Below are 144179 nucleotides of genomic sequence, written 5' to 3'. Positions count from 1 at the left end.
GGCCTGATCCTTTTGTCAGCGATGCTTCTGCACTAGGTGTGGCAGGAAGCGTTACATCCTGCAAGGATGGAGCGGGCTAGGCACAAGGCCAATACAGCCCTTGAGAAAGCCCTAGCGCAGGGGCTGAGGATTTACTTGCCACACCCCTTGATTCAGCCTGAGCGTGCCCACCTATACAGGAGTGATGGGGTCCACCTCTCGGGGGTGGGCAACAACATATTCTTGAATGATCTATGGCAGGGTTCAGGTTGGCCATAAGCCACCTATGGGGTGCAAGGGTCTAAGAAGAGGCTTGAACCTAGGCGTTGGCAGGTTAGGATGGCAAAATGAGCAGGCCAGTGAACCCCTTGGCACATCCTCATTGGTGAGAAATTGGGGTCTGTCTGAAGCAGCTGGTGGGCTGTACCAGTTGCAAGGGCAGACTGCCACATGGCTCCCCTGTACAAGTAAGGCCCTCCTGCTGTACAGCGAGGTGCTGCAGGAGTGGAGGGGGAACCATTTGCCTGGCTGCCGGGTACAGCCATTCATTGGATGGTTCACCCCTGGGGCAGTGGGGGCTCACCCAGACAGGTCAAGGCAGAGGTCCGCAGTGACCCCAGCGCTTGACCTGTACCGCTAGTTAGTTAGATCCTTTGCCATAGTGACAAATTATGTTGTAATCAATAAAGTGGCCCAATTTTAATCCCACGTTTTGTGTCTGCCTTTCATTTTGACGGGGGGGGCAATATATGTCAAACAATTTGAAATCTAGAGAAATGATTATTATTACATTCTTGGCAACCTTCTTTATTGCACTGAGGGCAAGAAACCTTATGACAATATTAAGAAATTGAACTATTTTTGTATGTTTGCTTGAGAAAATTAATAAGGATTAAATGTCCGGATAAAGTTTTGACATGGACAATCTTGCTATGGCAAAGTTGCCAAGTATGTACCGTGGTTATGAAAGCTCCATTGAACTGTTACAGATATACCTTTAAAATCTCTTCAACAGACTTCATAAGAAGATCTCTTAGAGAATTTTAAACAGAAAAAAGAGTTTCAGGTGGCCAGTGTAATATGAGCAACAATGAATCAGTCTACTATCCAACAGTAGAACAATGGGTCAGTACTGAAAGCTAGAGAGGCAAGTAATCTATGTTTAAAATGGCTGCCATTATCTTGGAACACTTCAAGATGCAAGTGCCTTCCTGTGGTGTTGGGCACACCCTCCTCATCTCTGTGTTCTCTCTGAGCCTTTTTTGTTGTTCTCTTCCCAGTCATGAGTCACTTGTGGGAAGGTCCTGAAGCTGCTATAGCATAGTGCTTAAGTTGTTCGGATGGGAGTCAGCACTCTGGTGATTTGAACCCACTACTGCCATGAGCTCAGCTGGTCGCCTTGGGCAAGCCAGTCCTCTCATCCCCAGCTCCCCAGCTGTATTGTGCGGATAATAACAACACTGACTTTGTTCACTGCTTTGAATGAGTCACTATCTGTCTAGAAGAGTGGTGTATATGGATAATTATATTATTATTATTATTATTACTACCACCACCACCACCACCACCACCACCATCTGGTATCTTTGAAATGCAACATGTAACTGAGAATTCTGAGAACTCTCATCTCTTAGAAAATGCTACTCATTCTGTTCACTAATTTTCCATTCCACACCACATTGTTTATTATCAATTCTGTTCCATAAGTACAGATCGACAATTAATTTTGCAGTTTTTTCCTTGTGTTTTTTGCTCTCTCCCAGAATCCTACAAAAATGTTGTTCTGTAAGAGAACATGAGCACAACAGGATTGATTGATGCAAGTAATATACAACATTGTCTTGGAAGAAATGTTATAGAATTGCTTATAGTCAGCGTTTTAATTCCCCCCTTCCTCCTATCATAGATTTGTATTATTACATAATCAGTTAAGATGTATTAGTATGTATAATAGGTGTGCTCAGTTCAGGATTGTACTGATGCAGGATAGTTCTCGTTTTCCAAAATCAAAACATTAGTTATTGGAGAACGGTCTAAACCATCATTGCACAAAAGGCTTAAAATTTTAGTAGATATAAATCAATGTAGCTCCATTGATTTTAATGAAGCTGTTCCTGTTTATGTGATCAGGGTCTGTCCCCTTTTCCAGCTGACTTAGTAATAACCATGGAAGAACAAACCTTGATGTTTATGGATATAAAGCAAGAAGGATGGCTTTACAGTACAATAAGTATCAATTCCTGGTTCTTCTATTACAGTTTTACTGCATGACCTCATGCATATTAGTAAGTGTTCTGTCAGGCATCACTTTTATCTCTGGGAAGAATATTAGCCAATTCATTCCACTAACATTCCACCTTTATTGATAGCAGTTTCTTAAATATCCTTTTCTACCTCTTTCCCCACTCCCCCAAACTCAGTAAATGAGAATGACTCATTTTCCACCTTGACTTACTCCATGTTCACACTAGAATTGGGTGATGGTGGTTGTAGTTTGTAATACTCATCCAACCTTTCTTCTTCCAAATATATGAAGGGGTTCCATCGTTATTCAGGGACAGCAGGAAGGCTCTGTGTATATGTACTCCACTTTAATACCTATTTTATGTACTCTGCTTTATCTCCTATTTTAAAGCTGAATCTTGATCTATCCTCTGTAATAACAGTTCTTTTAGCTTCAGAAGACTATAACTGTGGACATTCCCCCATTAGTTAGGTGAATTTGGGCCAATCACTGTCTCTCAGCCTAGAATACATTATAAATTCGTTGTTGTTTTAATAAAATGGAAGATGAGAGAAAGATATTGAAAGTCTCTTTGGGGCCCTATTGAGGAAAAAGGCAAGGTTAACATACCTAAATATATAAATTATGCATATAATAATTATTATAAAATTATTTTGAGGGTTCTTGGAGAACAGGTAAGGTGCCAGAAGATGGGAGGTGAACAAATGTTGTCCCTATCTTCAAGAAGGGGGGAAAGGGAGGATCCAGGTAACAACTGACCCATTAGCTTGAGGTCTATACCTGGAAAAGTTTTGGAACAAATCATCAAACAATCAATCCTTGAGCATTTAGAAAGGATAGCTATGATTACTAAGAGCCAGCATGGATTTCTCAAGAACAAGTCATGTCAGACTAACCTTATCTCTTTTTTAAAGAAAGTTACTACTTTGCTGGATCACGGGAATGCTGTAGACATAGTTTATATCAATTTCAGTAAGACTTCTGATAAGATTCCACATAATATCCTTGTTGACAAGTTGATAGAATGTGGTTTTGATCCTACTACTGTTGGGTAGATCTGTAACTGGTTGACAGATCACACCTAAAGAGTGCTTGTTAATGATTCCTCATCCTCTTGGTAAAGAGGAGTGCCTCAGGGATCAGTCCTGGGACAGGAATCAGTCCTGAGATCTGTTCTGTTCAACATTTTTATAAATGATTTAGATGAAGGAATAGAAGGAATGCTTATTAAATTTGCTGAGGATACCAAATTGGAAGGAGTAGCAAATGTGGTAGAATACAGAGTCAAGCTACAGAATGATCTTGACTAGAGATGGGCACAAACCTAAATACAAACCAAAAAAAACCACGAACCACCCTGGTTCATGGTTCGCAAACCAGAGTTTGTGGAAGCTCGTTTCCATGAACTTCCACTAACTGAACTACTGGTTTGTTTGGTTCATATTAAAGGGCCAGTTTAAATGGCCATTTCCCTGGGGGAAATGACCATTTAAACTTTTCCTGCCACTTGCAAGAGGCAGGTGCCTTTAAACTATCAGCTGGCAGGTGGCATGGGGGGACCCCAGCCTCCACTCCCCAGCCCCCCAGCCCCAGTCCCAGCCCCTCATCCTCCTCCCAAGCCCCAGCCCCCCACTTACATTCCATCTGATGCTGGGGTGGTGGAGGCCTCCTCCACTGCCCTGCAGGCCCGCACGGCAGTGGAGGAGGCAGTGGAGGAGGCTGCCATTTGAGGGGCGGAAAGGCCATTTTCGTCTTCCTCCGCTGCCTTGCGGGCACACAGGGCAGCAGAGGAAGCTGAAAACGGCCTTTCTGCCCCTCAAATGATATGATAATTAGATGACTCTGGAGGTCCCTTCCAACCCTATGATTCTATGATTCTAAAGAAATGTGGCCTTCAGTCAGTTCCTCAAAGGGTATGTGTGAAAGTACCTTAATTAACAGATGAGGGAGCAGCCAGGCACATTCCTCTACTCTCAGCACAGTCACAGTTGGAAAGAAGAGGTGGAGAGAGCTCAGTAGAAGATTTTGGAAATTCCCTCAGAAAGCAAAGTCCCATGCATGCATGTGAAGGGGAAAGGATCACATCTACACATGCTGAACAGAAGGTGGGGGGATAAGCTGAACATTCAGTAAAAATTTTCCAGTCTCTCAATTCCTCTGCAAAGAGTAGAAAGTTATTCAAGCACATTATTTAACAGCTGAATGTATTTGACTTAGATAGTTTGTGTTTGCTGCCAATAATAGTCCCCACAAGTCAACAAATCCACACAGTAACATCCTGAGAAATACCTTTAGAGCAGCCATCTAAAGTATTGTTATTCCTCTATTGCATTAAACAAGAGTGCCAGCTCCTGTTTTCTACTGTTTCCCATGATATCTTTCTTCCCTCAATAGCTCTAACAGGGATTTCTTGCGGCAGCAAACTAAATCATTGCATGGTGTAAAGTAATTAGACTAGCAGAGTGATTCATAGTTACCTCAGTAACCTTCTGCTAATCTGCAAGATTTTTTTTAAAAAATCAAACTGAGATCTCACTACAGGCAGAATGCAAATAGACAGAATATTTAAAGACTACAGTGATTAGATATAACAGGGATAAAAACTGTGCAGCACAATTCTAAGCCTCTTTCAAGATGTCAAATAACCTTTGTGACATATCAAAGGTCTACGGGACATAAGGCAAGCAAGAGCTTTTCTAATTCCACTTAATAGCATTAAATCTGAAATGAAAGCTTATTTCCAAGCTATAAAGTAATGTCTTAGTAATATTATTATGTTATCAAAGGATGAATTCAGATCAGAAAGAACCCCAAGATTTTTAATGGAAGGTGAAATTGGATCAAATGAGACAAAGAGGAAGGTCAAAAAGGCTGTCTAACCTGAATTCCCCATTTTATACATGTCTACATGAGTAAATGTATAGTATTTCAACAATCAATCTGGACAAATGCAGAAATTACTGTGGATCGGAAAAATATAATTCAGCTCTCCTTCCTTAGGTTTTTTTTTGGGGGGGGGGTTAATGAAGTACGTTGTTCATACTTTATCAAAGCAATGCAATTTAACTTGGTATGAACCATGCATAACGTTGTCCATGAAACCTAATGTTAATTCTAGCATAACTCACACAATGCATTCTTGAAAATTTCTCAGGAGTGCTGAAGCCCAATATCTTGGAGCCATATGGTTTGGTACAGTTGCATGTGATATTTTCACACCAGCAGTACACATGCCTTGGACATGGGGACTTTTAATACTCTCAAATTACCTGACTGATGTTAGAGCTGTGATGAGAATACTATGCTGGAAATGGATATTCCTGCATTGGTGATATTTATGTTCTCAGATTGGCTTTGGCTTCCAAATGGGTTCTGAGTTCTACTCAAAGTGGTGGTTTTTATGTTTAAAGCCCTTCATGACATAGGGCCAATGTATCTAAGGTACCACCTCTTCTGGAATAAACGGGTATACTCTAAAGTCAGCTACTGACCATCCTCTGTACTCAGGTAGCCCATCTGACTTTAACCAGAAATTAGACATCCTCTCACTGGTTCATTACTGTTGAACAGTCATGACGTTTACCCTCTAGTCTTTTAGGAAAGCATGCAAAACATGGCTACCTTAGAAGGCTTGATACTAATAGCTTGAATTCTGAGATTCTGGAGGCTGGGCCGTCTGGGTGCTGCATCAGTCAGGCACTCCTCCAAGTGGAAGCAGGAGGCTGGGTGGACCTACCAGCCACTCCGCTGGGGGGAAGAGGCACAGGCAAAGCAGGAAGGCCTGCTGGCACTGTGACCTGCTCCTGCAGGATAGCCACCAGCCCTCCTCCCCCACAGGCAATTTTCTCCCAGACAGCCAGATAAAAATCCAGCCTGCCTGGGGAAAAACCAGACACCTGACAACCCTAACCTGGAGGTGTTTACTTTCTTATTTTAAAGTTTGAGTTTATGGAGAGAATATTCTTTATAGTTTAATGCATTGTTTAATGTCTTTTAAAACTTTTGTTATTTATTTAATTATACATTTAATTTAAATTACAAACTTAATGTATTTTAAATTTTAAACTTAATTTGTCATAGAATCATCTATGACCCTATGATTCTATGATAAATTTAATTTAAATTAGAAATTTGATTTAATTAAAAATATTTTACATCCAGAACTTGCCCAAGACATTTTACAAAATGAAAAAAGTAAAAACAAAATATTAAAAGGTATTTATTAAAACCCAGCATTATAAAAATCCAGTACAACATAAAAACAGACAGCTTGAAACAAGTTTCCAGACTAAAATGGCATTTTTAAAAATCAACTCCTTAATTAAAAGTATACATGGTCATGGACCGGGAAAAAGCCATGGACCATCGATCCATGGTCCATCATGTTTCCTGGACCATGGAACATTCACAGACCCACCCTGGTCCGCGGACCAGTTTGTTGGTTCATGGTCCATCATTTCTGGGAGGGCTAGCACCACCCCCTTCATGCTCAGAGACGTCAAACTCACAGCATATCTTCAGCAGGCTCTCCTCCAGCCACGCTCCAAGTTTTTCCAAGATTGCATTTCAGACATCCAAGTTACAGACCCCGAAAGCAGCCACCCTCAGGAACTTCTAGTACATAGAATAGGAGCTGCAAATGTCAATTGATATGCATTGGCTTGCAGCAATTGGCAGAGCTCTAGGATAGCCTAAAAGCCCACAATCAAATAAGAACTGAAAGGGGGGAAAATGAGACAGGAGACGAATAAGCTTGCACCCCGAGCCTGACTGCAGCTCTGAGATTGGATTGCAGCACAGCCCTAGGCTAGCCTACCATCCAACAAGTAAAAGGAAAAACAAGAATGAGTCCTCAGCTGAGGAAATTCAATAAGCTTGCTCCCACCCAGAGCCTTGCTACAACATAAGCCCCAAGCCTCCCTCTGGTGCAATCTGGAAAAAAACTCCCACAACAAGCGGTTCCTCTGACCAAGTAACCTGCTGGAAAGTGCAAATGCTGTTCTATGCTGTGTCTTATATAGACATGGGCACAATCGGAATTACGGACTGAAAATTGCCCCGATTGCCATCCTCCTCACCCACCATTCTTTTAGCACTGGAAACCGCGGGGCACCCTCCCGCGTCGGCCTTCCCAATTCCCGATTCTGTATTGGAAACAGGACGTGATCTGTGAGGTTCGGGTACCTGGGTTCGGCGCCACCGTGGAATCACGATCAGCTAAATCGGAATTATTTTTTGGATCGTGCCCATGTCTAGTCTTATATACTAAAATCTCACATAGAGAATAATGGGAGCTCTCTGATTGGCAGCCGGAGCTACCTGTCAAGGTTTTCAGGGTAAGACTGGTGTGTTTCATGGGCAGCAGAAGGTCTGCAGGTGGCTCCTACATTGCCTTGGGAATTGATTGCTCGGTGGCGGGATGTCTGGTTTCACCAACTGATAGACTGGCCAAAGTTCACTGTGTCTGTGAAAAAAGGCACATCCCACGATCCGCCGGCTTGCAAACATTGAACCGGCCTGGTCCTTGTAAAATTTTGGTCTATTTTTCGAACCATGCCCACCTCTAATTAAAAACATGGGTGAACAGAAATGTTTTGGCCTGGCACCTAAAAAAAACCATGTAGGCACTTGGCAATCTTCAAGACTAAGGGCATTCTATAAGCAAGGTGCCACTACTGAGGGGGGGAGGAATGTCACTGGTTGCCACTTGCCCTACATCTTAAGGCAGGGGCACAGAGAGCAGGGCTTATGAGGCAGCTCTTACTTGGCAGGAAAGATAAAGTCAACCCCCAAAATAAATTCTCCACAAGATTTTCCTTTATTGTCCTTCATGGGAGGTTTCTTACCATTACTATACTTTTCATGTACATTCAAAGGAATCCAGAATTTCATGTAGACAATATGACATCTGACATTGTTGCATCTAACAGGTTCAGATCAATAACATGCAATAGTAATTTCTTTGCAGGGCCTTTTTTATGGATGTTCATAGTGGTACATAGTACCTCTTCCTGTAGTACCAGAACGACTTTTGGCTGGCGGGCTTGGGCCCGAAAGGTGAAGAACATCATGAGTACTGGCATTTCTTTCTTTCCTTTTTAAAGAAAAAAAAGCAGTGATGATTTGACAGTTGATAGTTTATGACATTTTATATTTGAAGGAAAACAAGTCAGAAACATTCAAATTTTATGAAAAACATTCACATTCATAACTTGAAATTTCTCATTCAAAAGTGTGGTCGTTGAATTTGGTATGTTTGTCAAATTTGGCATATTGGTGTGTTCATTTCCATTCTAAAAACAAATGAATATATCAATTGTGTCATTAAATGTCAAATTGGTCTACTTTTCAATTGAGTGATAGGTTGTGCTGTAGATTAACTCTGAACGGGCTGCATGCAGAGATAATCTTGATTCTATTTCCTATAGCAGAGGTTGCTTCCAGAAAAAACTAGGTTGATTGCATACTAAACACTTGATTTATGTGCTGAAGTAACCCCTGTAAATATACATTTTCATATTCTTGCTTTGTACCTAATCACTTTGCAATAAGTTCTAAATTCAATTTTAGATAAGAATAAAATTTTGGCTTTATACAAACAAAGAAAGAATCTTAAGAAAAGCTGTTCCTCACAGGAGAAAAAAAGAAATGACTTTATTTCCTTTAAAGGGACAACAGCACATGAAACAGAGAAAGGCAAGTGGTTTAGCGTTTGAAGGAAAATACCAGGTATTTTTTTTTAAAAGTGGTCTCTTAAATGATCCTATTAGGGTTTTACATCCCAGTTGGGAATATTCTAAACTACAATTTATGATGTGATATGACCTGGTGACAAAAAGCGGCAGTTATTTTATAAAGTGAAATGAATGAGCGTTTAATTGAGATTTAATTAGAAAATGCAGTATTGTAGGAATGCCAAGCAATTGCTCTAAATATATTTAGTGACATTAAATTCAGCAGCAGTAACACTATCACACTCCATAATTGCATATCACCATGAATGGAACAGAGAAGTTCTCCTGGATCAAATCTCTTGAAATACAGAGGAATGCTCTAATCCAAATTTCGTTTGGTGTATTTTGTGACCAGACAAGCAACTCTTCTCTAACATTGCAATCAGATACCACCGACAATTTGTTTGTGATATGAATGACCTGAAATCCTGGGATTCATGTAGTCAGAGGTCTGTTGGGACCTGGCCTCCATGGTATCTGGACACCTTTCCAGGCTGGTATTGGGATTTTTGTGGTGGATGCAGTTCTACCTGGAGGATAGGTTTCAGAAATTGGTGCTAGGGAACTGCTGCCGAAGCCTTGGTTTGCGGGCTCCTGCAAGGTTCCATCTTGTGCCCTATGTTGTTTAACATCTTCATGAAACTTCTGGATGAGATCATCCAGACATTTGGGGTGGGTTGTCATCAATATGTGGATAACACTCAACTCTGTCTTATGCTTACAGCTGATCTTGGATGCTGTAGAAAGCCAGTACCTGGAAACAATTTTGGAGTGGATGTGGGTTAACAAACTGAAGCTTAATCCTGGTGAGATGGAAGTGCTACTAGTGAGCAGAAGGTCTGACCCAGGATTTAAGGAATCACCTGTTCTGAATTGGGTTTTGTTCTCCTTGAAGGAATAGTTCTGTGCTTTTGTATTCTGGCCTAGTGCTGGATAAGCAAGTGACAGCTGTGGGCAAGAAAACATTTTATCAGTTTTGACTGGTTAGATAGTTTGGGCCTTTCTTGAGAAGGAAAGATCTGATCACTGGTTCATGCCCTAGTTACATCTAGATTAAATGTGCCCTGTGTGGGGCTATTTTTGAGAAGTGTTTGGAAACTTCAATTGGTGCAGAATGTTGCAGCCAGAATGTTGACTGGAGTGTGCCAGAGGTACCTTTTGTTGTAATAGAGGCAACTCAGCATGCCTGGACACTGTGGGGGAGAATGCCATTTTTTCCCTTTGCACTAGAACCAGAATATATATGTTTGATGACTCTCCTTGTCTGAGCTAGAAGCTTCTATTTGACTCCTGTTTCTCTTTCTGTGCCTTTGTTCTCTTTCCCCCTTATCTGCAGAGGTCTCCTGTGTAAGCGTGCCAAAGATACACTTATGCTCTTATATTCCCAATCATGTGAAGCTGGATTAGGTGGCCTCTTGTAATAAGGAATAGTGTTACTTTGATTAGGTTTCTGTTTTTCTTCTGCTACTACTGAAATGCAAGTGAATGTTAATTAGCTTCAATAAAAGGAAGTTTTGTCTGATGAAATATACTGGCTTGAAGAGTGTTTCACCACATGTGATTTCACACTTTCCTAACAGTGCAACATTGCCAATTAATTAACAAATATCCCCAATACATATCACTCCAGTCTTGGCCAGTCTGCATTAGCTCTCATTTTGTTTCTAGCTATAATTCAAATTGCTGTTGTTGATCTTTAAATCCCTATGTGGTTTGGGATCAACATACCTGAAGGACCAACTAATCCATTATGAACCTACCTGACAATTATGGTGATCTTTGGAGGCTCTGCTTTGAGTTCTCCTGCCCTCTGAGAGTCAAACTGGATGTTCTCGTGTCCTTGAATGTGTATGACATGCAAGTTTTTAAACAGTTGAGTCCAGGTTCCTAGATCCAATTTGGGTTCCCCACAGCCATGCAGAAGTTGTGAGGAATAGCTGTTATAATAATAACAACATTTGATTTATATACCACCTTTCAGAACAACTTAATATCACACTCAGAACAGTTTACAAAGTGTGTTATTATCATCCTCACAATAATCATCCAGTGAGGTAGGTGAGGATGAGAGAGCTTCAAAACAGTTGTGACTAATCCAAGGTCACCCACCCAACTTCAAGTGGAGGAGTGGGAGATGAAACCTAGTTCTCCAGATAAGAGTCCTGCTGCTTTTAAACACTACACCAAACTGGCTCTCTGTCAAAAAAATTAAGAATAGTCCACATGGCCTAAAAATGCTACTGTGGAGGGATGAAGGGCTCTGGCCTCCTCCCTCAAGCTGTTTTCAAAAATAGCAAGTTTACAGGCTGTTTTGCTGCTCCGCATGGAGTATTGTGTGCACACGGAGCAGTAAAAATAGGGAAATATCCTCTCCCCATGTTATTTTGATATGGGGAGATGGCTTGGGGTTGAGGCAAAGCCCTTCCTTCCCCTACAGTGGCATTCTGAGACCATTTGAGCTCTCTCTTACTTTTTAATAGCCATTCTCCACAGCCTCTGTATGGCTGCTGGGAACCTGAATTGGGTCTGGGGAACCTGAACTCAACTCTTTAAAAACTTTTGATCCTGAGATAAGGCAGGTGGCAAACTGAGAGATGGAGTGCTCAGAAGTGGCACCAAGACTTGGGAACTCTCTCCCCAGGGAGACTTGTCTGTCTCCTTCTGTTGCCATCTCCCTTCAATAAGTGAAGACTTTTTTTGTTTGGTGTTCCCTCAATTCTTTTCTTCCAGCCCAATGCTTTAATTATTGTTTTCGTATGCATTTTAGCTCTGGTTTTCATTGGTTTGATGGTTATTTTTGATGACTTTTTATAATGTGATTTTATTGTGTATGTTTTAATTTGATAGACACCTTGGTGGCCCTTAATAAGTCAGAAAGGTATAAATAAAAATAAATGTGCCTCCTTCTCACTTTTTTTCTGCCCTCATGCCGAAGATTATCATGAGGAAGTTTATTTGATCTCATTACTAGGGTATGCAATTCGGGTATATGATACCCGAAAAACCCCCGAAACAACCTGTTTCGGGTTGTTTCGGGTTTTCCCGAAACGTTTCAGAAAACCTGAAACATTTCGGTTAATCCGAAACAGCAATTTCCGAAACGTTTCGGTATTTCAGCTTGTTTTAGTAATGCATTTCAATGGGAAAAAGCCTCCCCCAGACTTCCGGCATTTTCCCACCAAATCAAGCCAAACTTGGTGGGGACCTTCTTCAAACTCCCCTCTAACAACCCCCCTAGTTTCAGAAAGATTAGACTTTGGGGGGCCAAGTTATGGCCCCCCAAAACAGGTCCCCCTATCCTCGCCTAAAAGGGAAAGGTTTTTGCTTGCTGCTGCTGATCTCTTACGTTGTGGATGCTGCTGCTGATCGCCATGTTTCCTATGGCGGGGGGAATGAAGAGGCAGGCTTGTCTTTCTAGGGGAGGCATTTTGCCTCCCCAACCCTCAGGGGCCCTTCTCCTACCTTTCCACCCCCCACCAAGGCTCAGCCTGCTCCCACTTGGAGGGACTCCCAAAGTAGGTGCTCTTCTTCCCCTTTCTCCACTATTGCCAGCTGGGAAAGAGCAGAGGCTTGTCTTGCCAGGGGTGGCATTTTGCATGCAAAATGCCCCCCAACCCTCTGGGGCCCTTCTCCTACCTTTCCTCCCACCCCCCACCAAGGCTCAGCCCCAAGGCTCAGCCTGCTCCCACTTGGGGGGGTGGCATTTCATGGCCTCCCAAAGTAGGTGCTCTCAGCCCCCGAAGTCCACCCCCTACAGCCCCACACATACCCAATTCTCCCCCAGCTGCCACACATAAATCCAAATCCCCACAGTAGCTCCTCACAGGCCCAAATCCAGCCCCAGCAGCCCCACACAATCCCAGGAACAGGCTGGCCAGCCTTCTCCCTTTGTTTCCTATGCTGTGAACTATAACACTCAGTTTTCCAGAGTAAATGTGCACAGCCCAGGGATGCCACAATGGTGGACACACTTCTGAGTGCCAGCTTGTCCCTGTGAAAGAGCACCTGAACCACAGACACCCTCCCTCAAATTCCCCCACCACCTACAGAGATGGCTGGCCAGCCAGCCCCATTGTTCTCTATGATGGGAACCAACTGGACAACAAAGAATAAAACACAAACAACACAAAGTTTTTTAAAAAACATTTCTCACTTTCAAAGTACAAGTAGGCAAAGCATTATGACACAGCAGTCCCCCACACAGAAAAATAACACGACTCACTTAAGATCAGAGAATCACAGAAACACAATTCCTGTCAAAAACACTTTATTTCTTGAACAGCTTTAGGTTACACAGCAGGGGGCACACCAAAGAGCATGGCAGCAGTATCTTACACAAAAATAACACAACTCACTTCACATTAAATAATCACCCCAAAAAATTGCTGTCAAAAGCACTTTATTTCTTTAACTGCTTTAGGTTACACAGTAGGAAGGCACAACAGGGCGTAAAATCAGTCTACTACACAAAAATAACACAACTCGCTTCACATCAGAGAATCACTCAAACACAATTGCTGTCAAAAAAGGTGAAGTGGGCTGTATTATTTTGTGTAGTACGCTGCTTTCATGCCCTGTTGTGCCCTCCTACTGTGTAACCTAAAACAGTTAAAGAAATAAAGTGTTTTTAAAAGCAATTGTGTTTTTGGGTGATTCTTTAATGTGAAGTGAGTTGTGTTATTTTTGTGTAGTACACTGCTAACATGCCCTGTTGTGCCCTCCTACTGTGTAACCTAAAGCTGTTCAAGAAATAAAGTGTTTTTGACAGGAATTGTGTTTTTGTGATTCTCTGATGTTAAGTGAGTCGTGTTATTTTTCTGTGTGGGGGACAGCTGGTGTAATGTGTCATAATGCTTTGCCTACTTGTACTTTCAAAGTGAGAAAATATTTTTTTAAAAAAATTATTTTGTGTTGTTCGTGTTTTATTCTTTGATGTGCAGTTGGTTCCCATCATAGGAAACAGTATGGCAGGCTGGCCAGGCTTCTCTGTAGGTGGTGGGGGTGTCAGGGGGTGGTTGTCTGTGTGTCAGGTCAGGTGCTCTTTCCCAGGAACAAATTGGCACTCAGAAGTTTGCCCACCATTGTGCCCCCCCTGGGCTGTACAGAATTGCCTTGGGAAAGAGAGTTTAGAAGTTCCCAGCATAGGGAACAAAGGGGGAGGGCTGGCCTTGCCAGCCTGTTCCTGGGGTTATGGGTGTGGGGCTGCTGGGGGTGGATTTGGGTCTGTGAGGGGCTAATGTGGGGAACCGGGATTTGAGTCTGTGTGTGGCTGCTGGGGGGGGGGATTGGGTTTGTGTGGGGCTGTGGGGGGTGGACTTTGGGAGCTGAGAGCACCTACTTGGGGAGGCCATGAAATGCACCCCTAAGTGGCAGCAGGCTGAGCCTTGGTGGGGAGTGGGAGTGGAGGTGGGAGAAGGGCCCCAGAGGGTTGGGGGGCATTTTGCATGCAAAATACCACCCCTGGCAAGACAAGCCTCCCCCAGGTGGAATTGGTGGAGAAAAGAGCACCTACTTGGGGAGGCCATGAAATGCCCCCCCAAGTGGGAGGAGGCTGAGCCTTGGTGGGGGGAGAGGAAAGGTGTGAGAAGGGCCCCTGAGGGTTGGGGGGCATTTTGCATACAAAATGCCACCCCTGGCAAGACAAGCCTGCCTCTTCATTTTTTCCCCATAGGAAATAATGAAGAAGATTACCAGCAGCAAGTTAAAAATATGTTCACGTTTCCCTTTTTTAGGCGAGGATAGGGGGACCTGGTTTGGGGGCTATAACATGGCCCCCCAAAGTCCAATCGATCTGAAACTTGGGGGGTTGTTAGAGAGGAGTTCAAGGAAGGTCCCCACCAATTTTGGCTTGTTTCGGTGGGAAAATGCCTCCCCCAGGCATCCGGGAAGACAGAGGCATTTTCCCATCGAAAAGAAACCCAAAACAACCCGATACAACCCGAAACGATACCCAAACTGCTAAACCCGAAACTGCTTGCCGTTTCGGATTTAGCTGTTGCTGAAACAGATTCTCGTTTCGGGTATACCTGAAATGAGAATCCCAAAACAGTGTGCCTTTGCACACCCCTACTCATTACAATTGGTGTAACATCTAAATTTGGGAACTTTACCAAGCTAGGACTTGTTTCTTACCCAGAAACTGGTGGTATAAGCCACAGTTTAAAACTGCTTTAGAATTCTGTTGTGTTGGCAAGAAACAAAATCAAATTTCTAAAAAGTGACTGCTTTGGATGACACATCATATTATGGATAAACTGAAGGCTTTCTAAATCAGGAATAAGTCTTCAGTCTTGGCCCTGTGCACAAGGGAGAATAGAAGCCTGAGGATTTTAGGCTTGTTCGTGTCACGAATACATAATGCTTTATTTGTGAAGTCTGAATGCAGTCTTAAACTCAGCTTGCATGTGAGTCCATACGCTCAATGCATTTGCAACATTGGGTTAATCATAGTGTTCTACTTTACAGGGTTAATGTACTGAGATAATATGGTCTGGAAATTATGATGTTTAACTTTATTTAGATACATTACACCACTTTTACTCCAAGAAATAAAACCAAAATTCAAGTAGAATTTGTCGATGGACTCAAAGAATTGTCTGCAAATGCTATTGGGGGTGAGGGAGCTCCTAATATTACTTGTTTCATCTTTCTAACTGTACTGCTAAATCCAGAGGTAGAGATTAGTAACTATTTTCCCCCTTGAAATCCAACATTTATTGAATGTAAAACCATCTGGATGTTCAGTTGCTCATTTCACTGAATCCAGCCAGTGGTTAATATGGAGGACATTTATAAAAACAGAGCCACGGCCTAAGTGTAAAGCTCTATATAATTAAGATGTGAGTCAAGATGTTTGTAGCCACCAGACAAAAAGAAGTCACACTGTTGAAAGCAGAGCAGCAGAAGTATCACCTCTTTAAAAGTACCAGTGTTTCTATCAGCTTCTGAATTACACCAATGTAAATACATTTCATTTTCTGTGAGGTAACAACAGCTTTCATACAATAGGTTAGAAGAAGCACAATTTGGTTAGTAGCCTTGGGAAAAAAACTATTCTAAACTTTCTGCTAGCTAATTGTATTAATTGTCCAGGCTCTAAGAGAGCTTCTCGATAATTATTAGTAAGCAATTTTCACCTGAACGTAATATGAAACAGTGTGTCAGGCACAGTTTGTTATTTTTTTAAAAAAAAAATTTAAAAATTTTTTATTGAAACATTTGTTGCAACAAATAACTTTCAAGCAATAAACATCATTACAAATCTGATTGAAACAAAAATCAGTGTACAATACATAGTTAGTCTTGTATCCTTATTAATTGTTGTAAAAATATCTATGTAATTACACAATTATACTATTAGCTTAATAGAAAGAGAGGTATCCATTGTTTGTTATAACTCCTAAGATTTTTGAGTTAGGCTGCAGATTATTCTCTTCTATGTATTCCAGAAATGGGAGCCACTTTTCAATAAAACCAGTATTTTCTGTGAAGTGTTCTGCATTTTGCATATCATTGCTTATTTTTTCTAAAATAAAATGATTCCAAACTTTAGAGAACCAAGTTTCAATTGTTGGTAGTCTTTTTGATTTCCATACTGTCGCTATGGCACTCTTAGCTGCTATAAAGAAAGAGGCAATAAACTCTTTTCTGGGTTTGGGGATGTGTAAATTTTCCCACAGGTCTAAAAAGATCATTTTCGGGTCGAAAGGGAGTTTGTAATTAGAGGTGTCTTTAATTTTCATTAATATCTCTTCCCAAATTCGTCTAATTCCTTTACATTCCCACCAACAGTGGGCAAAGGTTCCCTCCTCGCCACAATTTTTCCAGCATTTTGGGGATGATCTAGCTGATATTTGCCCTAGCTTTTTGGGTGTTAGGTACCATCTGTGAATCACTTTAAACGTTTGTAATTTAGTTATGATGACTTTTGAGGTGAATATTCCAGATGACCATATTTCCTTCCAAATCTCTGGTGACTGTTCAATTGCACAGTCCCTACCCCAGCTAGTTTGACAGCTTAATTGCTTGTTCTCAGTGATGTTTAGAAGTAGGTTATATAGTTTAGCTATCATACCTTTTTTTTTGTTGTAATGGTGAGTCTAGAATTTGTTCAAATTCTGTCAAGGGTTCTTTCATGATGTTCCTTAGCTTTATTTTTTCTGCCATGTGTGAGAGTTGTAAGTAACTAAACCAATGTAGTTTCTGTTCCAGTTTATTCTCTATATCTACTTTCTCAAGGAGACCTGATTTTGTGGCGATGTCAACTAATCTAGTTACTTTTGCCTGTTGTAGAGTTAGGATAAGTGATAGATCCCACCCTGGTGAGAACCATTCTTGATTGATAAACGTAGAGAATCTGGATATTTTTGGAACGATTTTGGTCTTGATTTGGTCCCATGTCTTTAAAATAGATGATATCAAGAAGCTTTTTTAGATGCTTTGTGGCCTATTACTTGGTTTATTCCAAACTATGTCCTTTATGTCGAAGAGTTTTGAGGGTGGTTGTATGATCGTAACTCAATCTAGCTGAGGGGAATTTGAAGTCATTTGCAAGAGGTTAACCAGTCTTGCTGCTGATTGATATAGGTATAAATCTGGATAATTAAAACCGCCATTTGCTGATTTCCTCCTCATAGTGGTGAATGCAATTCTCGGATGCTTGTTCTGCCATAGAAATTTATTAATCAATATTTGCCATTGTGTTCTATTTATAGTAAGCGGGATCGTTCTGAACATAAAAATAAATTTTGGTAGTACAAATGCTTTTATTAAATGAAATCTGTCATACCACGTGAGTTTTATTTTGTTCCAATTGATAATGTCTAGTTTAATTTGATTTATCAATTTGAGGTGGTTCAATTTTATAAGATCCTTCAAATTGGGGGTGATTTTAATGCCTAAGTATGTAAGATGTGTTGGAGACCATTCAAAACTATATATTGTACTAATTTGTTGGACCGTTTTGCTATGGGTGTTGATGGCGAGATAGTAAGATTTTGTTTGGTTGATTAGTAATCCTGATATTGCACCAAATTTTGTAAGTAGAGATGAAAGATAGGACAGTGAACTTAATGGTTTGGTCAAATATATCATCATGTCGTCCGCGAACAAACTAATTTTAAATTCTGTGGAGTCAACATTTATTCCCTTTATCTGGCTGTGTTCTCTAAGGGCAGTCGCAAAGGGTTCCAGGGCTATTGCAAATAAGAGAGGGGATAGGGGACAACCTTGCCTTGTGCCTCTTTTAATGTAAATGTTTTCTGAGTACATAGCGTTTACTTTGATGTTTGCTATAGGTTGGTGGTATATAGCTCCAATTGTATTTAAGAATTTTTCTCCAAATTCCATATGTCTCAATGTTTTTAATAGGTATGATGTTTCTACCGAGTCGAAAGCTTTTTCGACATCTAGTGATAAAAAGATGGCTTCCGTACTGTTTTGGATGCAGTGATCTATTAAATTTAATGATTTATAAATGTTATCTGTAATGTCTCTTTTTGATATAAATCCTGATTGGTCTGTGTGAATATACTTGGATATGAATGTATTTAAACGATTTATTAAAATAGAAGCAAAGATTTTATAATCATGGTTGAGCAATGAAATGGGACGGTAGGATGCTGCTTTTGGAGGATCTTTTCCCTGTTTATGGATTACTATGATGTCAGCTCTCTCCCATGTGGGTGGCATTACACCCTTATCCAGAATCGAGTTGGCTAAGTCAGTTAGATGTGTTGCTAACAAGCTCGTGTACTTTTTATAGAATTCTGCCGGATATCCGTCCAGCCCTGTGGCTTTATTATTTTTAGCTGCTTTTATTGCATCCGTTGTTTCTTGAATAGTGAAGGGTTTTTATAGGAGTGTTCGATGTTCTTCCTCTAATTTCTTGAGATGTTTTAGTGAGTTTAAAAAGTGGGATATTTTAGTTTGGTCCGGATTTTTTGCTGAGTATAATTGAGTGTAAAAGTCTTTAAAGAACTTAAGGATTGACTCTGGCTTGTACTGCATTACATTCTTACTGTTATGAATTCTGTTAACATTATTTTGTGTTCTCTTTTGTTTTACTTTATTTGCCAGAATGCGTAAAGTTTTAGGTGTGTTGGTCCAATGTGTCTGTTCGATAGCCATCAGATTGTTGTATACCATATGACTTCCCAAGGTTTCTAGGATTTTTCTTTGTGTTAAGAGATCACTATATATTTTTTTACTGCCTGTTAGTTTATGTTTATTTTCTAATGCTTTTATATTACTTATTAACTCACGTTTTTGTTTCGATTTTTCTTTATTAATTTTAGTAGTAAGGGCTATTATATGACCTCTGGTCACTGTTTTTATTGTGTCCCAAAATATGTGTGCCCCAATTTCTTTTGATAAGTTGTCTATAATAGCTGTTTCTATTATTTTACCAATTTCTTTAGTTGCGTATTGATTGAATAATAAGTGTTTCGGTAGGCGCCATTGAGTACTGTTCTGTGTTTTAACACCGAGATTGAGTGTCATGGATACCCATGACACTCAAATAAAGAGATTGTGTTACTTCCTATTTCTGTTTTCTCTACTTTATCTATTATGTTATTAGAGCTTAAAAGATAATCAATTCTTGTGTATGTGTTGTGTCTTTGTGAGAAATATGTGTAATCCTTTTCTCCTTTGTGATAATACCTCCATGTGTCTATTAATTGATATTTCTGTAGTATAGCTGCTAATTTTGTTGTTTTGTATTTTGTTGTTGTGTGTACTATGTAAAAGTTTGATTTGTCTAGTTGATGATTTATTATGTAATTTAGGTCTCCTCCAATTATCAAATATCCTTCCTGAAATGAAATCAATTTTTGCATTACTTCCTCTATAAAGTCTAATTGGTTTATGTTGGGAGCATATAATGAGGCTAGCGTGAGCGTGTGTTCCCCTACTTTTCCTTTAGCGAAGATATATCTGCCTTTTTTATCCTTAAGTGTTTTTGTTTGTTGAAATTGTAAATCATTTGCAATTAGGATCGCTACTCCCCTTGATTTGGAGTTTCCAGCTGCGTGGTATTGGGCTTGCAGCCACCTAGCTTTTAGTGAATCTGTATTGTTATACCGTAGATGGGTCTCCTGTAGAAATATAATTTGTGGTCTAGTTTGGGCTAAGTTCGAAATCACTCTCCTTCGTTTGATTGGATTGCCTAAGCCTCTAACATTAAAAGTTAAAACTTTGATTTTAGAACACATTTTCTGTTTTGGTTGTAACAATTACTTGTGCCTCCCCCCCCCACCTCTATATATTCCGAATTCACTATATATCTTAAATAATGTTAAATATAAATTCCTAATACAAATTGAATCCTTTTGGCTATATGCAATTGTTCTTCTCAATACCGGTTCTTTTGATTAAAAAACAGCAAAAGAGATAGTATCTGGATCTCTGTTTCTTTTTTGAGTGGGTTGTATGCTTACAATATCAAACTCATCAAACAATCAGTATTCCAATTTTGTAACTCAACTTATAGCTCCTTAATTAGGTACAACAATATAACTATTAATATAGTTAATTTAGTATCTCAATAATATTTCTTATAATGCTTTTTCTTAAGTTCTATATTTAAATCACACTCTTTAGGTCAATATACAAATACTAAAGTTTTAAGTCTTCTCTTATTTCTTACACAATAAACCTTCCCAGATTTCTTAGAATTCAATCCAGTCAAGTGTTTACAAGTTATACCCCTCCAACTCCTTGTGTTGATTTAACTTCTCCCTATGTTTGCACCCTGTATTGTTGTTCTTTCCCCCCTTTCTTCTCTTCCTGTTGTTTTTTCTTTCTTTCTTTTTCTTTTAGTCTTTGTTGCAATCTTTAAACTACTCCTATAATTTTCCTAATCCCTTCCCCCTCCCTAAGATCTCCCTAATCCTCTTCCCTTTTCCTTACCCCACCCTTCCCTCTTCTATGCTTATAGTTTATAGTAATAATATATATATATAAATATTTTTTAATTTTTTTGTTATTTTATTGATTTTTTCTTATTTCCTTTTTTCTTTTCTTTTTTTCCCTATTATCGATTTTTTCCTAAATTTTTATGAACCTATTTACTTAATTTATACAACTAACCAACTATCCCTAAACCTTCCCCTTACCACCCTCCCTCCCTCCCCAAAACCACCTTTATGCCTTAATGAACTGTAAATTCCACTTAAATGACTATATTATTAGTGTTCTATGTTGCTGTAAAGAAGTGTTCAGGTTTAGCTCTCTCAAACTGGTGAGTTACCTTCACTCACCAGTTGTGGAAGTCTGCCTCACTCCACGTCCACTTATGAGAGCTAAAAAAACCACGTGAGCTATGTTGAAAGCCCTTCCCCCCTCCCCCAAAACCTCTGTAATTATAACTCTATTTACAAGCACTACAACTTGATATAAATCAAACCGAAGTATAGTTATCCATTTTTACCAACTTGTTGTGAGATAGTAATAAGAAGATCTAAGTGTCTCTAATGAGGATCTTGCTCCCTTTCTGAGGAGATAGTAGGTCTGAGGATTTCCTTTTCTGATTTTGTTTGTTCGTCTCCATTGGTGTTTCTAACCCGACTGCATTCAATAGCTCTAGTCCCGTATCGATATCAGTTGCAGTATATCTTTTGCCTTGGTGGAGGACCATAAGTTTGCTTTGATCTTGCCATTTGTATCTCATGTTCGCTTTTTGCAGAGTCTCAGAGATTGGCTTAAGTTCCCTTCTTTTAGAAAGCACTTCTTTTGGGAGATCAGCAAATATATATATATGTTTGCCTTTGCATTTAAATGATCCCCTTGCTCTGGCTTCCTCCATTATCTTCTTTCTTGTCCTCTGGTTGGGTACCTCTATAATTATATCTCTCGGGCGTTCTTTATTTTTATTTTGTTGAAAAGATCCCACATGGTAGGCTTTTGTGATATAGGAGAAAACTCCTTCCTCAAGCCTTAGTTGTTTAGCTAGCCAGTTAGCAATGAAGCTTGTGAGATCTATGTTGTGCGTATACTGTTCGTCTATCCCTCGTATCTTAACATGATTTTGCTTGGCGTTTATTTCTAGCTTTGTTAGTCTGTCTTGTTGTTCAGTAATTATTCTTTGCAAGTCGGTAACGTCTTGTTGAGCCTGCACACTCACGTCCAGAACTTTGTCAGCTTTGTGATTAGCTGTTTGTAAGTCATGTTTTATGTCCATGAGTTGTGCAGTGATAGGGTTGATGAGTTTAGCCATTTGGTCTACAATGTCTTGTCTTAGTTTCTCAAGTTGGGGATCTAGGTAATTTTCTGAAGGAATTACCTTTCTCATGACTTCATTTGCAGCGAGTTCCGCCATTTTGTTTTTCTCCGCTCTGCTGCGTTCCGTCCCCACCAACCCTCCTGAAGCCGTGAAAAACACCTGCAAGTTTTTTACCACCTTTGGGTCGTTTTTCTTAGTAGAGTTTGTGAGCATTATTTTTCTGCAAGGTTTTCTTCATTGTAGTGAGTATGGGCGATATTTGGGTTCGGGGGGGTTGGAGCGCTCTCAACATGCGTCCATTCCTCTCCACTGCGACGCCACGCCCCAGGCACAGTTTGTTTATATAGATTTGAGGATCACACCATCTCCTCTTTTCTCTTGCCATTAAACCATCTTGGCTTATTTATATGCAAGTGGCCAGTCACTTGAAAATGTGAGCATATTTAGTGCTATTTCCATTCTTCCTTCAATTTATTTCCACTGTCCAAACTGATATTTTATCTTACCTTTTAGTAACAGTGTACTGCCATGGCACATCAGTTATCCATGGCCTAATTGAAGTATTTCTTGGCCTCTATCAACTGCCCTTGAAAACTAGCAGTAGATTTGCAACCCACCTGAAATTTCATGCAGGTGGTACATCCAAAGATATGGCTCAGATGAGGCCAGTACACAGGATCACCCACTGGGAAAACAGCCCTCTAGAGTGACAAGAAGGTTCCCACCTGACAAATCCACAATCAGTTATTCAGGTGAGAACTGAGCCACAACATATTGTGGGAGCACAAGGGGTTCCTTCCTAGGATTAATGATTCAGAGTCAGCTAGGTCATAGTAATGATCACTCAGCCAGAGTTATGTATCATATTGCAGTAGAACAAAGTTAGAGTGCATATCTAGAATACATGGAAGTATGCAAATATTAGCAGGATTTGTCTGAGGAAGGCTTCTCTGGAGCTGTCTCAATGCCCAGGACAGAAGAGCAAGGAGAGGGGTAGATGGGCACAGGGCAATGCCTAAGGGTGGGCCACAATCCAACCCATTGTGCATAGGAATTTCTAAAGAGAATTTAAAACGTAGAGAAAATAATTGAAAATCAATTAGTACTTCCCAGAATTGCAGGATTTGAGATTTCACTGATAGTGAAGGCTTAGAGGTCGTTTCTTTATCAGATCACTGCTATTCCCCAGTTTAAGAAAAAGAGATAATACACCTAGTTTGTGACTCACTCCCTGAGCAGTTACATGTGAGTATTGCAATGGACTTTTTTATGGCCCTATGAATAGGGTGTTTCAGACCTAATCTGGCTGTTAGTTCACCATATTATATACAAAACTTCCAAATCAGTTTATTCTCAGCTATAAAGATTAGCAACACATTCTTTTCCTTATTAAATGATGATAGAGTAGAAAGGTTTAGCAGATATGGTCTCCAGATTTTCAAAACTTTATTTCATGTTGTTAAATTCCACAGTTATGCTTTAAAAATAGTTGAAACCAATATTCACATTGTACTTCAGAGACATCTAGTTTGGCTGCTTGGAATGGTCAAAGTTCAGAAATAAACTCCTGGTATTTTTAAGAGCTTTGCAAGAAAAGATTATGGAACAAATATATGGAGCAAAAAGAACAAAGTGGTCCAAACACCCCTTACAATGACAGAAGATAGTTTTTAACTCTTATCCAACTGATACTGATTCAAATCCAGATCATGTAATATCCTCCCGGAGAAAAAAATAAGCTTGTAAGAACAAGTTAGACCATCCAAATATGGTGGATTTTAGGAAAACAAGCACCTGTTCATGATCAGGGTGGTAGTATGAAGTTGCTCTTAGTTCAGTTCAAATCCAAGAAAAGGAACAATTGACAAACCCAACAGATGTAAATATATGTGTTCAGGAAATGATAAAGTTGTGTGACTGTTTCACCATATTCTTGCCTTCCAACTCAATCCACATTCACTGCATGATCTCAAAGACAACACAACCAAAGTGCCAACTCAGTAAATTGACCTGTTATTTCTGTAGAAATATGTTGCAAAGTCAGAAGAAGGGCCATGGATTTATGCAAAGACAGACTTACTAAATGACAAAGGTAACATAGTGAAGCAGGAGGCACAGGGTGTTATTAATGGTGACAGAATGAAAGACAGATCTAACCCATGAATTCAGATATGACCCAAGAAGACATTCTCTTAGGGCAAATTAGTCATTACCTGTAACATGAAATCATCATTGGGACCTGCAGCAGGACAGCAGCTGCACATTTCCCCATGGTAACATAATTCTGAGGGCTCCAATTTGGATCAGGACTGTGGCATGGGGTGAGGAGGAGCTTTCTGTACTGTGCTGTTTTCCTACCCAAAACAGCCCTGAGGAGTCCTGTAGCAGGGATTGCAATGTAAGTATTCAGTGCACATGCTGCCCCAATAGGGTGCTTTGTGTCAAGAAAATGATGCAAGGGGAAGGCTGAATCCCTCATCCCTCCATACCTTTATCCTGATCTGAATTGAGGCCCTGTGGTGCTTCAGAGCTGGTCTCTGGGTGCATGTCTCTCTGGTGATCATCTTTCACATAATGTCTAGTTTGGACCTTATACAGTCCCTGTAAAATTGAAGAGGAGCTGCACCATAGTATAGTAATGGCATTGTGTACCCACTTCAAGATGGGTAGCCGTGTTAGTCTATCTGTAGCAAAAGAAAAGAGCAAGAGTCCACTAGCACCTATAAGACTAATAAAAGTTGTGGTCGGGTATGAGCTTTCATGAGTCACAGTTCACTTCTTCAGATACCTGAATCTGAGGAAGTGAGCTCTGACTCACAAAAGCTAACATCTTACCACAAGTTTCCTTAGGTACTACTGGAGTCTTGCTCTTTTCTAGAGATGGGCACAAAATGAACCAAAATTCATCAAGAACCTAGCCAGTTCGTGATTTGTGAACCAGCGGTTCATCAGAGCCCATTTCTGATGAACTGGGACGAACTTTAGGCTGGTTCATTTGGTTCATTTTCAGTTCATCACTGCGGACAGCCTGGTGCTGATCAATCAGTTTCCTAGGCAACCGGTGATGAGCTTTCTGTAGTAGACATGTACACCCCTCCGCTTTTCATCTGATGGGAGGGGGATCCCCCATGAGCTTAAAAAAGCAGCCAGTGTTTGAAAGGAGCAACAGTTCTCATGCGTGCAAGACAAGTGTTGCTGCTTTCAAATGCCAGCTGGAACTTGAAAGCATTTCAGTATCTGTTCTGCTTCCCATGTTTGCAGTAGTTTGCTTATTTCCTGCTGGCTTTAAAAGCCAGGAAAGGGCAAAATGGCTGTTTTTCCCTTCCTCCTCTGAGGTATGCACACACACACACACACACACTCTTTTCCCCACCCAAAGGCAAGAAAGTGTAGCAACGTTGTAACATATTAGCATTGCAACATTGTAACATTACTGCACTTTCCTCCTGGCTTTAAAATACAGGAAAGGATTAAATAGCTGCTTTTCCCTCCCTCCAAGGCATGTTACAGGCTTTGAAAAGAGAAAAAAAAAACAAGCGTTTTGCACAGCATTTTGGAAACAAAGTGGCAGGGAAGCAGCAGCAGCTTCCCTGTCACTTTAGACCTTTCCTGGCTTTTAAAGCCAGCAGGGAATAAGCAAACTTCTGCAAACATTGGAAGCAGAACAGCCAGCAGCTTTTTTCAGCTGATGGAGATTCCCCTCCCATCAGCTGAAAAGTGGCTGGCATTTAAAGGGGAAACCAGAAGTTCACACCCCTATTCTGCAGATCTTCTGCTGCCCCAGAAGTGACATTTTCATGAACCACATGAACAGGTTCAGGAATCGGGGCAAGTTCATGAAAGTTCGTGGTTCGTGAAACTGTACAAACCACGAACCTCCTGGTTCGTTTTTTTTTTTTTTTTGGTTTATGCTCATGTCTACTCTTTTCTACCATTCAATTAGGGTTGAGCAAGAATGGTGTATTCTGACCAATGTTCATTTATTGTTGTGCCATTTGGATTCTTTACCTTCAGTATCAAAGCATTTTGGTCTGGCACTGTATCTGTGTGAACACTTTGTTACACCGGACACAGTCACTGGCTTTGCAAGCTGTTTATATGTATTATGATGGCCAGTGTAAAAAATTAGTTGAAAAATGCCATCTGTGAATATGAATACGAGAGTTCTCAGGGAAGTTTTTTCCTCTTCACAAAGCTCAATGTGGCATTCTGTGGAATTGTTAACCAAAAAGAGGAATAAAATGTGGTGCACACAGATGACTGTCTTGAATGCTTAAATGGTGAGAGAATACCAACTCTCCTCTCTCAATCTCTCTTCAACAACAACAACCCCTCCCCCAACTTGATATAAATTACAACCACTTAATTCTGCAGATGGTATTGGAATGCTGAAATGTTCCTCACGTTCTGGCTGTTCCTCCCAAGGTTGAAGGGCAGCACCTCCATCCATTGCATCACCTCATCACTTGTGCATGCCAGGTCCTCTGGGGAACTCTTAGAGATGATAGCAAATCCTTAATATTCTTTGACAGTGTTCAGTGTGCATGCATGCAGGTGTGTGTATGTGTACGTATGACTTTTTACATAAACTTTTTTGATTCCGGAATGACACTTCTCAGATAGAATGGCCAGTCAATCTCACAGCATGATGGAAAGCAGATGTAAGATTAGGATGCAAAGTAGTTTTCCAGATACTTGGTCTCAGCATGCCATACAACCCAGCCCCAGAGTTAACCAGCCAAGTGCTGACACATGTCTTACAGCAAAATATCACTCACAGCCACAGTTCAAAGGGCCTGCTACCCTCCAGGGCAATTAATACAGCATCACGTTCAATGGTGCTTGAATCAAATCCATGGAAGTCTCAGGGGAGGAATAACACAAGAGTCTCAGTGCTCAGACAAGAGCAACATGAAGCAGTAGCTGCAGATTCAGCCTGGAGAATACGACCTGTCCTTGAAATGGTTGTCTAGCTGTGCAAGAAAGGAGTGTGAGTCTTTTTTTCACTAACACCCTCCTGCACCCCACCCCCTTTCCAAATATGGCTCTTGAGTGAAGGTCTGGTCACTGGATGTGTCAGATTCAGGATGGTGTCAAAAAGTGTTCATAGAAAGCAGGTTAATTCTTGAGTCCAAAGGCGTGCTTGAGGAACTGGGATACTGAAACCAAATCATTTCTTTTTATTTTTCTTGGCATATGTTACTCCGACAGAAAGTTGGCTATAATTTGAAATTTGGAAATCCAGCAACCTATACTTAGTGCTAGATGTTATACGAATGTAGCTTTGTCAGGGACCATTTTATTAAAGGTAGGGTGGGAGACAGCTTAAGCTCAGGAGAGAAGGAAGTTAAGATTTTTAAGCAGCACTTTATGGCAGTGCCAAGTTTCTAGCAAATGTGCCTCTGCCAGTTGTGAAAAAAGGCTTTCTTGTTCCTTAATACATAAACCATAAGACCTGGGCATGCAGGCATTAAAGTGGTATTTTCTGTAGTGCTTGGTATTCAGTTTTCCTTTAAAGCTCTATTTTAGGGTTAACATGGACATTAATAACTATGAAAGAATGTTATATATTGCTTCTTTTGTTATAGCACTACAGACCAGGCAAGTTACTGTTTAGAGTGACTTCAGAACACAGTAGAAGGCAGCTACACATGTGGCATTGCCTAGTAATTTGGAAAAGTTAAAATTAAGTAGTTATTTTTAAAACAATATCCTATGCCAGAACATTCAAGTTTTATAAACAATCAGTTAGATATCTTCGTAATTCCTTGCCAATTACTTGCAATTCATTTTTTGTATGCACCATTTGTGAAACAGATTCACCACCGACCAATACATGGGGCTCTTGAATTCAGTTCACAGGAAAGTTGTATGTATTGCTGAATGTAATTCAGCTCTCTTCTGGCCAAGGCCATGTGTTAAGGCCGTCTGCATATGCATTCTTTCACTGGTTGGATATGTTTGGGTGGTTTTTTTTCTATGCCTTTTTCTTCCACCAGTGGGTTGTTGAGAATAGGTCCTGGAGCTGTATATCACTGAGCTACATGAGGAGATCTTCATACTACTACCTTAATGCTACAAATTTGTTTTTGTTTTGCAATTCCAGTGGGTTTCATAAACTTTAATATGCCCTGATATGGGATCCAAGCAAATAGTTAAGAGGTTTTTCAGGTAGGGTTCCTGAGTCCACCCCTAGATGCAGAAATGCAACAGGTGAAACTTTTTCCAGCCAGGATATGCAGTTTGGGGGAAAGCTTCATTGCTGAGTTTCTGCTTGCTGTGCAGCTGTTAAAAGCACAGATGTCCTGTCAGAAAAAATTGGCAATGACAAGACATGCACATTTTCTGCAAAAAGTGAGTTCTTTTGATATGCAGCTTTCCCATTCTGCTGGGACCAGAGATTGCCTCCTTCTAAGATTTCAGGCACTCTATGAAACTTTGGATCTTTTCTCATTCCACTAGGATTTCCCCTCCTTTTTTTCTATGCACCACAAACTGCAGAAAAACCTTATTCTTTATTTCTATTTCTCCCTCCCCTGATCTTGGTCCAAGCTGTATTATTGCAAAGCCCAGCTTCCTGGATGGACTATTTGGATATTGATAAGAATTCATAACATCATCTATAAAAGACATCTGGCCCTTTGAAATTACACATCTAACTTTTATTTCTAACAGAAATACTGTGCCTTTAATAGCAGTGTGATACCACAAGTGAATGTATGTCTTAGAGAGATTAAAAGAGCTGAACCTATCAAATTTGCTCAAGTAATACATTTGATAAAGGCACAGGAACAAATATACAACAAATATTCATTTGAACAAGATCTAGGATACTGAATCCTTCACACAGATGTCAGATCTATCTACTGGGTTTACTCTGATTGACCAACTGAGGTAGGTTCTGTTAGCTCACCTAATAAAACTGTGTGAATGTTTATCCAAGATCAAAGAAGAGATGATGAAAGAAAAACCTTACAGTAGTAACCAAATGCTTAAACTGGAATTTACTGCTGTTGTTCAAGCAATCAGTAAAACACTTCCAAGATAGCAAATAAGGGTGCAGTGTTTTATTTGCCTGTAGAGTGCACCTTTTATCAGTTAAACAATTAGACACTAAGTATGTTAGCTATTTTGACTTTCTGAGCTATATTGATCATCACAAGGGACCATTTGACTGTTCCTCTGTGAATTCTCTCCAGTTTGCCCCTGCCAGTTGACACTGGAATTTAACTATCCGGCCATCCCAGCCAGTAGCAATAGCCACTTAGGCTGGTGGCTGTTATTTGCCTCCATAGAAGGAGGAAGGCAAAATGTGCACCCGGCATCCAGGGCTCAGCTCGGGGGCAGAGACTGTAGCCTTAGCTGGCTTCTCTGCCCCCCGCTGCTTCAGTTGTGCCTCGTGCTCAGCTCACCCACCTCACCCTATTGCAGTGCAGGATTAGCCGGTCGCCTTTTGGGGCCAGGTAGGAATTTTTCTCTCCTTTCTCTGATTGGCACTTGGGGTTGGAGGGTTTTTTTGCCTACCTTGCACTGTGAGAAGAGGGAGGTAATTGGCATGATGGGTCTGAGATAATTCCCTGGTGACAGGATTTAAGTTAGGGGAAAATTTGAGCGGGCTGGTGAGCACCCTTGGCATCTCCCCATTGGTGGGGAATTGGGGTCTGTCAGGAGCAGCTGGCTGCTGTACGGCCCAGTTGCGAGGACAGATGCCCTGGGTGGGGAACCCCGGACAGTCTCCCCCAGCTGCTGTACGGCTGGGTGGGGGAGCTTTACAGGGGTGAACCACTTCGCCTGGCCAGGCCAGGTCCCAGCCATTCGATGGATGGCTCACACCTGGGGCAGCGGGTGACTCACCCAGACAGGTTGGGGCGGGGTCCAGCTAGCGATCCCAGGGCCTGACCTGTACCACTAGTTAGGCCCTTGCCATAGTTGATGATTAACTGTTGAAATGTTAATAAAGTGGCCCATTTTAGAACCCAAATACTGTGTCTGCCTTTCATTCCGACTGAGGTGGCAAACTCTCACTACATTCTCTATCCTTATTTTCCTGCAGAGAACCTGGGCACATTACAAATATTTTACTTTATTTGCTTCATTTATATCCCACTTTTCTCTGAAGGGGGGACCCAATGTGACTTAAATTATTCTCCTGTTTGCTATTTTATCCTCACAACAACCCTGTGTGGTAGGTTAGGGTTAGAGTGTATGGATGGCCCAAAGTCACCTAGCAAGCTTCCGTGGCAGTGAGGAGATCCATACCTGGGTCTACTAGATCCTAGTCTGACATTCTAATCCTCTCTAAGAATAGTTATAGACCAGGATTGCACAACATAAGGCTCAAGAACCTCATGCAGCTCATTAACACCAGTGGCTGCAACTACTACCAATTTAGTGACAGAGAGCGGGACCACAAGTGACGCCTGACACAGGTTGGACACTTGCCAGCTTCCCTCAAGTCTTGATGGGAAATGTAGGCAGCTTGGCGGAATGTTGGACAAGTGACAGTTGAAAAGTCCATTGGACAGCAGTCAGAGAGTCAAGCTGCAAGACCAGGATGCCTACATTTCCCATCAAAACTTGAGGGAAGCTGACTAGTGTCCAACCTGTGTCAGGCGTCACTTGTGGTCCCGCTCACAGCCGGCATTGCTGGACTTCTTGCTTCCTATTGGTTGCTGAAGCCATCTCAGCAGTGTCAGGGAAGCTGAGTGCCAATAAAGCGGTGCAACAAGGAATGGGTGACAAATCTTAGGCAAGCTGTTGAGAAGCAGTGACACATAGAACACTTTTTTCTTTAAAATGCTCTCAAAGCAGGGAGCCAGTTTTCAAATAATGAAGTGCAAAGTACAGTCTGAAAAGTTAACTCCTGTCTCTTTTCCCTGCACAACTCCAAGACAAATTGAGGCTGCATGAGCCTGCAAATCATAGTGATCTTTATTTCATCAGTTTGGATCTAAGTATTGGATCCCAAGCATCTCATACCATGAAGTTCATAGGGCAAGACCTCCTGATGTCTTGGGGCACTGCTGATGATGTCATGTTTTCATAATACTGTCAGCTTAGTTCCAATCAAGGCTGATTCTGGCCCATGCAACTCCTTCAATTATCCATCCCTATTGTACACACGAATTCTAAAATCAAACGTCCTTCTGTATCTGTTTGCACAAGCCCATGGTGCTTTGATTTAGTACTATTTTGAAAAATGGCTCGACAATTATGACTTTGAACATGAAAGGAAATTATTATCACCAGAGATATATGTATTCCATACATTTATCTTTAAAAATGATTATTTCAGCTCTTAGTTTCGAGCACTGCAGAGAAAAGACAGGCAGATTTACAATGATTTTTGAATGTTTTGCAGCTACATAAGGACTGAGCCAGAATTTTAGTACAAAAAGGTAGTGTTTTTCAATTGTGGTGAACCAATCCAGATAACCTTGCCCTGCTACCTGGAACATGATGCTTGTTCCCTGCTGATGATGATTGCTGCTCAGTCTCTTTCAACACGATCTACACTCCATTGGCTCTCGGTCTGGATTGAACAGGCCAAGGTCTTTACTGCAAAGACTCCCTGCAGTGGGCAACCTGTTCCACTGCCTTCCATAAGTCACCTCAAAAACTGAAATGCTTAGCAAACCTGAGTGTTGGAAGCAAAACAACTTGTGGAAAACAAGCAAATACATTTTGATGTGGTTTAATTTGCATAATTTATGCTGATTGCAAAATGTGTTTCGCAGAATTTTTTTCTTTGTTTGCTCAACCCATAGACAAATCCTCACATCACTTTCTCTTCCTGTTCAAATATTTACAAGCAGGTGGCTGAAAACCCTTGTGGCTGAAATTCACAGCCAACTGATGTCATGGTATGCAACTAACCATCATGCTGATTCAAATGCAGACTTTCATAAATAACATGAAAGACAAACATTCCAGAAGTCATGGCAAATTGCCCTTTCCTCTTCCCAAGAGAAGCCGAAAAACTGATCATGGCAGATTCAAATAGGATTGTTACCAACTGGCCAGAATTTTAGTCTCACTGCCAGTTGCCAGAACTGGGGACTGTATCACCAGAAGACCCCCCCCCTCATTTTAACTAAACTATTGTTGTTTCTATCATGTACATATGATATATGAATAGATCATATGGAAACCACATGGAAATCAGAACTGCCAAGAGACAACATGGGGCCCCAGAAAGGGGTTCTTAAAACCACCTAGAGCCAAGCCAAACATAATATGAAACAACTCATTACTTTTCTGGCTCCATTCTCCCCCACCCCAGAGTGACCAGGAATTTTGTCCCCCTACTTCTCTTCTCTCAGCACTCTTGAAACACCCCATACAGGAAACGGTTGGCATCATTTTTTCCCATTTCTACCATCGCTATGTAAATAAGTCACAAAAACAAACAGAAGCTCCCTTAGTACTGACTGCCTGGACAAACAGTGGAGAACCACGGCTAAGGTACTAAGACAATCAAAACAGCTTATAAGATATAAATTTTTATAAATATATTTTTGGATTTTATGGTGCCAAAGTGCAAAGTGCTAATAAATATGAATATATAAATTGTATGAAGCTTATATGTAAAGAGATTTCTGTATTAGCACTTTGCACTTTGGCTCCTTAAAATTCAAAAATATATTTATTAAAATTATATCTTATAAGCTTTTTTGATTGTCTTAGTCTCTTAGATGTGATTCTCCACTGTTTGTCCAGGCATGTAAATAAGTCAGCCACCCACAGCAGAACCCGAGCCTCTCCCCCAGAGAGTGCCAGCTTGCCACTTCCAAAACAGAATAACAGAGTGTGGCAGTGGAGCTTAGAGACTCCCTTCCCATCAGGAGGCACACAAGCAGCCAGCTCTCACAGAAGTTTCTGCTCAAGCAGCCAACCATGAGACCAGCGTTGAGTGGAGAATTAGAAGTCAGGCTGGAGGCTGTCACTCATGGGATGAGATGTGCAGGTCTGGAAGGGCAGGTCTGGAGGAGAGAGGGGAGTCAGTGACACAATTTGCTCCTGGCTCCTGGCAGCCAGTCCTGAGAGTGTGGGAACTGCAAAGCTTTAATCTGAGCTGAATAAACAAAGACTGGAACCAGACAAGGGTGTGGCTGCTTCCTTGAGACTCCTCCCTAGCTTGTTGAGGGTTCTGATGCTATAGCTAACCTGAGCTTCCAGGGCAATGCCCACACAAAAACCTCAGAACAAAGCCCACACGTAAAAGAACATTTCCTTAACAAAAGCAACCTGCACATATTCAGGGAGATATTGCTTTCCCCCCCTCAGAATCTTATTCCTATGTCAAAAAGAGTCCAGTAGCATCTTTAAGACTAACCAACTTTATTGTAGCATAAGCTTTCGAGAATCACAGTTCTCTTCATCAGATGCATGGAGGGCAAGAAGAAACTGGTCAGATATAGAGGAGGGGAGGGGAGGGAGGAGTAGATGCAAACAGCTCTCAAACAGCTACTTCTGATATGGAGATCAGTTTGCTTCTGTAAAGGAAATCAGTTACTTTTGATAATGAGATAACCATTCATAGTCCCTATTCAGTCCCAGCTTGACAGAGTCAAATTTACATATGAATTCCAATTCAGCAGCTTCCCGTTGGATTTTGTTTTTGAAAGGTTTCTGTTGAACTACAGTGACCTTTAAGTCTTTGATGGAATGTCCTGGTAGATTGAAGTGTTCTCCCACTGGTTTCTGGATGTTGCCATTTCTAATGTCAGATTTGTGTCCATTTATTCTTTTGCGTAGAGGTTGGCTGGTTTGTCCAATGTACAGAGCAGACGGACATTGTTGGCACATGAGGGCATATATCACATTGGAGGATGAGCAGCTGTAAGAGCCAGAGACAGTGTAGTTGATGCTGCTGGGTCCTGTAATTGTATTCCCTGGGTAGATATAAGGGCAGAGCTGGCATCTGGGTCTGTTGCAGGCCCTGGTACCTGTGCTGGTGACTATGCTAGCCGATTCATGATTGTAAGTGAGAAGTCGTTTAAGGTTGGGGGGCTGTCTGTAGGCAAGGAGAGGTCTTCCACCCAGGGCTTCTGAGAGAGAGGTATCATTTTCCAGGATGGGTTGTAGCTCACTGATGATACGTTGGATGGGTTTGAGCTGGGAACTATAGGTGACAACCAGTTGTATTCTGTTGTTAGTTCCTTTAGGTTTGTCCTGGAGCAAGCTGTTTCTGGGTACTAGTCTGGCCCTGTTGATTTGTTTCTTCACTTCATTTGGTGGGTACTGTAGTCCCAAAAATGCTTGTTGTAAATCTCTTAAATGGGAGTCCCGATCAAGAGCATTGGAGCAGATACAGTTGTAACGTAAGGCTTGGCTGTAGACAATTGACCGAGTGGTATGTTTAGGGTGGTAGCTGGAGACATGTAGATATTAGTATCGGTCTGTGGGTTTCCGGTATAAGGTGGTATTTATCTGTCCATTATGTAGTTGTACAGTGGTGTCCACGAAGTGTACCTGTTGTGTAGAGTGGTCCAGGCTCAGGTTGATAGTAGGGTGAAAGTTGTTGAAGTCCTGCTGAAATCTTTCAAGTGCTTCCTTCCCATGGGTCCAAATGATGAAGATGTCATCCAAGAATCTTAAGTACAGGCGTGGTTTCAGTGGATGGAAGCTGAGGAAGTGTTGCTCCAAGTCTGCCATGAATATGTTAGCATATTGTGGTACCATGCGTGTGCCCATGGCTGTGTCATTAACCTGTAGATATAAGCTATCACCAAATCTGAAGTAATTGTGAGTGAGTACGAAGTGACAAAGTTCAGTGGTGAGGTGTGCTGTGGTTTTGTCCAGGATAGAATTCCTGATGGCTTGCAGTCCATCTGCATGTGGGATATTGGTGTACAGAGCCTCCACATCCATGGTTGCTTGGATGGTGTGATCTGGTCAATAGACTGTATTTTCCTGAGGAAGTCAGTGGTGTCCCGTAAATAGCTGGGTGTGCTGGTGGCATAGTGCCTGAGGATAGAGTCCACATATCTTGAGACTCCTACTGTGATAGTGCCAATTCTTGAAACAATGAGGCACCCTGAGTTACCTGGTTTGTGGATTTTGGGTAATAGGTAGAATCTTCCTGGTTGTGGTTCCTTGGGTGTGTCCGTATGGATGCATTCTTGTATGTCCATGGGGAGAGTCTTTAATATTTTATTGAGTTCTCTTTTGTATTGCTCCGTAGGGTCAGAAGGTAGTATTTTATAGAATGTTGTGTTGGAGAGTTGTCTTTCTGCTTCTTGTAGGTAGTTATGTTTGTCCATGATGACAACTGCTCCGCCTTTGTCAGCTTCGTTGATTACGATGCCAGAATTGTTTTGGAGGCTGTTTATGGCATCTGATTGATGCGGAATGGTGATTGAACTGAATTAATTTTCCTGTTGTTACATTGTGGCCTGAAGAAAGACATTTTGGTCTGAAACGAGCGAAGAGAAATTGCCGGCTCGTACTCATTGCCATCTACTTACCTTGCCACTTACCTACTTGGAGCGCTGTCCTTCGGACGATGCGTTACTCCACAGCTTGTACCTTTAGGAACTGTATACTTACCTATTGTGGTGAAAGACTGATTTTTACTGGGACTCTGAATGTTTATCTTGTAGTGACTGTAGATTTTGTAATTGCAGTTTGTGTATATATGTAAACTACGAGTATTTTCATGATTGTCTCTTCACTTCTTTTTTTTGGTGTACTATTTATGTGGAAGTGAACCCCCCCCTTTTTGTTCTTGAAGGCTAGTGTGCCTATCCTAAAGTTGCAACATTAGTAGTGAAAAAAGAAACAAAGAAGTAACCTGAAGTCTGAGTCTGTGGCTTCAAACATTTTTATTCCTTCTTAGTAAGAAGCAGTGTCAGTTAGCAAGGCATTTATCCAGACAGCCTATCAGAGTGACACTTGACATGTAAATTGTACAGCAAATCTGACAGCTAAAATATTAATGCATCCACCTGGTTCTAGTTGATGCAGTTTTCTCTGCAGCAAGTTCAGAAACTACCTTCAATATCCATTCAAATTTGTATCATTGTTTGTGTTGACATGATCCAGTTCTCTTTACAATTAAGGATAATTATTTTACTTGGCGCTATTTTCTTAATCTCAGGCTTGTCTCAGAAAATATCACACTTCTACCTAATTATGGGTGTACAGTTTGGAGTTCTGAGGTTAAAAATAAGCTCAGTTTTATGCTGAAAAACTGAAATATAGCCATATTGCATATGGAAAAAATGAATCATACCTTAAGATCCTCATAACCAAAATTCTACAACACCCAAAGTTTGCTAATCCAACTGAGTTCAGTGGGGTGACCTTGGGTCAGTCACAGCTTCTAGGAGCTCTCTCAGCCCCATGAACAGAAAAAAAATGAACATGATGTTCATTGTTCGTTGCCATCCACAAACAGGGACTCCCGAACAACCACGAACATGGCCCTGTTCACGAACATGTTTGTGGTTGGCTGTTTGTAGGGGCTAACAGGCTCTCCTCCAGCCATCATCCAAGTTGGGTCAAGATCCCTACTGCACCACTCCCAGAAACCTGACCTGAGCAGGCACCAGGAAAGGTATCAATAATAAATAATAGCTTGGCGCCAGAACCTGGCAGCAGCCCTGGAACCTGAGGGTGGGTAGATCCCTACCACACCACTCCCAGAAACCCTACCTGAGCAGGCAGCAGGAAAGGTACCAATAATTAAAAATAGCTTGGTCCCAGAGCCTGGCAGCAGCCCTGGAATCTGAAGGGGTAGATCCATATCCCACCATACACAAAGAAAATTCAAGCTCCAATGCACTCTCCCTGTCTCTCTGTCAAAATGCCAACAGCAGCTGTCTCTCCCTCTCCACTGTCTGCAAAAACTAGCCAGAGCTGGGAGCCCCCCCTCCCTCATTGTCTTTGCTCTCTTGTAACAAATTTGGAGCTCCACACTTGAAAGGAAGACCTGCCTATCAAGCTAAATTGGGCTTAGATTGGGGTTTCCAGGGCAACAGCAGGAGTTCAGACAGAGTTTAGACAATCCCTGCTTACGTTGCCAAGGGAATTGATTGCAGGTGCCAGACTGTCTGGCTTGACGAACAGCAATGAATGAGGCTTGCAACGACCATCTATTTGTTTAGAATGGGGCCTCACGAACAGCTTGTTCTCGAACAGCAGATTGGGCTGTTCCTGGCTTTTTTTTCCGTATTGCTGTTCGTGCCCATCTCTAGCCCCAACCACCTCACAGGGTGATTGTCGTGAGAATAATAATAACATACTTTGTAAACTGCTCTGGGTGGACAATAAGTTGTCCTGAAGGGCGGTATATAAATCAAATGTTGTTGTTGTTGTTGTTATATTTTGTTTGAAAGAGTCTCATTCACGTGTTTAATACCTCATGAAAGACAGCTTAATATTCTGATTAGTTTTTCTAACAAAGCAAAAATTATAGATTCTTAAAATTATATTAACTGAGATCTTCTGTGAAAGCTATATTTTAAGGGCAATATTGCTGTTGTTATTTATCCTTTGCAGTGGGACATTTCTCCTACCTTTCAAGCAGATAAATTCCATAAACTGTAAGAAATGTTCCATGCAGGATTATCTTCTTTCTAAATGGCTGTCATGTTCAAAGATTTTCCAAGTATCTATGTCTCTCAGCAAAGCAAAATACAGCAAACCAAAATATTCTGATGTGAGATTGAATTGTAGAGATCTCTGAACATACTGAAGTTCTCCCTTACAAATCATTGACTTGATACTCTTCATCATTAGCTTTTTGCCTTTCCAGTTGTCCTAATAACATCTCCTATATCCTAGTCCTAGGGTGCTGGAGATCTACAATTTTAATAACAGTGGAACTGGATGCCGAAATCTTAGTATTGGAAAATAGTTGTTCATGTAATCCTCAAACCTTGTTAATCAAAGGTCTTTATTTTGGTAACCTTATATGTATTGATGCATATATTCCTCCAAACAGCTCTAAATATAATGACAATGTAAATTATTGGGATTCTTTATGATCCGTCATCGAAGTCTTAACAACTCACCACCCCAATTTGCATCTTATTTTGGGAGTTGACTTCAATGCTAGGATCTGGCTCTTTAGATACAAGAGCCAGTATGAACAAGCAAATTGCTACTCATACTCTTGGACTTTTCCTCTAAGGATAAGGTAGTTAGTAAAGTGGGACTTAAGTTTCTGGAGATACTTTCATGAGCTAACTTACATATTTTAAATGGTACTTATTTAGATGTAACTGGGGATCATTTACTTACCTTTCAACTTTACAGGCCAGCACAATCGATTATTTTGCTCTATCACCCGCATTATTGAACCTGGTAGACAGGTTTGAGATCATGGATACCTCCTTAAGTGATCACTGCCCTTTCAGCTTAATATTTATTCTAACCAACAATATTCTTCTGAGCCCAGAACCAGAACTAGCAGAAGTAACTCTGGATTTCAGGAGACTCAAGTAGTCGGAGCAGTTGAGTATTAAACTATCTCAAAGTTTAGCCGACCCTGAATTGGAGGACTTGAAGCTAGCTCTTTCTCTGTCGTGTAAGGAGGCAATTAAATTTTTTAAAGCAATAATCAACCATTTTAAACCCTTTTTTGTCAACAGCAGGCCTACCAATCCTCTACTTTTTGTTAATAATCGCTGGTACGATCAAGAATGTAAAGAGATTAAAAAAGAGCTAACATCCCTAATTTGTCGAGTAAGGCCCAATAATTACAATTCTTTGATGTCTTACCTACTAAAACTTAGGTCCTATTACAAAAACTTAATTAAACTGAAGAAAAGGGACTACGCCATGTCCCAATGGATTGAGCTAGAACTAGCTGTATTAAAGAAAAATGAAGCCCACTTTTGGGACATCATCTCCTGTGGCATGAGTGGCCCCTCTTGGCAGATTGATGGTCATATCCCTCCCAGAGTTTGAGTACGGAATTTTAGCAAGGTTTTTGGGTCATGTGCACCTTCTTCCATGGTAGTTACACTTCAGATACAGAGCCCTACTCCAGTCATTACAGATATGCCTGAATGGGATCCTGTCTCAGAAAAAGAAATTAAAGGCTTAATCTCTTCATTGGCTTCTGGAAAATTGCCTGGGGAAGACTTGATTCCCCCAGAATTTTACAAAATATTTCCTGAGTGGTGGTCTTCTGTGTTAGCTCCAGTTTTTAAACAAATTAACAAAATACCACCTGGTTGGAAGCTAAGTATTATCTTTCCTATTTATAAGAAAGGAGACAAAGCAGACCCTCAGAAATCTAGACCAATAAGCCTACTTGACATAACAGCAAAGGTACATAGCAGATACTTATTGCTTAAGCTTGAGGACTGGGTCACTGAGAACTGTATTATCCATCCTCATCAAGCAGGCTTTAGGCAAGATCTTTGTACGGTCGATCACTGCCAAACTCTGTACCAATTGGCTTATGCAAGCTTAAATGGACCCAGGAAATCTCTATATGTAACGTTTGTGGATTTGGCTGCTGCATTTGATTCTATTGACAGGAAACTGGCAGAATTGAGTATCAACAAGCGGCTGCTGTTTTTGCTATGTGAGTTGCATTCAGACATCTGGGCTCAAATCAGAGTGGATTTGTCGGGTTCTATGACTCTCAAGGATGTGAAGCAGGGTTGTGTGTTGGCCCCAATATTGTTTAACTTATATATTTAAAGAACATTCTTGAGAGGCTATCCGGCCCGTAATTTTTTCCGCCCTCTCTTGGCAGACACAAAATCTCAATTCTAATCAGCCCATTCAGCTGCTGGTGCAAGCCGTGCAAGCTGCGGGCTGCACTTTGCCTCCTTGGAAAGAGGAGGGGACAGCTCAATTCCCCAGGCATCTGGGTCTTTGCCGGGGCGGAGGCTGCAGCCTGTTCAGGAGGTTCCACTTTCCCCTGCAGCAGTCTTCACAAGCTCTTATACGCTGATGATATGACATTGATATTTCTTACCAAAATTAGGATGAGAAGACAGCTTCAGCAATTAGGATTGTATTGTAAGGAAGAGGCCCTTAACATTAATTTTGAAAAAAATTAAAGTTATGGTTTCAGGAAAAGGGCCCAAATTCCTTCCTGGAATATACTGGGCAACCCAATTAACCAGTGTAGCTCCTTTAAATACCTAGGAATTACATATAGAGAAAATCTGAACTGGAATGTACATGTTGCCACAGTTAAAGCTAATGTGACAAGGATTTTAGGATCTATTTTGAGGGTTTTTTTTTTTTAAACCGAGGGTGGAATACTTATAGACCCCGCTTTAAAATTATTTAAGAGTAAGGTCATTCCCCATCTTTTGTATGGTGCCGAGGTGTGGGGATGGAAAGAGGATATTCTTATCAGTTTTGAAACAATCCAATATCAGTTTCTATGATGAATTCTGGCTCTTCCCAAAGGAGCGCCAGTCGCCCTAATGAGAACAGAAACAGGTCTGCCCTCTTTGAGGGCATGGGTGCATCTTGTGGTACTAAAATTCTGGAAAAAAACAAAACAGCCAGACCTGATACATTCATATAGCTGGCATTTAATCAAATGCTATCTAAGGACCCGGTGCGCCACAGTTTTCTTCATAATATATTAAACAGATATTCCATCTTCTCGACCCCTCAGCAAATAACTTACATCTTCGAGACTGGGTCTATAAGATTGATGCCCTGATAGATAGACAGGCGGTCCTGAACTGTCAGTCAGCCTCTTGGTTTACACTCTTCAAGTGCAATCATTCTAGAGCATCTTACTTAGTCAGTATTGCAAACTACAATCTTAGAGCAGCCTTCACATCCCTACGCTTTGAAACAATGCCAACCGCAGTTTTAGAAGGTCGCTACAGTAAAATACCTAAGGACCAGCGCTTCTGTCCCTGTGGAACATCCGCAATTGAGGACTTCCCTCATTATATTCTTAACTGCCCGTTGTACACCCAACCTAGGACCAAATTTCTTTCTGAGGTGTTGTCCGACCTTTGTACCCACTCAGATTCCAAGAAGATTGTACTTCTACTAGCTGATTCTGATGCTAATATATCCTACAAAATGGCTTTATATGCCCAGCTCCAAAAAAAATTGGGCTAATGCTGTGCTTAAGGGATTAAATTAACACTGAATATTATGGATTTTTACTGTATGTATTATGCAGCACTTACCCAGCAGCTGCATAGCAGCTTGGCTGGGTGCCGGAATTTGCCCCCACAGATGGAGGAGGGGGCAAACCTCTCTTCCCGGGCATCCGGGTCTTTAGCTGGGGGCAGAGACAGTAGCCTTAGTAGGCATCTCCACCCTCCAGCTTCAGTCTCTCCGTGCGATCGGCTGAGATGGAGCTGCGTTCTTGCGCTTGCTCAGCGATCTGCGGAGGTTGAGGAAGAGCAGCGGCAGAAGGCTCCCTGCATCAGGGAGGCATCGGCTCCTGCTTTGTTGCTCCCCCAGCTGACTTTGAGCCATGTGGGGCAACTGCGGAGAGGCGTCTTGGCTGGGAAGCTGAGTGGCGGCAACGCTCTCCATGCGAGGCGTTTGGCGGAGTGAGGCGGCTTGCGATGCAGCCGCACGGTTTGTCGCCACAGCCTGCAGCTTTTGGGGGAGTTTTTTCCCCGATTTCTTGCAGCGGCTCGCTTCCTTGCAGCGGGCCACCAGTCCCTTTTTGCATGAGAGAGTGACATTGGGGCAAGGTGCTTGGTGTTGCTTTTGTCCCCTCCTTTTAGGTGACTGCTGCACAGGCTTCCCTTTGGGGGTGCCCAGTGGGACGGGGGGTGGCAACATGAGCCTGACTTGCATTTTAGTTGGGCGGCACAGCCATTTTCGGCCAGGCGCCATTTTAATCCGCAATCTTGTGAGTTCTGCCGGGTGCCATTTTATTTGCATCTTATGTGTCCTTGCCGCCTTTGGTAGCCATTTCTGGGGCAGTGCTCATGGGGGGGTATTCTGAGACTGTCTACTCAGCCCTAGTATTTCCTTCAGCATAACTTGGGGGGGGGCTTTTTTATCTAGGGGCATCTGCTGTTGGCATCTGTTGTAATGGCACCTAAAATAGGTAAGGGCCCGATCAAGGACAAACAGCCAGCAAAGAAGCAGCCCCCAAAGAGGGCCCTACCGGCTGTTTCATCTTCAGAGGATGAAGGGGATGGAAGTTTTCACTTCGAGATTTTACAATGCCTTGAGGCCCTTGAGAAGGCAAGAGGGGGTGCTGTGGGCAGTGCCGGTTCTCAAAAGTGTGACAGGCCTGTTAGGATCACTTCCAAGGCGGCTTTTAGAATGGAAATATTAAAACGTATCTCTGCTCTTGAGTCCGCAGTTGGCACCGAGGGAGCTGGGCCCAGTCAGGAAGTCGAAGCTGAGTCTGCTGGTGATGATGCCGTCCATGATGTGGAGCCAAGCGGGCAAAGTGAAGGGGATCAAGTGGCTGTGGCTGTGCAGCCTGTAAGTATGGAGGGTAAGTCATCCCTGCCGATGCAGGCTTACATGTGGCCATGGGGACCCTGGGGTCAGACTGCTGCCTCCGGGTCCTCAGGTCTTGCACCACCTTCACATACGGTTAGTGCTTCTTCTTTCCACACATCGGGCCACCTTGGGTGGCCCGTTCAGGCTTATGGCAGTGTCAACAATCAAGCAGAGGAGAGTAATCCCCAGTTGACTTGGGGGGTCAATGAGGGCCAGTATCCTGGGACCCAGGCTGCCATTGGGCAATTTACACCCTGTCCTTCTTGGGGGTTTCCGCCTTAAGGCATGTTTCCTTATGGAATGGTGCCGTACCGTGCTCTGCTGTTTGGCAACACGGCGCTCTCCCTTGGGGATCATCTTACCCAGGATACCAGGGATAAGATAGTTAGAAGGGAGTATGTTGATGTCTTCAGCCTTCTCTTCAGGGAACTGGAGAAGAAGGACAAGGAAGACTTAGATGACCGGGATAAAGAAAAGATTAATAGGAGGAAAGTGGACTGCAACTGGCACAATTGGCTGCCGGGATTCCTAATTTATGCTGGAGTGCTTGGGAGGGCCCAGCCTTTATGGGTGGTTGCTCTTTTCCAGTACCTCAACATAATTCACCGAGGGTACACTGACTTCATTGGTGCTGCATGGTTGCAGTACGACGAAGAATTTAGGATGCATCCTGCACTTCATCCTCAGTTGCCGTGGGATCAGATTCACCAGCAGCTTTGGCTGCAAGTCATGTCCCCGGCAAAGCCAAACTCCGGCGATAGGGCTGATAGCGGCCATTTGATTCATTGCCCTCAGGCGACGTCTGTGACCCACTCCCAGGCAGGGCAGCAAGTTCAACCCCGGTTGCTCTGCTGGGTCTTTATGTCCAAGGGAGTGTGTAATCGTAGGTCCTGCAAGTACAAGCATGAATGTCCCTCATGCTCAGGGCCTCATACCTATATGGCCTGCCCCAGAATTAAACCAGGGGGAGGAAGGAGAAGGTCTGGTGGTGGTGGGCCCCAGCATTCCGCTGGAAAAGGGCCCCAGCCCGGTAAGAGTGAGAGTTCTTGAGAGATTGTTGAAGGTTTATCCCAAGCACCAGGATGCCTTGTATTTGTTAAACGGATTTCAGTTTGGTTTTAGGATACCATTTCAAGGAGTTAGGGCCCCTTTCATGTCTGACAACCTGCGTTCGGTTGTTGGCATGGAAGGGATTGCTCATGAAAAAATTAGGAAGGAATGTGCTGAGGGCAGAGTCCTTGGCCCCTTCTCTGAGCCTCTGGTCCTGCACCTTAGGGTGTCCCCCCTTGGGGTGGTCCCCAAAAACTTTGCTGGTGAATATCGCTTGATTCACCATCTGTCTTTTCCCAAGGGATCTTCGGTAAAGGATTTTATTCCCGGGGACCTTTGTTCAGTGCATTGTACCTCCTTTGACCAAGCGGTCAAAGTGGTGCGCAGGTGCAGAGTGGGAGCTGAGATGGCGAAATGCGACATTAAATCGGCGTTCTTCCTCCTCCCTGTGCACCCAGATGATTTTGAACTTCTGGAGTTCTGCTTTGACGGAGGGTATTACATGGACCATGCCCCGCCTATGGGGTGTTCAATCTCATGCTCAGCATTTGAGCATTTCAGCTCTTTTTTAGAGTGGGAATTGCGTTGGCGTCTGCGATGCTGCAACACGGCTCATTATCTTGACGATTTTTGTTCGTGGGGCCGGTGGGCACTGCCCAGTGTGCCAGGCTGTTAGCGGGTTTTCAATCCCTTGCAGTTGAGCTAGGCGTTCCTTTGGTGAAGGAAAAAACTGAAGGCCCTACCCAGGTTTTAACGTTCTTGGGCATTGAGCTTGACTCAGTTCGTCAGACTTTTTGTCTCCCGCCCAATAAGGTTGATAAACTCAAGGAGCTCCTATCTGAGATCAGGGGTAAAAGGCGGGTTTCCCTGCTGGAATTGCAGCAGCTGGTAGGTCATCTGAACTTTGCGTGCAAGGCTGTTGCTCCAGGTCGCCCCTTTTTGCACAGGTTATGTGATGCTATGGCTTCGCTGTGTGCGCCCCATCATCGGCTGCGGCTCAGTAAGGGCATGCAAGCTGCTATAGAGACCTGGCATGAGTTTTTGGGGTCTTTCAATGGGGTTACTTTCTGGAGGGAGGACCTGTTGATGGGGAATGGTTTGCAGGTTTCCTCTGATTCGGCGGGAGTTTACTTTCGGGGTCACTGGTGTGCCGACCAATGGCCACATGAATGGAAGGCTATGGGACTAGGCAGGGATCTTACATTCCTTGAGCTTTTTCCCATCTTAGTAGCAGTTTATTTCTGGGGTCAGGAATTGTCCAACCATGTGGGGGGGGGGCTTTTTTCCCGCACTTTTGGTGTGACAACATGGCAGTGGTTCAAGTGGTGAATTCTCTCACCTCTAAATCAGTTCGGGTGATGCGGCTAGTGAGGGCGTTCACTTTGAAGTGCCTCCAGCTGAACATTTTATTTAGGGCCAGACATGTCCCTGGCGTTGACAATGGATTGGTGGATGCTTTGTCTCGCCAACAGTTGGACCGCTTCTGGCAGCTGGCCCCCGGTGCAGACAAGTTTCCTTCCAGGATGCCCCCAGAGCTGTGGCAACTTGGGAATCTGAGGTGAACAGAGCTATTCTGTTGGCTATTGCCCTAAGCACTCGAAAGGCATATGAATATGCGGTAGGACAGCTCTGTGAATTTCATGTTCATGCCGGGTTGCAGCAACAGTGGCCCATCCCTATTGAGCATTTGTTGCAGTTTTGTGTTGCTCAACGTGAGCGTGGAATGGCGGTTAAGTCTATTAGGGGGCAACTCGCAGCTTTAGCATTTGTTAGCAAGTCGCGGGGAGTACCTGACTTTACTGGTGACTTCCGGCTGTGTAAAATGCTCGAGGGCTGGGCTAGAGAGTCTTTGGCCCCTAGGTATGCTAGCCAGCCTATTTCCCCTGCAATTCTTAGGGGAATACGCTCAATATGGGGATCGGTATGCAGCTCTGATTTTGAAATAAGGCTTTTTCACGCGGCTGCACTGACTGCGTTTTTTGGGGCCCTCTGAGTGAGCAAGCTGGTTGTCCAATCGCAGGGTGATGATTCTGGCCGGGTCCTGCGGTGGCAGGATGTGAGGTTTCTCGATGAGAAGGTGTCCATCCTAATCAGACGTTCCAAGACGGATCAGAAGCAGGCTGGGTCTGAACTTGTTTTGGGCTCCTGTTCGGAAAAGGGTTTGTGCCCCGTTAAGGCCCTCTGGCGTTATGTTGCTGTTAGGGGCAATGGTCCTGGGGCATTCTTCTGTCATGATGATCTATCCCTGCTGACGCATTATCAATTCTGGACGGTAACTTGTAGGGCTTTACAGCGCTTAGGCTTGTCGGGGGTCAAGTTTGGCACCCATTCTTTTCGAATTGGGGCTGCCTCCACTGCGGCTGTAATGTGGTATCCCAGTGATGCTATTCAGAGGGTGGGCAGATGGCGGTCTTCTGCCTATCGGTCTTATGTTCGGCCCTTGCCAGTTTTGGAATTTTCTACTGATTGATTTTTTCCTTAGGTGCAGCGGGTCACTCTGAGAGGAAGTGGATCCTCATTGCAGGACACAGTATGGTGTTCTGGACGGCCATCCAAGGCAGGAAGTCCCCGGTTGGATCTCAGCTGGAGCTGAGCGACAGTGCCACTATCAAATGGTGTGGCCGGTGGGGGCTTCAGGGCTAGGGTTACTGACTCTTTTATTTAGGGGATGGAAGGGTCCTCCCCTGCACATTGTTGTCATCCATCTGGGTGGCAATGACCTGGGCCTGATGAAGGGTAAGGCCCTATCTCTGCAAGTGATTGCCGATTTTAGGGTGATCAAAGCACGATGGCCAGGAACCTATATATTTTGGTCCGCAATGCTCCCTCGACGGGTGTGGAGGGAAACGCTCGAGCCTAGGGGCATGGCACAGGCCTTGCGCAGGGCCAATAGGGCCATCCAGAAGGCTTTAGCTGGGGGGTTAGGTATCTTTCTTCCGCACCCTAGAATTAAGGCCGCTTCTGCCAACCTTTACAGGAATGACGGGGTACACCTGTCTCTGGCAGGTAATGATATCTTTTTAGATGACCTGCGGCAGGGCCTCAGGTTGGCACTAGGCCCCTGTGGGGCGCAGGGGCCTAAGCAGAGGCTTGGCCTTTCGTGTTGGCAGGAGAAAGTAGGGGAGTAGGGAGCGGGCCGGTGAGCACCCCTTTGGCAATTCCCCATAGGTGGGGAAAGGGGTCTGTCAGGAAGGAGGGTATGCTTCATGGCTACCACCACCTGTCTAGACCGCCTCCAGGGAACCCTGGGTGCAAGTCCTTCCCTCATGCTGTATGGCTGAGGCTTTAGGAGCTTGATGGGGGGGAACCCTTTGCCTGGCTGGCTGGGTCCAGGCCATTCTTGGAATGGCTCAAGCCCAGGGCAGTGGGGCTCGCCCAGGCAGGTCAAGGCGGAGGTCCTGGTTGGACCCCGTGGCTTGACCTGTACCGCCAGTTGGCCTTGCCGCAGTTTACTGTTGTTGTTTTGTTTAATAAAGTGGCCTTTAGTTCCAAATATTGTGTCTGTCTCTTCCTTCTGACTGTGGGGGGCAAACTGTATTTACTTTTATTGTCTTATCTGAAGTTGACAACAGAAAATGGTTTATTGGTTTTATTTAGTTTTAAATTTTACTGTTTTGATTGTCACATCAATTTTATTCAAACACATGTTTCTGTTTTTATTCTTGTTTTTTTTTTTTTGAAAAATTTTTTATTGGGTTAGAACATTGTTATTTTTACATTACAATCAATTTTCCCCTGATTTTTCATTTCTAACCCCCTCCCTTTCCCCCCCTTTTGTTGACTTCCAACAGCTTTCCCACCCTCTGTCCCTTTTCCCTTACTTCTATTAAATTCCTCTATCTAAAACAGATATACATTCTCCATTATATTAAGCAGTACATCTTTAACTCCCTTACTTATTATACACCCAAACTATACGTCTTTAGATAAACAATTTATCCCATTTTCCAGTTTTGAATATTTCTATATAAACCTATATATCATAAACCATAAAAATTTCCCACATTTAAATCAAACAATTTGATTTGTTCTCTATGTATTACTCATTTCATCTTTTTATGGTAATTCTATATAACTCCTCAGATAGTCAATCAATTTAACTCTTCTATACATTCAGTTTGGTGCATATAAATCTTGTCAAAGAAAGAAAATATTGTTAGTTAGTCAATCCTCATATTTAAACCTTATCATTAATTATTCTCTATCAGTTAACCTATACATATCTATATATATCTCAATCAATTAATCTAACTGCTTATAAATTCACATTTCTCTTCCTCCCCCGGTAAAGTCACCCCTCTCTTTTATACTTTTATTATACTTCAGTAGTTCTCAAACTGCCACAGTTTTCCTCCCACCTCCCATTTCTTCTCCAGATATTGTTTCAGCTTCTCCCAGTCTGTGTTAAACTGCCCTGAGTCCAGATCTCTCAGTTTTCTTGTCATCTTGTCCATTTCAGCCATATACAGCAATTTGTAGATCCAATCTTCAATAGTTGGCACTTCTTGTACTTTCCATTTCTGCGCATACAAAAGTCTAGCTGCTGCAGTCATATAAAAAATCAACGTCCTATGCTGGGCTGGAATTCCCTCCATTCCCAAGTTTAGCAGCAGGAGTTCTGGGTTCTTATTTATTTGAAACTGTAAAATTTCACTCATTTCTCTTGTTATTTCCCCCCAGAACTGCCTAGCTACCTCACACGACCACCACATATGATAGAGGGAGCCCTCATGTTTCTTACATTTCCAGCATTTATTAGAAGTATTCAAATTCCCTAGCGCAATCTTCTTTGGTGTCATGTACCAACGATAGATCATTTTGAAAATGTTCTCTTTAATATTAATACATGTCGTTGTCTTCATTGTAGTTTTCCACAGGTATTCCCATGCCTCCATTGTTATTTCTTTATTAAAGTTTATAGCCCATTTCACCATTTGTGTTTTAACTATCTCATCCTCGGTATACCATTTCAACAGTACTTGGTATACCTTGGATATTCTTTTCTTGTCTTCTTTAAGAAGGGTCTGCTCTAGTTCCGAATTCTCTGTTCGTATGCCCCCTTTTGCAGAGTCCGAATTGTATAAGTCTCTAATCTGTCTGTACTGGAACCAATCATAGTTAGGTGATAGTTCCTCTTGCGTCTTTATTCTAAGTTTAGATGCTTCAGTTTTGGTTATTTCTTTGTACGTTAAACATTGTTGTTCGTTATCAACAGCTCTCGGGTCTATCACCTCGTATGGAACCACCCACCAGGGGGTTCCTTCTTGTAGGTAAATTCCGTACTTCTTCCAGATTGTATATAAACTTCTCCTTACAAAATGATGCAGGAACATCGAGTTGACCTTTACTTTGTCATGCCATAGGTATGCGTGCCATCCAAAAAATTTTTTATATCCCTCTAGGGCTAATAGTTTCTTATTCTTTAATGTCATCCACTCTTTTAACCAAACTAGGCAGATTGCATCATGATAAAGTCTCAGGTTGGGCAGTTGCATTCCGCCTCTTTCCTTTGCATCTTGTAGAACTTTTACTTTCACTCGAGGCTTCTTGCCTGCCCAAACAAAATCTGATATTTTCCTCTGCCATTTTTCAAATTGTTTAGAGTCTCTGATGATTGGTATTGTCTGTAGCAAAAACATTACTCTTGGTAACACATTCATCTTAACTGCTGCAATCCTGCCCAACCATGACAAATTCAGTCTATTCCATTTGATCAAGTCTCTCTCTATCTGAGTCCATAACTTTTCATAATTGTTCTTGAACAAATCTATATTTTTTGCAGTCAGCTCAACTCCCAAATATTTCACCCTACTAGTTACTTCACAGTCCGTTATTTCCATTAACAATTGTTGTTTCTGCTTAGTCATGTTTTTGCATAATATCTTTGACTTCTTTTTGTTAATGAAGAAACCTGCCAAGTCACCAAACTCCTTGATCTTATCTATCACTTTTGGCATGTTCTCCAATGGATCTTCTACAATTAACATTATGTCATCTGCAAATGCTCTAACCTTGTATGAATAGTCCTTTATTTTTATTCCTCGTATTTCCTCATCTTGTCGTATTTGTATCATCAGAATCTCCAATACTAAAATGAACAACAATGGAGATAACAGGCAACCTTGTCTTGTTCCTTTACTGATCGTCAATTTCTTGGTCAGTTCATCATTCACTACAATTGCTGCAGTCTGGTCTCTATATATTTCTTTAATTGCTCTGATGAATCTTTCTCCCAGTTGTAGCTTTTCCATAGTGGCAAACAAAAAATCCCAGTTTAAATTGTCAAACGCTTTTTCAGCGTCTACAAAGAAGAAACCAACCTCTTTATCACAACGCTTGTCATAGTATTCAATAGCATTGATCACTGTCCTTAAATTGTCTCTTATTTGTCTGTCCGGCAAAAAGCCTGCTTGTTCTTCCTCTATGACTTCCGAGAGCCACCCCTTCAGTCTCTCCGCCAAAATCTTCGCAAAAATTTTATAATCATTGTTAAGTAATGATATAGGCCTGTAATTTTTCACGTTAGTCAGATCTTGGCCCTCTTTTGGGATCAATGATATATTCGCTTCGCTCCAAGTGTCTGGAATTCTTTGATCCCTGAAAACTCCGTTCATCACCTCTTTTAGGAATGGTGCCAGTTCGTTGGCCATTGTCTTATAAAATTTAGCCGTAAGTCCATCTGGCCCTGGCGCCTTTCCTAGATTTGCGGATTGTATTGCCTTACTTATTTCCTCATCAGTTACTTCACTGTTCAACTTATTTCTCCAAGCTTCCGAGATCTCTGGAAGTTTGGTTTTCTCCAAATATGATGTTATTGATTCTTTGGTTACTTCTTTTTTATTATACAGCTTAGCATAGAATTTGTAAAAGGCTCTACTAATGGTAGTCTGCTCCAGGTACGTTTTATTTTCTTCACAGATTTTATTTATTATTTTCTTTTCCCTTTTCTTCTTCAATTGCCATGCCAAATATTTCCCAGGTTTATTAGCACCCTCAAAAGCTTTTTGATTCAGTCTTTTAAGGTTCCACTCCAATTCTTTATTACTCATTGCTGTTAACTGTTCTTGAAGAATTTTGATTTCCTGATGTATTTTCTTTTTCCCTGGTCTCTTTTTTAACTGTGCTTCTTTGGCCTTTATTTTCTCCTCAATCTCTTGTCTTTTCTCCTCTTTCTTTTTCCTTGCTCTGCCATTTAAGTCCATTAGTATGCCCCTTACAACCGCCTTGTACGCGTCCCAAACTTTACTGGTTGGTACTTCTTTATTCACGTTGTATTGTATAAAAAACTTTGTCTCTCTTCTCAATATTTCTATATTCTCACTTTCCTGTAACAAGTCCTCATTTATTCTCCAGGCTTTCCTTTTTCTCCTTTTTCCAAATTTCCACATAATTGGATTGTGATCTGAGCCTACCATCGGCATTATTTCTACCTCCTTAGTCCATAACGCTAAGTCCTTTGAGGCCCAGATCATATCAATTCTTGATAATGTAAGATGCCTTGCAGAATAAAAAGTAAACTGTTTGGTTTTAGGATATTCTCTCCTCCATACGTCTTCGAGAGTCTCTTGTTGAATCAACTCAAAAAAAAAGCTTTGGCAATAGTCCTCTTTTCTTTTGTGCTGTTGTAGTCTTTTTGTCTAGTTCCAAATCTGTCACTCCATTGAAGTCTCCAGCAAGAATTATCTGGTCATATACAAGATCGTCTAAGTGCTTCCTTAAATCCTCAAAGAAGCTTTCCTTTGCACCGTTAGGTGCATAAAGTCCGACTACCAACACTCTCTTTAAATTCCAATTACATTCCACTGCTACAAATCTAGCTTCCACATCTCTCATAACAAATTTTGGCTGCAGCTCCTCTTTTATGTACAACACCACTCCTCTTTTTTTCTTGTTAGAGGCCGCTACAAATTCTTTGCCCAATTTTCCAGATTTTAAATATTTTACATCCTGTTTTCTAATATGGGTCTCCTGCAAACAAACAATATCACATTTTTGTTTTAGTAGCCAATGAAAAATATTTTTCCTCTTATTCGGTGAGTTTAGTCCATTTACATTCCAAGATAATACTTTACACTCCATATTCATGATTTTGTTGGTAAGTCTTTTTCATTGTCCTTGATAAATCTCTCCATCTCCCGCTCAGATCTGATGCGTTTTTTTACCCCTCCAAACTCAAAGGACACTCCTTCCGGTAACTCCCATCTGTACCTGATATTCATGTCCTTCAAAGTCTGAATTAGCACTCTATATTTTTTCCTGTCCAGTAACACTGATCTGGGCAGTTCCTTCATTATGATAATCGTCTTGCCATCAATCTCCAATGGATCTTGAAATTGTTTTGTCACAATCCTCTCTTTCATGTTTCTAGTTGTAAACTGCACAATCACATCCCTTGGTACTTTCCTCTGGGTTGCAATTCTCGAATTCACACGGTACGCCACATCTAGGATAGCCACAATTTCCTCCTCCTCCTTCCCCAGGTAATCAGCCAACACCTCAGTCATCTGTTCTTGCGCTGACTTCCCTTCCACCTCTGGCAGACCACGAAAACGAAGCTGCTTCTCCATGTGTTTAGTTTCTGCAACTGACATCCTCCCCTTCACCAGTCTCATCTCTGTTTGTTGCGTGTCTATTAAATTCTCCATCGCGTCTTCTACTGTTTTAACTCTCTGCTGCGTTCCTTGTAATTCACTACTAATCGTTTCCATGCCTTTTTTCACTTCTGACAGCTCCGACTTTACTGTCTGTGTAACTTCTTTGACCTCTTTAATAAGCTCCAATTTCGTGTCCTTAAGTTCTTTCATCATGTCTATAAGTTTTTTGTCCAAATTTTCTATTGCCGATTGCCACTCTTTTTTCGACATCGTGGGGCTTGCTTTAGCTCGCTCCCACGAATCTGCTCTCTTCCTTAGCTCCGTGGCGTATATTTAAACGTTTTCCTTTTTTTCAAATGTCCCAATCTTTGCCAAAATTAATTTTTTTGTATCCAAAATGTCGGGCGTCTTTTCTCTATGGTTTCTCTATGTTATTGTAATCCAAGATGGCCTACTTCCTCTTCCGCTGAAGCCGCGACCCTTCCCCTTTCAAAAATGGCGATTCCCTACTTCCTGTCCATCGGCAAGGGCCGCTTCCCTCCAGCCACTCTATTGTTGTTACGCACTTCCTGTCTCCCGTCTTCCCACAGCAGGTCTCGCGATGGTGTCTTTTTCCCACAGCTCCAAAACCACAGGTATTCAAAACAATAGTCCGATTCTTGCAATAACTTCTTTAAATTTAGTCTCTTTTAAAATACAACTCCTGCCGAGTCTTCACCTCCTTTTCACTAGTCTGTTGCAGTTTAAAAATCTACTTTCTTTCCTCTCTGTTTTTATCAATCTGTCCCGTTTCAAGAGATAGCGATCTTTACCTTCTCTTCAACTTTCTCGGGTTGTAATCGCTGTTTCGATCTTAAAATTCTCCTCTCGACTTCCCTCCCCGATCAAAGCTTGGGTATGTAGGTCTTATGCCAGCCGAATTGGCCCCAAAACTGCCGCAGAGATTATAGCCGACCCGTCGCAAGGTGGGACCTCAAGGATCGGGGGGGAGACTCCTTGAGTAGAGCCCCCCCTCGTCCGAGATCTAGCTCACCCTAGGGTCTTGAGCGTTCTTTGCCTGCTCCCCGCCTGAGAGCAGTCGGCCGCGGGTTATTTTCACCCCTCCGGCCGGTTAAAACGGCAGTCCGGTCAGCTCCGCAAATGGAGCTGCGTTAGACCTCCATGAATCCCAAACCGGAAGTCCTCTGTTTTTATTCTTGTTATTCGTGACTTGTAATGGCCTATGGCTAAACACAATAAACCTTTACTACTACTATATCCTAGTCCTCTTTCAAGGACATGCTTTTACATTCTTCTATATTACCAACATTTGAAGAAGAAATGGATATGTCATTACTTCCCATTTGGATGCAAAGATGCTTATTTCACAGAATCCTTCCTAAAACAGGTGTTCTGAGCAACTTCCATTTCATTGCAAAGCATTTGACAGCTAGCAAAAGTGGGCTCTAAGGGAGCAACGTGATGGCACATGGAAAGACATTATTGAATTTTCACATGTCCTAGAAAAAGTTGGTGACTGAAATCTGTTTATACTAGCAGGAGTCCTTTGTAATAGGCAGGTTTAATGTTCCCTAGGAAGAATGGGATAAACATTATTCTTAAATGCACATTGTAAATAGCAAATTGTAGGCTGCAAGAAGGTTCAAAATTGAAGGCATTACTATTATATTGAATAGGAATTACTTCAGTCTTCTTTAAGAGTAGTATTTATATTTACCCTCAGATTGGAAGAAGAAATAACTATCACCTTCAATACAAACAATATAGCTTCAACAATTTTTTTTCCAGAATGCCATTTTATACACCCACACAAGATTCATTTTACCACTTTGATTTGCAAAGATTACTTCTCTGTGATAACATGACAGATAAGAAAAAATTTATTACTGGATATGCTGTTTCTATATCTCTTGGTAATTGTGTCTTCCCTACTTTCAGTTGGGTTTCAACTTAATCAAAACTATACTGATTTGCTTCATGTCATAACTCACAATCTAAGAACATTGGTTCTGCCAATCTATCATCAAATCTTGTAATTTGCAGGAGTTTCTTTTTTTGGATTGGGATATTCCTACAAATCCTGAGTTTGCCCAGCAAGAAAGTTCATTAATTATGCAACGATAGATCTGGGAGTCTCAAGTACAACAAAATTCTCATTTTTAGCAGTCATCAAATAAACTTTAACCAATGAAATTGGAACACCTCTTAGTTGCACCAAATGTACCATGGCAAGTACAATATTCCGGTCATCTCTAAAAATCTAGACTACTTTCCTCACCTCCCCCCCCCACTCTATTTACTAGAGCCAGCAGAAAATCATTACAAATCTCTTCAAGTTAAATCCCTATAGGCATGTCTTTTTAAAAAGCCATAGAAAGTCAGAGGAGGTATAAGGCAAAAAACCTTTTCCCTGGGAATAGCCGATCAACATCTGAGTTCTGCATGCACTATTATCTACCAGGCCAGGTTAAGATGTGCAGAGGCCCTGTCGAGTTTAAGGGTTGGAGCCAGACTAAAATTTCTATCAGTGGAATAGACTTTTCCTTCCTCTCTCCTCCCATGGCAGCCGACTGATCTCCAAAAAATGCTCCTTCTAGGGGATGAGTATCATGAGGAACAACATGAGGGAAGTCTATGTCAAAAAAGGGAGAATCTTCAGAAATTGTCAATTTATTCCTGATCTAAACTCAAGAAGTTCCATAACATTACCAAAGAACAACAAAATATAGTAATTAAGTAATTTTAGGTGGAGTTGTTTTTAGATACCCCTTATATTCTGAGATCCTTAGCTGTAGTTTAGTTATTTTGCACATAAATCTAGCTCAGATTATCCATACAGTGGTCTGGTGCTAGATGTATTCTTCCATTGAATTTTAATTTGATTGCAACTTGCAAGCGACATATCTTGAATAAAAGGGCATAAAAAGTTTACTTATATTCAGTATTCTAAATTGGATTGCAAATACTTTGTGTATTTTAACTTTATCACTTCATGTGTGGGAAAAGACTTTGTGTTTTTACTATACTCTGTCCTAGCCACCATAATGCTACACTCCATTATTTGGAGGATATGCTGGCTACCTGAATGATGAATGCTGCTATGACGGACATGACTAGTTCCAGCTTGGCCTCTCCTGGGCAACAGTCAATGAGAATTAGCAGAATGCTGGAGCTAGAGTCAGTTGGAATCAAGGCAGTTAGGTGAGAGAAAGTCTTTGAAGCTGCTGAAGAAAAGCAGCATAGATAATAGCTGGCGTTGACATCTGTTGATTTATATTATAACCATCCACTGGTATAAGAGTGTGGAGTTAGAGGTGTGCCTCTTTACAACTGTATATCTGTGTGTTTTAAATAATTCACTGTTGTGTTAATCATCTTGTAAATAAGTTATTCTGGCTTCTGTTTTAACCATGGCTCATTTGAAGTTGTCTGAGGGGAATAGCACATACACACATGTTCATCAAACATTCTGGTCACAACCAATGGTTATAATTTAGCTAAATGGTGGCATGTATAGAAGGAGTAAGCACCAAGTTCCCTTTCCCCAATAGCCCTGGATGAGGGGTAGTGAACTGGCTGTCCAGCCGGTGGAGCCTCTGGGAAGAGGAGAGAGAGGACCTGGTGTGGATTTGAGTCAGGATTCTCTCTCTGATAACAGAGGTTAGACAGATGGTTGCCTTAACTGCTTGTGAAGCCCTAACTGAGAAGGGAAATTTATGGTGAGTAGAGTATGGAAGGAGGTTACAGCTGCCTACTCTGCAGAAACAATGCTGATTCCTCTGGCTCTCCTTCTTTGAGTGGGCCAATAGCTTCCCCATGCAGGAGGACTTCTTCAGGCTGGCTTCCCACCTCCAGACAGACTGCTCTAGAGTCCACCCAGGTGAAATCCACCGTGTTACCTGTCTCTTGGGTTTCCCCCTGGCCTCTCAGCATTCACCAGGGGTGTGGCCATTCCACACTTGCCTGTTGCTGTGACTGCTGCTTCATGCCATTAGTGCTTGGAACCATCTGCCCTTGCTTCTGTCCCAGCACTTCATCCATGCCTGCCAGCCTCCTCCTCCTGGTCTGCAGCTGTCTTTTGACAGTATGGGTGGCCAGTGTGGGCCCTACTCCTCTCCTAGCATTCTGGTGCTTCCCTCAGTCCGGCCTTCTTCTTTTCCAGCCGGGCCATCAGGAGCACCTTGATGCTGTCTAAGCCTTGCAGGACCACAAAGATGGCATGAGACTTTGTTGTCTTATGCCATCGCTGTCAACCATGACTCCCACATCCATCAGCAGCTGCTGCTTCCAGCCAAAAGGGTAATAATGACCCAAAAAATACTGGGCATTTATATGTCAGGTATTTTCTCAGTTTTTCTCCCAGGCTGTCAATAGTAATACTGGAGTGTCTGAGTCAATAATGGACATCTGGCAACCCTAGTCACAGACAGAGATCATGACAAGCAAGGACAGCTGTGCCAGTTAGGTTTCTTTTTTCTTTCTATGTCCAGCCAGCTCTGAAATTTACTGATTTCTCAGATCTCATTAACCTACTAGAATCAGTTTTACAGGTCAGTAAAATAACAAACAGTAAGTCAGCAGCTCTTGTTTCATGGCACAGGTGTGTCTAATTATGCCAGGCCATTTTAATTCACAGAAACAAGAAAATGCATGGGGATACCTGCTTATAATCCCCATAGTGAGCATGCAGTTTCACCTGGACAATGGTTACTACATGGATATTTCCATTTCAGCAATTACACTGTAAATGAATGCCATGCCACACAAAATCAGCCTCTATGAGGTATGGATTTCAAGCAGCTCCCCCATAGCTGTTCATTTGTACAAACCAAAATTTATAATCCAGTGAATTGTTAATTCAAAATATTAATTCAGCATGCATAGGGCATGCTGGGGAAATGCATAAGCATAAGGACTCCAATATAATGATGCTTAATTGGTAGGCATTAAATATTACACTTGAATAGACTTGCTTTTCTGGTTTTTTTTCTTCTTATAAAGAAAGTTTATTATGTTGTTGTGACTTAATAATAATATTTCTGCAGCACAGTTCAGTGCACAACATGTTCAACAGTACCTCATTTTGTCTTTCCTTAATTCACAACTGTTTATTAAGTAGAAATCATACATAAGATTCTGCTGTAGCTCCCAGTGCTTTTTTTCCCAGCATTATCTGAATCTGGAGCATTATATATGAAAGTTATGTCCTTCAGTCTGACTTTATTTTGAACCCAAAATGCTATATTTGTGATCAAATGGTAGATTGACATGAATGCGCTATACTGATTTTCCAGTTCTGCTAGCTTTGTTGATCAGATGATAAAGTGCTACATAAAAAAATCTTCTTACCTTCCAAAAGGAAGATGAAGGAATTTATGTCCTTCTGTCATTGTCACATCTCTGTAAGCATACCTGTGTCTCTCTTTCCCTGCCCCACCCCCATCTCTCTTCTTGGATTATTTCACCGTAAGTATTGCATTAACTGGAGTTGGCTTCATGCTGGTCAACTGTAGCACAATTTGTATGTGCAGTTGAAGTGGTGGTTCTAGACCACATTGTCATTGATTCAATTTTTCCTGTGTTTTCTTGATTACATTCCCAATTTTTCTAGGAGCTGATTTACAGTGATTTTTCTTTGCTTTTTTGCAGAACAGAAATATGGTGCATGGTATCTCTGTTTCTATCACATTGTATTCATAGGATGAACAATATATGATGGAAGCATAGTTCTGGTTATCAACTTCTGAACTGTTTTCTATTATCACAATTTCTTTCTTTAAAAAAATGAATTTGACACTATTATTCCTTTACACTATTGCTGTTGTGATTCCTCCACCCAAACTGGACTCAGGAACAGAGTTCTTAGATGACATAATAGTGCTAATCAACTGAATTGGGCAGGGGGGGGGGAGATTATAGAGATATACTTTGTCCAAACTCATAAAGAGAGAAGGAAGTAGATTTACACAAGAACCCAGGTTTGCTTGCTTTTGGGGGTGAGATAAAATACAGTTTTCACACAGAAAATTGTATAGATTTAACAAAATAAATCCTCTTCCATGCAAAAGGCATTTAAGTATCATGTCCAAACTAAGTAGCACTGCTATAATGAAAGAAATAATTTTTATTACTGGATTTATTCTCTTAAAGATGTTGTATATAAATTTGTGAATAGTGCTTTCCTGTAAATGCTTGGAAGAAATAACTATGATCTTTGAGTAATTGAATGTCATTAAAACCACTTGGTATACTACAACCATTCTTGCAAGAACTCTTGACACTTCTTATATGACATACTTTTAATGATACACAAATATTGTAGTGCAATTAATTTAGCTTTTCCCTCCTTTTGGCAAACTTGATAAGGGCATAACTGAAGAGCACAGTATTTACAAACCCATCAATATCACCAAATTATGAGTCTATTTTTAAGAAATATCATGTACGGTGTGGAGATTGAAAACAAAAATGATCTAAATATCTAGGATAATGATAGCTCAACATCTAATTATCTGAGATGAATTTATGATGACATCTGCACTGACCAATTAGTTTGCCAACCATAAAAGAGAACTATAGGGAGAAAAATATGACACTAAAATAAAGAACATGGATTAGAAAGAGAAAAAGGATGCTTCTTTCCAAGATAACATCAACATCAAAATTTATTATTAGTGCACATTTTGTCCTAGTGATAATCTTTTTAGACCTCAATATATACTTTTAGTTTCAGCAGATAGCTCTTACATTCAGTTTGGGGATATGTGGTTTGGGGATTATGACCCCCACACTTATCTCTGGTTTTGAAGTCTCTGTCCTATCACAGCCTGTGTGAATATCCAGATGGAAACTCCTCTGTCAGATATCATTATATAGTATGATTTAAGGACTAGTGTTGAGAAACAGGAAGATAAAAAGTCCTCTTTTCCATTCTCAGATCAGCAAAGCAGGAAATGGTCCTTAACTGTACAAATTAGCCTGCAAATCTCTGTGCTAGTTGCTGCTTATGTTTGTATGTACGGCTGGAGTCCGTGGCATTTGCTTTTATGCTCTGGGAAATAGGCTCACCATATTCTGAAAGATAGGATTGTCTTTTCTTATAAGAGCTCTGAATAGGATTGCCAGGTCCCCCTGTCCTCCCAGCAGGAAATGGGAGACTGGGCACTTATCTTCCCCCCTCGTTCCTCAGCAAGTAATGTCAACACACAGGTCACAGCCACTCCCGGGAGCACTCCTGATCCAGCCTAATCTGGGCATAAATTGGCCCAATTCGGGCCAGGATCAGGCCACTGTGGAGTGTGGAATGCTGCCATACTCCACAGTGGCCCGATCCTGCCCAATTCAGGCCCAATCCATCCCAATTTGGGCCACTGCAGAGTGCAGGAGTGCTACCGCAGTCTACAGTGGCTCGATCCAGCCCAATTTGGTCCTGGTCTGGTCTGATTTGGGCCCGAATCGAGTCACTGCAGAACACAGGAGTCCTCCCATGCACTGATTCGGGCCAGATCGGGCAACTCTAGCTCTGAAGGAGACAATATGTTCACACTTCATTCTTGTAATTACAATGAACAGCAAAAATTGTACATATTGAATGCTAATCCATCAATTAAGGGCCCAAAAGCCTTTGCTTTTGGATACCAACAGTCCTTCTATCTGACAATATCCCCTTGCACCAACATACATATTCATTAAACAGAATCCATAAAAGTTATTTTACAGGTTCATTCATAGCCATTAAAGCCAAGAGTGGTGTTGTCCAAGGCATGAGGCATGACTGGCAGGACTGATAATTCTCAGATTATGGGGGATGGCCAAAGAACACTTTATAAAAGTGTCCTGCCTTCCCTACACAATTCTTTGTTGTGTGATGCGGACTAGGGGTGTGAAAAATGAAAGTAGTTGGAAGTGCACCTGGAAATTACTGTTTCATTTGTTAAAGCAACTTCCAGAATGTTGAACTAAATCCAAGAAATCAAGTTATAATGACTGTAATGTATTGCATGTAAGTTATTTAATTTGTATTTTATTTTTGTTTGTTAAAATTGTTGCTGTGAGTTTAGGCCTCTGAGGAAAGAAGGAAGGGGTTGGAGCAGGGAGTGGAGTGTAATCTGATTGGACAATAGCTGTACCCTAAGGGGTGGAGCAAACTGCAGTTTTTAGTTAGTGTGCTAAAAGAATGAGTTCATTCTGGGGAAATCTGTGAGGGAGCTTCAAAGGTGTTTATTCTGGTTCAGTCAGGAATTGTGTGTGGAGCCAACAATATCCCAGCCAGAAAATAAAAGTAATGGTACATAGTGCATACCGTTGGATCCAAAACAGAAATAGAATTTGTTTCAGTGCACCCACCTAACAATTGATCAGCTGGTCAGGGTGAAGCAGGAATTTGGGGAGCCCCTACAATGGCCATTTAGAGGATCATTTTTCACTTGTACCATGTTGTTCTAGGTTGTAGTAAAACTAGGTCTGGCCTTCAGACTGGTTGGTCATAAATAGCGATGGCAGTTGCCTGACCTGAATGGACCAAGCTAGCCTGATCTCATCAGATCTCAGAAATGTAGACGCAGTCAGCTCTACTTGAATGGGAGGCCACCAAGGAAGTCCATAGTCACTATGCAGATGCAAGCAATGGCAAACCACTCTGATTGTCTCTTGCCTTGAAAACACGATGGGGTTGCCATAAGTTGGCTGCAACTTGATGTCATGCTCAGGGTTGTAAGGAATAGTATGGGTTGCTCAATTTAGGTAGGGTGTCTTGGTGAGCACCTTTTGATGAAAGGCCATCTGTATAAGTGGTGAGGGGCCTCAGCAGTCTAAGGAGGGACACCTCTCCATCTCTGGCCAGACTTGTCCCAAACAACATAACTCTTTATTTCCACTTTTGGTAAATAGGGTTGCTTCCCCTTCTATTTCAGGAGTGAGCTATTTTATTCGTCTCCCCTCTAGTCCAGCTCTAGAGTCTGCCTGGCCATCTTATTTAATGAACTCTCCAGCATGGCTCTGCCTCTTCCCTCTATCCTAAATCATTGTGAAGGTCCAAGGGAATCCCATTCCTGCCTTTAGCATCTATGAACATCTTCCAGCTGTGCTCTAGCTGACTGGTCCCACGGCAGGTTGCTCCCTGGGGGGACCTCCATGGCCAAGGCTACTGTCTCCTCTGTGTCACAGCTACTCCCCCCCCCACACACAAATGCCTGGTGTTTCCATGTCACATCATTCCAAAACAGCCTATCATTTGATATATGGGGTGAGTTGGGAGAGACCACCTTTGGTGCTGAGTATCATCAACCACATGATAGAGAGGGGTGTTGAGACTTGACACCTCTCAGCACAGTTCATGTGCAGGCAAGAATAAACAAGGGAAACAACAATTTCTGGCCAAGTTTGAAGCTTAGTTGGAATTGCCCAAATGATGGCAGCCACTGAGTTGTCTAACTGCAGCCAACTCTAAATATTGTTAATAGTTTTATGAGGTAGAATAGTTGCTGTGGCGTAGCTATTCAGTGGTGGGGTTATAAGTCAGTACTCTGCTGGTTCGACTCCCACTGTTACCATGAACTCAGCAGAGGAGTGAGTAAGCCACTCTACTCAGCCCCAGCTCCCCAGCTGTATTGTGGGAATAATAATAATAATAATCAGTGTGCACTGATCTGTGTAGAAGAGCTGTATATAAGCACTGTTGTTTGTTGTCTGTTGTTTGTTGTTTGTTGTTTGTTGTTTGTTGTTTGTTGTTTGTTGTTTGTTGTTTGTTGTTTGTTGTTTGTTGTTTGTTGTTTGTTGTTTGTTGTTTGTTGTTTGTTGTTTGTTGTTTGTTGTTTGTTGTTTGTTGTTTGTTGTTTGTTGTTTGTTGTTGTTTAGATCAACTTGTTGAACCCCTGTTTGGTTGTCTCATGATGTCATTCTAAAAGGTGCTGGGACCAGATGCTGGGACTCCAGAGTCAGATAACCTGCAAGGGAACTTGGGTGGTTATTGTTAGTTAGTCAGATATTCTGAACTTTGCTCTTCTTCTTTTGAGTGAGTGCTAAGTGCTCCCAACTTTCTGCCCCCAGTGCACTCATGACCCGCCACCATGAGTACCCCCTCTCCCTCCTTGCGCACAAAGTCCCCGTGGCAGGAGGCTGCCAGGCAGAACCTCTGGCCACTGCCTACTTACTTGAGTTCATGAGCAGCACAGCCAGAGGTTATCTAGGATGTGTGGGCAGCTGATTGTACACTGGGAGGGGGGCTTGACCAGCCCAGAAGTGCATGTGGATTGGTCCCTGTGATAGTTACCATCCTATGCCCTGTTTGGGTCATGTGGGCAGGGCTGGGTGCCAGGAGGATGGCCAGAGTTGTCCCATTCAATGGGCATCTATGGGCTATGCCTCCTTTTTTGTGGCATAACTTGCCACCACTGCAGGGGGCATTCCTGGGCTTGTGGTGGCTTTGGAAGCTGACTAACGCATGGCCTGGCCTCTCCCCGCCCCCTCCAGCACCAGCATGGAAACTTGTGCTGCACTTCTGCCTCTGCCTGGCCGCCAAGCATGCCCACCGGCAGTGACCCATCTGCAGTAGTATGCCTCATGGCAGAACCACAAGTGACAAAAGGCACAGATTGGACACTTGTCTGCTTCCCTCAAGTTTTGATGGGAAATGTAGGCAACTTGGCGGAATGTTGGACAAGTGACAGTTGAAAAGTCCATTGGACAGCAGTCAGAGAGCGAAGCTGCGAGACCAGGATGCCTACATTTCCCATCAAAACTTGAGGGAAGCAGACAAGTGTCCAATCTGTGCCTTTTGTCACTTGTGGTTCTGCTCTACATTTTAAATATTTCCAGCCCAGGTGCCATCGGAGAGGGGATTACATCTCTGTAAGTGCCATTTATGCCTACACGAGCTTTAGTTCTCTTCCTGTGCACATTCCACACATAACCTTAAGATTGCACAGTTAACCCTCAAGGATTATCTCTTCTTTGACCATAAATGTGTTAACACCCCAGTATAACTACCAGGCAGTAATCATTGTTTTTCATGTTTGCTAAAACTAGATTTGATTGCTTATTTTTACCCCTGTTATACCAGGATGCATAAGTTATTTTCCTACATAAGTGTCTGCTGCTTCTTTCTTCTGAGAGGCTATTGGAGCAGCTGGGATCCACAGAAAGCATGTTAATTTTAGGCTTTGCTCTCAAGCTGATAAGAAGGGAGCTTGCAAGGGGAAAATAGCAAAGATCTCTTAAAGAAAGTTTGGGATTTAGCCCGTATCTCAGTGCTGGAGACTATAAACAAATCCGTTGAGTTGGATTTAGCCTTGTTAGACTTAAAAATTAGCTTTTGCAGTGCCATCAGGCATTAATATTGACATTTCATGGCATTTAAGATGCAATTCACAAACCATGTGGTAGGCTGATACCAAGACAGTTTACTTGTGATATACACAGCCAGTTTTTGATATGTAATACTGACATGGGATGGCCACATGCAGGAGGGGAGCATTTAAAGGCTAATGAAGAATGCTGCCGAGGATACACTTTATATCCCGTTATGGGAACAGGTCCTCTTATGGCAAAAATCTTGATAGCAGCATGATCATAGTGCCACTGAGTGGATTAAGTTGCTTTCCTATATGCAAGGGGCTGGAGGTCTGTTAAAAGAGAGCATGGGTGAGAGAAGAGATGGGCTGAACTGCTCATATATCTAACTTGTACTCTGAATATCACTAGCCATCTTCCATTCTTCAGGTTCCACTGGGAAAGATGTAGCTGGGAAGCAGTAATTTGGTGGGGAGATAATTCCCCTCTTTGAACAGCCCCAACCCCGTGTTCTCACTAAACAGGAAATTGGCAGAAACAACATAGAAACTTGCAGACTGTTCCACTTTAATGCCAAGTTTTACCTACTAAGAATAAACGATTCAACAGGTTGCTATACAAAATTATTGGGATAATACTGGAACAATTAGTCCAATTTGAATGATATGTAGTACTTCACAAAGTATCATATGCATGATTCATTTTTAAAATCTAGGAAGTAAAAATAGTGTATCAATCTATACATCTTAATCTAGAATATATGGAGTGAGGCTAATTTTAATCCTAGGGTGAATGTAAATCAGGCTGCTATCCATTTTTTTTACAATGCAAGATTACCCAATTCTACCAGTAATTTAGGCAATGTTTTAAGGATTAACATCTTGCACCAGATTAGGAAAGGCACAAATAGGTATAAAAAAGGCCTGCATGGTTAACAAATAGAGATGGGCACGATCTGGATTACGATAAAAAAAACCCCACGATAATGGCAATCTCCCAATGGTGACCTGGTGGATCGTTGTCTTCCACGGCAAACAATCCAGCAGTTGGGACTCTGGGGTAATCGTGATAGGACCGGGAAGCTAGACATTCAGGCGCCAACAATCTGTTCCCCTGGCAACGGAGGCAGGGGAATGCCTGAGCTCTGTTTGAAACTTCCCCTAGCGAGGAAAAGCAAACAGTTGAGTGAAAAGTTGGCTTCCTGAGAAAAATATAAGCAAAGTGATTGGGAGAGAAATGGGTTAAGAGAGAGAGAAAACTTTGAGTGCAGCTATCATCAGCAGAAGCTGTTTTGCGCTCCTTCTGAGTTCATTCAGTGCCATTGAAAGAGTTAAGAAGAGAACTCTTCTCAGTGTTAACTCTTTCAAAAAATCCTTGCTTTGAGAGCAGCTATCAAGCTGTTTTGCGCTCCTCTCCTGAGTTTGTTCAGTGCGTTGAAAGAGTTAACTGAAAAGAGATATCTCTCTCCTCCTGGCTTCTCAGCCCAGTGCCTGCTTTTTGCAAGAAGTTGGTATGTGATTTGATGTTTCATTTGTGTTTTTCTTATTTAAAAAACCATAGGATCCGCGAGGATTTGTGTGGATCCTGGTTTTACTTTCTTCCTGTTTAAAATATGCTTTTGGAAGACTGGCTGCTTGCTTTTAAAATCGGGTGGGATGAAGGATTCTCTCCCTGCTTTTTTTTTAAAAGCTGGCTGAAACTTGTTGATGGGGTGTCTCTCTCTCTCTATTTGGAGAAGCAGGGACGGGTTAAAAACTCCCCCCCTCTACTCTAAGAGTGTGCGTGTGTGTGTGTGTGTGTGTGTGAGAGAGAGAGAGAGAGAGAGAGAGAGAGAGAGAGAGAGAGAAAACGCCGGGTTAAAAACTCCCCCCCTGCTCTAAGTGCGTGCATGTGTGTGAGAAAACATCCCCTCCCTGAGGGGAGGTGGCTCGTTGCAGGGTTAAAAACTTTCCCCCCCTCTGCTCTAAGTGCGTGCATGTGTGTGTGAGAGAAAACGTCCCCTCCCTGAGGGGAGGCGTCTCATCACTGGGTTAAAAACTTTTTCCCCCATCTGCTCTAAGTGTGTGTGTGGGGGGGTGCTCCTCCGATCCCAGATCCCAGATTGGAAATGGGACTTGATTGGAGTGAATCGGTGATCTGGGGTCATCACCAGTGTGGATCCACAAACATCTTGATCGTTTTTTTTTTAATCGTGCCCATGTCTATTAACAAACAAAGTAAAGGAAGCTATAAAAGATAAGAAGGTTTCCTTTAAAAGGTAGAAAGCTAGTCAGAGTGAGGTATATAAAAGGGAACACAGGCTGTGGCAAAGAAAATGCAAGTCTGTGAAGGCAGGCAAAAAGAGACTATGAGGAACACATTGCAAAAAACATAAAGACCAACAATAAACATTTATTCAAATATATTAGAAGCAGGAAACCAGCCAGGGAGGCAGTGGAGCCCCTGGATGATCAAGGAGTAAAAGGATTACTGAAGGACAATAGGGAAATGGCCGAGAAGCTAAATGCATTTTTCGCCTCTGTCTTCACTGTAGAAGATGAGATGTGCTTGCCCACTCCAGAACTGCTGATGTCGGAAGGAGTATTGAAAGACCTGAGTCAGATTGAGGTGACAAGAGAGGAGGTCCTATGACTGATAGACAATTTAAAAATGAACAAATCACCAGGCCCAGATGGCATACATCCAAGAGTTCAGAAAGAACTCAAATGTGAACTTGTGGATCTCCTGACAAAGATATGTAACCTTTCATTAACATCTGCCTCCATTCCTGAGGACTGGAAGGTAGCAAATGTCACTCTCATCTTTAAAAAGGGTTCCAGAGGAGATCCAGGAAATCACAGGCCAGTCAGTCTAACGCCAATACCAGGTAAATTGGTGGAAACCATTATTAAAGAAAGAATTAGTAGGCACATTGATGAACAAAAGCTATTGAGGAAGACTCAGCATGGGTTCTGTAAGGGAAGATCTTGTCTCACAAACCTATTAGAATTCTTTAAGGGAGTGAACAAACATGTGAACAAGGGGGAACGAATAGATGTTGTCTACCGGGACTTCCAGAAAGCTTTTGATAAAGTTCCTCATCAAAGGCTGCTAAGTAAGCTCAATAGTCATGGGGTAAAAGGACAAGTCCTCTTGTGGATCAAAAACTGGCTAATGAATAGGAAGCAGAGAGTGAGTATAAATGGGCAATATTTACAGTGGAGGGTGGTAAGTAGTGGGGTACTGCAGGACTCAGTATTGGGTCCGGTGCTTTTTAACTTGTTCATTAATGATTTTGAGTTGGGAGAAAGCTGTGAAGTGGCTAAGTTTGCTGATGACACTAAATTGTTCAGAGTGGTGAGAACTAGGGAGGATTGTGAGGCACTGCAAAGGGATCTGTCGAGGCTAGGTGCGTGGGCGTCAGTGTGGCAAATGAGGTTCAATGTGGTCAAGTGAAAGTAATGCACATTGGGGCCCAAAACCCCAAATATAAATACACAATGATGGGGTCTGGTGGAGACTGACCAAGAGAGAGATCTTGGAGTTGTGGTGGATAACTCACTGAAAATGTCGATACAGTGTGCAACGGAAATAAAAAAGGCCAACACTATGCTGGGGATTATTAGGAAGAGAATTGAAAACAAATCAGCTAGTATCATAATGCCTCTGTATAAATCAATGGTACAGCCTCATTTGGAATACTGTGTACAATTCTGGTCACCGCACCTCAAAAAAGATATTATAGCACTGGAGAGTGCAGAAAAGGGCAACTAGAATGATTAAAGGGGTGGAACACTTCCCCTATGAAGAAAGGTTAAAGTGCTTGGGACTCTTTAGCTTGGAGAAACGATGACTGAGGGTGACATGATAGAGGCTTACAAGATTTTGCATGGGATAGAGAAGGTAGAGAAAGAAGTATTTTCCTCCCTTTCTCACATTACAAGAACTCGAGGGCACTCAATGAAATTGCTGAGCAGTCGGGTTAAAATGGATAAAAGGAAGTACTTCTTCACCCAAAGGGTGAATTCACTGCCTCAGGAGGTGGTGGCAGCTTCAAGCACAGAGAGCTTCAAGAGGGGATTGGATAAACATATGGAGCAGAGGTCCATCAGTGGCTATTAGCCACAAAGTATAGATGGAACTCTCTGTCTAGGGCAGTGATGCTCTGTATTCTTGGTGTTTGGGGGGCAATCAGTGGGAGGCCTTCTAGTGTCCCTTCCCCACTGGCAGACCTCCTGAGGACACCTGGTTTTTTGGCCACTGACACAAAGTGTTGGACTGGATGGGCCATTGGCCTGATCCAACATGGCTTTTCTTATGTTCTTATGTTATTATGATAGGTTTTACTAAAACCCTGCAAATATTTCATCATCCCAGCAACCAGGTTGTATTTGGGTTTTAAGATACTAATGATTCATATTTTACATTTAATGTCGTTTCTTCAAGATAGAAATCATATTTCATTTCCCTAAGAAAGTCTACTGATATTGACAATGTGTTTACAATTCTTCTTTGACCACAAAGGAAAAGAAGAAGTAATTTAACCCATTTCAAATGGTATTTGTTCACATCAGCTTGATTGGACTATGTTTACTCCTCAAATTGAAAAGCAGAAGACTGTGATCCAAGCAAGAGACAGCCTCTTACTTCTACTTATAGATAAGTAACAACTACACAAATAGAAATTTTGTTTACAGATGTTTATAACTTGATTACAAACAAGTTGTAAAAATAAAGTGTGGCATGTTTTAGTTTCCTGTGATAAATATGCATTGGGCAAATCATAGTCACACAACAGATTATAAGAGATACATAGAGATATACATAAAGATGTGTTTTGATGGCAGTGTTTCAGAATGCAGTTCTGATTTATCCTGTTCCAAATTAAAATGAATAAGCCTTTCATTCATTCCATGAAAATCATGTTTTTCAATCATAATGTAGAATTTTTAATTATACATCATGTTATGTTGTGTAAAGTTTTCAAAAGATTCACACAAAATCTGGTATGACATCACTGATTTTGATTTAATACTATACAAATGCATCAGACACAACCCAGAATTAATCCTTCACAAAAAGACATACAGCACTGATGGTAGGATGTGTCGTAACTGAACCCAGACAATGAAAAGAAATGGTTCCTGAACAACCTATCTATTTCCGGCATCTTCCAGCTGCAAGATCAACAATGGCTGTACTCTTCGGTTGTTGGCTATTGTGCTCCTGTAATCATTCACTTCCTAGATTTTCCTGTCTGGTCAAGGCTGGGCTAGGCAGGAAGGCACCTTTTGAAACAAAAGGCTCCTCCTCGCCAGAGGCAGAGCCAGAAGCACCTGAGCTGAGGCAAGAGCACATGGTGGAGAGCTGAAGCTAGAAGGTAAGGGTTTGTTGTCTTTCTGCCTTTTGCCTTTCCTAGCTACTGTGTGAGAAGCTGAGGGTGAGTGGTTCTGGGTAGCTTGCTAGAGAGTGGTTCTGGTTAAGTTCTGTGTGAGGCTGTTGGGGGCTGAGTGAATTGCTGTTGTGAGGCTGTTGGGGGCTGAGTGAATTGCTGTTGTTTGCAGCTGGTTGCTGTTGCTCGTGGTTACAAGCCCCCCCCTAGTGTCCTGGGGCCCTGCTGGGCTAGGCAGGAAGGCACCTTTTGAAACAAAAGGCTCCTCCTCGCCAGAGGCAGAGCAGAAGCACCTGAGCTGAGGCAAGAGCACATGGTGGAGAGCTGAAGCTAGAAGGTAAGGGTTTGTTGTCTTTCTGCCTTTTGCCTTTCCTGTGGCTCTTAGCCTGGGGATCTGCCTGGTGGACCTGAAACTCTGCTAGTATACTGGTTCTGCTAGTACTCTAGGTACATTTGGAAGGCAATCATGTCTACTGAAGCCCCCTTTGCAGTCACCTGCATGGAGTGTGCCATGTTTGTTTTCCTCCCAGAGGAGAAGGCAGAGTTCACTTGCCAGAAGTGTAAGCTGGTCAGAGTTTTGGAAGAAAAGGTTCAGAGCCTGGAGGAAAGGATCACCACCCTTCAGGAGATCAAGGAGGGAGACAATTTTATTGACAACAGCCTGGGGGCTCCGCACAGCCAAGAAGAGGAAAGTCAAGGAGGAGGGGAAAGAGCTGATCTCCCTTCTGAGCCTCCTCTCAGATCTACAATACAAACCCAAAGGTGTCAACGAAGAGAATGCTCTGGTCCACTTGAGCTCAAGAATTGCTTTGAAGTGCTAGGGATGGTGACAGAGGTGACAGTGGAAGGAGAACCGCAAAGATCTGGAAGAGGGAGTGCAGAAGACATGGGGCCTCATGGAAGTGGAAAAAAACGGAAGGTGGTAGTCGTCGGGGACTCCTTGCTCAGGGGTATGGAACGCCATGTCTCTGGGCCAGATTCCCTATTCCGAGAGATGTCTTGCTTGCCAGGAGCCAGAATTCAGGATATTACTGACCGGCTGCCAAAATTAATCAAGCCTGCTGATAAGTACCCGTTTGTGCTGATTCATGTGGGAACGAACGACATGGCTTCAAATACTGTTGCAAGAATTAAACAGGATTACGAAGCCCTTGGAAGGCAGTTGAAGACATTGGGGGCTCAGGTGGTATTCTCTTCTATCCTTCCAGTCACAGGAAGAGGAGCACGCCGGGAGCGGACCATACTTGAGGTGAATCGCTGGCTGAGATGGTGGTGCCGGCAGGAGCGCTTTGGGTTCTGGGACCATGGGATAGGTTTTCTTAGAGAAGGCCTTCTAGCACATGATGGGCTTCACCTCTCAAGGACAGGGAAGAAAACGTTTGGAACGAACCTGGAGAACTTCATCAGGAGAGCTTTAAACTGATGCCGCAAGGGGCAGGGGACGATCGACATGGCGACTTCAATGATGAAGTGAACACAGTGGGGACCCACCTGGGTAGGAAAGGTCAAACAAAGGTACAAGGCTACAAGTGTTTATATACCAATGCCCAAAGTATGGGCAATAAGAAGGAAGAGCTTGAGCTTCTATTGCAAACAGAGGGCTATGACATAGTAGGAATTACTGAGACTTGGTGGGATGATTCCCATGACTGGAATGTGCTAGTGGATGGGTATGAGTTGTTCAAGAAAAACCGGAAGAGTAGAAGAGGAGGTGGAGTGGCATTGTATGTGAGGAGAGGGCTTGATTGTCAAGAAGTTATGGAGAATGGGGCGGACAGCCCGGTGGAAAGTATATGGGTAGAAATAAGGGGAGGAAGGACAAAGGGTATTGTTGTTGGAGTCTGCTACAGACCACCCGACCAGTGAGAAGAAATGGATGCTGCCCTCTTTGAACAAATTGGCAGAGAATCCAGACATCAGAACCTTGTAATTATGGGTGACTTCCCCGATGTGTGCTGGGAGACAGGCTCAGCAAAGCGTCATGAATCATGCAATTTCCTGACCTGCCTGGCCGATAACCTCCTTTTTCAAAAGTTGGAGGAAGCTACAAGGGGTTCGGCCATACTAGACTTGATATTAACCAACAGGGAAGAATTAGTAGATGAGATGAAGGTGGTGGGGACCTTAGGGGGAAGTGACCATGTCCTTCTTGAATTCTAGTTGCTGTGGGGAGCCAAGGAAGTTCGTAGCCAGACTCGTAGGTTAGATTTTCGTAGGGCCAACTTCGATGAACTCAGAGGCTTGATGAGAGTCATTCCGTGGGGGAGTGTGCTGGAAGGAAAAGGAGTGAGTGAAGGGTGGGCCATTCTCAAACACGAACTTTTGCAAGCTCAAGCCTTCACTATCCCAGCAAGACGGAAACATGGTAAGGGCTCCAAGAAACCAATGTGGATGCACAGAGAGCTCCAGAATAAGCTAAGGGAGAAAAAGGAAATGTTCAGGAAATGGAGAGAAGGACAGACCTCTAAAGAGGAGTATATGAGGGTTACTAGGTACTGCAGATCAGCCATCAGAGAGGCCAAAGCTCAGTACGAGCTGGGTCTGGCCAGGAGGGCTCGCTACAACAAGAAAAACTTCTACAGATATGTGAGAAGCAAACGCAAGGTAAAAGAGGCAATTGGACCACTGTTGGGAGTAGATGGAGAAACTCTGATGCAGGACAGAGAAAAAGCAGACAGGCTTAATGACTTTTTTGCCTCTGTTTTCTCCCTGAAGAACTCAGGCACATCTAGAGATAGTAGAAAATGTGGCAGGACACCTGAGTGGCTAATTGACATTGACAGAGAGGTAGTGGAGAGGCATCTGGCTGCACTGGATGAATACAAATCCCCTGGGCCGGATGGGGTGCACCCAAGAGTGCTGAAAGAACTTTCCAGAGAACTTGCAGAACCCCTGTCCATCATCTTCAAGGCATCCTGGAGGACTGGGGATGTGCCACAAGATTGGAGAAGAGCGAATGTTATCCCAATCTTTAAGAAAGGGAGGAAGGATGACCCGGGAAACTACAGGCCGGTCAGTCTGACTTCTGTTGCTGGGAAGATATTAGAACAGATTTTAAAGGGATCAATCTTTAAGCATCTGAAGGACCGCTCAGTGATCCGGGGAAGTCAGCATGGTTTTGTTCCTAACAGATCCTGCCAGACCAACCTGGTTTCCTTCTTTGATCAAGTGACCAGCTTACTGGATCAGGGGAACTCTGTTGACGTGATTTATCTGGATTTCAGTAAAGCTTTTGATAAGGTCCCCCATGACATTCTGATGGGCAAACTGGAAGACTGTGGAGTAGACTATAGGACAGTTTGGGGGATAGGAAACTGGTTGGAGGACCACACTCAAAGAGTGGTGGTCAATGGCGTTTCATCAGATTGGAGGGAGGTGTCCAGTGGGGTGCTGCAGGGCTTGGTTTTGGGCCCGGTACTTTGCAATATTTTTATCAATGATCTGGATGAAGGAGTGGAAGGGCTGCTAATTAAATTTGCTGATGATACCAAATTGGGAGGGGTAGCAAACACCCAAGAAGATAGAATTAAAATTCAACAAGACCTGAATACTCTGGAGAAGTGGGCAGCTGTGAATAGGATGCAATTCAACAAAGACAAGTGTACAGTATTACATCTGGGCCACAAAAATGAGAAGCACAAATACTGGATGGGGGATACACTTCTGGGCAGTAGTATATGTGAAAGGGATCTTGGGGTAAGAGTGGACTGTAAACTGAATATGAGCAGTCAGTGTGATGCGGTGGCAAAAAAGGCTAATTCAATCCTGGGTTGTATCAAAGGGGCCATAGCATCGAAATTGCAGGAGGTCATAGCCCCTCTCTATGCTGCCTTGGTCAGGCCACACCTGGAGTATTGTGTGCCGTTCTGGAGGCCTCACTTCAAAAAGGACGTGGACATAATCGAGAGGAGAGCGACGAGGATGATCAGGGGTCTGGAGACTGAGCCCTATGACGAAAGGCTGAGGGCCTCGGGAATGTTTAGTTTGGAGAAGAGGAGGTTGAGGGGGACATGATTGCTCTCTTTAAATATTTGAAAGGCTGTCATTTGGAGGAGGGCAAAGAGCTGTTCCAGTTGGCAGCAGAGGGTAGGACGCGAAGCAATGGGCTAAAACTACATGCACAAAGGTACCGACTGGATATTAGGAAAAACTTTTTCACCGTCAGAGTAGTTCAAAAGTGGAATCAGCTGCCTAGGGAGGTGGTGAGCTCCCCCTCACTGGCAGTTTTCAAGAAGAGGCTGGATGAATACTTGTCAGAGATGCTTTAGGCTGATCCTGCACTGGGCAGAGGGTTGGACTAGATGGTCTGTATGGCCCCTTCCAACTCTATGATTCTATGATTCTATGAAGTGTTTGCAACTTAGGTGATGGTGTATAAATACTACAAAATCTCATCCTATTTTGTGAAAGCAGCAGAGACTTAAAAAGTCTCATAATTTAGTGTCATTTTTTGGTAAATTATACAAATGCCTTAATGGAGCGTATATATTCCAAACAGGAAAATCCAAGAGGTGAAAGATTACAATCGTGGATCTTAGAGGCAATAGCTGTAAGAGAAATGAAAACTCACCAGAAAACATTGTTTTTTCTTTTTCTTGGATGTCTCCTCTGATTTCAAAAACTTGGAAAAAATAGAGGAGAGTTCCTTTGACTTCCTAAAAAAGTATACATGTGGACATAAAGGCACATGGAACAGGGTTGCAGTAAGGAAGGGAATTAGATCCAATCCAGTAGGATAGACTGGGATGAGTATTATGCATACTCCAACACCAACCATATCCTGTTCACATGACCCACAAGTGGGGAGTAAATTGTTCAGTGAGCTGTTTGGATGCATCCAAATGAATGGGGGTGTGCCTGTTTCCCTGACTACACTATTTTTTTCACATGATTAAACTTATCATCTGAATATTATATTATATTATATTATATTATATTATATTATATTATATTATATTATATTATATTATATTATATTATATTATATTATATTATATTATATTATATTATATTATATTATATTATGGTTTTAACTGTATACATTAACTTTAATATGTTTTAATATGCTGTAATCCGCCCTGAGCCTTTCATTGGGAGGGCGGAATAGAAATCTAAATAAATAGATAAATAAATAATTTGCTAGACCCTCCCTCACTCATCACTCATCTGCTGCTGATGCCTCCTCCAATTTTTAGAAGGTAATATAGTAAAATGAAGAAAGAAATCAAATTGAGATTTTTGAGTTAAGAGTACTTAGTGTCTCCTTGTCTGTTAATAAAGCCAGCTAATCTCTCAATCAGTTCTAAAATAGATACTGATGATGACAGAATTTTTCAGATTCAGATTTGGGGCAGGGCATAAGAGTATTTGATGATATTTGGGTGCCCTGGTACTGTTTCAGGTTCAGGTTTTCCCAGAATTTCAGAAATATTTGGAACATGTTGGGAAACTTATTTAGGAGGAGGGGGTGTTTTTCAACCAAATGACACCAACATTTCTGGGGAGATGGTTTTGCGCATCCAATAAAGACCCCCCCTCAAGTTTGAAGAAAATTGGACAAAGGAGTCCAATGTCTCCAGACATTCTACTTGCAGGGGTGCAGACTAGTGATGGGCACCAACAGCAATACGAACGAAAAAGAGCCACGAGCAGCCCAATCAGCTGTTTGTGAGCAAGCTGTTTGCGAGGTGCCATTTTAAATTAATAAGTGGTTGTTTCAAGTCCCATTTGTTGTGTTCATCCTCCGTTCATGAAACCAGACAGTCAGGTGCCTTCAATCAATTCCCTTGGCAATGGAGGAAGGGACTGTCTGAACTGTGTCTGCACTCCTTCTGTTGCCCTGGAAACCCCAATCTAACTTAGCTTGATAGGCAAATCTTCCTTCCAAGTGTGGAGCTACAAATTGGTTACATGGGAGCAAATACCAGGGGAGAGGGGAGATCTTCTGTAGCCATGGGAACACCAATCTCATCCCTCCAAACCCTGTTAGGCAGTTCTGACTGCCAACCACAGACCTCCTGTTTTGCTCTATTGGACCTCTGGTTATAAAAGGCACTGTCCTCCCAGCTCTGGCTTCCAGTTTCAGGAGAAAGCAGTTGCTAACATTTTGAGAGAGAGACAGTGAGAGTGCAGTGGAGCTTGAATTTTTTGTGTGTGTGGTGGAATGGGGATATATCCCCTCAGGTTCCAAGGCTGCTGCCGGGCTCTGGGGCCAAGCTCAGTGGGCACCTCAGCTGAGCGCGCACACTGATTATTATTAGTGCCTGATCTTGTCAGGTTTCTGGGAGTGCTGAGCTAGGGCTCTACCCCCTTCCTCTGATTCCAGGGCTGCTGCCAGGCCCTGGGGCCAAGCTCAGTGGGCACCTCAGCTGAGGGCTCACAGTGTTCTCTCCTTTTATTTCCTCCTTAATTCTTGTTTGCTGGCACAATGAGGCTTCAGCCTGGGGGCAAGAGTGGTTGTGGGGGGAAGTGCTAAGGTTGCCCCGGTTGCCCCATGGGAAGCACTACTGGGGGGTCCTCAGGGGCAGCAGAGACTCCTGATCCCCAAGATTCACCTGTGCGGGTGTGGAGGAGGCCAAAGGTCTTGCCACTGGAGGAAGAAAAACTCTTTAAACTTTTTGAGGAGGAGCGGGAGGGATCTGTGCAGGAATGGTTGGGTTTCGATGAAACGCCCATTCTGTCCCCATCCCAAACTCCTGGTGCAGTCCTTGCCTGCAGTCCACCCCTCACTCTGTCTTCCAGTGCCAGCTCCCCAGTGCAGCCTGTAACTCTTCATCCTCCTTCCCCTGGAAAAGTTAGTGGGCCACGTTTCAACCTCTCCATATGGAGGCACTTTCAGGTCCTTCTGAATGTGGTGCAGTGCCGTGCCTGTGATGGCCTAGTGCGCAGGGGCAATGACCCTAAGCACCTGTCATCGTCCGTCCTTTGTAGGCACCTGAGGATGCACCACCGGAGCCTGTTGTCTCCATCCTCGCCCAGTGTAACATCCAGCGGGGGGACAAAGAGGGCTAGCAGCTCTTCTGAGCAGGGATCAGTGGGAGGGTCACTGGAATTCACCCTAAGCAAGAACTCTTGCTTTGAAGGTGCTGCTGGTGGGAGTGGAACGGTCAGGCAGGCAGCCCTTGTGGAGGTTGTTCCCTCGGGGTTGGGGATAGTGCCGGTGAAAGGGCTGAAGTCAAGGGCTCAGGAGGCGGGCATTCGCATCCTGGCAGAGATAATTGCCCTACAAGGATTCCCCCTATCCGTCGTGGAGGGTGTGGGCTTCCGCAGGCTACTTCGGCATTTCACCCCATGGTTCTACATGCCGTCATGGCGCTCTACCAGTGCGTGTGAGACATGGTGCTCAGGGAGCTGTTGGCTGCCAATGGCCGTACTGTCCATTTCACAGCAGACCTCTGGAGTGGCTGCCATCACAGCTACCTTGGCATCACTGCACTCTGGTGGCAACCAGAGGACCTTCGCTGGCCCAGGCCAAGCACAGGCCACCAAAACAAGGTGCTAAGGTTGACACTGGGCTACAGGGTAGTTCTCCAGGCCAGGGGGTTGGACAATGTTCATACTGGGAAGAACATCGCCACCATGATCAAGGTGGCTCTGAGTGAGTGGATGGCGGGGGGGGGGGGTGTCAGGGTTAGAATGTATGTATGTAACCACAGAGACTCCATATTAATTCTTTCAGTATTCTAAGTGCTTTATTCACAAGTGCCAAGATGTTCCCAGCAGCTATCTCACAGAAGAGGATTGTTTTGGCTACTGCTTTTCCAGCCTTGGGAAACTTTCACTTTCTCAGCTTCAAAGAGATTGTTTTGAGAACTATGGGGGGAGGTTGGGTTTGCTTGGATCTGATACTTTGCACTTCATGCTTTGCCTGTCATTCGTAACAATACACGTGTACCAGCCTGGATATTGTATCTGGGCCCGTGGACTATAATGAATTCTTTCTTCAGTAAACTTTTTAAAACAACGGACTGTTGTCTGATTGCAGAGGTAGTCTGGAGTAAGGACATTATCTAGCCACAGTTCTGACATTTTGTTACGAATCACATCTTTCCAATGCCTAAGCCGGAGCAGACGGATTCCAAAGCCATTCCCAACAGGGACCCTTTGTTTGATCCATATGCCTCCCCCGGCTCTCAAGGACTGGAACCTCAAGGACCTGTTCCAAGGGGGACAGGATCCTCTGTTACTACAATTTATACACTCGCGCCTAGCAGATCGGATACCCGGCCCATTGCTGCAGCAGATCCATTGATATCCTTGCCGACTCCGACGCAGTGGGGTGCGAGGCCGCGGGAAGCGAGAGAAAGAAGGGCAAGTACAGTGTTCATGCAAGCCTCGATGGACGGCCGGCGGAGTTTAGGAGTAATCGCCGAGCATCCTAGTAGCCAACCATGGTACTACTGGAACAGAGAAGCTGACCAGTCGGAGTGGGAAACATCCCGCCGCGATGTATTAAGTTGGGACTATGCGGAAGTTACCCCGTGGTCGGGGCAACAAGACCTAAGTGAACACTCGTGGATACAATTGCAAAGCAGAACCGTAGCAATTGACGCTGGAATTTCAGCTGTTACGGGACTGGCGAAAGGGATCTTAGCAGGAAGATCCCAAGAAGAACAAGGCGCAAGGGCCCAAGGCATGGGAGAAATATGGCCTTGGCCCGGGGCAGCCTGTGCGGAATCTTACGCTGAATATGTGGAAACCTCGCAAACCACCGAAGAACCACCTCCTCAGTATACAGATACCGAAACAGCCGACAGAAATATGAGCCGTGTACACATCTTAGAGGAAAGGCTAACAAGCATGGAAGAGAGTCTGGCCCATGCAGTTCACCTACTGTCTGTACTCATGGTTGGGAGTTCCGAAGAAAATCGGGAACTACCAGCAGGGCTGCAACAGAGCCTGTCTAACTTACAGAAGTATATCCCCAGGACTGAGGCAGGGGCACCTGGCCAACCTTTCCCAATAGAGGTTATACCGCAACAACCCGATGAACCAGAGGATTCCTGTCCTGAACCAGAGGATCCCTGTCCTGATCCACATACAGAGGAAGGAGTGGAAGAGAACGGAGACGGTGGGGGAGTACCTATAGAGGAACCTCCAACAACCCCGAGAAGTACACCGGAACGTCCTCCGGGGGGAGATCCCGCCACCACACCACCAATTTTTCCACCAACAACGACCCAGGGAGGGGGGCAACCCTTTCTGCCGAGACTATTAACTCCATTACAAAGAGGCACCACGCTGCGCCTCTCCCCGCTACCGGGACCGATTGGAAGGGGGACTACTCCTCGACCGTTACAGACGCCTGGGCCAAGAGGAACTCCCGTCCCAAGACAACCGATCCCAAGAGAAACTCCTCCCCCATTACAGCCTGTGCCGCTACAACCAGTGCCGTTGCTGCCAGCACCACGAGAGACACCCCCAGCACCATTACAACCAGTGCCGTGGTTGCCAGCGCCACGAGGGACGTCCCCAGCCCTGCTACAACCAGCCCCGCTGTTGCCCGCGCTGCGAGGTACGCCCCCCGTCCAACCATTACCGATACAGCCGGCACCGTTACAACCAGCACCGATGCTGCCTGCACCAAGAGGACCCCCTCCACCGCTACAACCAATTCCCGGGGGCCTTCCTCCGCGGCTACCTCAGCCAAGGCCCCAACAACCTCCGTTTCAACCACAGCCGCAACCCGTACCGCTCGATTACTACCCGGTACCGGTGCCAGCAGCGGCAAGGCCGCAAGAATTACCAATGGGTTGGGTAAAGTTGGAAGCCACGTTTGATGGGGATCCTTCCAAATTGGGATTCTTCCTCGTGCAATCCCTGCAATTTTTCAATTGGTGGGGACATCTATTTGGAGACGAAGCCAGTCAAATCGAACACTTGGGATCCCGTCTCCAAGGAAAAGCTGCCGACTGGTATGTAGGTCTTTATGATATAGGCGCCCCTGAGTTAAATACACTTCAAGGGCTAGTGGATGTGCTGCGAGCCCAATATGAAGACCCTTTAGAGGAGACAAGAGCTCGGACTGAATTGCAGTCCATTAGGCAAGGCAACATGTCGGCCAGAGACTATGTTACAAAATTCCGACAGCTTGCCACCAAATGTCCAAGGTGTGAGGAATCGACCAAAATAATTCTGTTCAAGCAAGGCATGAATCCTAGGTTGCTGGATAGAGCCCTCATGCAAGATAATCCTCCCACTTTATTGGGGTGGATTCAGTTAACTTGTGAAGTAGAAAACCACATGCAAGAAGTGCGCTTAGTTGAACAACAGCAACATGCTGGACAAAGGCGCTCCTCAGTACTCGTCAGAGGAGGCAGAAGTGCTGGATATGCTACCAGAGGAGCGAGAGATGCTAGATGGCAACAAGGATTGTGCCTGCAGTGTGGCCAAAGTGGTCACTTTGCGGCGCAATGTCCGTACCGGCCTGTGCAGAGAACTCCGCTCCAATCAAGGCGTCCAGCCCCTGCCGCTTTCCCGGCGCCACCTCGCCCAACCCCAGCTCCTAGGACAACAAGAGGCAGAGGAGCTTCTCATAGAAATCCTCCCGAAAGAGGGTTAGAGCTAGAAGAAGTTATGGACTATGATTCAACAGCTCTAACCGGAGAGGAGAATCCAGAGAGTCCTGCCTCGGGAAACGAAATGGATCTGTCGTAAAAGGACCCAAACGGCAGATCAAACATCAGTCAGTTCCTACTTTGAACAGACCTCATGGGTCCATTCTCTTCATACCAGTAACCTTGGTGAATCCAGATAGAAAAATGCACATCCGCGTGCAAGCTCTTATAGACTCGGGCTGCTCTAGAGACATTATTGCCCCAGCCTTAGTGAATGGTTTAGTACTTCCCATTAAAGAATTGGAAACTCCAGTCATTTTTGAACAAATGGATGGCACTAACATGAATCCTGTCACTACTGAAACCGCGCCAGTCATCACAGGCATGGGGCAACATTGGGAGATAAGATCGTTTGTAATTAGTGACACTGCCAAATATCCATTGATTCTGGGAAGCAGATGGTTGTGGGATCACAACCCCTACATAGACTGGGCGACTGGAAGTATCACGTTTACCCATGATACCTGTAAAACTCACCGTTGGAATCAAAATTGGGGCAACAACCCTACCCTCAGTGAGCAAGCCCTTCTAACTCAAGAAGAAATTAACCAAATACCCAAACAGTACAGGGCTTACACTCAAGCTTTCACTGAAGAAGAAGCCAACTCTTTACCTCCCCACAGGAGGACGGACTGTGCTGTGGAGATATTACCGGGTGCATATTTGCCCAAAGGCAGACTGTATCCCATGAGCCCTAACGAAAGGGAAGAACTCCGTAAATTCATTGACACCAATCTTCAAAGAGGATTTATCCGACCCGCTAACAGCCCGCATGCTGCGCCAGTACTGTTCGTTAAGAAGAAGGATGGGGGACTTAGACTTTGCACAAACTTTAGGGGACTAAACGCAGTATCCTCCAGCAATGCCTACCCCATCCCACTCATCTGAGATTTACTCAACGTCGTGACACAAGGTAAGATCTTTACAAAATTGGATTTCAAAGATGCTTACTTCCACGTTCATATCAGAGCAGGTGATGAATGGAAAACCGCTTTTAATGCACCCCTCGGCCAGTATGAATATTTAGTTATGCCGTTCGGCCTGGCTGGAGCCCCTTCGGTTTTCATGTCCATGATTAATGAAGTATTGCATGAATTCTTATACAAAGGAGTAGTGGTGTATAGGGATGTGCGTTTCGGCATTCAGAATGCCGAAAGAATGCCGAAACAAAAGTGTTTCGGCATTCTTCAAGAATCCCGAAACGTTTCGGGGAATGCCGAAACGTTTCGGGATTGCCGAAAGAAAAACCCGAAACGTTTCGGGATTCTTTCGGCATTCTTTCGGCATTCGAGAATCGCCATTTTGATTTTGCTAGCCGTTTGCCTTAGCAAGCGGCTAGCAAAATCCTGCTGGAAGCAAAGGCTTCCTGCAGGCTCTTAGAAGAGGGGAGGGGGGGAGAAGGAGTGAATCACTCACTCCTTCTGTCACCCCCCACCCCTCTTGCAAAGGAGGATAGGGAATCCTGCTTTGCCTTGCAAATGCAAGGTGCAAGCATTGCATTGCACTTTGCATTTGCAAAGCAGCAGAGATTCCCGCCAAAACTAACAGGTAGGGGAGGGGGAGCAGGAGGAGGGTGGCTCTTGGAGTGTGGGTGGGGAAAGGCAGGGGACTGGGGACTTTAGGAGTCACCAATCCCACTGCTGCATTCTCATGCCAGCCAATAGATTTAAATCTTTGGCTGAGGCTGCAGCAGGGGATTTAAATTTGGAGCAAGACTGTCTGGAACACTTCTGTTGCTGCTGCTGCTGAGCTGTGACCGAGAGAGGAGAAGAAGAGAGACTGCACCTGGAGCCTGGAGGACATCTGCCTGGAGGATCAACTGTGCTGGACATCCTGAGAGGACACCTGGTAGGCCTTTTTAAAATTTTTGTAAATTTTTTTGATGCTGGGCAATGTGCTGCTGTGGCCTGCCTCTGCAAAAAGGTGTTGCAGTTTATTCTTGGCATGGCCTGGGGGACAGGTTGGGCAGACAATGTTTGATGGTGGGGTGGGGGTTTCAGCATTGGTTGTTGTGCTTGCCTTCTTAAAGCTTGATCCACTGTTTTAAGATTAAAACAAGAGTGTGCCAGCTTTGGGCCTACACAGGCCAGAAGCCTTTCTTCTGGCTGGCTCTCACAGTTGTGCTCCACAATCTGGAATGGTGTGGCTTGCTTTTCTGTGTCTGGTCCCCTGCTTGCAAGGATTCCCAACAGGCTCCGTCCTGATCAACTGTGCCAGCCTGTGGGCCACACACAGGTATGGCCTGGGGGACAGGTTGGGCAGACAATGTTTGATGGTGGGGGGGGGGGGTTCAGCATTGGTTGTTGTGCTTGCCTTCTTTAAGCTTGATCCACTGTTTTAAGATTAAAACAAGAGTGTGCCAGCTTTGGGCCTACACAGGCCAGAAGCCTTTCTTCTGGCTGGCTCTCACAGTTGTGCTTCACAATCTGGAATGGTGTGGCTTGCCTTTCTGTGTCTGGTCCCCTGCTTGCAAGGATTCCCAACAGGCTCCGTCCTGATCAACTGTGCCAGCCTGTGGGCCACACACAGGTATGGCCTGGGGGACAGGTTGGGCAGACAATGTTTGATGGTGGGGGGGGGGGGGTTCAGCATTGGTTGTTGTGCTTGCCTTCTTTAAGCTTGATCCACTGTTTTAAGATTAAAACAAGAGTGTGCCAGCTTTGGGCCTACACAGGCCAGAAGCCTTTCTTCTGGCTGGCTCTCACAGTTGTGCTTCACAATCTGGAATGGTGTGGCTTGCCTTTCTGTGTCTGGTCCCCTGCTTGCAAGGATTCCCAACAGGCTCCGTCCTGATCAACTGTGCCAGCCTGTGGGCCACACACAGGTATGGCCTGGGGGACAGGTTGGGCAGACAATCTTTGATGGTGGGGGGGGGGGGGGGTTCAGCATTGGTTGTTGTGCTTGCCTTCTTTAAGCTTGATCCACTGTTTTAAGATTAAAACAAGAGTGTGCCAGCTTCGGGCCTACACAGGCCAGAAGCCTTTCTTCTGGCTGGCTCTCACAGTTGTGCTTCACAATCTGGAATGGTGTGGCTTGCCTTTCTGTGTCTGGTCCCCTGCTTGCAAGGATTCCCAACAGGCTCCGTCCTGATCAACTGTGCCAGCCTGTGGGCCACACACAGGTATGGCCTGGGGGACAGGTTGGGCAGACAATGTTTGATGGTGGGGGGGGGGGGGGTTCAGCATTGGTTGTTGTGCTTGCCTTCTTTAAGCTTGATCCACTGTTTTAAGATTAAAACAAGAGTGTGCCAGCTTTGGGCCTACACAGGCCAGAAGCCTTTCTTCTGGCTGGCTCTCACAGTTGTGCTTCACAATCTGGAATGGTGTGGCTTGCCTTTCTGTGTCTGGTCCCCTGCTTGCAAGGATTCCCAACAGGCTCCGTCCTGATCAACTGTGCCAGCCTGTGGGCCACACACAGGTATGGCCTGGGGGACAGGTTGGGCAGACAATGTTTGATGGTGGGGGGGGGGGGGTTTCAGCATTGGTTGTTGTGCTTGCCTTCTTTAAGCTTGATCCACTGTTTTAAGATTAAAACAAGAGTGTGCCAGCTTTGGGCCTACACAGGCCAGAAGCCTTTCTTCTGGCTGGCTCTCACAGTTGTGCTTCACAATCTGGAATGGTGTGGCTTGCCTTTCTGTGTCTGGTCCCCTGCTTGCAAGGATTCCCAACAGGCTCCGTCCTGATCAACTGTGCCAGCCTGTGGGCCACACACAGGTATGGCCTGGGGGACAGGTTGGGCAGACAATGTTTGATGGTGGGGGGGGGGGGTTCAGCATTGGTTGTTGTGCTTGCCTTCTTTAAGCTTGATCCACTGTTTTAAGATTAAAACAAGAGTGTGCCAGCTTCGGGCCTACACAGGCCAGAAGCCTTTCTTCTGGCTGGCTCTCACAGTTGTGCTTCACAAACTGGAATGGTGTGGCTTGCCTTTCTGTGTCTGGTCCCCTGCTTGCAAGGATTCCCAACAGGCTCCGTCCTGATCAACTGTGCCAGCCTGTGGGCCACACACAGGTATGGCCTGGGGGACAGGTTGGGCAGACAATGTTTGATGGTGGGGGGGGGGGGGGTTCAGCATTGGTTGTTGTGCTTGCCTTCTTTAAGCTTGATCCACTGTTTTAAGATTAAAACCAGAGTGTGCCAGCTTCGGGCCTACACAGGCCAGAAGCCTTTCTTCTGGCTGGCTCTCACAGTTGTGCTTCACAATCTGGAATGGTGTGGCTTGCTTTTCTGTGTCTGGTCCCCTGCTTGCAAGGATTCCCAACAGGCTCCGTCCTGATCAACTGTGCAAGCCTGTGGGCCACACACAGGTATGGCCTGGGGGACAGGTTGGGCAGACAATCTTTGATGGTGGGGGGGGGGGTTCAGCATTGGTTGTTGTGCTTGCCTTCTTTAAGCTTGATCCACTGTTTTAAGATTAAAACCAGAGTGTGCCAGCTTCGGGCCTACACAGGCCAGAAGCCTTTCTTCTGGCTGGCTCTCACAGTTGTGCTTCACAATCTGGAATGGTGTGGCTTGCTTTTCTGTGTCTGGTCCCCTGCTTGCAAGGATTCCCAACAGGCTCCGTCCTGATCAACTGTGCAAGCCTGTGGGCCACACACAGGTATGGCCTGGGGGACAGGTTGGGCAGACAATCTTTGATGGTGGGGGGGGTTCAGCATTGGTTGTTGTGCTTGCCTTCTTTAAGCTTGATCCACTGTTTTAAGATTAAAACCAGAGTGTGCCAGCTTCGGGCCTACACAGGCCAGAAGCCTTTCTTCTGGCTGGCTCTCACAGTTGTGCTTCACAATCTGGAATGGTGTGGCTTGCTTTTCTGTGTCTGGTCCCCTGCTAGCAAGGATTCTCAACAGGCTCCGTCCTGATCAACTGTGCCAGCCTGTGGGCCACACACAGGTATGCTGCTTTGGCCAAGGTAACCCTTTTTGGTTGCTGGCCTGGCACTCACAGTTGTGCTCCACAATCTGGAATGGTGTGGCTTGCGTTTCTGTGTCTGGTCCCCTGCTTGCAAGGATTCCCAACAGGCTCCGTCCTGATCAACTGTGCCAGCCTGTGGGCCACACACAGGTATGCTGCTTTGGCCAAGGTAACCCTTTTTGGTTGCTGGCCTGGCACTCACAGTTGTGCTCCACAATCTGGAATGGTGTGGCTTGCGTTTCTGTGTCTGGTCCCCTGCTTGCAAGGATTCCCAACAGGCTCCGTCCTGATCAACTGTGCCAGCCTGTGGGCCACACACAGGTATGCTGCTTTGGCCAAGGTAACCCTTTTTGGTTGCTGGCCTGGCACTCACATTTGTGCTCCACAATCTGGAATGGTGTGGCTTGCGTTTCTGTGTCTGGTCCCCTGCTTGCAAGGATTCCCAACAGGCTCCGTCCTGATCAACTGTGCCAGCCTTCGGCCCACACACAGGCCTGCTGCTCCGGCTTTGGTAACCCTTCCCGTTTGCTGGCCTGGCACTCACTGTTTTGCTTCACATTCAGGTTGTTTATCGTTGGTGGACCTCTTCTGGACTGGACTGCACTTGGTTGACATCGGCCTGCAGATCTCTGCGTGGAGGATCAACATTGCTGGACATCTGCACTGGTGGACTGGTAGGGTTGTTGTTAAATTTGGTTTTTGAGCTTATGTCTGCTGCTGTGCCTACCTGCAAGCATATGCTTTGGCTCTGTCTTTATGGCTTGGGCCGGGGGGGGGGGCATTTTCTGGTTGGGCAAGAGGATATTGTTTGGGGGTTAGGGGGGCCAGCATTGATCGCAGTGCCTGCTTTCTTTCATGTTTCATTTTTCAAGTTTGAGTGTGGGGTGGGCATGAACTGCTGTTTCACAGGACTAAAAAATGAGTGTGCCAGCTTCTGGCCTGCACAGGCCAGAAGCTCTGCTGGGTGGATGTGTTTTGTTTTGCTGCTGGTTGGCCCTAGCCTTTAAGGGGGGGGGCTGACTTGGCTTGTGCAACGGGGCCTTGAATTTTGGGGTTGCGTGTGCGGCGTGTGGTGTTGACTCTGCTAACATTTCCAATTTTCTTGACAGCATCGTGGAGGAGAGGAGGACCAGCTGCAAGACCGCCTGAACATCGCTGGACTGCAGGACTGGTGTTACTGTGAGCGAGTCCGGGTTCACATTTGGGTGGCCTTGGGGGTGGGTTCTTGCTAGCTTGGGAGGGGGGAGGCTCATCTTCAAAACACCACATCCACACCCCACACCGACATACCACAGAAACATCGGTCCCGCTAAATAGTGTCTCTTAGGTAGGTAGGCCAGTTGGTAGGTGATCAGTGGATAATTGCCCTCAACATAATTATTAGGGAAACCGAGCCTAGTTTTTTTTAAAAAACTAAATAGGGACTCAGCAGGGAAAGCATTAGTGAGTGAGTGTTAGGTTTGAATTCTATATATATATATATATATATATATATATATATAAAAATTTGTAATAGCTGTCAATAGGCTTCCCATTAGTGCCCCCATAACTAGGGTTCCACTGCCCATCTCTGGCACCCGTGGTGGTGCCAGGCCGGCCCGGGCATACTAGTGTGTGAGTGTTTAAGGCTTTGTCACCTGTTATTGGGGTTTAGGGCCAGCTCAATTCCAGAGGAATTCAGCTGATTGGCAGGCTCAGGTTCCCTGACATAAATAGGGTTGCTTAAAAAGGCACTTGATTGTTCATCTCCAAGTCACAGAGCCACTAGAAACACAGATTTATAGCAGGTTAGTTAGGTCTTGAAAACAAAGTTGACCTTTGTTTTCTAAATCTTTTCTGATTAGTTAGGGTTGAATTTGGGAGGGGAAAGTATGTCAGAGAGGAAAGCAGAGAGGGGACCCGGGGGAAAGGCTAGGGAGAAATCTAGAGGGGAGGAGGGGAGGGGGAGGGGGACTGCTGCGGCAGCCCCTCCATCTGAGCGGAGGAGGCCCTCCCCTGCGCTGCTGCCGTTCACCAGCCTGGCTTCTGGTGACAGGAAGAGGGTTCGCAAGACTCTCTTTCCTGAGGCAGCTGCTGGAGGGCCACCCCCAACCCGGGTGCGTGAGGCAGGGGCTGGCACTGGGCAGGGGCCTGCTGCTGAGGCTCCTCCTCCTCCAGTGGTTGCGAGCCAGCTGCTGGAGGAGGGGCAGCATGTGGTGTCTCCTGGGATGGGCGCGGAGCACATGACTTTCCCTGCGCTCCCGCTCACCCCAGGAACCCGGAGGATGTTGGAGGAACTGCCCGTGAGACCCCCCCTGGGGCGGTCCACCCCAGTTTCCTCTGAGGCCAGCAGCAGGCCTCTCGCGGCTGTGCAGGAGGAGAGGACGCGGGAGGAAGAGGCAGAGACTGTGGTGGAAGAGCCCACATCTCTGCCCCTTCAGCCTCGTCCATCCCCACCTGCCCGGCCGAGAGTGGGACACGGTGTGTCCGGCCAGAGCACCTCACAGGAGGTGCCGCAGGGTGGTCCCGAACGCGCTTCTCCTGGGAAGCGTGGGATGCCCTTTTCCTCCGAAATCTGGAAGCACTTCCAGACAACGGAGGATCCCCGAGCAGCCCTGTGCCTGCATTGTAGGCAGCGCGTCAGCCGTGGCAAAGATGTGTGGCATCTCTCCACGTCTGGGATGAGGTACCATATGAAGAGGCACCACCAGGCGGTGCTTCTTCGGGAGGAGGGTTCGAGTGGCGCCGCACGGCCGCCAGCTAGCCAGAAGGAGGCAGGCTCCTCTGGTGCTCTCCCCCCAAGGGTACCTGCAGGAAAGGGACGCCAAGCCTCTCTCCCGGAGATGCTTGGTATGCAGGGCGCTAGTGTGCCCAGAGAGGGGATCCGGAGGGCGAGCAGGCGCATCACGCGCCACATCGTCAACATGATAGCAGTGGATGGGCAACCATATTCCGTAGTTGAAGACTTCGGCTTCTCAGGGCTGCTCCAAGATTGCTTTCCCTGGTACGCCGTCCCTGCTCGCACGTCGTTGAGCAGATCGGTGGTGCCCTCGTTTTACAGGGCTGCCAGGGATCATGTGAAGGCACAGCTGTCCCGGGTTGCCGGGAGAACTGTGCACTTCACATCGGACATCTGGACCTGCCCAAGTGTGCAGCAAGCGTACCTCTCGCTTACTGCTCACTGGTGGGAACCCGAGTCGGTTCTGGGTGGGGGCCGGGGGGAGGTGCCTAGCACAGCTAGACAGGGAAGGATGCGAGACCGCCAGGCCGGCTACTGCAAGGCCTTGCTTCACGCCGAGGTGCTCGACGTGTCCCACACGGCGGAGAACATCGCTGCCACCTTAAGGAGACAGTTGGACGAGTGGATAGGCCAGGGACCCGCCACCGTGGGATGCATGGTGACGGACGGTGGCAAGAACATGAGGGCAGCGGCGCATCTAGTGAGCCGAGAGAGCGTCTACTGTGCCGCTCACAAGCTTCACCTAGTGGTGAGAGATGCGCTGGGGTTGGGCTCCTCGAAGGAACCCGTGGATACCCGGACCCGTGAACTCCAGTTACTTGTCCAGAAATGTCGGAGGCTCACGGGTCACTTCTCGCGCAGCGTGAAGGCCACGCACGAACTGCGCCAGACACAGGTCAGGACAGGTGTGCCAGAGCACGCTCTGATCACTGACGTCAGCACTCGCTGGAACTCCACCTGCGCCATGCTTGAGCGCTTGGTGGAGCAGCAGGCCGCACTCCACGCGTGGCTCTCCGAGCACCGCGGTGCGAGTCAGGTGGGTGAGTTCAACCGGGAGGATTGGCTCACCATCACCCAGACAGTGGAGGTCCTGAAGCCCTTCAAGGACTTCACTGTGGCGGTCTCGTCAGACACGGCGACCCTCGGTCTGGTCATTCCCCTGGTGCACACGCTCCAGAGGAATCTGGCCACCCTTGCAGACCGGGTCGCGCCCCGTGCTGACCTTGTTCCAGCGGTGCGCGCATTAGTGAGAAGGCTGCAGCAGGGCATAGCTGCCAGGCTAACTCCTCTCACTAAGGAAGAGTCATACATGTTGGCGACCATGTGTGACCCGCGCATAAAGGGCACTTTCGCCGAGCGGGACGGGAACCTCACCCAAGCCAGAGACGGGCTCTGCTCTTGGGTGAGGCGCAGGCAGGCCAAGAGGGGACGCCTGTCGACAGGGGGGACGCAAGAGGGGCCCTGCCGTGCGGGTCCCTCTGACGCCCCCTCTGCGCAGGCCCCCCCCGAGGCCACCACCGGAGTGCCGATGGAGATGGAGATGCTCCGGTGGGCCCTCGTCCCCTCTGGGGTCGTGAGGACCGTGAGAGAGGATCCGGCGGAGGCGATGGTCAGGGACTACCTCGCGGAGCCCTGCGAGTCGCTCTCCACCGATCCGCTCAGCTACTGGGCCAGGAAGGAGTCGGTCTGGCCGGACCTCTCCCTCGAGGCGCAGCGGCTGCTCTCATGCCCTCCGACGAGCGTGGAGAGCGAGCGCGTCTTTTCACATGCGGGCGACATTGTCGGCCCACATCGCACTCGCCTTCTCCCATGGAGAGTCGAGCAGTTGACCTTCCTGAAGGTCAACTCTCGCCTCTTCGATTTCTCAGGACTGGACTTCCAGAGTGACTGAGGTGAGCCCAACTTGTGGCCTGCATCCTCTATGAGTCCAATCCTTTGGAATCGCGCTCTCCCCTGTATAAAACCCTGTATATACAGTTAAAACCGGCCAGTAGAGGGTGGGTGGTTAGGAACCAGTGGCAAAGGGAAAACACCCAGCAATTTGAAAGCCCCCCCCCCCAGGGTATTCAAAACATCTCCCATCACTGAGACATACCCTGTGGGACCAAATTTATTATGAGAAATAATGCCCCAGAAACATGGATTGCTACTGGAGGGAGAAACAGGTTAGATAGGGATTGCTTAGGTGTTTTTATCAGATGAACTCCTTGTAAAAAAAAATTGTAGAAGAATTGTTGTACTGTTTTTTGCAAGTTGATGTTCCGTTCATGTAAAAAAAAGGAAAAAAAACCAAAAAAAAATGTTGTGATTATGTTTTTTAAAAGTTGATGTTCCGTTCATGTAAAAAAAAGGAAAAAAAACCAAAAAAAAATGTTGTGATTATGTTTTGTAAAAGTTGATTGAATGTTCATGTTTAAAAAAAAAAAAAAATTGATGTTAATGTTGGGTTTGCATGGTTGGGGGATGCGGGTAGAGTGGTGGATGGGCACCGGCCAATGATGATCTCTCACAGATGTTCCCAGGTAAATTCTGAGGCTGGTGTGGGGGTGGGGGGAGACCTCTGCAGAACTGCTCCAGAAATACCATTGTCCAGTGCCTTGGAAGTGCCCAGTTCAGCTTTGTGTGTCTGAACTGAAAGCACAGCCACAGGAAATGACATAGGTTCTGCTGGACCCTGTTGCAGTGGTTCCCCCCCCATTTAGTCATGTTATGGAGGGAGAGTTGTATTAGGCTGGTAGTTATGATCATCTTCTGTTTCCATGCCCTGTTGTGCCCGCTCACTATGTAACCTGCTGTAATGTTCAAAACTTTACTGTTTGTCCATTTCAAAAGAAAAATTGTGTTTAAGATTCTCTGACGTGTAGTTAATTGTGTTGTGTTGTGCTATGAGGGACAATAAGTGTAATATGTTGTGATTTGTTGACCACTTGTAATTTGAAAATGAGAAAATAAAGGTTTTTTAAACTTAATGATTGTGTGTCTGTGTTCCCTTCTTTGATGGGAGGTTGGTTCCCAGCATAGGGAACAATGGGGCAGGCTGGCCAGCCTGTTCCTGGGGTACTGGGTGTGGGGCAGCTGAGGGTGGTTTTGGTTCTGAGACGGGCTGAGTGGAGGATTTGGGTCTGTGTGTGGCAGCTGGGGTGGGGGAACTGGGTTTGTGTGGGGCTGTAAGGAGTGGACTATGGGGGATGAGAGCACTGGTTGTCCCTTGTGCCCAAGTAGGCCCCTGCTACTGTCCTGGTGTGGGCTTCCATGCCTCCATCAGTTGCTGGCCCTCCTTTGCCATCTTTTTCTGAAATTTTCCTAGGGCTGCCAAACTCCTGGTTGGGCTTGAGTTCAGGTTAGAGAGAGTAGTTCCCTACAGAGAAACTGGCTGCTTCCAAGGGCAATCTCTTTAGAGGGCAAATGCGGACCATGGATTCTGGGGGAGATCCCTACTCAGATTTTCCTTTCCACAAGTCCCACCCCCAAATTGCCAGTAACTTCCAAGGCCAGAGTTTGCCACCCCAGAGAGATCCCGTTCCCACCCTCTTAGCCTTGGCATGAAAGTTGTAGCCCCCATGGAACGCTTCCAGGTTCCTGATTCCAAGCCCAATGACACCAATGTAAGACAATCCAGACCTCCATCAAAAATGGATTTTAAGTAGCAGTGGGATTGGGCTGCATTTCAGTCATTCACATATCTGGTTGTGTTCCCAAACATTTAGCTTATGTTTTTTTAAATCAGCGTATGGCACTTAAGGACACTTTTAAATGGTTCTAAAAACATTTTTTTATTATGAAGTATTTAATGTGGCATTGATCAAGGGCAGGCCTTTTGGCCAAATGAGCAGTATCAGTACAGTAAAATTTAGACTAAGCTCATAGGAGGAAAAAGCATTCACACTGTGAAGTGGGAAGAAAGTTTCAATTTACATGTACCATGGACTCCGAAAAAGACATGTAAGTGGGATCCAGACCAAATCAGGCCTGCTTTCTCCCTTGAAGATATCAATTGATGATAGTGCTTATGTCACATCATGAGAAGACAAGGTTCACTAGAAAAGACAATAATGCTAAGAAAAATTGAAGGCAGTAGGGAAAAGAAGAATACCCTAGATGTGGTAGATTGACTTCGGTTTGCAATACATGGACAAGGTTTTTGGGATACTGTGGAGCTCAATATAATTCTAAAGTACACCACAAGTGATTTGAATGCATAAAACATACAGACACATACACATAAAATGTATATACCCCCTCCCCACCAAATTAAAGGTTTATCTTATGCCCCGGTTTTCTCCCCCATGGGAACCTAGAGTGGTTTACACATTGCTGTTCTCCCTTGATTTGTTTCACCCTCATCACAACCAGGCTAACAATAGACAGCTGCTCCATGCCTCACATTGGAGTGACTCCACCGATGGCCTTCTTAGTTGTTGGAGGGGGTGGAGGGGGGGGAGGAAGGAAACAACGCACTCCTGCCCACTCTATCTGGGGCCTAGGTGACCAAATTGCTTGGCCTTGGCAAGGAGCCAGTGGTGGGGCGGCACTGGTTCTGGGGCCCCGTCCAGAACATTTGTCCAGGGCCCCAAAATCACGTAGACTGCCTCTGGAAAACACAACACAATTGTTTACTTAGGCTGAGCCAAGAACATCCATCAAGCCTACAAGGCACAGAATCAGAGTCTGCCAGATTCTAGACCAACTCTCTAGCCATTGCACTACAGTGGATATCTAAAAACTGTTCATACCCCCACCAGCAACTTGAACATTTTTCTCCAAAAGGCACAACTTGGCTGGGTCTCAAAAAGGACTATGATGCATGGGCCTGTCAATGCATACTGGTACTAAGGCTCTGGCCGGGGGGAGGGGGGCATTGTGCCAATGCCACCCTGGCTTTGGAAGGGGACAGTAAAATAGAAGAAATAATCTAGCTTCAGTGCCTCCCCCCCTTCTCTGTCTCTCTCTCTCTCTCTCTATAATGTGAGTGAAAACATTACTATACCATCACTGAAGCCTACAGGATACTTAGGGTCTGTTCACACACGCATGATCATTTAATGGCAATGCTCTGGCATGATGATGTTTGTTCTAGGAGGTGATGTGATCATCACACAAGGCTGGGGAGCACGCACAATTCACAGCAGGCAGATTTGGGCCACAAGGGATCCTGCTTTGGCCTGTAGGGCCCAAATCAGCCCACTGCAAAGCACAGGCATACTCTCAGGGCAGCCAGATGACATCAGTGACATCACGGCAGCAGCCCCTGGAGCGTACCTTGAAGGCTCATTCACTGACTTTCCCCCTTCGGGGTGATAGGTGAGAGTGGGGGATCCCCCACCAAGGGGAAACGGATCCCTAATTGTGTCTGAGGTTGTGGAAATCAAATGGGTCATTATCTCCATATTGCTTCTGTCTTTGAGGGACTTACATGCACATTATATTTAACTCCAGATTTCTTGATTGTCAAGGAATGCATGTGGTGGGGGGTAGGGGGGAAGGGTGGGAGAAGGGCACCTGAGGGTGAGGGTGGCATTTGGCATGCAAAATGCCACCCCTGGCAAGACAAGCCTCTCCCAGCTGTCGGTGGTAGAGATGAGAGCAGAGCACCCACTTGGGGAGGCCATGAAATGGCCCCCCCAAGTGGGAGCAGGCTGAGCCTTGGTGGGGGGATGGGAGGAAGGGTGGGAGAAGGGCCCCAGAGGGTTGGGGGGGGGATTTTGTTGCTGTGGTTCCCCCCCATTAAGTCATGTTATGGAGGGAGAGTTGTATTAGGCTGGTAGTTATTATGATCATCTTCTGTTTCCATGCCCTGTTGTGCCCGCTCACTATGTGACCTGTTGTAATGTTCAAAACTTTACTGTTTGTCCATTTCAAAAAAAAAATTGTGTTTAAGATTCTCTGATGTGTAGTTAATTGTGTTGTGTTGTGCTATGAGGGACAATAAGTGTAATATGTTGTGATTTGTTGACCACTTGTAATTTGAAAATGAGAAAATAAAGGTTTTTTAAACTTAATGATTGTGTGTCTGTGTTCCCTTCTTTGATGGGAGGTTGGTTCCCAGCATAGGGAACAATGGGGCAGGCTGGCCAGCCTTCTCTGCGGGTGGTGGGGGGGTCAGGGGGGTGGTTGTCTGTGTGCCAGGGCAGGTGCTCTTTCCCAGGGACGATTTGGCACTGCCACCATTGTGGCACCCCTTGTCTGTGCAGAACTGCCCTGGGAAAGAGAGTTTAGGGGTTCCCAAAAGGGGAGGGCAGGCCAGCCTGTTCCTGGGGTTATGGTGGGTGTGGGGCAGGTGGGGGTGGATTTGGGTCTGTGAGGGGCTACTGGGGGGATTTGGGTCTGTGTGTGGCAGCTGGGGTGGGGGAACTGGGTTTGTGTGGGGCTGTGAGGGGTGGACTTTAGGGGCTGAGAGCACCTACTTGGGGAGGCCATGTAATGGCCCCCCCAAGTGGGAGCAGGCTGAGCCTTGGTGGGGGGTGGGAGGAGGGGTGGGAGAAGGGCCCCAGAGGGTTGGGGGGCATTTTGCATGCAAAATGCCACCCCTGGCAACACAAGCCTCCCCCAGCTGTCAGTGGTAGAGATTAGAGCACCTACTTGGGGAGGCCATGAAATGGCCCCCCCAAGTGGGAGCAGGCTGAGCCTTGGTGGGGGGTGGGAGGAGGGGTGGTAGAAGGGCCCCTGAGGGCTGGGGGGCATTTTGCATGCAAAATGCCACCCCTGGCAAAGGAAGCCTGCCTCTTCATTTTTTCCCCATAGGAAAAAATGAAGAGAGATCAGCAGCAGCATGCTAACAATATGCTGCTCCTTTGCTTTCTTATGGGGAGGATGGGGGACCTGCTTTGGGGGGCCATAACATGGCCCCCCAAAGTCCAATCTGTCTGAAACTTGGGTAGTTGTTAGAGAAGGGTTAGAGGAAGGTCCCCACCAATTTTGGGCTTATTTGGTGGGAAAATGCCTCCTCCAGGCGTCCTGAAAGACGGAGGCATTTTCCCAGCAAAAAAACCCGAAAGAATCCCGAAAGAATGCCGAAATAATGCCGAATCCCGAATCCCGAAAGAGATTCTTGTTTCGGCTTTCGGCTAATGCCGGTAGAGAATCTTGTTTCGGGTAATCCCGAAACAAGAAAGCCGAAAGTTTTTTCCTTGCACACCCCTAGTGGTGTACCTAGATGATGTCTTAATTTATTCACAATCGGAAGAAGAACATGTAGAGCTTGTGAAGAAAGTTCTGACTACTCTAATGTGTAACAAATTACCCATTAAACTGTCTAAATGTGAGTTCCACAAAACAGAACTCATTTATTTGGGATACTGTATCTCTAAAGACGGTCTGAAAATGGACCCGGGCAGAGTACAAGCCGTACATAATTGGCAAACACCCACTACCCGAAAGGAACTGCAATCCTTCTTGGGCTTTGCCAACTTCTACAGAGAATTTATAGCGAACTTTGCTCAAATAACACTCCCCCTAACTGAACTGTTAAAAACCAAAGACAAGGGGGACCAAGCCAAAAAACCAAGTGCCAAATTGTCCTGCACGCCAGAATGCCAAGCGGCGTTCAATCACCTTAAAATTCAATTCGTTTCAGACAACACCCCGTCCTACAACACCCCGATGAAAATCGCCCCTTCGTAGTGCAGGTCGATGCCAGCGACACTGCGATTGGAGGCGTCCTCTTGCAGAAGGGAGAGGACGGCAAACTTAAGCCCTGTGCCTTTCTATCTCGAACATTTTCTGAAGCTGAAAGAAATTGGAGTGTTTGGGAGAAGGAGGCTTTCGCTGTAAAAGCAGCACTTGCCACCTGGAGGCACTGGCTAGAAGGAGCCCGTCATCCTTTTGAAGTGTGGACAGACCACAAAAATTTAGAAGCCCTACGCAGTCCCAGGAGACTAAATGCTAAACAACTGTGATGGGCAGAATATTTCTCTAAATTCAATTTCACTTTGAATTTTTTGCCTGGCAAAACTAACTTTCTTGCCGATGCCCTATCACGCATGCCCCAGCACAAGAGCAAAAGTGAGGAGACGATAGACACCGTCTTTTCGCCTATGCAATTGGGGGGAGTGGTGACAACGCGCAGCCGCACCACCCAACCTTCCCAACCCGATCAAGGGTGGAGACTAAAACTGAAAGCTGAAGTGGAAAAGGAGGGGGGAAATGTACCCAAAGAAAAATGGCAACAATCTGAACATGGAGAATGGCTTTGGGGAGACCGCTTTTATGTACCCGGTAGTTTAAGAAAGGAAGTATTACAACGTTGTCACGACGCCCCCACAGCTGGACACTATGGGTACTTAAAGACACTTCATTTAGTACAACGACAATTTTGGTGGCCGGGCATGCGCAAAGACATTTCTCAGTATGTAGCGTCATGGCCCATTTGTCTTAGTGCCAAATCCCGCAAAGGCAAACCGCCAGGACTGTTGCAACCTTTAGAAACGCCAAGCAGACCATGGGAAACAATATCCATGGATTTTATTACCGACCTACCCCCCTCCAAGGGTCACAATTGTATTTTAGTCGTGGTGGACTTATTCTCCAAACAAGCTCATTTTATACCTTGCACATCTATACCTTCGGCTCAAAAGCTAGCTGATATCTTTCTAAAACACATTGTAAAACTACATTCTTTTCCATCAAAGGTGATTTCGGATCGTGGCGAGCAATTCGTTGCCAACTTCTGGTGGGAGCTTCTACAAGTTATGGGGATTGAGCAAGGTTTAAGTTCAAGTCATCATCCACAAACCGACGGACAGTTGGAAAAAACTAATCAAATATTGGAACAATTCCTCCGCTGTTATATTAATTTCCAACAAGACAACTGGGTTGATTTGCTTCCCCTAGCAGAATTCTCGTATAATAACAGTGTACATGCTTCCACTGGAAAAACTCCCTTTAAGGTCGTTTATGGCTTCCACTTCAAACCCTTCCCATTTGAAGCGCTCTCCCCTCCTTCTTCAGTAACCAAGCACGTTTCAGACTGGTGGGGGGAAGCTGCTCAACAATGGACGCTAATTAAGAAACACCTCGACAAAGCCAAACAGGATTACAAAAAATACGCAGATCGCCATCGTGTGGCCGAATGGGAATTACAACCGGGAGACCTTGTTTATCTCTCAACAAAAAACTTGAAAGTGACTCAAACCAGCCGTAAATTACTTTAAAATTCCTGGGACCCTTTCCGGTTCGTAAATAATCAACAAAGTGACTGTTGCCTTAAATTTGCCAAAGAACTTGCGCCATGTTCATGATACCTTTCATGTCAGCCTGTTAAAGAGAGCTCCACCAGCAGACCAGTGGCACACTTGAGCCCCTCCTATTCCAACCTTGATCGATGATCAAACCCATTATGAAGTACAACAAATTTTGGACTCTAAGCTTAAAAGGAATCAACTGTTTTATCTCATCAGATGGAAAGACTTTGACTCTGGGTTTGATGAATGGGTGCACTCTGTACATGTTCATGCTCCTAGGTTAATCAAAGCTTTTCATAATTGGTATCCGCATAAACCTGGGGGAGGGGCATCTTAGAGGAGGCAGAATGTCAGGGTTAGAATGTATGTATGTAACCACAGAGACTCCATATTAATTCTTTCAGTATTCTAAGTGCTTTATTCACAGGTGCCAAGATGTTCCCAGCAGCTATCTCACAGAAGAGGATTGTTTTGCCTACTGCTTTTCCAGCCTTGGGAAACTTTCGCTTTCTCAGCTTCAAAGAGATTGTTTTGAGAACTATGGGGGGGAGGTTGGGTCTGCTCAGATCTGATACTTTGTACTTCATGCTTTGCCTGTCATTCGTAACAATACACGTGTACCAGCCTGGATATTGTATCTGGGCCCGTGGACTATAATGAATTCTTTCTTCAGTAAACTTTTTAAAACAATGGACTGTTGTCTGATTGCAGAAGGTAGTCTGGAGTAAGGACATTATCTAGCCACAGTTCTGACAGGGGGAAGGGTTTGTCCATGGCTTCATGGTGACCATAAGCCGTTGTCTTCAGGCTAGATAAAATTCACACCAACTACAAGCCACCATTCCATTGCCCAGGTAACCTGTTAATGGGGAAGAAAACAAACCTAGGATCTTTAAAATTTCTGGATGTTTCCAAATATTTCCACGGAGTGTGTTGCTGCTTGTGGCCAGTTGACCATTAAAACAATATCTTTTAATTAAGCAAGTGGTTGTGGTAGAGAGTGCCCTTAAGTCATAGCTGACTTATGGTGACCCCTGGTGGGGTTTTCATGGCAGGAGACTACCAGAGGTGGTTTACCATTGCCTGCCTCTACAACCTTGGTCTTCGTTGGAGATCTGCCATCCAATTACTAACCAAGGCTGACTCTGCTTAGCTTCTGAGATCTGACAAGATCAGGCTCACCTCGGTTATCCAGGTCAGGGCAAGTAACTTAGTAATATTTCCACAAATATATGAGATGTGGATACCAGAATTCCTGAGAATTTCATATACTTCTCCAGATGCCCAAATATACTTGTAAATACCAATGACATATTTTGGGGGCATATTTTGAGATCCTATATATGTGACCGCACATCCCTACTGCTGACAGTACATGCTTAAAAAGGAGGCAATGCAATCTATCCAATATTGATAATTTAAATTTTAAAGGGCCATCTGACAGTGCATGCACAAAGAGAGATTGAATGGAAAGTTCTCCCCTATTTTTTTAAAATGCCTGCACATAGAACATAAGCATGTCATGACGGAGGCTAAGTAACACCTTTCATTTTGATAACTAGTTTCTTATATAGGGAAATTAATTATTTTTGTATGAAGAAGCATTTACACACGTGAGCCCTATAGTGTTTCAAGTAATATATCTATATACTACCTCATATTCTGTTGACTCCCTTCGCCCCCACCTTTTGTGAGAACTAGGCCTGGTTCTTTATATCAAATACCATAGTAACTATTCAGTCATGAAATACCAGCTGTATATTGACAGCATTAGCTTTGAGGTTTCCTGTTGGAAAGAGTTAACTCCTATTAAAGAGCAGCCCATATGCTATGTGGGCAATGCACAGCATTAGAACAACTATCAATCTTATCACTGCCTGGCTAGTTGGGAGCCAGCAGACCTTTTCCTTCATTATTACTTGCCTCCTTTGATCTTCTCCCCCTTCACCCTCATTCTACTTCCTCTTACAAGCTATCAGGCTCTTTGGCAAAGGTGTTCGTATCAACACCATCTGGTAGCATGCAAAAAGGAAATGTTTCTCCAGTTCCCAAAAGACAACCCCATTGGTAATTTGCTATGATTTCTAGTTGGTACTTCTAAGAAGTTGTGCTCATACCTCAGAGGTGATATTTCATAATGAGAGGGGAGATTTAACTTCCTACCAGTCTGTAGAACTGGGAATGAGATATCTTCCTTGTTTATGAATGGAGGCTCTGAATTCTTTTTAAGAGCTACTGGTTCCTACAAAGTAGATGTCTATGTAAACAAACATTGGCTTATATCCTTATGATTGGATATCCATAGACAAAAGTGGCCTTCCATCAGCAGAGTGTTAAGAGTGATTTCCATTGACTTCCTTTCCCATTGCATGATCACTTTGCCCGTCTGGTATTCTTGAGGGTCCTCTACAACACCAGAACAGAATTTTGGAGGGTTTTGTAGCTACAGAATAGGAGAAGTGAGAAAAATCCCATTCCGTGAGCTTTGTGCAGCTCACAGTTCATTGAGAACAAGCCACTGCAATGCTGGGAGCCAAATATCTAACAGGCATGCTCCCTATTTTCTCAGACCTCTTGCTAATATGGACCTAATTTACACATATCGTATACCCACTAAAACAGCAATATATGAAGCTGCTGTAACATGCCACCCGCCTCTGCCTTGCTCATAGATTATATTATCAGGAATCATGATGGATAGCTGCCAAGTACTGCTGTCTCTGGAAGCAGAAGATGTATGAGATGAATGATCCCCAGGGTGTGGAGCTGGCCATCCTGAAAATTGAATTCAGCAGCACTCCCAAGGAAGAATGAAACTAATGGTGTAATCCCTTGTACACTTACTTGGGAATGAGATCTATTGAACATTCATAGCAACAAGCTGCACAAAATTCAGCAATGAAATCTCCCTTTGAAATTGAACTTCTCAGAAATTGCTGTGGATTCAGAATGCAAAATTTGTTTCTCATGAACTAGAGTTAACCAGAGGATTCAAACAAGATTTGAGGAGAAGGGCACATGGCCAAGTAGTAATCTTCACAATTTCTACGTCACCCACATATACAAGTATTTATTAATAGCTTTGGAAAGGGGGGGACCATTTGCAAATTTGTTTTTTCTTCCTTTCTCTTCATGTAGGGCAAATATTTCACAATTTGCTACCATGTAATTCAGTGCTTTTCAGATCTGACAATGCCCCGATAATGATAGCCTATTAAAAATATCTGTTTAAAGTTTCTTTCTCAATTTAACGGCATGTGCACTACTCACCTACGCTTATTCCCTGCAGATAGTTCCTTAGCATGGATGAAATGTATATTGCTTTGATACTGAACTGTGAGAGGCTTGCTGATATAATATCAGGGAAAGAACTGTGCTGTTTCAAACTTGAATGTGAATGAGTAGCATTATGTAGCTCAGTCTGCCTAATTACCCTTACTTGGGAATAGTCACTTTCTATTCAAACACACAATTCTATAGTAGTAAAATACATATTGATTAGCATTAGCAAAGGATTATATGTACTCTCCAATTGCAACAATTATCAGTAAATTACAATGAAGAATATTGTCTTGTGCTAATGTTATAGGGGACTGAAAATCTATGGGGCTAGTGAAAGTACACCCCTACCTGTAAAATGCTGCTGCATCAGTTAGACTTTGGTATTAAGAATAGCAGGAGGGAGTGAATGAGTGGGATACTAATGGAGAATGGTAGTTTGTCTTACCACTTGGTTTGTGTTACAAGACTCATTTGGTGCCAGAAAACTGCAAACTCCCCTTTCTTGTTTAATTTTGCTCTGGTGTCAAATAAAAATCAAAATTCAAGACCCACACTACCTCAAGCCAAGCCTACAGATACCGTCTTTTCAAAACAGAATGAGCTTGATGTATTGTCGAAGGCTTTCACGGCCGAAGAACGATGGTTGTTGGGGGTTTTCCGGGCTGTATTGCCGTGGTCTTGGCATTGTAGTTCCTGACGTTTCGCCAGCAGCTGTGGCTGGCATCTTGAGCTTAATGCATTTTCACATGATGTGGACCAATACTGTTTCAGGAAATAGATCAAGATGGGTAGCCATGTTAGTCTGTCTGTAGCAGTAGAAAAGAGCAAGAGTCTAATAGCGCCTATAAACATCACAAAAGAGTCCAGTGGCATCACGAAAACTCACACCCTATCACAAATTTAGTTAGTCTTATAGGTACTATTAGATTCTTTCTCTTTTCTACTGTTTCAGGAAAGACTGCCATTTCAGGTGTGGAAGCTAATGAATACAGAAGGTTACTTTGGAGGTATTCTACCAGGATTAATATAGACTACCTGAAGAAGGCCTTGCTTATGTTTTACCTATTTATTTAGGTTTTATTTTAGTCTGGACATAGCAATAAAAGCATGGGTTCCCTATGGATTTAAGGGAAACTCCAGAAAATACAAAAACAACTCAAAATAATAATTGCTATACACTTTATATGAGACACTGTTGGGAGGAAAATGGGATTTGGGGGGTGCATGTTATATTCTGATGCAATTTTAGTAAACTCATTAATTTGTGAGATCCAGAAGCAGTATGATGTAGTGGTTAGAGTGTTGGACTGGAATCTGACAGATCCTGATTCAAGGGTGACCCTGGGCCAGTCATTCTGGCCTAATCATCCATCCAAGGATGTTGCTGCACAGATAAAAGAGAGAAGGGAAGAACAACGTTGTAAGCGGTTGGAGAAGAAAGTAGAGTATACATATTAGGATAAATAAATAAATGATGGGAATTACAAGTTTGTAAACTAATTGCTATAAACAGTGAACATAAATATTTGCATAGTGATAAGCTGTATAAAGTCATTTTAAATATGTTGAATCCAAAGGTTCTGGTCTAATAATAGCGGAGCTTTTCTCAAACAAAGGAGCCTATGCAAGGAGCCTTTCTAAGATGGAAAAGGTGTGTTTCACCTGTGGATGTCTCCTTGGGTTGGAGGAAGGCTCCATACTTAGCAGAACAGAAACTTTGGATCCAGCCCTATGTGTGAAGAGGGAAAAGATGCCATTCACCCCATCATTGTGGTTCTTTGATACAGACATTCATGGGATTGCATGTTATTTGACGGTAAGACAAGTTCCTATGCCTCTGTTGCAAGGTACAGAGGAAGGAAAAAGATCTTTTCTGAGTATAGTAATATCTGTTTTATATGTTACATTGTCCAAATGAACATTTGTAAGGACACAACACTTACGTAAAGGAATAAGTAAACACGTCAAGGAGCTAGCAACTGGTTAGACTTTCCTACTACATGCATAGGTCTTTTCAGACACACTTTTTGTCTCCTATATGGTTTAAAGCATCTACAGAGAAAGAAGGGAAAGGCTTCAGTTGCAAAGTGAAAGAGTGATTGTTTGACTACCCACATGGCAAGTTTAGTGATCATCTCCCCACAGGATCATCATGAAATGTGTTCCCTGAAAACTTCCAATGAATCCAATCCACAGCAACCATGCAAAAGAACCTTAATTATTCCTATATAGTGTGACTATCTCTACATGGTTGAGAAAAAACCGCACCATAATGTACATTTGGGGATGGAAACTGACCATCTAATATTCACAGTACTATAATATATCAAACAATTTTCATTCAATAATTTAGCATTTAGTATCTGACATTATTTGGAAGTTAACATGCAAAGAGGTCAGTCTGGCCTCTATCAGAGCCAGGGCCTTTCAGTCCTGGCTCTGACCTGCTGGAACTCTCTGTCTGAGGAGAATAGGGCATGGTGAGATTTGTTATCTTTCCTCCAGGCCTGCAAGATGGAGATGTTCCGCCAGGCATTTGGTGGGGGCTAGGCTGTCCTCTTGCTGGCCATACCACTGAAGACCATCCACCACTCATGCAGGAGCTCATAAAGGCCCTTTTCACACTACTTACCTGCTCCTGGAACGTTGTGCAAAAAATGCAGAAGATAGGGTCTTCTCGCGAGAGTTTTGTGCGACATCACGCAAAACTCTCGCGAGAAGACGCTATCCTCCGCAGGTTTTGCGTGATATTTCGCAATGTTCTGGGAGCATGTAAGTAGTATGAAAAGGGCCAAAGTGTGACACACTTATATCCGCCATCTGAGAAATTTTATTGCACATGGATAATGTTTTTAAATGTTTGTTTATAATGTTTTTATTGTTTTAAACTGTATGTTATAAATTGTATGTTGTTACACTGCCCTGATCCTGTGCGACAGGGAGGGTGGTCTAGAAATGTTATAAATAAATAAACTTTAATTGACATTTGAAAGTATTTGTTAGATGATAAGCAATCATATCTGTTATGTGTCAATAATGAAGACCTAACAGCTTATAACACTTCATATTTGACACCTGCGCAAACCAAACCAATCAAGAAAAGTGAGTAAGCGTGGAAACACTCAGTATTTTGAGGCAGAATTTCACATTGAGAATTCAAAATGAATTTTGCCCATCTGGATAGCAAAATATTAAATTTCCTTGGCACTATGCATCTTTACTTCTGAAGCTTCATGACTATTGTATTTCATCGTAGTTGATAATACAGTTGTAAACAGTGTTAAATTCTTGTAAGTCCATTGAGGACTTGGGTGCAACTCTGCTTAAGATCATACTGTTAGAGAACAATCCTAAGCAAGTCTATGCAGAATCCTACTCAGATTTATTCATTCAGGCTTACTCCCAGGAGAGTGTTCTTAGGATTGCACCATTAGACTCATATGGCTAAAGCTGAAGAAATGAATACTGCAACTGAGTTTTATTTATTTATTCATTTGTTCATTCGTTTGTTTGTTTATATTCCGCCTTTCTCATTGAGACTCAAGGTGGATTACATAGTGTGGGATTAGTACAATCAGTAGCAAGGACAAGGCAGGCATTTCCATACAGTGTCAAGAACATTTCCATAAACAATGTCATAGGGTAAATGAATACAAGTTTACAAAGACATAGTATTAGCAAGGATCCAATATGAGGTTGAAGAATTGCTGAAATGGAATATAACCAATTCTAGGACTTCCATTAAATAACATGAAGCACAGGTAGTATATAGGAGTACATATTTAAAGCAACAGATAATATGCAAGGCAACATAATGGTGAAATCTATGGTTTCTAACTCATTAGTGAAACTTCTGGAATCCCTTTCCTACAATACCACCCTCTTAGCTGAGAAAAAGGTCTTTTTGAATAATTATGTTTTGAATTATTTGTGAAAAGCCAGGAGTGTGGGGGATCTCCTGACCTCCTCAGGCAGGCCGTTCCATAGGGTAGGGGCCACCACAGAGAAAGCCCGTGTACGGGCTGCTGTTGATTTTGCCCATGTACCGGATGGCACCTGCAGGAGGTCCTGTTCAGATAAGTGAAGCTGCCGTGGAGGGACATAGGGAGGGAGGTGGTCCCGTAGGTATGCTGGACCAAGACCGTGAAGGGCTTTGTATATAATAACCAATACCTTGAACTGAGCACAGTAACTGATAGGTAGCCAATGAAGTGACTGTAGGATGGGAGTGATGTTCAAGCTCCTGCTCGCTCCTGATAATAGTCGAGCTGTAGCAATTTGCACCAATTGGAGCCTCCTAGTTAACTTAGATGGGAGACCAATGTATGACACATTACAACAGTCAAGTTTTGATGTTACTATAGCATGGATCCAGGTGGCCAGGTCAGCTGTGTTGAGATAAGAAGCCATTTTCCAGACTAGAATGAGATTGTAGTAAGCATTTTTTGCAGTTGCCTTAATTTGTTTTTCTAATTGCAAACACTGTCCATCTCTGTTTTTCTGGATTGCCTTTTCATTTTTAATTCTCAGCTCAGGGAAGGAAAACAAACATTCGTTTATGACAGGCATTTGTGACTTTGATTTTGCAAAGCCCAGCCCACCACTCATTCTGTTCCTTTGCCATAAATTTCATGTACTCATCCAAACAATTTATATTCCCCCTCATTACTTCCGTATCTAATATGTCAGGTCATATTCTTCTCTAGTTAAAGCAATGCAACTTTGTCATATTTTCCTAGTGGCAGATGTTACTATAGTCTTAATTCAGATCATCAGTTCCAATTACATCAGTCGGGAAGAGTGCAGTGTTTATTTTTTATCTAAACTATCATTGACAAGTTTTTCTTTCCAAAGTGCTTAGCTGTTGACTTTGTTTACACCTTTTGGAGGGCATCATGCCTGAACCTTGTGAGGTTTCTTCAAATTAATTGAAATTAGATTATGTTACCTCATGCTTCTGCTGAGATAATACTTTTCTTCTGCAAAAAAGAGTAATGTATCAATATGAGTAAAAATGAGAATAAATTTGTGAACATTTTGTTCATTTGAACTAATTGAATAATCATTTTTTTAAAAAATCAGTAATGGATATATCTGCAATCAGAGTAAAGCTCTTTTGCCACCCTAGTCGGAATAATGAGACAGACACAAGGCTTGGAATTAAAGGGCCACTTTATTAAACATAACATCAACCATTAATACGGCAAGGGCCAACTAGTGGTACAGGTCAAGCCACGGGGTCACCCCTGGACCTCCACCTTGATCTGTCTGGGCGAGCCCCGAAGCCCCAAGTGCGAGCCATCCTATGGATGGCTAAAACCCGGCCAGCTGGCAAAATGGATCCCCTCAGCTCAAGCTCCTAAGCCTCAGCTGTACAGCAGTGAAGGAAGGACTTGCACATGGGGTTCCCCAAGGCAGTCTGCCCTCGCAGCATGGCAGCTGTCACAAGCAGTACCATCCACTCCTGGCAGACCCCTCTTCCCCATCAGTGGAGAAGCGCCTAGGGTACTCACCAGCCCGCTCCCTATTCCCAAACTGTATCCTGCCAGTGACCATCCTAAGGTGGCTCCACCTTGCCAATTACCTCAAACCTCTGCAAGCAGTACAAGGTAGGCAAAAAACCACCTCTTCCCCATGCCAATTAGGTAAAAGGGGAAAAAAATCCTACCTGGCTCTGGCAACAGCAGCTGGCTAGTCCTGCACTACTACAGGGTGAGGTGGGTGGGCCAAGCACGCAGAGCAACTGCCAGCCGGCTGGGCGCAGTTGCCGCATAAGACTCCTTTCTCCACGCCTCCGGCCTGAAACCCAGATACCATGGAAATGCTCTGTTTCCTTCTCCTTCCAGGGAGCTAAAGAGCGTCCCCCAGCCTTATCAGTGGAAGCTGCTGGCTGGGAGGGCCATATTGTAGCCAGTTTCATTAGAAATAAGCGTACAGCCAAATATAACCTATTGATCACATTTTTATCACATCCTTCCTCTAAGAATCCCAGTGTGTTATACATTGTTCTGTTCTACTCCTTTTATCATTGCAACAACCCTGTGAAGATCTCCAGAAATGGCATTTCCTGCACTTCTCAAGGCAGCCCAGACCAAAGGATTGGGGCTGCTACTGAAAAAGCTTGAGTACTGTCCAAGAACACTCTAACCTCTCTCAGCACTGGAACTGTAAGTATTCCCTGTGGAGACATGTGCAGTGCTTTCAAGGGCTCATTAGAAGGCGACCCAGTTCAAGAATAATGTAGGTCCTAGGCCATTACTAGTGAAATCCTAAGTAGAGTTCCTCCAGTCTAAGCCCATTGAAATAAAAGTTTTTAAAGGTTAAAACCAGTACTTTCAATTGAACTAGAAACAGACTGACAAGTGACAACCAATGCAGATGTTCCAAGGTCTCAGTAACATGGCTGAATTTTCTTTCTCCCCTCAACAACAAGAGCGCTACTTTCTGTACTAATTGAAATTCCTGAGTTGTCTACAAAGGCAGTACCATGTGGAGTACATTATGTGAATATAACATCAAGAATACAATAGCATGGATCACCATAGCTAGACTGGCCGCATCCAAGAGAAGACACAATTTTTGATCTAATAAGGAATTCATTCCTAGTCCGGGGAGTGGGGGATCTGACCTATTTCTTTATCCTCAAGTTCAGAATATCTCCAGCCAAACCATCACGGAGCATTGGCTTTTCCAATCAGCATCACCACCAACTAGTCTGGATTCAGCTTTTAGTGAGTTCAGTTTTATCCCACCATTCTTCCAAGGAACTCAAGGTAGCATACATGGTTCTTCTCCCACCTACCTTGTGAGAAAGGTGAGGCTGAAAGAAACTAAATTGCCCAAAGTCACCTACAGTGCAAGCCTGAGCAAACTTACACCTTCCTTTGCCTCTTTAACTTAGGAGGATATCTCAGTTTAAACGACACTGTCTGTAATCATCATGGCAGAAAAGGGATTTGAAAGCACATGTCCCAGATTCTAGTTAAACGCTTTAACCATTAAACAACATTATGGACTGTTTGTCCTGGATAGATACCACTGCCTTGGAATAGTCATAGGGATTAGTTCTACATGAAAACACTATAACAGCCAGATACAATGCACTTCTTTGGTACATCTAAACAAACCAAATTCACCGAATTGACATATATGCAAGAAATTTCACTTAATCTGAGGTACATACATGGTCTAAATTGGTTTAGCTTTCATTCAGACATCAAGCTAAACCAATGGTTCTTAACCTTTAATCCACTACCGCCTACCAAATGCCCCCCAAGCCACAGGTAAAACATTAGGACATAAAAACAGCATTCCAGACAAGGCAACTATTTATATATGTACATTCATGATATATATATATATATACGATATAAAGATCTCAGGCATACATTCAATGAGACCCTTGTGCCTGATGGCTATCAGCCAACTCCTTAATGTTAAGTTCGATTCCTGTTTGTTTTGTGCTCCTTGTTTAAGGCCCTGGAGAGAAAAAAAACTAGGATCTGGAGTTTATCCTTAGGACAGGGTGAGCTATAAAGTTAGTCTGTCAGAACTTCAGAAGTCATTTTAGCTGGTGAGAAGGGGCTACCTAAAATCTCAAAGACCCACTGTTTTCTCCCTTGAATTCTGAATATCTCTGAAAATTTGTGGGAAGAGAGGGGTGTGTGACCTCCATTAAGAATTACTGTTCTAAACTATGGTTTATAAATTATCTGACTGAAGCATGGACTGGCTATGTCATGCCTATCCAGGTCCCTCAGGGATGGCTTCAGTCCACCATATCCTCCCTAGGTGGCTAAGTGTGGGTGCCAGGTGCTGGTGGGCCTGTGGGAAGCCCAGCAGTAGTCTGGTATGAGGACCCAGCCCTATACAACTGAAGGTACCTCGGCAGCATGGAGCATCTCCCAAACATGCCAATGCCTTGTTTTGGGGAAGAATGTTCCTAGGGATGGGAAACTCCCTCCTTTCTGGCTGGTCTCCCCCACTTTTTGGTCAGGTACCAGACAGCCTGCTGTAGTTCATTCCATTCATAGAATCATAGAATCATAGAATCATAGAGTTGGAAGGGGCCATACAGACCATCTAGTCCAACCCTCTGCCCAGTGCAGGATCAGCCTAAAGCATCTCTGACAAGTATTCATCCAGCCTCTTCTTGAAAACTGCCAGTGAGGAGGAGCTCACCACCTCCCTAGGCAGCTGATTCCACTTTTGAACTACTCTGACGGTGAAAAAGTTTTTCCTAATATCCAGTCGGTACCTTTGTGCATGTAGTTTTAGCCCATTGCTTCGCGTCCTACCCTCTGCTGCCAACTGGAACAGCTCTTTGCCCTCCTCCAAATGACAGCCTTTCAAATATTTAAAGAGAGCAATCATGTCCCCCTTCAACCTCCTCTTCTCCAAACTAAACATTCCCAAGGCCCTCAGCCTTTCCTCATAGGGCTCAGTCTCCAGACCCCTGATCATCCTCATCGCTCTCCTCTGCACCCTCTCAATTTTGTCCACATCCTTTTTGAAGTGAGGCCTCCAGAACTGCACACAATACTCCAGGTGTGGCCTGACCAAGGCAGTATAGAGAAGGGCTATGACCTCCTGTGATTTCGATGCTATGGCCCCTTTGATACAACCCAGGACTGAATTAGCCTTTTTTGCCACCACACCACACTGACTGCTCATATTCAGTTTACAGTCCACTCTTACCCCAAGATCCCTTTCACATATACTACTGCCCAGAAGTGTATCCCCCATCCAGTATTTGTGCTTCTCATTTTTGTGGCCCAGATGTAATACTGTGCACTTGTCTTTGTTGAATTGCATCCTATTCACAGCTGCCCACTTCTCCAGAGTATTCAGGTCTTGTTGAATTTTAATTCCATCTTCTTGGGTGTTTGCTACCCCTCCCAATTTGGTATCATCAGCAAATTTAATGAGCAGCCCTTCCACTCCTTCCATTCATCACCCTTCCCACCCAAAGAAGCCCAGTAAATGATGCCTGTGCGGACACATGCTTCGACTGGCCATCAGGTTATCAGCGGTGCACAGTTGCACAGAAAGGTGAAACTGAGTTGGCATTTTGCCTCGTCCGGGGCCTGCCTGCGGACTCTTTGCTTTTGGGTTGTCATTCAAGGGTCATCCCTACACGGGCAAGGCTCTGCCAACCAGGAGCTCTGTCTCAGGTGTGGCTTTTGACTGCTTCAGCTCTTTTCTTGAGGGGGCATGTAACGCTTACCCGCAGCTTTAACATGGCCATGATTATCCCACAGTTTCCATATCTCAGTTTTAGGATTACAGCAGGCATGTGGGAGGACCTCTAAGTATGGGGGGTTCTCAACTCCTTTAACTGAGTCACTTTATAGAGGGAGGCCTGTTGTTAGATGTGACACTTCTTTCAGCTGTTCTGCCTTGTTGTGGCCTAATCCCTTAAGGATGGGTCATGAGGAGCCTTTATGGCTCATGACAGAAATCTTACAGGTGTCATGTTTGCAAACAAGCCAATGGTAATGGGGCTTAGGAGGCTATTGGGCCCCAGGGTGGTTGGGAGCTATGCCCAGGGGTCTCCTTGGCCTGTACATGGAGGTCCAGCGATAAGATGCGACTGTTCTGACATGCATGGCACACCCCCATCTCAGAGCCTGAGTGGCCTGGTGGCTGGAAGGGAGATGTAGTTCTCTGCCTCACCTCCTGGTCATATAGGTGTGGTCCTCCACCTCATGTTGGTCATTCACTTTGTGGTAATGACCTTGTCTCACAGGGCATGGCCCTTTCCTTACAGGCTCACACAGGCTTGCAGCACCCAGGCAGGTAGTGGCCTGATAGTTTGAGGGGAGGTGCGTTCCTCCACCTCACATCCTGGTCATTCGCCGCATGGTGTTGACCTTGTCTCACAGGGCTTGCCCTCTTTCCTTACAGGCTCACACAGGCTTGCAGCACCCAGGCGAGTAGTGGCCTGAGGATTTGAGGGGAGGTTCCATCTTCCACCTCATGTCCTGGTCATTCACCGTGTGGTGTTGACCGGGCTCACATAGCAGGGACCTTTCCTTACAGGCTCACACAGGCTAGCAGCGCCCAGGCAAGTAGTGGCCTGATGGTTTGAGGGGAGGTGTGTGCCTCCACCTCACATGCTGGTAATTTGCCACGTGGTGTTGACCTTGTCTCACAGGGCATGGCCCTTTCCTTACAGGCTCACACAGGCTTGCAGCATCCAGGCAAGTAGTAGCCTAATGGTTGAGGGGAGGTGCTGTCCTCCACCTCACATGCTGGTCATTCGCCACGTGGTGTTGACCTTGTCTCACAGGGCATGCTCTTTTCTTACAGGCTCACACAGGCTTGCAGTGTCCAGGCAAGTAGTGGCCTGATGGTTTGATGGGAGGTGCGGACCTCCACCTCACATTGGTCATTCACTGCATGGTAATGGCCTTGGTTTACAGGGCACGGCCCTTTCCTTACAGGCTCATGCAGGCTTGCAGCACCCAGGCAAGTAGTGACCTGATGGTTTGATAAGAGGTGCAGACCTCCACCTCACATTGGTCATTCACCGCGTGGTAATGACCTTGGCTTACAGGGCATGGCCCTTTCCTTACAGGCTCACACAGGCTTCCACCGCCCAGACAAGTAGTGACCTACTGTTTGATGGGAGGTGCAGACCTCTGCTTCAAGTTGGTCATTCACCGCGTGGTAATGACCTTGGCTCACAGGGCATGGCCGCTTCCTTACAGGCACACGCAGGCTTGCACCGCCCAGGCAAGTAGTGGCCTGGTGGTTTGATGGGAGGTGCGGACCTCCGCCTCACGTTGGTCATTTATCGCGTGATAATGACCTTGGCTCACACATCCTGGTTGTTCATTTGGGAGATGGTGACCTGGGTTTGATGAAGGGCATGGCCCTGTCTTGGCAGGTGTGGGATGACTTGCTGGAGAATAGCAAGCGTTGACCCAGCATCCTGATTTGTTGGTCTGCAATGCTTCTGTGCCGGGTGTGGCAGGATGCATTGGACCAGAACACTTTAGAATGGGCTAGGCGAATGGCCAACAGAGCCCTATTCAAGGCTAGGACAGAGGGGTTGGGGTTTTATTTGCTCCATCCACAAATTCGGGCCAAGTTTGCAGACCTCTACTGAGGGGATGGTGTGCACCTCTCTTCCAGAGGTAACAGCATTTTTCTGAACGATCTGCGGCAGGGGCTTAGGCTGACTTTAAGCCATTTGTGGGGTGCTGAGGCCTAAGCAGGGGCTTGGCCTCTGCGGTGGCAGGATTTTAGTTAGGGAAAACCTGTAGCGGGCCAGTGAGCACCCTTGGCATCTCCCCATTGGTGGGGAATTGGGGTCTTTCAGGAGCGGCTGGCTGCCATACGGCCCAGCTGCGAGGTCAAACGCCCTGGGTGGGGAACCTCTAGACAAGCCAGTCTCCCCCCGCTGCCGTACGGCCGGGTGGGGGAGCTTTACAGGGGTGAACCACTCCGCCTCCGCCTGGCCAGGCCGGGTCCCAGCCATTTGGTGGATGGCTCGCACCCGGGGCAGCGGGTGCTCGCCCAGACAGGTCAGGGCGGGGTCCAGGAGTGACCCCAGGGCCTGACCTGTACCGCTAGTTAGGCCCTTGCCGTAGTTTACATTTAATTGTTGTAATTTTAATAGAGCGGCCCATTTTAGAACCCAAATACTGTGTCTGCCTTTCATTCTGACTGAGGGGGCAATTCAGCCATCCCGGCCAGTGGCAATAGCCACTCAGGCCAGTGGCTGCTTTTGCCTCCTCGGAAGGAGGAAAGCAGAAGGCACACCCTGGCATCCAGGGCTTAGCATTGGGGGCGGAGCCTGTAGCCTTAGCTGGCTTCTCCGCCCCATTGCATTCAGTTGTGCCTCATGCTCGGCCCACCCACCTCACCCTATTGCAGTGCAGGATTAGCCGGTCACCTTTTGGGCCAGGTAGGAATTTTTCTCTCCTTGTCCCTGATTGGCACTTGGGAATGGAGTTTTTTCGCCTACCTTGCACTGTGAGAAGAGGAAGGTAATTGGCTTGGTGGGACTGAGGTAATTCCCTGGTGGCAGGATTTTAGTTAGGGAAAATCTGTAGCGGGCCGGTGAGCACCCTTGGCACCTCCCCATTGGTGGGGAATTGGGGTCTTTCAGGAGTGGCTGGCTGCCATACGGCCCAGCTGCGAGGTCAGACGCCCTGGGTGGGGAACCTCTGGACAAGCCAGTCTCCCCCCGCTGCCGTACGGCCGGGTGGGGGAGCTTTACAGGGGTGAACCACTCCACCTCCACCTGGCCAGGCCATGTCCCAGCCATTTGGTGGATGGCTTGCACCCCGGGCCGTGGGTGCTCGCCCAGACAGGTCAGGGCGGGGTCCAGGAGTGACCCGAGGGCCTGACCTGTACCGCTAGTTGGGCCCTTGCTGTAGTTTATATTTAATTGTTGTAATTTTAATAAAGCGGCCCATTTTAGAACCCAAATACTGTGTCTGCCTTTCATTCCGACTGAGGGGGCAATTCTCGTTAGTATTGTAATGTTCTAGCCCTGTGGAGGTCCCTCTCTCTCTCTTCACCACCTGTCACATGCAGCAAGCCAGAAAAAGTTGTGGGTAGGATAAAATGAAATCTCAGCTCTTTAACAAGCAAAAGCTTTATTCGCTACTAAGCATCAGCATAAACAAGTATAATAGCTTACAATTGAGGATAACTACACTTTAAAAAAAGTAAAAACAGAGATGGATTTTAACCTACCCTTAATACAAAGTTTACCTGGCATTCTCTCTTCCTTTCTGGGTGGAATGGATGGGAGTATACATAGTGTGGATGTTCTGCCAGTCATAAATACACACACACTCAGCCAAGGAGGCTATATTTAACTCTTTCCTCTCCAGTTGCACCAAAGGTTGCAGGCCCAATCTGCTCTCTGAGAATGTGGGTTCATTTTCATGTCAAAAACCCTTTAGCCAACCCAACCACCAAGGGTCTTGCACCAATGATTTTTACTGTTCTACTCTGAGGATATGAAAAAATATCAATCTTCCTCTTGTGACACTCTCAGGACTTCCTGTTTCCAAACCCTGCATATTCTCATAGATCCACCAAACTAAAGGTTCATAAAGCTATGTTCATTCAGCTAGTTTATAGTAGGAGGTTTCACAGTGCTGGGTGTATTTTTCTAAGGCAAAGTGGCCTTCATGCTCTCATATATAGCACATAGGACAGCTAAAAACTAGGATTTTTAACCAGAGTTGTAATCCAGTTTGTGAATCCTTGTTTGTAGTTCTTATTATATCTGAATGCAAGAATCTGTATAATCCAACTTTAATCCTGTTTTGTTTAGCAGCGTTACCCCTGGGGCCTGGGATGAAAAACCCGTACACTTGACCTTCATTTCCTGCTACGACTTGATACAGCAGTGGCAGAAAAATAAATTAAAAATGGTCAACGGGGCAGTGACATAACATCACTTTCAGGTAAAGCCCAGAAGATGTCAGTCCTCTCTGGGAGTCACTGGAAACCTTATGGATAGTTTCCAGCAATTCCTAGAGAGGACTGACATCTCTTCTGGGTGTACCCATGTTCCTGCCTCCCAGGCTTCTGCTGGTTGCCAGGCCATGTTTGGCCACCAGCTCTGTTTGGCACAGAGCAGCAGCTGCTTTTGCTGCAGTAAGCTCTCACTAGTAGCAGTCCAACCAGTATTCCTGAGTAAACATGGGCACGAACAGCATTACGAATGGAAAAAACCCACGAACAGCCCGTTTGTCTGTTCACGAACAAGCTGTTAGTAAGGCTCCATTCAAAATGAACAAGTGGTTGTTGCAAGCCTCGTTCATTACCTTCATCAGCCATTCGTCAAGCCATTCAGTCTGGTGCCTTTCAATCAATTCCCCTGGCAACAGCAGGGACCGAACTCTGTCTGAGCACCTTCTGACTTTCCTTCTGGCTTTAACCCTTCAAAGTACTTCCAGCAGAGAGCCCAGTTTTTGCCACTGTAAAGAGAAAATGACAACAAAGGGAAGGACCCATGGATCATTCCTTTCCTGGGGTGGGTATTGGACATCAGGATGATCCGTTTGTAACCCCTCAAAGTAGCTTCCACCAGAGAGTCCAGTTTTTGCCACTGTGAACAGAAAATGACTGCAAAGGGAAGGACCCATGGATCATGCCTTTCCCGGGGTGCAATTTCTCTGAAACTTGGAGGATCTTTGGAGGACAGTGAGGACTATGTCCACTGCAAATTTGGTGGGTATTGGACATTGGGAAGGTCAGTTTGTAACCCCTCAAAGTAGTTGCCTTCCAACAGGCAGTTCCGTTTTTGCCACTGTGAACAGAAAATGACAGCAAAGGGGGGAGGACCCGTGGATAATGCCTTTCCCATGGTGCAATCTCTCTGAAACTTGAGGAGGCTTCGGAGGACAGTGAGGACTATGTCGCTTGCAAATTTGGTGAGTATTGGACATTGGAAAGGTCAGTTTGTGGGGTGTTTAAAGGGTCCTGCCCCTTGCATGTGGCAGGAAAGGGCCCTTTAAACTATCAGCTGGCAGGCGGCAGGGGGAATTCCCCCTGCTGCCTGCCAGCTGATAGTTTAAAGGGATCTTTAAGGGGCCACAAACAACGAACATGTTTGTGAACAAGGTCATGTTCATTACTGTTCGTTGTTCATTGTTCGTGGATGGCAACGAACAACGAACAGCTTGATGGTTGTTGGGGGTTTTCCGGGCTGTCTTGCCGTGGTCTTGGCATTGTGGTTCCTGACGTTTCGCCAGCAGCTGTGGCTGGCATCTTCAGAGGTGTAGCACCAAAAGACAGAGATCTCTCAGTGTCACAGTGTGGAAAAGATGTAGGTCATTTGTATCTACTCAGGAGGGGTGGGGTTGAGCTGAGTCATTCTGTAAGAGTTTCCCAGGGTGTGGAATGCTAATGGCGGGAGGCTTCACTGTATCCTGAGGCGGTTCTTTTGCATATGGATTGGTGCTTGATGTGCTAATCTTCTCTGCAGGGCTATTGTCGGGTGTGGAGTGTTTTGTTGGCCTGGTGTTTTTCAGAACTGGAGCCCATGCTCTGTTCATTCTTAAGGTTTCTTCTTTCCTGTTGAAGTTTTGCTTATGCTTGTGAATTTCAATGGCTTCCCTGTGCAGTCTGACAAAGTAGTTGGAAGTGTTGTCCAGTATTTTGGTGTCCTGGAATAAGATACTGTGCCCTGTTTGAGTTAGGCTATGTTCAGCCACTGCTGATTTTTCAGGCTGTCCAAGTCTGCAGTGTCTTTCATGTTCTTTTATTCTTGTCTGGATGCTACGCTTTGTGGTCCCGATGTAAACTTGTCCACAGCTGCAGGGTATACGGTATACTCCTGCAGAGGTGAGGGGATCTCTGCTGTCTTTTGCTGATCGTAGCATCTGTTGTATTTTTCGGGTGGGTCTGAATACTGCTTGAAGGTTATGCTTTTTCATAAGCTTTCCCATCTGATCAGTAATTCCTTTGATATATGGCAAAAACACTTTTCCTGTGGGAGACTGTTTTTCTTTGGTTGTTTGATTCATCCTGGGTTTGATTGCTCTTCGGATTTCATTTCTGGAGTAGCCATTTGCCTGAAGTGCGTGGTTTAGATGATTAATTTCCTCATTGAGAAAGCGCGGCTCATATATCCGTCTTGCACGATCCACTAATGTTTTCATTATGCCTCTTTTCTGTCGGGGGTGGTGATTGGAGTTTTTGTGTAAGTACCGATCAGTGTGAGTTGGTTTCCTGTAGACCTTGTGACCTAACTGAACAGCTTGTTCATTTTTTTCCCATTTGTGCCCATGTCTATTCCTGAGTAAACTTTGGTTAATATTGCAAGCTACTGTCACTGGATGGAGGAGAATAACTAAATTGCAGCATAGAAACAAACCATTTGTACCATTTCTCATTCTGCCTGAAGAGGGAATTTAGCATCAGGACCAGCATAGTTTAAAACCAATGTTACCTAGAGAAACAAATGTTTCAGAATACGTTAAACATTTAAAATTGCCTATTAATCACCTAATTGCACATAACCATTCTTACCTCTTTAGCTAATTCAAAACTATTGTGTATTGGGATTATGTTCTTTTGTGATGAAATAGCTCTCATTAGCTCTTTTTATCTATATTATACAAATAGATTTCCTTTATAAAATTTGTTATATCTTCCAAATTTAAAAAAATTGGTTGGTCAGATTAAATTCTTTGATTGTTTCATATTCCTTCCCATGTGAGTGTAGCAATTTTAGATAATATGCAGCTTCATATCTGATGTGATGAACATTTAACTAGCTTCATAAGTCATTTTTCTTTAAAAATAAACATAGAAATAGTTTTGCTTTAGGGTGTATTTCTGCTAATGTAAAATGAAGATTAATTCAGTGCAATCCTATGCTTATTTACTCAGAAATACATTTTTCTGAGGTCAGTAAGGCTTACTCCCAAGTACATTACATTGTTATAACATCATGATGAACAAGCAAAGGATTTATCTTACAATTTTTATTTACTGTAATTTGCTGCTAAATGTGCAAATGTACCAAGACCCTGATGAAGAATTAGGTACCAAACTTTTCAAAGCAAGAGTATGTATGCCATCTCGAGGGAAATTCATTATCTGGTCCACATGTTCTGCACCATATGGATGTTTCTGAGACCACCTGGACTTGTGGATATTTAAAGCAATAAAACCCTTCCAAGGAAGGTATATAATACTTTTACTGGCACATTTAAGATGGAATCCAAAAGTTGCTACATTATAGCAGGAAATGAAATATAACAGCTAGAAGGGAAGGTGGGGAGAGAAGGAAATCAGACTGAAAAAGCTCTATGTGTTGCTATCTGGATAATGACTATTGTTATATTTATTAAGTTGAGAGATTATCTTTTTATTTTGTATTTATTTACAACATTTATGCCTCACCTTTCTGTCCTTATTGTGTCAACCAAAACAGCTAATAAATTAAAAACATTCATAATAAAAAGACATCTTAAATACAAATAAAACCAAACAAAACACATCACTAAAACAATTAAAACCAAAAATAAAATATGCATGCACAAACATAAACCCAGCAATTAAAACACAGGGCAGGAAGGAGGAATCACTGAGGAAATGCTAAGCAAAACAAGTCTTCACCAGGTGATGGAGGACAGCAAAAGAAGGGGACAAATAAGTCATTCTGGGGAGAAAGTTCCAGAGTTTGGGGGCCATAATCAAGGAGGTCCTTAACCAGACTGCTACCTGTCTAACCTCAGAAAGTGGCAGCCCTCAAAGCAGAGCCCTCAGACAATGACTGTAATGGTTGGGAAGTTTCATAAGCGTCCTTCATAGGGTTGCCAACACTGGGTTGGAAAATTCCTGTAGATTTGGGAGTGGAGCCAGGGGAGGGTTTAGCTGGAGAAGGGACAGGGCCACAGAGGGTTATAGTTCCATACAGTCCATGCTCCAAAGCAGACATTTTCTCCAAGAGAAATGATCCTTGTTGTAAATGCAGAAGATTTCCAGGGCTCAGCTGGAGGTTGGCAACCCTAGTCTTTCAGGTGTGTTGGTCCCAAGTGACATAGGGCTTTAAAGGTCAACAACAGTACTTTTGATTATATCTAGAAATGGACTGGGAGCTAGTGGAGTGATGTGGCCCCTACAACCCACTCCAGTCAACATTGTGGCTGCAGCCTTTTTTTACCAACTAGGGATGGGCATGAACCAGAAAAAAACTAACTGTGCGGTTCATGGTTTGCTGTGTTTCACGAACTTTTATGAACTTTTACAAACTTGCCCCAGTTCATGAACTGGTTTGTTTGGTTCTTGAAAACGTCACTTCTGGGGCAGCAGAAGGTCACTTCTGGGGCTTCAGAAAGCCCACCCCTCCCATTGCCTAGAAAACTGATTGATTGATTCCAGGCTGTCTGCAGTGATGATCCAAAAAATGAACCAAATGAAACGGTCTAAAAGTTTGTGGTGGTTCATCAGAAATGGGCTCTGACGAACTGCCAGTTCGTGAACCGCAAACTGGCCTAGTTCGTGATGAATTTTGGTTTGTATTTCAGTTCATGCCCACCTCTAGTACCAATTGAGGTTTCCAAACAGGGCAGGTGCATGTAGAGTTATTGCAGTAACTTAACCTAGAGGTGAGCAGGTCAGGCTCCACAATGGCTAGACCTCTTCTGCCCAGGAAAGGCCACAGTAGTTAGGTTTTTGTATGACCAAGGGTGACTCTGTAGCAGATGCTGAAATTATGATAGTTTTGTGTGGTTACCAATTTTTTATACATCCTTATGGAAGGAAACTGTAGTTTGTAGTTTGGTTGCAGCTAGAGAAGAAAACAGAAATAGGTATGTTTTGCAGGTGGATGGCAAAAAAAAGTCTCATCAGATATCAAGGATGTGCTGTTTGCTTTTAAGAGAGATGATGGTGTTTTGTCAGGAACCACTCTGTAACTAGATACTTGCCTGCACTCTCATGCCTAGTTCGTAATTTTATTTTTTCAAAAAAATTACTATGAAAAGAAGAGCCAAAGCACATGGCAGCCACCATCTTCTCAGGGGCCCGGCAACTTCCAGGTGCCTCAGCAGGACTTTGCACTCAGGTTCAAATAGCAGCCAGCCATTCAATAGCTAGCTGGCTTGTGGGGTGGGTGTACCTTGAGGACCAAGTGTTCCTTCTGGTCTTCCCTCTGGTTAAATAGCAGAGCCAGCCAGGCACCCAGCGCTCTGCTCCTGAAGTGGCTTCCTACCCATCTTGTTTCTACAGATTGTTGGATGTTGTGATGACTCTTGGGTCTAGCGAATTCTCTGCTGATGATTGCTTTTGGGATCTGTAATGTCTTGCTGTTATTATGTTTTTATGCTTTAGGCTATTATATCTCTGTCACAACTTTGGGAGGGCTGGTTTCAACAATAGACACGGATCCTTTGGAGGGGGGGTGGGACAAGACTACTTGCCCCATAGTTGGGAATCTTCTTAAGGAATCTTTGGGGTGAGGCATTGCAGGGACAAGCCCAGGTTAGGGCTGTCTGGGCATGCTCACTCCCAGGTGACAGGAAGCTCCACACAGAGATATGTGCCCATGTGAATCCCACAACCTGTCATGCTGCAGTTTTCCCCTTCAGCTGGTAGGCTGAAACTGTAAACCAATAAAGTTGTGGCCTTTTTAGTCCAACAAGTTGTATCTGTGTCTTTTTGCTTCCTGCCCTTGCACCTTCACACTTCAATGTTGGCCCCACAATATTAAGGCTGCAATTTTATACTCAGTTGCACAAGAGTTTTGCCCATGCACTGAATGAGATCATTCCACATAAACATGATTAGCATTATATGGTAGATCTCTAGGAATATTTCCTTGCATAGGAAATGACCTTGTAAAACGCTCACTCAAAACAATACTGTGATGTTGGTGGGGGGGAGTGTGTGCAAAGAATATAATTGGAAACTTCCAGAAGTTCATATTAACACCTGTAATCATCTGCAAATTTCAAAAGGCTTATAATTTGGCAACAGTGTTATCCCCAAACATTATGCCGATGTGAGCAACCTCAAACCAAAGTCAAACAACTGAATCATCTGTACAATGGAATACTTTTTTTCTTTTTAGGGATCATTCTGTCAACATCAATTGACACAACACGATTTCCTCAAAATTCTGAGGAACAGTTTTGACATAGATTAATGCTGAAGATATGTTAGGAAAGAAGCCAAGAAACATATTTAGCATGCAAGAATACCAAAGAGTTGACAATGCCTTGAAAATTCAACTCTTCTCTCTTGTCTGAAACGCCATACTATTCAACAATAGAGTATTTAATTTGGCAACTTGGATGATCTATGTTGCTCATTATTAAAACAAACTTGAGTGACTCCCAAGTAATAGAAAAGGATTAATAACAATGACAAAGGCCAAAAGAAAACACCCTTCTCACATGGGCTTGCCAGTAGGTACCTGAATGTGAAGGAAAATTATTTGTCATGTGGTGAAAGTGGGAGTAGGTGTGAGTGATGTGAGTATCTGTGCATAAGTTATAGAGTTATTGTGAGAAGATTAAGTTTAAAAATGTTTTGCAATTAGATTCAATGTTTTAGTATCTAGGATTATTCTTGCCACCTGAAAAAATGAATTGTATTATTGAGATCCAGCCAAGACTCATTCTGTGATAGGTTCCCATACCCAGCATCAAGAAGTATGAAAGTAATGTGCAGTGTTATTCTTCTGTTTGAAAGACTGAAATCCAAAATCCCGGCAGCCCAATTTCTCTTCCAACACGTGGTGAAAGGGGGGGCGTGGCTTCAGAACCAGAGAAGATGGAAGCCAACTGAACTTGGTCTCCAACCCTGAACCCTTAAACCTCAAAAACATCGCATCAGACTAAGTCAATTTCATGTACAATGGGAAAATCTGATTCAGAAAAGAGTAAACAATCAATTAAGACAGTAAGGAAAACTAAAAATCTATTTCAGTTACTAGACTTGCCAGAGACGGAGACCAGCTCTATCTCACTTCAAACTAAAATGGCAACCGCTCCTTTAACTGCCGTTTCACCACAGGATTTAACATCTAAGTCTCTGGACACTAAACTAGCAAGGCTAGAAAATAATATTTTGAATCAGATGTCACTAATTATCAAGCCCCTAGCAGATCAGATCGCTGAAATCCGACATGACTTACAGATAGTGAATTCAAAAGCTGAGGCAGCACTTAGTAAGAGCACTGTGGCAGAAAACGATCTGAGGGAGCAGCAGGCATCAATTGATATGCTTAAAGAAAAAATGTTAAAATTAGACTTACTCTCCCGGCAGCGGAACATGAAGATTAAGGGCTTGAATGAGGAAGTTACACGTAATGTCAATCTTACAGCCTTTATAGCCACGTGGCTCTCCCATCAACTCCAATTGGAGGTTTCACAAATAATAATAACAAAGGCTTACCGGATTGGCTCTCTTAAACACACAAAAAAAGAAAGTCCAAGGGATGTGCTAATTGAAATCCCTGATCAAAGAATACGAGTGAAAATCCTTAATGAAGCAAGAAAGAATGGCTCTATATCTTATAAAGGTACTCCACTCATCATTCTCACTGACCTTCCAGCTGAGATTTTAGAAAAAAGAAGAGCTTTGAAATCAATAACTGTGGCGCTGCGTGAGGCAAATATAAATTACAGATGGGTGAACTACACAAACCTGCTTGTCCAATCACAGGGAAAACATGTTATAATTGAAAATGAATTATCGAGGAAGCAATTCCTACAAAATCTGAACTTTGTTTCACCCATGTAGTATGACAGAGCTTCACAGAAGCGCAAAATGCCTCCTTCATTTTCACCTTCATCCATTAAAGGGAGTAAAAGCCCCATCAAACACATCTGACTCTTACTGAAGCTGTAGTAATCTTTGTTAATATACCTTTATAGATGTTATATGTATCTTTGTAAATTTAAATACTTCTTAGAGGTTATGGGATAGGGGTTGGGAGAACCAATTTAGAATAATTAGAATAGTTCTAAGCTCCTTTCACTAAGTAACTATTAAAGCAGTTAGTTTAGGCTGATAACTGTCTTGCTTAACCTGAGCACGACAGTTACGGATTGTTACTATTTTACCTTATTTAAGTCTCATTAACTTATAGAATAAGATGAAGGGGAGGGATTTGTGGGAGGGGGAGGGAAATTGGGGTGGGGTTATTTACAAGTAGTTACAAGTAGTACTTGTAATATTCCAAATTAAACTGTATTTTCTGTTCAATTTCAGATCTTCACTACATTGACTGAACACCACTGGCTGCGATCAGGAGCAAACGTTTACAATGACTGGATATTTTATAGCGGATAGAGAGTTAAACATGCACCAGGGAAAACACCACTCAGTCATGAAACAAAAACTTCGTTAATATGTTACGTGTTTATTACTTATTTCGTATACTTCTATTCTGCCCTTTCTCCAAGGATCTCAGCAGGGCTACATACATTGTTCTCCCCTCATCTATTTTATCCTTACAACAACCTGTGAAATATGTTTGGCTGAGACAGAAGACTAGTCCAAAGTAGACATAGGTGCAAACCAAAAAGATTTAACGAACCAGCGGTTCACGGTTCGATGCCAATGACGATCCCAAGATCACGAACCACAATGAACATTTCCCATTACCGAACTGGTTCACGGTTCGCGGTCCATTGGGCACAGAATGCCTCCCGGGTCACTTACACAGCCCATATTCCCGAGGGAGTCTTTTGCAGGCTCTCGCCTACAGCCATCACCCAAGTTTGGACAACATTGCAAAAGGGATCTTGGAGTTATACACTCTCCAATCCAAGGCCCCCAGGAAACTCCCACAAAAATCCAAGCTGAATTATACTCTCAGTCTCTCTCCCCAAAGGCTAGCAAGTGGCAAGCAAGAGCTCTGTCCCACTCCATTGCTCGCTGAAAGTGAAACCCAGCCTGGAAGCCCATGGCTATTTATAAGCACAGGTCCCATTGAGCAACGCAGGAGGTCTGTGTTTGGCCATCAGAGATGCCTATCAGGGTTTGCAGGGATGAGATTGGAGTGCCCATGACTCCAGGACACCCCCTCCCCCCTCCCTCCCCTGGGTGTCTTCTCCCAACTTGTAACCGCTTTGCAGCTCCGTAGTTGGAAGGAAGACCTGCCGATTAAGGTAAGCTGGGCTTCCATTCAGGTTTCCAGGGTGACAGAAGGAGCACAGACAGAGTTCAGGCATTCCGGATCCGTTGCCAGGGGAATTGATTGCTGGTGCCTGAGTGTCTGCCTTCCCGAACCGTGGCCGAACGCACCAAACCAGGCTTTTACTAACTGCTGGTTCGTTGGCCGTGGCCAATAGTGAACTGCCGGATCGCAATCACGCCATTGCCATTTTCATGGGGTTTTGAAGTTCGTAATGCGGTTTATGCCCATCTCTAGTCCAAAGTCATCCAGCAAGTTTCATGGTAGAGTGAATTGAACTCCCAGATCCTAGTTCAACTCACTGCTACCATGTGTAAGAGAGCCAAACACATTATGAACCTCACAGGGAAAAATGCTGTAATGGTGTGGGGGGCGGGAAGAAATTATAGGGAGGGAAAAGGTTTACACTGTGGTTGCCAAGTCCCCATACCCTCCTGGCAAGAAAGAGAGATCCAGCACTCACTGGTTTTTTTAAAACAGTTTTTTTATTTATCTAAAATAAAGAACTACATCATCTAATTCATATCTTTACAATCATCCACAACTTTACTCATGAATAATCATCTAGGTCATATATGGACCTAAACACAACATCTAAATCCTATTAAAAAAATATTGAATAAACTTATATCATTTAAATCATATTCGCATCAAGTAGATCATATATCTATATAACACTTGCTATATATATAATTTTTTCACTTCTATTTAAATATATTTCCATCTATCTTCATATTTAGTAATAGTTCTTAATTATTCTTCATTTACAGCTACATAATCAAAAATTCTTTCCATTTTTCGTGGAATGCTGTAACTGGCTTATTACGTACGTAAGATGAATTAATCATTAGATTAATTGTTCAAAAACTATTTTCTCTCTAAACTGGCCTCCTTCTTTGTTGGTACTCACTGTTGTGTGTGCTTCACACATGTACACACTTCCAGGGTGGCACAGTGATGTCACTTCCAGAAAGTTATCAGAGCTTTTCTGTACATGACAGGCTCCACATCTGATGAGGAAATTTAGACCACAAAATCCTTGGGATAGCAATACTTTTTTCATTATTAGATGTTAATTCTCTGTATATTGATGATGACACTGAATAGATAAAAACAACAATAAAACTGCTCACTAGTAGAGATGGGCATGGACAGAAAAAAATGAACATGACGTTCATTGTTCGTTGCCATCCATGAACAGGAACTCTTGAACTCTTGAACAACCATGAACATGTTCTCCCACCTTTCCTCCCACCCCCCACCAAGGCTCAGCCTGCTCCCATTTGGGGGGGGGCATTTCAATCGGTCTGAAACTTGGGGGGTTGTTAGAGAGGAGTTAGAGGAAGGTCCCCACCAATTTTGGCTTGATTCGGTGGGAAAATGCCTCCCCCAGGCATCCGGGAAGACGGAGGCATTTTCCCATTGAAAAACCCGAAACAACCCGAAACAACCCGAAACAATACCCGAACTGCTAAACCCGAAACGGCTAGCCGTTTCGGGTTTTGCTGTATCCAAAATGGATTATTGGGTTTTTCAGGTTTACCCGAAACGAGAAACCCGAAACGGTGTGCCTTTGCACACCCCTAGTGACCTGCAGTTTTGGTCAGAGTACTAAGTAAAATGTTCATTCTAGATAAATCAGGCAAACTGTATAGAAGCCTGAAAGGGGTCTCTTTCTGTCAAGTTCAGAGTTGCCAGGTCCTTGGGAGTGGCCAAACTGGCAGGTGATAGGGCACTTATCTAAAGAAAAGATAGGGCACAGGGGAAAGTTTTGTGGGGGCACTTACATTGTATTGATTTATACTATGTGATCCACCTTGAGTTTCAGTGAGAAAGAAAGAACTTTAGGTGCGGCCTCCTCTACACATAATACTTACACTGATGATGGGATCCTTCTAATACCCACAGAGATATTCCTGCTTGGCCTCAGCTGCGTGGAAACCACCTCAAAGCCATATAGGTCAATGGGGCAACTTTGTGAGATATGGCTATGACATATCAAAACATTTAACTGAGTGCCCAGAAATGGGGGAAAGTATGCAATTAAGCTGTAGTTTTCAAAAAAAAAAACCAATGGCCTTATAGACCCAGGCAGGAAGTGTACTGTATTGCTCAGCATCTATAGAACAGCTACTTTTAACTTTCCCAAGGCTCTTTCCTTCTAGCACCAAGTGCACTTCCTAGCACACCTTATGGGAATATCATGGCTATCTTGTGAGACCATTTCACACCACAATCCTAGCCTTCTACAACCAAAACTAGGACCCATCAGAAAGTGTCTCTAAGTATATTGCTAGATTATGGCACCTGGAAGTTTCAGTTTTCCAGACCTGGATGGGACAAAGTGTGATTGCTTAGTTTATGGCCTACATTCAGTAGGTTTGCCAGTTAGTGGCTGGCAACCTGCTGGAGTCAGAGGGGCAGGGTTTCTGGCAACTCCTAGAGACAAGATGTCACTTCTGGGTTTCCTCTGGAAAAGATGCAATGCCGTAATGCCGATGGCAATTTTAAAATTTAATCTTTCACCTCTGGCAGACAGAGAAGCAGTAGGCAGCCATAGCAGGAGGCCTGTCAACCCAGGCCTACAGAATGAAGTCCCTACAAGGCACCACTCTGCAAAACAACAACAGCAAAACCCAGCTCTTGTTACAAAATGTACAAGAAGGACCACTGGCTGCCAAAGCAGCAGTAGCAAGCACCCACAAAGTGCTTTAGCTTGCTCTGAGGCCTAGCTAGGTTTTCCAGCTCCAGTTTGGGAAATTCCTGGAAATTTGAGGGTAGATACTGAGGAGAGCAGGATTTAGGGAGGAGAGGACCCTCAGCAGCATATAATCCCAAACAGTCTACCCTCCAAACCAGCTATTTCCTCCAGGGGAACTGATTTCCATGGTCTGGGGATTAGTTGTCATTAGCCTGGAGGTTGGCAACCCTAGGCCTAGATGACCAGAACTCCTGATCTGCAACCAGTGGTTATTCATAGGGGAACCAAAGCCCCCCAATAAAAACTGCTGCTGTGGAAACCTGGAGACCTAAATTTGTGGTTCTAGTTCAGTGTAAAGGTTGTGGCATATCCCCTCCAGTTTAGAAATGTACTATTATTGGGAAAAAATGAATATTTCATGGCTAGGAAGAATCTCTGCTGTCAAAAGGAATATTTTTCCTAAATTGAACCTTTTATTTCAAATGATCCCAATTCATATAGATCAAAAGATTTTAAACAAGTGGCAGAAAGTAATAAATGACTTCATATGCAAAGGGAAGAAATCAAGGATAAGATTCAAAGTATTACAGGACAACAAAAATCAAGGAGGACTGGCAGTACCAAATATCAAATTGTATCACCAAGTTGTGGCGCTAGTTTGGATAACAGATTGGATTATAAATCCGAGTAGTAGACATATCAAATTGAAGATAGCAGACACCAAAGAAAGCATCCATAATTATTTATGGATTAAGAAATCATGGAAACCCATTCACAAACAGGATGGGACCCATATATTAAGAGATGAGCTGCTTAAAACATAGTTTCAATGCAGAAATAGATTGAGTCCACTGATCTCCCCATTGATGTTGCCAATAAATGCTCACTACAATACAGCCACGAGAAATAGAATTGATCAGCTCAGCTATGAATCAATGATTGATAGGAAATGAAATGTAAAAACTTGGCAAGAAATTCAAGCTCAAGGTAAAAATATCTCATGGCTGATATATCATCAAATAGTATCAAGACTAAAGAAACAAACTCTTAAAGAAGGTGGTAGGTTGAGAGAAAAAACAGAATTTGAACTATTAATATCTGGAGCTCTGAAGCATCTCCTACGGAAAATCTACAAAATTTTACAGCAATACCACACAGAAATGGAGCAAATAAAAACCTCTATGGTAAAATGGATGGAAAATTTTGGAGAAACTATTTCGATGGACCAATGGGAAGATCTATGGACTAAGGACATAAAATTTACAGGCTGTCAGTTACTAAGAGAGAATTGGTATAAAATGTTGTTTAGATGGTACACTACCCTCAAAGACATTGTGAGAATAAGTATGGGTTATAGTGGACACGGCTGGAAATGTCAAAGCATGGATGCAACATTTTACCATATGTAGTGGACCTGTAAGAGAGCATGAAAATATTCGATAAAGACACATAAAGAATTCAGAAGATTTTCTAACTCAGATTTGAGCTAAATCCAAAAAACATGCTCTTAAACATCCTACCACTTAATGTTAGAAAAGAACAGGGAGACCATTTCCGTTACATGGTGACAGCAGCAAGACTATTATACGCAGCAAAATGGAAAACAGGTATGTGCCCTTATTTGTCAGAATGGATAGATAAGATTTATGAATATGCATCAATGGCCAAATTAACTACTTATCTATATAATAGACCAATAGTCGGATTTTGGAAAAAATGGAGGATTTCTTTGACTACTTAGGGAGAAATTAACATTAATTAAGGTAACAGTACAAAGATAAGAACATAAATCATAGGGAAATGATTAATCAAAACAGTTGATAGTATAGTTTGTATAAGTAACCAAGGAGGTTAAGTAACCAAGGAGTTTAAGTAATCAAGGAGGGGGAAGGAGAGCCATTATACAATTACGTTTAGTTATGGCAAAGTTTGAATCTATTTTTCTATTAGTTCAATGTAATTTTAAATGCAGTGCTTATATAAGTCTTAAACTAATTCCAAACGTACTATTTATATAAGTTTGTATAAGTCTCAATTCAATTTCAAGTGTAGTGTTTGTATAATCTTTTATTATGCACTTTCTATTTTAATACTTTTTCTTTTAAATAAAATTTCTACTAAAAAAAAGAAACGTACAATGCCAGTTTTGTAATTGGATTGGTGTGTCTTGCCAGGATGAAACAAGCCTGTCCAGGACTGCAGCAGATAGGAAGTCAGCTCTAGGGCCTCCCAGTGGTTGCCCACCACATATTCAGTATACGCTTTATATGATCAAAGAGGAACATGCTTCATATGATGACATGGCCATGGAGCCAATACAGGTAGTCTGAAGAAACTGAAAGCTGCATTGCCATTCACAGTGTTCTATGCATTATGGAAATTAATTCTGGATTGAAAGTTTCTGTCATCTCAGCAGCGGCTTGAGAGGAGATTTTCTGAACAGGAACTCAAAGATTAGCCTTTTCTACACCAAACTTGCTACCAGAGCAATCAGGTACAAGTACAATGTATCTGTGAAACTGTAGTACTTTGTAGTTACTGGTTCTTCAAGGCCATTGCACTAGTCTTCTTGGCCTGAGCATCTGAAGAAGTGATATATGTGAAAGCTGGGCATACTGAGTCAGCATATTCTGTACATTCAAGATAATAGAGATAATGGAGGTCCCTTTGCTGTTTGCTGCTAATTCAGATAACTAGCAGTGATTGGTGTGTGTGAGAGAACAGTATATAGGCTGAAGGAGGTGACGAAGGGAACTGTCTACCTCTCTCCATGCCTACAGATAACTTTTATAGAAATAATAATTAAAAAAAATAACATTCAATTTATATACCGCCCTTCAGGATGACTTAACACCCACTCAGAGCAGTTTACAAAGTAAGTCATTATTATCCCCACAACAAGCACCCTGTAAGGTGGGCGGGGCTAAGAGAGCTCCTAGAATCTGTGACTGACCCAAGGTAGAGGTGGGCATGAACCAAAATACGAACCAAAATTCATGATGAACCAGGTTGGTTCGTGGTTCGCGAACCAGTGGTTCATCAGATCCCATTTCTGACAAACCACCACGAACTTAAAGGCTAGTTCATTTGGTTCATATTTTGGTTCGTCACTGCAGACAGCCTGGTGCCAATCATTCAGTTTCCTAGGCAACAGGGGATGGACTTCCTGCAGACCTTCTGCTGACCCAGAAGTGAACTTCTGCTGGCCCAGAAGTGATGGTTTTCTGACCTGGATGTGACGTTTTCATGAACCAAACAAACTGGTTCGCGAACCAGGGGAGGGTTTGTGAAGGTTCATGGTGCGTGAAATTTGACGAACCACGAACCACATGGTTCAGTTTCTTTCTGGTTCGTGCCCATCTCTAACCCAAGGTCACCCAGCTGACTTCAAGTGGAGGAGTGGGGAATCAAACCTAGTTCTCCAGATTAGACTCCCACGCTCTTAACCACTACAGCAAACTGCTTTAGCTTGGTGATTAAAACTAAGAAAGCTTCTGATTTTTTTCTCACCTATATATCTCCATAGCTTTAGGGGTTTAAATGATCTGGTTTTGTAGATAAGAGTAGCACTGATGCATCAGCCTGCAATCTGTAGTTCTTTTGTTTTGAATTTCTGGTTTTACGTGTGCTTTTCAACTCTTCCATTTGTTTTTATCTTTGTTCTTCTCTTCATTAAGTACCAGTGTGCAGTGCTGAGAGACACCATTCAAACACTTAATACAATTTAGGTATTCTCAATGTTAAATTGAAAGGTAGGGTAGTGGCATAACGAACAGCTTGGGAAATATGCTCATTCTTGCCTCAAACACTTCCTCAGTCAGGGGTGGAATTACTGACTGGAAATGTCCAAATGCAAAACGTTTGACCTTTTCAGATATACCACCTAGCTAAATGTTTACTCATAGGAACTATTATAGGTGCCTGTGTATCCCTGGGAGTATTCATGTATTGTTAAAGTGTTTTTTTTAAAAAAAATCATGCAAATATACTGCTGTACAACAGAGATTTAGAGGAAGGAGGGAGATGGATGCCAAACATGAACATCTAGTATTTCAAGTTAAATCAGGGTGTAGTTGTTGTTACAATTCCTAGTTGTTAGGTGAGGAAGAAGGGGCTGGTCTTCTTCTCACATGTCATAAGATCCCTGAAGGGTTTTTTCTTGTGAACTCTGTCTTGACCTGTTCACACAGTTCTTTGATAAATATGCTGCATACTTTTCCATCTTTCTTTCAAAGAATTTCAAATGTTTCCTGAGCTCCTGGCAAAAATAATTTCATACTCCAGGATGTAAGATTCACAGTGACTGTCACTGTTCTCAAGACAAATGCCCTCAGAAGCATGCCAAGAACTCTCAGAGATCAAGACTAAAGTATGAGGAACAGATACCTGGAGTGATTAGACACATGTGGAAAAAATGGTGTTATTGTTCTTTGACCGAATTGCTCTACATTAATAACCCCTGGCAGGCTGCATATGCTTAGCATTTTAGCTTCAGTGTTAGCAGGCCATAGCATCCTTACACAGAAAATGCAAAGAATGGCAGATCATTAGTTGAATATGTTGCTATTTTGCCTCTTCCACTGTCAAGAGCCAACTGTATATGAGGCTGAGAAGATCAGGATTCCAGTCAGGACTCGAGACCAGACTAGATTCCTTGTGGTTGTATGTAACTGATGGTGCTTCAACACCTTAGCTGGCTGCTCTGGTTGGAGAAAACAAATAACCTACAGGTACAACTCCTATATTGCTTGTTCTTCATTTCCCTTTTCCAAGGAAGATGGAGAGACATCTTTTCAATCATGCAGAGGAACCTCAATGACTTTTATGTTACTACAGGGCAGCTTGGAAGAATAAAAAGAAAGCAGCTGCCATTTTGCAAGCCTGATTCATAGAGCACTGGCCTTTTGTTCTGTCAGTCTGTGGGTTATATGGGACATAGAAGGAATGTTCAGTTTTCTATCATAGTGACTGGCCTTCCGCAGCTATCAGGTCCCTGTGAGCACTTTTAACAGTGCCAATGTTTCAAAGCTTTCATTACCCCAGGGAGTCATTCTAGAGACCTAATTATCTGAAATGTTTCCATTAAGTTGAATGAACTTTTAAATGAAATGTTATTTTGTGCTAGATAAGTAGTGCTAGTTGTGATCATGATGATGCCTTTGACGAAGGCCATAGAAAGATTTGAATGTCATCTACAGACGTTCTCCCTGTAATTGTGCATGCCCAGCTATTCAAAGGAATTGTATTCCAAGGATGGAGGATCATACATTGCACGTAAAGCAGTTGCACTCCTACAAGCTCATGTAATGTTACAAAAACTTTCCGATTTCATCTCTATAAGCAGGCAAGGATTGAAAATTATCTGTAGCAGCAACTTCATTTTTTCTTATCAACATTTTGAGCTATTTATACATATTCTGATTGTTATCCTGTGTTCCTTGCCAAGAAGAATCTAAAAGCCCTTTTAGCCATCCTTGCTCGGATCTTGAAGATTGTCATGCCAGCCTGGGTCAGTTGCTGAAATGTATAAACAACTCTTTTGTGTGCTTGAACTTGAAAGAGAAATCAGTCATCTGTATGTGGTCTGTGCTACAGCAAAATGTAATTTTTCCCTCTGACAATGTGTTTATGGTTGTTAAGTTATCTTGATTGCAAAGCGAAATCTGTTTTCTGTAGAGAGCTTCTCTTGCTTAAAATGTCAGCTGCCTTCCCCTCTGTTTTTCCCCCTTCTTCCTTTTCCACTTCCAGCTAATCCACAAATTGACTTGACTTTTTTTTTAAAGTGAGAAAAAAATTCTTGAAAATTAGAAATCTGGCACTATGCTACACTTTAATATCTATTCATCTTGTCAAGTTCCTTTGCCCCTTGCCTCCTATACATTGTGCTGTGTTATATGGCTAAACTCCCACATCTAATAATAAAGATCCAAAAGGATATTATGTACCTAGGACAGTCTCTTCCTGGAGAAATGACTGTGTTTAATCACATATGATTAAATTTTCTATCAGTATAAAGCTTATTATGATGTGTATTTGCTGTTTCGTTGGGAAAAAATCTGCAACTTTCTATAAAGCAGAGCCATAAAAGCCAAGTTAACCAAATTTGTTCCTAATTTTTTTTTTAAAAAACTGTCCCATTTTACAGTCAATAAACATCCATATTATAATAAAAGACCATAAAATGCAATTGCCACCCCAGTCAGAATAAGAGACGGACACCAAGTTGGATCTAAGGGCCACTTTATTAACTATATACAGATAAAGAAACCAAACAGCGGCAAGGACCTAGAAGCGGTACAGGTCAAGACACGGTGTCACCCGGGACCACCGCCTTGACCTGTCTGGGCGAGCCCCGAAGCCCCAGGTGGGACCCATCCAACGGATGGGGCGGACCCAGCCGGCCAGGCAATTTTGGTCACCCCCCATTAAGCTCCTGAACCCCTCAGCCGTATAGCAGTGAGGGAAGGACTTGCAGGCTGGGGTTCCCGAAGGCAGCCTGCCTCTCCATCTGGCAGCCGTCACAGCAGTACCAGACCTATAGGCAGGCCCCTCTTCCCAATAAGGAAGCGCCAAGGGTGCTCACCGTCCCGCACCCTACTCCTACACAAACCAGCCAGGACATCACTAACAGGCTCCACCCATAGCCAATCACCCCTACCCCTAATACCGGTGCAAGGTAGGCGAAAAACCCCCCTATTCCCAAGCCAATCTGGAAAAGGGGGGGAAAAAATTCCTACCTGGCCCATAAGCGACCGGCTAATCCTGCACCAATATAGGGAGAGGCGGGTGGGCCGAGCGACTAACCGAACTGAGCTGGAAGGGCCGAGCTGCGCAACAGGCGCTTGCTCCGCCCTCCCAGCATCGCCTTTTTAGGAAGCGGGGGGATGGTGTCGTCTCCACCTCCGGCGTGCCAATCAACGGCACCTGGCTTAAGCAGCAAGCTGCCTGCCAGGAAGGTGCCGCATTGCCACCCCAGTCAGAATAAGAGACGGACACCAAGTTGGATCTAAGGGCCACTTTATTAACTATATACAGATAAAGAAACCAAACAGCGGCAAGGACCTAGAAGCGGTACAGGTCAAGACACGGTGTCACCCGGGACCACCGCCTTGACCTGTCTGGGCGAGCCCCGAAGCCCCAGGTGGGACCCATCCAACGGATGGGGCGGACCCAGCCGGCCAGGCAATTTTGGTCACCCCCCATTAAGCTCCTGAACCCCTCAGCCGTATAGCAGTGAGGGAAGGACTTGCAGGCTGGGGTTCCCGAAGGCAGCCTGCCTCTCCATCTGGCAGCCGTCACAGCAGTACCAGACCTATAGGCAGGCCCCTCTTCCCAATAAGGAAGCGCCAAGGGTGCTCACCGTCCCGCACCCTACTCCTACACAAACCAGCCAACGCCAGGGCCAAGCCTCTGTTTAGGTCCTGGCGCCCCACTGATAACCCAGGGCTAACTGAAGTCCTTGCCGCAAATCTTCTATAAAGATCTGATTACCCACATGGGACAAGTGCACCCCATCACCTCTGTAAAGGTCGGGGAATTCGGCCCTGATCCTGGGGTGAGGCAGATATACGCCTAACCCCTCCCCCAATCCCTTCAGGATGGCCCTGTTGGCCTTCATCCGGGCCCGCTCAACAGCCTGGCGATTTTCAGCCTCCCTCCAAACCCGGCGGGGAATCATGGCTGACCACATGATCAGCACCCCCGGCCACCGCGCAGCAATGAGGCGCATATCAGCCAGCGCCTGTGAAGACAGAGCCCTACCCTGCAACAGGCCCAGATCATTTCCACCTAAATGAATAACAAGGATGTGGGGTGGCGTACCCATCCCCACTCCGAATAACAGAGGCAACAGGCCCGGCCACCGAAGGCCCCGACGGCCTTGCCATTCAACCACGGCTTGCGCACTGAGGCCAAGCTGCGACCCAACCGGCGTCCTGCGTGCTTGATGTGCAGCCCAGAAGACATAACTGTGCCCGCAAATCAGGATACGCTGCCGTCCTACCGGGGTCGCTGGACCTAAGAAAAACATGAATTAGTCCCGTCAACTTGAGAAAGAGGGCGCACATAGGAGCGGAACGCTGCCGACCGCCACCTGCCTACCCGTTGGATGACTTGACCTGAATATCCCATGGCAGCGGCCGTTGAGGCTGCCCCAATCCTAAAGGAATGCGTTCCGAAACTCACCCCCTGTAGCCCCAGCTCCGCCAAGGCCCGCTTCGTAATGGCCCAAAACTGGTAACGGGTGAGAGGGGCACCGTCCTGGTGTCGAAAGAGGCAACCCGGCCTAGTACCCCGCACACGCCAATATCTCCTCAGAGCCCTAACAGGACATAACTCCACCTCAGAGCAAGGTCCCAACCGAATGCTAGACCCCTTCCGCATTTGGTCAGTCTTGGACCAACGAATCGTCAACACTACTGCATCACCTTCAAAGGTTAGGTCACTGGCCATGAGGGCCCGCCCAGAGGCATCCTTAACCGAAGCCACCACGAGCTCACTCACCCGAAGGGCACCAAAAAAGGCAGTTAAGGCAGCTGCGTGAAAAAGTCTGGCCTCGTAGCCGGACCTGCAGACTACCTTCCAAACTGCCCCAAGGCCCCTAAGCACTGAAGGCGAAACAGGCGCACGCGGATCCTTGCGAACCACGCTCTCCCTGGACCAACCCTCGAGCATCTTACGCACCCGGAAATTGCCCGTGGCCTCAGGAAATCCCCGGGCCTTGCTAACGAAGGCCAAGGCAGCGAGTTGTCCTCTAATGGATTTGACTGCCAGCCCACGGCCCTTCTGCCACACACAGAACCGTATAATATGTTCGACAGGGATGGGCCAACACAGGCCTATCCCAGCCCCCCGTCTGAACTCCTCAAACTGGCCTACCGCTCTCCAATACGCCCTCCTCGTACTGGGCGCGATGGCCAGCTGGATGGCACGGCACGCTTCGGCCTCCCAAGCAGCCAAAGCTCTGGGGGCATCACTGCCGGATGAGGATCCGCCTCCGGTGCAAGCTGCCAGAAACGCTCCATCTGTTGGCGAGACAAGGCGTCCGCCACACCATTGCTTATCCCCGGGACATGCCTGGCCTTAAACAATATATTATTCCTAAGAGACAGCAACGTGAATTCCCTAACCAATCTCATCACCCTTGGAGACTTGGAGGTCAAGGAATTGACCACGTGTACCACCGCCAGATTGTCACACCAAAAGTGGACTGAGCGGTCGGCCAACTCGTCACTCCATAGGCAGACTGCTACCAACATAGGGAAAAATTCCAAAAAAGTCAAATCCCTAACTAAGTCTGACGCCAGCCAATCCGCTGGCCATTGTTCCGCACACCAATGCTTACGGAAATAAACTCCGAAGCCTGTGGAACCCGAGGCATCGGACGTTATTTGCAACTCCGCCTCAAGCAGCAGTTCGTCACGCCAGAGGGTAATACCATTAAATCCCTCTAAGAAGGCATACCACACCGTCACGTCCGCACGCATGCTGCCCGTCACTCGCAAACGGTGATGGGGGGCACGCAGCAGAGCCATGGCATCACACAACCGACGCAAAAAGGGCCTACCCGGAGCGACCGCCTTACAGGCAAAATTCAGATGTCCCACGAGCTGCTGCAGCTCGACCAGGGATACCTTGCGCTTGCCTAAGAATTCCTGAAGCCGGACCCTAAGGTCCTGCACCTTGTCTAAAGGCAATCGCATGGATTGCCGAACCGTGTCCAGCTCAATCCCCAAGAAGGTAAGAACTGTAGAAGGGCCTTCCGTCTTCTCATGAGCCAACGGCACTCCCAGCTCCTCGGCCAACTCAAGAAAGGTTGCCAATCGCCTGGCACACTGGGACGATCGTGCCCGCCCAACGAACAAAAAATCATCTAAATAGTGGGCGGAGTCATTACACGCTGCACGTCGCCTAAACTCCCATTCGAGAAAAGAGCTGAAGCGCTCGAAGGCTGCACAAGATACGGAGCAGCCCATCGGCAGTGCACGGTCCATATAATATTTGCCTTCAAAGGCAAACCCTAAGAGCTCAAAATCCCCGGGGTGGACGGGCAGGAGGCGAAATGCCGACTTAATGTCGCATTTCGCCAACTCGGCGCCCACCCCACACCTACGCACCACCTTGACCGCCTGATCAAAGGAAGTATACTTCACAGAACATAAATGCCCCGGGATGGCATCATTCACCGACTCACCCTTAGGGTAAGACAGGTGATGAATGAGGCGGAACTCACCGGCCACCTTCTTAGGTACCACCCCTAAGGGAGAAACCCTGAAATTGGGGGTCGGGGGAGCCGAAAACGGCCCCAAAACCCTACCCTCCACACATTCCTTCTGAATCTTTTGTCTAACTACGTCTTCCCTACCGCGTACAGAACGCAGATTCTCAGCAAAAAACGGGGCCCTCGGGCCCTGAACAGGGATTCTAAAACCATCCCTAAACCCATGAAACAAATAAACTGCATCCTCTTTACAAGGGTAAGCGCGTAACAAACGCTCAAGGACCCTCAGCCTTACCGGGCTGGGGCCCCTTACCAGGAGGTTGCTGGCCGCCGGCGCTTCCTCCACCCTGTTTCCTACCGCCCCAACCTTGACGGGCTTTGCCGCACGCATTGTATGAGTGCGGTCCCGCACAGGAGGGGCATTCATGCCTGAATCGGCAGGGCTTCCTAGCACAGGTACCCTTATAAGCATACTCCCAGCAGAGCAGCCGGGGTTGAACCGGCTGCCCCGCACCACCGCGGGTATTGGATGCCTGGGAGCTGCGGTGCACCACATGCCCACTATCGGAGCGATCACCTAAATTGGGCTTAGCAGGGGACATTACCGACAACCATAATTGCTGGTGGATACGGTCCCACTGGAGGCCAGGGTTCATTGCTGCCCTCATACGGAACTCCTCATCGTACTGCATCCATGCAGCACCTGAGAAGCCCGTATAACCCTTCAAGATAATATCAAGATATTGAAACAAAGACGCGGCCCGGCTGGGCTGCGCCCTGGCAATAACCCCGGCGTAAATTAGGAAACCAGGGAGCCAATTATTCCACGACCTATCTACCCGCCTCCGCTTCAGTCGCTCCTTGTCCCTATCGTCCATGTCATCTTTATCCTTTTTCTCCAACTCACGGTAGAGAAGGGAAAAGATGTCCACATATTCACCACGCAAGATTTTATCCCTTGTGGCCTGCGCCAGATGGTCGCCTAAAGGCAAGGCCGTGTCACCGAAAGGCATAGCATTAAAGGGAACCTGACCATAAGCCAGATGCGGAGAAGGATAATAGCCCCAGGGGCTAGCAGGATAACCAGGCCAGCCAAACGGTGCCCCCATGTAACCAGCCGCCCCAGGGGCACCCCAAACCTGAGGAGCAACAGGTTGCTGTTGCTGGATAGAAGGTGTAAAACCCATGCTAGGAACAGGCTGCACCCCGGCAGCCGCAGAAGGTCCCTGACTAGCTGGCAAATCCGAAGGTACGCCAGCAGACCCTCCCGTGGCCCCCAGTGCCCAAGGCCCCCAAGGCCAAGGATAAGTGTACTGTGGTGCATTGTCCTTACCCGACACTTCCACCGGGTCCACAGCCACTGCTACCGGAGGTGGGTCCTCAGGCCAGTCCTGTTCCACGTCAACCGCTGGCTCCTGGGCAGCCGGCCCTTCAGTCCTCTGTGCACCGCTGCTTCCAGCTGCAGGCGATCCGATGGAGCCTTCCAAAGCTGCTAAGCGACGTAAAATAGTGCGATTAACAGCGGTCCTCGACGCGCGACGCACGGGTCTAACTGTATCTACTGCCTGCTTAGGCAGACCCCCATCCCCTTTAGCCTGCTCGAGTGCCTCCAAGCGCCGCAATATCTCCTCTTGATGACTCATGGAATCCTCTTCATCAGAGGAGGACACAGCCGGGGGAAGGGGCCGTTTAACAGGCGCCCTCTTAGCCGGCTGCTTACCTTTTGCAGAACCACCACCCTTCTTAGGAGCCATACTTGCCCTAAGACTAGGGTATCCTTTGCAAACGGGGGGGGGGGTGGTGTACTATGTACTTCTTATACCCCGGCTAGAGAACCAAAATGGCCGCCGCCCCCCTTCGCAGGCCAGAAGAAAATGGCTGCCAAACCATCCACCCCTTGATCAACGGGGGGGGGGGAGGGGCCAAAGGCGGAGAACAAAGCCCACCAACGGGCGGACAAACAGAAAGGGAGAGGGGGCCGTACGCAGTAAAAAGGCCCCAAAAGCCAGAAGGCCCGAAGCCGCCCTCCGCCCGGTTATAAGGCCGCAAGGCCGCGCCGCCCCCGCCACCCAAGAGAGATCCTCGCGCACCAGCCAGGCCGAGCAAAGCGAGGCGGAGCAACCCCAGAGCCGCAGGCCCACCCAGCCAACGACCACACCGCCCCAACGAAGCGCGGCCGCGCCCCGGCCGAAAGGCCGCGCCTAAGGACGCTGCCGCAGCCCGCACTACGCCGCAACCTCGTGGCAAAACGCCGGCCAAGCGGCAGCACTCAGCCCGACGGGCGCAAGCGGCTGATGGAGGCCCCGACTCCGTTCGCCGCTGGAAGGCCTCTCTGCCGCTTTACGCTCTCGCCGCCGAGCCCCCCGCCGACAAGGACCGTCCTGGATGCCCAGGCCCGTTCGGAGCAGCCGCTCGTCAGGAGACGTCCTTCCCCTGCCGAGCGACTAACCGAACTGAGCTGGAAGGGCCGAGCTGCGCAACAGGCGCTTGCTCCGCCCTCCCAGCATCGCCTTTTTAGGAAGCGGGGGGATGGTGTCGTCTCCACCTCCGGCGTGCCAATCAACGGCACCTGGCTTAAGCAGCAAGCTGCCTGCCAGGAAGGTGCCGCATTAAATATATAAAGATCAGTATCAGGTTTCAGACAGTAAAATCACACTATCCATCAACACAAGAGAGTTTGGTACCATTTCCTTAAAAACATCAGAGAGAACCTTTGATGGGTTTGCCTAAGGAAATAATTCCAAAATATCAGGCACATCATGGCAAAGATTCCATTCATAACTGGGCAAGTCTCTCCTGCCAGAATAATAGTATCTGGAGACAGGTTGTCTTCTAATACCTTTAAGGGTGGATACATATGGGGTTTGCATTCCATAATCCTCTAAAACAGACTCATTCACCATTTTTTACACAGAACTGATAGAATAACCTGTGTTTTACCACATATAATGCATACACAGTAGTCTTGTCAAATAGAATGTTATCTTTGTAATCATTTAAAGCCATACACATGCAAATTACTGTTTATTCAACAAATAACATCAGCATCTCTCCCTGTGTAAATTACCGGGAACTAAGCAATAGATAACAAGTTATACCACGTAGACAATATTTTATCCTGCTGAAATCTCTTCCTAACAGCCTTCATTGCAATGAATCAGAAAACAATAGCAAATGAATTCCTTCCAGTTCTCCTAGTCTGTGACTTCACTAAGCTTTCTCATTGATGTCAAGAGTGCAGACTCTGCCAGAGGGAAATATAAGATTCTTCTCTTTCTTGTGACTCCAAACAGTTCTAAAATAAAATGTATATTGTGCCAAACTGGCTCTTTTTCATAGTTGTGAAGGAAGGTCTAGGTCTGTGAAGAATTGTGAATCTGGAAAGGTTTCTGAAGAAGTGAACTGTTTCGCAGATGGTTCTGGTGGACCACTCCAACAATCTTACTCTGATGTTTCCTTTTTTCCCCCTAACCACAGTTCTTTTTTATCAAGTAATAGAAGATCCCTTTTAACACTCGGGTGTGCTATGAAACCACTGTCAGCAGGCAGATAACATAACAGTTGAAATGCATTTGGGTTCAATGGGTCACGCATCATTGTGCATATATGTCATCATAAATTATAAATGCATTTCCACAATTCTCTTCCCCTTATTTTGCCACTTTTGTACCAAATTGCAGCCATTAGCCTTTTTTAAAAATTTGATTCTTTCTCCCTTTAATAAATTAAACTGTAGTGTTAAGACTGGAAATGGCTTCATGCATGACCACGAAGCGTTTCATCTGTTTTGCTTTTGCTTTTTTATTTTATCATCTATGCCTTTTGCTTTAACTCTACTTTAAGACTGTCAGGATCTATCATTTGTGACGGGAGACTATTTAGCTTCAAACCTTTACAAAAAAATAAAACCAGCTTTTGTGTCGTTCAGGTGTTTAGAAACAGGATATGGTCTTTATGTTGGTGTTCAAGCACAGCCCAAAATGGAGAGCGAAACCTGTCTGAAAGAATTTTGAGTCTTGGACAGCTTCCAAATAAGTTCATCTGCACTTGACAAAAACTGTCAGTACTTTTACTACAACTTGCAGAGAGACAGACCCTCACAGAGTTTACACTGTACATTAGAATGCTTTCCTATTTACTTTGATAGATGCTGCTTCCCTTTTCATCCTTTTTGTGCAAGCACTGTTGCCTAATTCACAGAAATCAATGGCCTTGCATGTGAGCATCAGTGGTAATATTCCCCAAAGACATCAGTAGGTTCAAGAAATTCTTGAATGAAGAGGCCCAGGGTGAAAAGTTGACCTTGTTAGTTCAATGGGTCCGATCCAGCTAGGGTTAACTTTTATTAGAGCAATGGGATTAAAATTATTCACAATTTATTTTTTCCATTGCTTTTAACAGAACTTAATCATGACAAAATTGGGTTGGAACAAAGTTTGTCTGTGTTCTACTGTCAATTATATATGAATCAGAATTAACAATATGATTGAAACCAAGGTTTTTATTGTATGCATGTATCACATATTTTATCTTGCCCTTCTTCCAAGAACCTCAGTACTACACACATATTTCATTCTTTTTCCATTTTATTCATACAACAGTCCTGTAAGGTTAGGATGAGTGTCCAGAGTTATATACAATGCAATCCTAAATAAATTTTCCTATGTATAATTCCCACTGAATAGATCCACGTATAAATTCTGAGTAAATCTGCTAAGATGACATTGTTAGTGAGCAGTTCCAAAAAAAAATTGAATCCAGGTCTTCCACTAATTTTGCCTCCCCAATTCTTAACTTTTCAAAATTCTCAGTATTGAGCTAAATAAAAAGCCCCAGGAAAATGTGCATTTTGTGTTAGTTTTAATCTACTACAATACTTATTGCACATTAACAGTGCAATCCTAAGCAGAGTTAACCCAGTCAGTGCCCATTGAAATCAATGGTCTTAGATGGGAGTAACTCTTCTTAGGACTGCGCTGTAAGTATATTCCAATTACAAAACTGGGCCAAATGAAGCAAGTGAATTGTAGACATTAATGTGTTTCTAACTAACTGCCTTAACCAAAGAGGAATTTAAATCTGTTTTATTTTGCCTATTCTCAATGGTGTGGTGATGGTAGAGAGTGCCCTCAAGTCATAGCTGACATAGTCGACCCCTGGTGGAGTTTTCATGGCAAGATACTAACAGAGGTGTTTGCCATTACCTGCCTCTGCAACTGTCATCTTCATTGGAGGTCTCCCATCCAATTACTAACCAAGGCAAACCCTGTTTAGCTTCTGAGATTATCCAGGTCAGGGCATTCTCAACTGTACTTTTTTTAAAAAAAAGATGTATACAAAATTGAAAAAAGGATAAGCCTGTAAATTGGGAAAATACTCATTAGCTGAAATTGAAAGAGTGCCAAGAAAAGAACAGAGAAAGGCATGATCTGAAGATGTAAATTAGGTGTTCATAGTAGGGTTGCTACACCTCCGCTGGGAACCCCTGGGTGTTACTTGAATTGGTATCCTTGCGACTAATAGAATTGTGAGGGGGGGGATTAGCAGCAACGAAGTTGGCTCTGAGAAGCAGTAACTATGAGGTCTTTTCCACCAATTTTTACGGAGTCCCTTCCTAAATAGCAGATGAGGGTGGTGCATTAAGTTCAAAGAGCAATCTTTTATTGGAGAGGAACAGCACACGCACACACAGGAGTAAATAAAAATGGTTACACACATACAGAGTCCTAAGAAGCTAGTCAGAAGTTGGAGAGTAGTCCAGTCCATGGAGGAAGGGAATAGCTTCAAATGTCCAGCATCCTCGGCCAAGAGAGCAAGGGGCTTAGGGCAACCTCAAGGGAACAGCGCTTCGGATCCAATAAGCATGTTGCTCAGTTTGAATGGCGCAAGGGTTCCTATTCTTATAGGGCAAAGCATGCCCTGAGGCAGGAGAGTCCTCCCAGCTGTTGAAACAAAGACTCCAGTGGTCAGTTCCTGGGAATAACAAAGGTTTGATTAGCTTGATTACTTGCTGCTGGGGTGTGTAAAAGAGAATGCAAAGTCTCTCCTGGAACTGCACAAAAGGGGCAGTTTGTTAATGGAGTCCACTGGAACTAAGTTGATGAATTTAGTTGTGGAATGGACCTTTCCCAGGAATAAATTACAAGAACTTATGAATGCTAATTGATTTCTTCTTAATCATGGGCCAGCCTCATCATGGAAGGAGGGGAAAGGAATGTGTTAAGTGTGATGACACTGTGAGACCTTTCTTGCTCTGGATCCATTTGGAGCTGAAAGGACTGTAAACTAATCACCGCTGGTCAGTCTGAATTTACATTTGTCATTCCATTAATGCCCAGACTCAGCAACTGCTGGCTGGAATTCCCCTGTTTGCAAACCAAACTGCATTTAATCCAGGGGCCTTGTGATTTTATATCATAGGTAGCTATTAAATAGCTATTAAATATGGCGGAGGCCAGTCCAACTGCTTACATGGGAACACTGGGGAGCAGACACTGTGAAAATACAGCACCATGTGATGCAGTGAAACTTCTGGTTGCATACCTGGAAGTAACATCACTGCATCACACAGTTCCATTTCCCCCTAGGAAACAGAATTGGAGTCCTGAAGAGAAGTGGAGGAAGATCCTCTTCTTGCCTAAAGTGGTCCTAGGACAATTGACCTAACCAGGCTGGCAGGCAGCACCAAAAACAGCCCTGGCTCATCAATATGTAGAAAATGGAATAGAAGACAGAAGAAAACAATGAAAACAGGGATCATCCTGCTTGAAGCTGAGGTCCAAGAGAGGAGCTAGAGTCAACAGTGTATCATAGATGTTGTTCCAGCAAAGGCTGTGGGTGAACTGAGGCCTTAAATATCACTTCAAGGAGGTAGAAATATATGCCCCTCCCCTCCAGGAGGAGGCTACAGATACTTAAAGGTGACATGCCTGGTTATGGCAGTGAGTACTGCAGCAGGATTGTGGTGGTTCAGGGCTTAAAGAGGCTTGAGGGTTTGTTGGGGAAAGACTCCTGGTTTGGCAGCAGGCTCTGAGGTGGAGGGTTCAGGTCTTAAGGCTGAGTCCAAAGGCAGGACTGTTTCCAAGGGTGAACAGACTGATTCAGACTGTTAGGGTTCCTCCTGCACATTAAGGTGGCTCCTGAAGTTCTCCCAACTGCATCCTTCTGCAGTGGTGTTAGGTGCCCAGCTGCTATCTCCTCTAGGTCTTCTACAAAATTATAAAAGCAAAAGGATGTTTTTAAGCCACAAAAATACATACCCCTATCTAGTCTAAAAATGTTAATAAAACTGGTAACAAATACTCCATGATCATTATCAAGCATGAACTTTTCCCAGGCTCCATCTCATACCATCCAATACTAAACCAAGAGGTGTCACAGATGTCGGACTGAAACAAGTATTGGTTGAACAAAAGAAGCAGGCCCAACAATTCATTTAAGTTTTATATTTGCAAAACATTGTCAAGTTACTAGTTCAGCTACGTTCTTGCTGAACCATCTTTGAAAGTGATAAATTTCAATAGTTGGATGGATGCCCAGAATAATATCATAACAATTTGGTCTAAGTAAGTACAAAGTTGTTATATTTATTCCATGGGAAATGTCTTCTGTAGCTCAGAGGAACTCATGTCATCCTATCAAAAGTGAGAAATGAGATGATTTTGGTATGTTCATGTGGGTTTCACATAACTGAGCCTATGTTAGATACTGTTGTGGAAAATGATGAAATAAAAGCAGGCTACGTATTAATGGATTTATTAAGAGGAACCATACTGGGAGGAGTTCAGATGAGTATGTCTAGGCATATGATACATACACACACTCACCAGTGTCAATGAAATACATAAGTCATGTCTTTGCCTTGCTCTTCCCTTCCCACCTGTCAAAATAGTAGATATTATGCAAGTAATCCAAGTGAAGAAGGATGGCAAAGAACTCAATTTTGTTTTTCCTGCTTCCTTTCACTACTCCTGTAGCTCAACAGGACAATCAGATATTTTAAATATTTAGTAGAAAGATTACACCTTAAAGAGAAACCAGACTCTGAAATTAGCAGATCACAAGCTTCCAGGCAAACTGATTGATATGCTAGTGATTAATGAGTGTAGTGATGAGAATGTGTCAGCTTTTTGGTGCCACAGTATTAAGGTCAGCAAGTGGGCAGGAACAGGCAAGTGAACAGCATAATGGAAGTCAAGATTGTTGACCTAATGAATTTGCCTGAAAGTATCAGACTGACATATTGCATTTGGCAGTTTTTCTGGCCTCTGTCCATACTAAAGGATATATGAAGGTAGGTGCATGAAGAGCAAGTGTAAATATTAGGAAGGTGCAAAACAAAATCAGATTCAGAATAGAGCAATATGTTATTTTAACAAAACAAATTATTTAATATTGGATTTATTTATTTATTAATGCATTCATTTATAGTTCACCTTTCTCACTGAGGCTCAAGGAAGATTTCAACTAAAAAGAATGCCATAAGAAAAACTAGTTTGTTATCAATCTCATAACTTCTTTCATCAGTTTCAATGGGAAACATATATAACTTCCCTTCCAATTTCTCATGGGTTGCAGCCCTCACCCAAGGGATCCTCCTTCCCAAATTGCATAGTCCTTCCTCTAATCTAAAGACCCTCTCACTCTCAAGTAGTATGGACAAAGCGGTTCAATTTTACAAATCCCAAAAGTAGATGCCCCTTGGGGCACTTCACTGTTTCATGTGGGAGCTGTTTTTCATAATGCCTAAGAATACTAGCTTTCCAGTATTCCAGAAATCATGGTAACAATCCAAAACAGCAATATTTATGTATATTTTCAGCCCAGGAATTACAGGAAGCACACCCTTAGCTGTTTCATTTTAAATCCCTTTCTTAATTATGCCCAGCATGAACTTTGCCTCCCCCTGCCACTGTTGCCACACACTGGTTTGACATTTTCATTGAGCTATCCACCATGACCCCAATGTCCCTATTCCTCTCACTTTCAGTCTACTATGCCTGTTCACTTTCTCAAAAATTCCAA

This window comes from Eublepharis macularius, chromosome 6 (assembly GCF_028583425.1).
Source record: "Eublepharis macularius isolate TG4126 chromosome 6, MPM_Emac_v1.0, whole genome shotgun sequence".
Lineage (NCBI taxonomy): Eukaryota > Metazoa > Chordata > Lepidosauria > Squamata > Eublepharidae > Eublepharis > Eublepharis macularius.
Note: the sequence above shows the minus strand (reverse complement) of the source record.